Source organism: Coenobita brevimanus, chromosome 97 (assembly GCF_032717465.1).
Source record: "Coenobita brevimanus isolate Jiangsu-jjx chromosome 97, ASM3271746v2, whole genome shotgun sequence".
Classification (NCBI taxonomy): Eukaryota; Metazoa; Arthropoda; class Malacostraca; order Decapoda; family Coenobitidae; genus Coenobita; species Coenobita brevimanus.
Genome location: NC_137050.1, coordinates 4,943,671 through 5,050,091, shown reverse-complemented (window position 1 = coordinate 5,050,091; position 106,421 = coordinate 4,943,671). Strand labels below are relative to the sequence as shown.

The window sequence follows — 106,421 nt, the reverse complement described above, 5'->3', positions numbered from 1 at the left end:
CTTTATATCCTCATTTGTCAGCCTGTCTCTACATGTGACTCCACAGGCTCCTCTTAAATAACTCATTTCCACTGCTCTCACTCTTGACTTGTGTCCTTCCAACAACGTCCAAACTTCACTTCCATACGTTAGAGCTGGTATCACAATGCTGTCATGTAGTAACTTTTTCACTTCCATGCTCACTTCCATGCTTCTTATCACTGCTTTCAAGGAACCAGAAACCTTTCTTCCCTCCTGTACCCTTACAAGCACTTCACCCTCCAAACCTCCATCCTTACTCATCACACTACCCAAGTACTTAAACGTACTCACATTTTCCAATTCCTCACCATCCAATCTCACTGTACATTCACTGACTTCACCTCTCTCAAAGGCCATCACTTTACTCTTCCCTACATTCACCTTTAGATTCCGTTTCTTACACACTCTCCCAAACTCATCCACCAAGCCTTGCAGCTCTCCTTCGTCTTCACTCAACAACATAGTATCATCTGCAAACAACAGTACAGGGAGTTTCCAAACACTACCCTCTCTCACCAGGGCCACTCCAACATCCACTACCCTACCTTGTACCTCTTTTATTACCCCATCCATATACAGACTGAACAACCATGGAGACATGACACATCCCTGTTTCAACCCAATCTTCAAAGAGAAAAATTCACTCAGTTCACCATCCACACGCACTGCAGCTTTAGCACCATCATACATACTCTTCACAGCATTCAACAACTTCCCATCTACTCCATATATTCTTAATACTTTCCACAATCCTTGTCTATCCACCGTGTCATATGCTTTCTCCAAATCCATGAAAGCCGCATACAACTTCTTTCCCTTCTCTAGAAACTTTTCCACTAAAGATTTAAGAATGAATATCTGATCTACACAACCTCTTCCCTTCCTAAAGCCTCCCTGTTCTTCTCCAACTAATTCCTCTGTTCTTTCTCTAACTCTGTCAATAAGTATCCTACCATACACTTTTCCTATTATACTAAGAAGACAGATGCCCCTATGATTACCACACACTTCTTTTTCCCCTTTTCCTTTGTACAAGGGAATAATTATACCTGACTTCCAATCCTCTGGGACTCTACCTTCCTCCCAGGCCAATCTGCACATTTTCCACATCCATTCCACTACTATCTCTCCCATACTTCAGCACTTCACCACACACTCCATCAATTCCTGGGGCTCTCCCCAATTTAACTTTCTTCATTGCTTCCACAACTTCTATCCTATTGATTTCTTCCTGTCCTCACCTCCCTCCTTCTCCTAGCCATTCCCCAGCCACTTATACTCGCATTACATCCATCTTCTATGTTCAACAATTCCTTAAAGTGTTCTCTCCATCTCCTCACTTCTCCCTTCTCCACGAGTAATCTACCATTTTTATCTTTCACTCCCCTCCTAACTTCACTTCTACCCTGTCTTACTCTTTTCACTTCTTTCCAGAACATTTTCTTACAGTCCCTCCACTTTACACTCAGGTTCCTTCCAAATTCCTCATCCACTCTCTTCTTACTCTCTCTTACTAATCTTTTCACCTCTCTCTTTCTTTCTACATATAACTCTCTTCCGCCTCTCAACTTCTTCCACGCCCCTATTTCTCATCCATTCATTGTATGTTTTCTTCTTTTGTGCCATAGCCTGTCTCACCTCTTCATTCCACCACGCTGTTCCTTGCACACTCCTCCATCTTCTCTTCATCCCACACACCACATCATATGCTGAGCATATTTCTTCTGTAAATATCCTGCACACACCTTCCACGTCCCCCATCTGCTCCAATTCATATTTGCCCAATCGTTCTCCCACTTCTCTCTTATACTCTGCCTCTTTCTCATCCTCTTGTAACCTTTCCACTCTCCTTACAAATACTCCCTCTTCCCATCCTTCCCTTCCTCTATTTCTCCATTCTAATTGGACCTTGATTCTGGCCACCACCAAGTAGTGGTTAGAAAGTCCACTCCCCCAACCTCTATAAGCTCTTGCATCCATTACACATTTTTGCATCCTTTCATCCACACACACATAATCAATCATTGCCTTCCTTTCATTCAGTTCACCACCCACCCTTCTTATCACTCGCCATGTATACCTGTGGATCATTTTGTGCCTGAAGACGGTATTGGCTATCACCAACCCCCTCCCAGCACAAATGTCCACTAATGCACTGCCATTCTCTTCTATCTCAGCAGGCACACCCCTCTCATCAACTATTCCATCCACCTTCACATTCCCTACTTTCCCATTCATATCACCGATCAAAAACACTCTGTCATTCCTTCCAAACTTTTCCATGCACACTTCCACATTTGTCCAGAACTCTTCTCTCACTCTGCTTGCACGATCTTGCGTTGGCGCATACACACACACACACAATCGCCCACATTTGTATGTATATATATATATATATATATATATATATATATATATATATATATATATATATAAATATATATATGTATATATATATATATATATATATATATATATATATATATATATATATATATATATATATATATATATATATATATATATATATATATATATATATATATATATATATATATATATATATATATATATATATATATAAATATATATATATATATATATATATATATATATATATACAGGAGGTGCTAACGAAAAGTTCCAGTAACTTGAATACTGTAGGAAAATAAGTTACCTTACCTCTTAGTTCTCACTGTCGCCTTCGAAGTAGTCCCCTTGGGCATGTATACAGTGGTCCCAGCATGTTTTCCACGAGTCCATGCATCCCTGGAAGGCTTCAGGCGTGATGGTCTTGAGCACCTCCAGCGATTCTGTCTGGTCTCCTCAATCGAGTCAAATCGACACCCTTTCAGTCGTAATTTCAGCTTGGGAAACAGGAAAAAGTTGCAGGAGGCAAGGTCAGGCAAACAGGGTGGGTGGGGAATGACTACCATGTTAGTGGAAGCCAGCAACTGCCAGACAACAACTGATGTGTGGGCAGGAGCAATGTCATGATGCAGGAAGTAGTCCTCATTCTTCCATTGTTCTGGGCGTTTGCGGCGGATGTTCTCCCTCAAATGCTGCAAAACTTCACAGTAAAACTTTCCACTGACAGATTGACAGGGTGGGACAAATTCCTTGTGAACAATCTCTTGGATATAGAAGAAAATGATCAACAATGACTTGACACTGCTGCGCCACTGGTCCGCAATTGCAAAACCCCCAAACTAGCTTCATCCCAAGATATAATAGTAAGCGTATCTCAACAACACATCCACTCACAGGCATGGCGAGGTCCATACTAACGCACAAGGGGTGCTGCTGACTTCTCCTAGTGGCAAAAGGCAAAACTGCAAACAGTTGGCTCCCTCTGTTCAGATTACTGGAACTTTTGGGTAGCACCTCATATATATATGGAGCCTTTAAAAACGAAAACAAAACTAAAACAAAAACAATATATTATATATATATATATATATATATATATATATATATATATATATATATAAGAAATGTATGTGGAGTACAGAGGGTGGATAGGATACGAAATAATGTGATTCATGAAAGATGCGGAGTGAGGAAGTCGGTGGACACCAGAATTGAATAGAGTGTACTGAGATGGTACGGTCACGTGGAGAGAATGGATAACAATAGAGTGGTGAAGAAGGTATATCTGAGTGAAGTCGAAGGAGCGAGGAGGTGAGGTAGGCCAAGGAGAAGGTGGAGAGATATGGTGGATGAATGTGTGAGGAAGAGAGGTTTGGACGTCGGTGAGGCTAGGGAACTGACAGGAGATCGAGCTGGCTGGATGAATTTTGTGAGGAGATATGCATGATCAGGGATTTTTGGCACCCCTTTTTAACGTGGCAGCGTCTGGATTGACTCTGTCGGATACAATATGTGAAGCTACAGAACGTGGTGAATGTTTTTGGTGTATCCGATACAGCCAGGATTCCGGGGGCTTGAATGATGAGTGAATGGAGGCGTGGCCCATTGGATTGGGCAATTTTGGGCTGTTTGGACATTGCTACTCCTCACCCTGTCCTTGGGTGGGAAAGGAGGTCCGGATGATGATGATGAGAGATATATATACATATATATATATACTGTACAATAATCCCTTCAGCATCCGTTGTAATAGAGCCAAAGGCATGTCCGGAAAGTGGTCCTGTCTGGATAGTGGGCCCCAGCCTCCTGGACTTGTACTTATGGACCCTAACTCAGAAAAACACCTGTACAACTCCCTCTGGACATGCATAGCATCTATTTAAGACCCAAATCACACCAATAAGGGACATAAAAGACTGAAATAAATGTAATAGAACCAGAGAATGTGGTTTTAGAGGTGAGTTTATACAATATTAAACATTCTGGGTGCTTACAACAAGTCCCTGGCTCCTGGACTGGTACTTATGGACCCTAACCCAGCCTAATTTTGAAAGCCACCTAAATAACTCCCTACTGGACATGCATACCACATATTTAAACCTACTTAAGACCCTATTCACACCAATAATGGACATAAAGCTTGAAATAAATGAAAAGGAACCAAAGAATGAGGAATTAGAAGTGACTGTACCTCAGCCAGGGTAATTACAGCACGTTTGTGGCCGCCTTCTGTAAGGTTTTGGCAGTGGTGAAAATGCTCTTGAAGCACGTACAGTGATCCAGTGTTGTGCTGCACTTACAGTAATTCTTTGCACTGAGTTATAACTGTTTAACACTGCACATTGTTAATTGCACCAGGCCAGTTTCAGCCCCCATTTGCACTCCACAGTTAATCCTTTGCACTCTAAATTCTAATTTCTTAACACTGCACAACATTGTAAATTCCCGTGTGGTCTAGTGGCGAGAAATTGCAGTTTATTCACAAAAAACTGAGCACTTGTGGCTCCCATTATGATATGCTACCACTCACGATCGAAGTTAGGCATTAACTGATTGGTGTGAGGGGGAAACAGAGTTGCCAAATCGCAATGGCCACATTACCAAACTTCTCAATTTTCATTACCAAATTTAACTTTTCATTACCAAATTCGTAAAGCTAGCATTTATTCTTCACTAATTATATGTGCAAGTGGAAATATATGTAATCACTCTTCATATAATTAACACGTTGTTGATTATTTTCACGCTATGTACGTTAGCAGATTAAGACAGAGAGCAAACAATCCACCATCTCCATCCTGAGTATCTTCATACATGTGAAAAATCCGTTTGGTAATGCATTATTCTGATTCATTACCAAACGAATTTTTCATGACCAAATTGGCCCACATTTGGTAATGAAAAATACCAAATGGCAACCCTGACAGGGGAGGGGGGAGGGTCCGTGGTGTAACAGCTATTCGGCACCGCGCAGCTCAAATTACGGGTGGGAAAAAATTCGGATCCTTTTGGGATTTTTTTCTTTTTTGGGCCATTTTTGGGTTCCGAAGGTCCAGGGCCACAATGTCCGGTACGTGGGGATGTCCGGAAAGTGGGCGTCCAGATAGTATGGGGATTACTGTGTGTGTATATATATATATATATATATATATATATATATATATATATATATACAGTATATATATATATACTGTATATATATATATATATATATATATATATATATATATATATATATATACTGTATATATATATATATATATATATATATATATATATATATATTATAAGCAATATTAAAAGTAACTGGAAGATTAGAGGGAAATCACACAAGTAGCATATTGCACAGGCAAAGGATATACTTTTAGAAACATCAACAACATAATTACAATACTGTACTGTACCACACTTTCAAGGATTATTATTGTTATATTAATTCATATTATCTTCAATTAAAAAATGTAATACATTATAAAAATACTGTGTGATATTTCTAAAACTTAACTACAATAAGGGACCAAAGAAAGTTACACTGTACAGTAGAGTTATAGCTACCAGACACTAGCAATCAAAGTAATCAAGAGATGCACAGGCGACACATCATAGGCAAGCCATCATCTTACAGTGGGTACAACCTCTGCAATGACAAAAAGAAATAAAATTATAAGCTTGGGAAAAGAGAGAGACAGAGATACATTAAAATATAAAAATTGCCAACTCAGTGTTGAAACACACAGTCTGATCTTTACTACACAAACATGCAATTCACAATATAGTGCACTACATTTAAGTGAGAAGACAGCAAAATTTTCTAAACTTTAACTGCAGTTTCATAAAATTAGAGTTGCTTTTTCATCTCTTATTTTGTGGTGACAAAGTATGGGTTGCATTTTCATATCAAAATAAATTTTTTTTTTTCACATTTTATAAAATACACAGCATTAAAGACAAAAACAAGATGAACTGTCTGGAAAATTCTCAAAATTTGCCCCCCCCCCCCCTTTTTTTTTTTAATAAATCTTGGAAGGCCTTATTACAAAAATTTAATACACTATTACACAGATTATGAAGTGACTTTGAATGAAACTAAAATTACTTCACAACCAGCAACACTGATGTTACTGATGAAAAGAATGAGCTCTATTAATAAATCCTTATTATAAGTCCCACAGAAACAGACTATGCAGGGGGACCTACTCTGTTCAGTATTTTTATGAGGGATATATGGTATTTATTTCACATACATGATCATGTGACTCCTCAGTGTCCTGTGCCCCAGTGCTCTGACTATAGTGAGGGCATATCTGAGTGTATCTACCCTCCACCAAAGCCAACACTAGGTGAGTACAGTATGACTGTAAATATAATATGAACCATAACACTGTACTATATGTACTGTATCAATACTGCATTGTATTTTATGTCTGATTTTAACCTGTTACTCATGGGTAATATTGTAGGAAAGTTTTCAAGATAAAGGGTCACGACAGATAGTGACACATTATCTCACTCAATACCAAATGAACAGCTGATTGGGGGTACCTATGCAATACCCTGAGTGGGGGTTGAATGAATTATGCCAAATAATTGAGAGTTTACTGTAGAGGAAAAAGGGCAGAAATGAGGAGGGTAAAAAGCCAGTAGAGGAAGGACTGAAAAAATACAAAGAAAATGCGGAGTAGCAAATTAAGATGCTGAGAGAAGAAAATGAAATATTAAAGAGACACATAAGAGAAAAACATAACCAAAACAGAGGCAGTACAAACACAAAATGAAGGATATGCAGAATGCATGGCATGTAAAAGAAGAAAATAGAGCAACCACAAAAGCAGAGATAATGGAGGAACAGACAAGATCTATCTATCTATCTATAGCCCGACACCCTAATCCCGCAAAGGGTGGCCGCAGACAAAACGCCTCCAAGTCGCTCTGTCACCCACCATTTGACTACCCTCCCCCCAACTCACCCCCCCCCTCCCTCATATACCTCTCAACTCCATCCCTCCACCTCACCTACATACACCCTCTTAGTCAGTCTTTCATTCTCCATTCTCTCCACATGTCCAAACCACCTCAATGTATTTCTCCTAATCTTCTCAACCACATCCACATCCACCCCACAACGTTCCTTCACTTCTTCATTCATCAACAGAAAGAACTAAGGAGAAATTATAAAGAGAAAAAGAAATAAATTTTGAAGCAGGTGTGTTGAACATTAAAAGAAAGAAAAAACAGTACAGTGAGAGAAACAGCTGATGGGAAAAAATATGTGGGTGTGTTTGGAGATATAGAAGATGAAATTACAGTAGATTCTCAAATTTAGCAACTTGTGGTAGGTGGTGGTGACCATTACCCATTCATCTGATGTAGTGCTGCCTATTTCTTCCTCCACCATTATCATTCATTTTCTGTCTTCCCTCCAATTTCTCCCATCTTTCCTGTCACTTTTTATTACTATTCTTTCTTTTTCAGGAGGCTTTACATTGAGTGATAAGGTTAACAGTTTCCTGTAAGCCAAGAAATCATTTACAACGCTGGGTGGTAACCATGCAACCAATGCATATGAGTTCCCTACACGTCAGCAAGTCGGTTGGTGGAGGGTTAGTGCCCCTCCTCGTACAACAACTAACTCAAAGTCAAATGGCCACCCCCTGTGGGATTATGGCATCTGGCTATAGAAAGATAGATAGATAGATAGATCATTCAGAAAGGGAATATAAAATGTAACCTTTAATACTTCCATTTTGAGAGTAGGGAGACATAACAATTCACTTGCAAGCTATTGACTATGTTCATTACACTACAAAGAGGGATAGAGTTGCTAGGTTCATAATATTATTATTTAAAAAAAAAATAAAAAAAATCACAAAGATTTTTTTTGCCAACCCCACTTCATTTTGTGGTGTGGTTTATTGCTATGCAAACACTCAAAATATGCCAACTTTATTTCCATATTTTCTTAATCTCATTTGCTAGAAACTTTTGAAATATGCTGCCTCAGAGAACAGGATTCAGGGGAGACTTTGAAGATGACAAACACCATATATAATTTGTTTTAAACATGATGATGATGATGTTGACTATGATGTTGGAATACTGTACCCTGATCCTTTAAATAGTGCTTTGGTATCCATTACCCACAGCATATGAAAGTACAGTGGCCTGATATTAAAAATATTTAAGATCGGAGCCTTACAAGACCCAGCTGTAAAAGACTTGCTCCATCTCCCCAACCCCCTGCATGCATGTGCTTTATTAACAGGGCATTATGACTGAAGGTGATGACCCCTCCACCAAGTACACTGACTTATTTTGAACACTGCTTATTACATAACCATGGCCTAATGAATATGCTAATACATAATGTGAGGGTAACTTGTGCAAGGAATGGAAATATGTCAGCCAATATAGAGTACAGTACTGTATATCCAAAAATATCAATGCTGGAACATCATTCATATAACAGACAAGAACAATTTAATATTAAGGAATTTATCTCTATACTATAGTTTCACAACTGCTGTTGAATTACATTAGCACTTATAACAGAATGAAAATGTAAATATATTCTAAAAAAAAAAAAAATACATATATAAATGTAGTATTAGACTGAGTGCAAAATATTAACCTAATACAAAATTTTCATTACTTTCAATAAGAGACTGAGCCAAACTGAACTTGTGATGGGCATACTGACTGCGTTTGTGCCTTTTGTCTTTATGATAAAATGTTGCATGAAAGGCAGTTGTGCATGGAAATTATTTAATTCGCAAAATACATAGCATAAGTGTCTACCATAAACGACAATTTACTACTGGTGACATATTACAGTACCTGGCAATATAATATTCCCCCTTGAATCCCTCCATGGGTTTTGGTAATTGGAAAAAAAAAAATCTAACTCTAATGGCTAACAAATCCAAAGTATTTTCCCTGTATTACATAAAACATCACACACTTAATCTCTCATATATGTCTTTAGAAGCCTGTGAATTTCAGTTTACTATGTTTTTCCATATGATCCATAATTTCAGCAACCATGGAAAATATCATAAGTATGTAACCACCCTCCAGCAATAATATCAAAGGCAAGAATGCTCAACCAAGAAAATTATTTCATATAATGTACTGTTATCTGTAACAAATGTAAGTGTCTGTTTTGGCAAATATTCTTCCTGAAGCATTAAACCTTAGAAAACAAGTAACAGAAGGCATTCATCTACTCCTGCAAGTGTTCATACAGTAAGAGGAAATGAGGATTAGGCTGAGATAAGATGCAGTGGGGAAGAATGATACACAAACATGTACACTATGGGTAAAGAGACAGAAGCCAAACTCACAGAAGGATGGAATGCTTTATTTATTTACTTTCTTTAAAATAAGCTACTCAACATTACAGTAAACTGTGGTGTATCTAGTATTAATGCCTTTCATTTACCAATACCAGCAGCTACTGTATATCAAACAATGATGGCACAGTGCTTAAAAGAGTTAAGAGGGTGGTTATGGTTTAAAGAGGGAAGACGTTATGGAGTGATTATGACACCTCAGTGTACCTTACTTTTCTCAAAAGGTCTTAACTGTTTCTATGAAATCATTATCCACGACAATAACTGCTAGTGGGACCCTTGTCAGTATAGGGCTTTTGAAAGTACTCACTTTTATCATACTAATTAAATTCCCAATAGTAAAATGGGATGCAGGAGAAACAAGACTCTGCAATCTTACTGGAGACAGATCAGAGACAGGAAGACCCACACACAATATCCTCCCTCATTTCCTATGCCATAGGCATTAAGCTGCTCATAATATAAATACTGGACAGTAAGGATGCCACAATCATATGGCAGTGCTAAGAGCAGAGGGTTTCAGCCCCCACCCTACTTTTACAACAATCAAAGAATTGCCTGTGTAGTATAGTTCTCCCATAACTAGGAACAACTAATACTTATTTATAAAGCATAAAATACTTTTTCTCCAATTCCTCATTCATGAAGACTCCCAGTTAAGAAAAACGAAGCAGCATTATGACTACCACACAGGTATTTGCCGGATTGGTAGGAACCATCATAGACACAGAATACTGAGGCAGAGGATATGCATAACTCCAAGATACCTGTACTGTACTATAAAAACTTGCAGTGGCATCAACTACACTACAACTGAAATGTTTACATTCAAATTTATCAACCAAACTGGGATCTCCCAGTCTGCTTTACATCAAAGAGCAAGATGTGCCATTCCCATAATGGTGAGGTACCGATTACATATACACATCAATGACTCCACACTTGTCACCCTGGTTCTACACAATAACACAGCTCTACAGGATCCTACAGGTAGACAATATCAAACCTCCATCCAACAATCCCCAACAACCAACATCCACTTTTTAGGTCACTACACTCACTGGTCTTCATGTAAGAAACATGAACAAAGTGTGATATTCCCAGTAACCATGAGTTTGCATTAAGAATGAGAAGTGTCCTGTTATTTATACAGAGCAGTCAACCAATGCTGTGTTTCTCTAATAAAACTTGACTTCCAGCCCTAAGTTCCTCTCATGATATTAAAGATACACATACAAGGGAAACTGGGGTACTGATGCATATTTACAGTGTCATCTTTCCCTCAGACTCTTGGCCTGGGCAGTCACATTATTAACTTACTGAGCATAACATCTGTAACTTCCTGTACAAAATGTTGGTAGGTCTCTGGGCCCAGCAGCAGTACAGTTTACTGCATACATGAAGTGAGAATATTATGACTTTCCAGTTACATGGTTTTACAGCTAGCTGCCATACGCTGTCAGTGCAGGAGTCATAACTAACAATGTGTACAGATATAAAATCATTCTCTTATGGGGTCCGGAAGGGGCACTACACTGGAGTTTCAAATGATGAGGATTTTATAATTAAGGTACTCTTGTTTCTTCCCTCTTATCCACATATTTCTGAGAATACAGTACTGTATCATATTTATGATCAACCTCCACATATATGTTAGAACTGCACCAATCACTTCAGCTGTGGTGGCTGAGTGGTTAGCATCCCTGACTACAAAGATGCCAGCCTGTTACAGCAGGGTATGAATCCCGGTGCAGGCAGGTGGCGTCACTCGACTCAGGTGTTGTGCCCATCCACCCTTGGTGGGTTGGTAGGTGATTGGCAGGTAAAATGAGTACCTAGGGTAACACCTAAGGGAGGTACCTGTGCTAAACTGGATGATGCTGTGGGTGAATAACCCACCACAGGCTCAAAGACATATGTTATGGAGATGAGCATCGTGGCTAAGCACCTCATGGTGTCTACCCCCATCTTTACCTTTTTACCCTTAATCACTCACTGCTACACTGGTTTGATTACACCCATTGCCCAGAACTGTCTTGCATTCTCCTCAATGCTGTCTCTCTATCTCTTTCAAGGAATGCAGGGTTACATGACCTAAAAACATTCAGGAACAGGGCTGGACCACAAACCAGATAAGTCATGCTGGGCTCACCCCACCTCTAAAATGAGCATCCTTTTTAAGTGGAGTTTCCCCAGCAGTGGGGGGGAGGTCTTTGTGATGCCGAACATTAATTTTCCTTCTATACTGAATGAACGTGACATCCCGACTGACTCTTCCACCCTCCCAAAAAATCCTACTTCTGCCATACGTCAGAATAACGCATCTCACTCTGTGATGCAAACACTAGTCAAGAGGTGTTGACATGAGCAGAAAGTCTGAAAGTTAATCATCCATCTGATGCCAACAGAGTGGCTTCACTGTACAGCTTTACAGCATTTTCGAGTCAACACCCACTACTCCAGCATTGTGTCTGAGATGGTTTCCTCCAATTCAACATGTCCCTGTTAGGTGGTCATAAGAATAATCTTTTTTCCTCACTGGATTTCTCTAGTCATTCAGTACAGGAGAAAAATATGTTTTCTGGATTTTGGAAAACACATTATTTAACACATATCAATAAATCAGTCAACCCAGGACCAGATAGAAGCATTTCAACTGCCTGGTGAATCCTTAACATAGCATGCCACCCAAATCACAACCTACACTTAATATCATTATATACAGTAAATCATATATAAGTACAATTTTCTTTTTCTAGTTATTTCTAATGCAGCTGTAATTTATACTGAACACTAATGGAGAGGTTTTTGCAGTCAGAGAAAAATATCTATTACTTCTAATTTACTGTTCTTCAGAAAGTTGGAATGCTGGTACAAGTTCCTCACATGAGCAGACATGAAGTGGCCTGTGGCCTGGACAAACCAGCCTAAGCAGGGGAGGAGACAAGTCCAGGTGGTGAGGCTGAGAACAAGGATGGGAGAAGGAGCCTAGTAATATCCGCTACGATGCTGGTGAAGAGCCTGGGATAGAAACGTCGCAGCTTAGAAACTCCCCACCCTTCCTTACACTATACATTTTCTATACTAAGGTACTGTACTGCCTGCTGAAGAGTTTGAAGCAGACAAAGATGGAAATACATTCCTTTAAAAGTATGTACCACCAAAATCAATCAAGGTAACTTACTTATTTTCATCAACTGTCCTCATATGCAGTAATAGAAAGATACCTAAAAACTAAAGCATTCCCTCAATTCTGTTACTGTATTCAGAACAAAGCCCTGTCTCTCCATCACTACTTGACTGGCCAAAAAATGTCATGAACACTTTTTACCAAGGCTGTACCGCTGTGTGAAAAATGAATACCAGAATATGGTAAAGAGCAAAACAATATATTGTACTGTATAACTAATATCTGTGGAATCCAAAGAACTTCATATATAGTGCAACTTTTTTATCTCTGCATCATAACATCAGACTTCGTACAACTTACGTAAGGTTTCTAAAGATCAGATAATCTGATATTATATTGTCCCTGAACAATTTTCTTTTCACTGAAGACCATTGGAAGTGACTGAGACAAAGGGTGTAAGCACTTAGCCACACTCCCCCCTCATTGTAGTACTATACTGATGCCAATCAGCATAACTAAGAGTTATATTTTTTCCCCTCCATTTTCCTCGTTTACCTATTATATGATCTCCTTCTGGTAATGAGAAATCCAGGGTATTTTACTTTGACTAATGCCAGACGACTTCATTCAGCATAGGTGTGCCCTCTTGCATCCAGTAACCCTCTGATGATATGAGAAATCTTAACCACAGTATTTTATCAGTCTACTACCAAACGATTTTATCACCACAATAGTGGCCTTTTGTGTCTAGGGGTTAAGATATGAAGTGAGTGTTGCAACTTATACTGTATGTACTGTGAGAAAACTGGCTAGGTAATAACACTGTATGCATTTTCTTCCTTGTTATCAATATTCTTGAACATGAATTAATGATAATCTTTGCAAACACATGCAACAGCAGTAAATAACTATAGGTTAGGTATGAGGTGAGTAGTACTCAGCTGATATCAGAAGGGCCTGGCATGAATTTTGGCATGAATTTTATTTCATTATGACACTGCATTGTTCATCACTTAAGTATACTGTAGTTACATAAGTGACAGTATATAAACAAATCTTGGTTTCGTTTTTTTTTCCTCTGCAATCTTTCCGCAAATCCAATCCAGTTGATCCACAAATGAACCAAGCCTGAAAAGTTGTCATTCTGCTGTGAATATCACTGACTCAAATGAACAATGTGAAAACTCGGACTTGACGGTTCGTACAACAGGAACCAGTATATGACAAAGATTTAAAGTAAATACTGTATTGTCAGTAGTTTCAGCACATTTGTTAGTACCTGTCCGTTTATTAAAATGGTTCAAAATTTGTTTCATAAACAAGTGACACTAGAAGTTTGCCAAGACTTGCATGCATATGTAAATCAAAGTATGACACTAATGGTGCAGCCCAGATTAAGTTTCCTCCTCATTGTGCAAGTCAAGTATGTATGTGATCAAAATGTTTAATGGAAAAAGAGTAAAGAATGGTAATACAGTATATGGAATATCTATCTATCTATTGCCAGATGCCTCAAGGGGTGGCAACAAACAAATCACCTTCATGTCACCCTGTCCCCTGCCATTTCACTGCCCTGCTCCCAACTCACACCCCCCTCTCTCATATACCTCTCCACTCCATCCCTCCATCTCATCCTCGGGCTCACCCTCCTTCTACCCCCCTCCACCTTACTCACATACACTCTCCTCATCAGTCTCTCACCCTCCATCCTCTCCACATGGCCAAACCACCTCAGTGTGTTCCTCCTAACGCTTCCTATCACATCCACATTCACACCACAACACTCCTTTATATCCTCATTTTTCAGTCTGTCTCTCCATGTGACTCCACAGGCTCCTCTTAAATAACTCATTTCCACTGCTTTCACTCTTGACTTGTGTCCTTCCAACAACGTCCAAGCTTCACTTCCATATGTTAGAGTTGGTATCAAAATACTGTCATGTAGTAACTTTCTCACTTCCAAGCTCACTTCCCTGTTTCTTGTCACTGCTTTCAATGAACCAGCAACCTTTCTTCCTTGTTGTACCCTTTCAAGCACTTCACCCTCCAAACTTCCATCCTTACTCATCACACTCCCTAAGTACTTAAATGTACTCACATTTTCCATTTCTTCACCATCCAACCTCACTGTACATTCACTGACTTCACCTCTCTCAAAGACCATCACTTTACCCTTCCCTACATTCACTTTTAGATTCTGTTTCTTACACACACTCCCAAACTCATCCACCAAGCCTTCCAGCTCCCATTCGTCTTCACTTAACAACACGGTATCATCTGCAAACAACAGTACATGGAGTTTCCAAACACTATCCTCTCTCACCAGGGCCACTCCAACATCCACTACCCTACCTTGCATCTCTTTTATTACCCCATCCATGTACAGACTGAACAACCGTGGAGACATGACACATCCCCGTTTCAACCCAATCTTCAAAGAGAAAAATTCACTCAGTTCACCATCCACACGCACTGCAGCCTTAGCACCACTATACATACTCTTCACAGCATTCAACAACTTCCCATCTAGTCCATATATTCTTAATACTTTTCACAATCCTTGTCTATCCACCCTTTCATATGCTTTCTCCAAATCCATGAAGGCTGCATACAACTTCTTTCCCTTCTCTAGAAACTTTTCCACAAAAGATCTAAGAATGAATATCTGATCTACACAACCTCTTCCCTTCCTAAAGCCTCCCTGTTCTTCTCCAACTAATTCCTCTGTTATTTCCCTAACTCTGTCAAAAAGTATCCTACCATACACTTTCCCTATTTCACTAAGAAGACAAATGCCCCTATCATTACCACACACTTCTTTTTCCCCTTTTCCTTTGTACAAGGAAATAATTATACCTGACTTTCAATCCTCTGGGACTCTACATTCCTCCCAGGCTAATCTGCACATCTTCCACATCCATTCTACTACTATCTCTCCCCCGTGCTTCAGCATTTCACCACACACTCCATCAATTCCTGGGGCTTTCCCCAATTTCACTTTCTTCAATGCTTCCACAACTTCTATCCTACTGATTTCTTCCTGTCTTCTCACCTCCCTCTTTCTCCCAGCCATTCCCCAGCCACATATACTTGCATTACTTCCATTCTCAGTGTTCAACAATTCCTTAAAGTGTTCTCTCCATCTGTTCACTTTTTCTCCCTTCTCCACTAGTAATCTACCATTTTTATCTCTCACTCCCCTACTAACTTCACTGCCACCCAGTCTTACTCTCTTCACTTCTTTCCAGAACATTTTCTTACATTCCCTCCACTTTACACTCAAATTCCTTCCAAATTCCTCATCCACTCTCTTCTTCCTCTCTCTTACTAATTTTTTCCCCTCTCTCTTCCTTTCTACATATAACTCTCTCTTCCGTCTCTCAACTTCTTCCATGCCCCTATTTCTCATCCATTCATTGTATGTTTTCTTCTTTTGTGCCACAGCCTGTCTCACCACTTCATTCCACCACGCTGTTCCTTGCACCCCCTTCCGTCGTCTCTTCACCCCACACACCACATCACATGCTGCACATATTTCTTCCGTGAATATCTTGCACACACCTTCCACGTCCCCCATCTGCTCCAATTCATATTTACCCAATTGTTCCACCACTTCTCTCTTATATTCTGCCTTTTTCTCATCCTCTTGTAACCTTTCCACTCTCCTTGCAACTACTCCTTCCTCCCATCCTTCCCTTCTTCTATTTCTCCATCTTACTTGGATCTTGATTCTGGCCACCACCAAGTAGTGGTCAGAATATCACAGTAATATATAGGCAGATGATACTGTATTGCTTCAATAGCAGTAAAGTAACAGGCATATCTTCGCAGATTTCATCTCAGTTTTGTGGATATTATACTTATGACTGGTGACACTGTGCTGCACTTGCAGCTGAATGCAGACACAAATAAAAATGGCAGAATATAATGAAGTCAGTCAAATGAGAAGATACATAATGATGTAGTGGTGAAACATTTAAAGAACAGAATGCATTTTTAAGTCAAATTTAGTGCAAAAATTTGAACAGTTCACCTCTAGCTAAGGGGTTTTGAAGATTTCTGCTTGCCAACGCTGCATGCCATCGGCCATCATGACTCGTGAGCAGGACCTTTCGAAAGTTTGGAAACTTTGTCGTGCTATTTTACGGTGTACATACGTAAATACACCTGGGTTAAGGTAAGTTCCTGTGTACTGTATCATTAAATACATTCCAAGTTGCTTCTTAAATATTTAGTGCTTAAGGTTGACCAATAATACTTGGTAGAAACTGTGATTGCATTTGGGTGACCTACCATAATTGCTAGAAACTTTTTGGCAGGATTTCCCAGTCATCCAGCAGTTTCTGCTCTTTCGACACCTGCTGTATATACAAGTATACCCCAGTTTAACAATGCAATTGGTTAGGTAAAAACCCACTGTTAGGCGGGGTATCATATATCAGGGTAGATTTAACATGTTAAGTAATGGGATGCATTTTTCAGCCTTGGGTTTCCTCCCCAACCAAGTCCAAAACCCACCCAAATGAGACCAAAAACACGTTTAAAGCCAATCTAAATGGCTTAACAGCTGTAAAAGAAGCTACCCTAAGCCTACCACCTGTAAATAACTCACCAAAACCAACAAATAAAATATGAAAATCGTCAAATATTAGTCTGGAAAAAATCAAGCTTGGTAACCTGTACAACCCCACCTATGGCTAAAACACATTAATCATCTAAAAACAGTTTTTAAATCAACCAAAACACATAAATTTAGTCTAAAACATCATAAAAATCGATTTAACCCATCACGTCCCGAGGTTTTCCGCACCTCCGACATCCTCCAATCCCGAGGTATTTTCGAAAAAAAATGTTTTGGCTAAAACCTTCACTTTTGGTGAGAAACATCGAAAATTCATAGAGAAATCGCGGTAGGAGTTCCTCCGTACCTGACTGGGTTTTCTAACATGCTGGCACCAAAGAAAACGAGTTCTATGGGAGGGTAACTATTTTATCCACTCATAAACGGTATTTATTTATTTACTTGGTACGAATGTATATGTAGTATGAGAGTATATTGGTTTTCAAGCAGTAATAAAGGCATTATAAGCATTGTTTCACTCACTAACTAATCACCATTCCTGACCTTTTTTTGCCACATTACCTGATCATTATTTCTGGCTGTTTCTTCTTCTAATGCTATGTAAACATTGTCCTCCACATTGTCATCGATTGGGGAATCACTCTGGCCCTGAACATCTTTACTAGCCAGGTCACTGGTAACAGGTGAATTGTCGAGACAATGGTGTGAGGGGGGGAGGGGGGAGGTTATGCAGAGTAAGGCTTTGTCCCTGCTTGGCATCTTGTAGAGGAATAGAGGAAGGTGTCCCATGTATACATACGAAAAATCACGCGCGAAAATTGAAAATTGGGCAAATTAGGGACCTTGCAATTGCACAACGTATCGGTACGTCGCCGGGACTGGCAAATGCAAATCGTTGCAACGTACCCATACGTCGACGGGACGGGGCGGGTTAAAAAATCAAAACCCTTCATTAAACCGGGGTTTGGCCATCGTTAGGCAGGGTATGGTGGTAATTCTACCCCCATCGTTAAACTGGGGTATCACATCTAGGGGTATCATATATGTATCGAGGTACACTATACAGTATATCCATCCATTTACCATCCAATCCTATGTTGCCCCATGAAGCAAACACACAGTGAAAGTCCTTTCATTCGGCATCTGGTCTTAAGGCATTTCTGGTCTTTCAGTGGTTTTCATAAATAGTTCCAGTACGAAAGTTCTCTGCTATTCTGGCATATACCCCAAGCCGATCGGAACCCACAATGGGGTCACTGGCTTGCCGCTGATACCCGTGCACCCATAGTTGCCAATTTGGTGCTGTTGGCCCTAGATTAGCACTTTTCATAATAACTGACTGCTTTTTATAATAATTTAGCCCCAATAAATACTGTTTTATATTTTCTTCTATATCTAGCATGTTTTGACGTCCAATTTTGCATGAAAATTTGAACACTTCACCTATAGCTTAGCGCTTTCTGAAGTTGAGCTTAGAGCTTTTGTATGATTTCTGCTTGCCAACACTGCATGCGCTGTCGACCATCATGACTCATGAGTGTCTGGCTTTGTAGTATGGAAACTTTGTCATGGTATTTTACGGTGTATATATGTAAAAACACCCAGGTTAAAAAAAATTCCTGTGTATTGTACCATTAAATACATTAGCCATCCACTCACTCGATGAAGTGCTCTCTGGTGTCTGCCCTTTCCTTTCCTCCATCTTTCCTTTCATCCTCTTCTGTCTTTCTTTCCCTCATTTTTTCCTCTTCCTTCTGCCTACAAGTGACTTTATGCTCCCTCTTCTGTCTTTCTTTCCTTCATTCTTTCCTCTTCCTTCTGCCTGTGGGTGACTCAACACTGAATGACAAGCATGGTAGTTTCCTGTACACCAGGAAACCATTTACTATGCTGGGTGGTAACCATACAAACAAATTTTGGCACCTGGTGGTTAAGTGAGTACAGTAATCCCTCTACTATCTGATGTAATAGAGCCAAAGGCATGTCCGGAAAGTGGTCCCGTCCGGAAAGTGGACCCCTGGCTTCTTGATTGGTACTTAAGGACCCTAACCCAGCCTAACTTTGAAAGCCACCTAAATAACTCCCTACCGGACATGCATAGCACCTATTTAAACTTAAAAGACCCTATTCACACCAATAATGGATATAAAGTATGAAATAAATGAAAAGGAACCAAAGAATGAGGAATTAGAAGTGACTGTACCTCAGCCAGGGTACTTACAGAACGTTTGTGGCCATCTTTTCTAAGGTTTTGGCAGTGGTGAAAATGCTCTTGAAGCACGTACAGTAATCCAGTATTGTGCTGCACTTAATTCTTTGCACTGTGAGTTATAAATGTTTAACACTGCACATTGTTGCTGCAACATATCAGTTTCAACCGCCAATTTGCACTCCACAGTTAATCCTTTGCACTCTAAATTCTAATTTCTTAACACTGCACAACACTGTAAATTCCCATGTGGTCTAGTGACGAGGTATTGCAGTTTATTCACAAAATGAGCCCGTGTGGCTTCCACTGCGATAAGCATCTACTCCCGATCGAAGTTAGGCAGTAACTGTTGGAGTGTTGGTGATGGGGAAACAGAGTTGCCAGATCTCAACGGCCACATTGCCAAACTCATCAATTTTCATACCAAATTTAACTTTTCATTACCAAATTCGTAAAGCTAGCATTTATGCTTCACTAATTATATATACACGTGGAAATACATGTAATCACTCTTCTTATAATTAACAGCATGTTGATTATTATCAGGCTAGGTAGGCTAGCAGATTAATCAGAGAGAGCAAACAATCCACCATCTCCATCCTGTGTATCCTCATACATGTGAAAAATTTGTTTGGTAATGCATTATTCTGATTCATTACCAAACAAATTTTTCATTACCAAATTGGCCCACATTTGGTAATGAAAAATACCAAATGGCAACCCTGACAGGGGAGGGGGGAGGGAGGAGGGGGGAGGAAGGAAGGGGTGAAGGGTCAATGGTATAACAGTTGTTCGGTGCCGCACTGCAATTTCAAATTACGGGTGGTAAAAAATTTGGATTTTTGGGGGATTTTTTTTTTTTTTTTTTTTTTTGGTGGTGGGCGGGTGGGTGGGTGGGTGGGAGGGGGGGGGGGCATTTTTGGGTTCCGAAGGTCCAGGCCCACAATGTCCGGTAAGCGGGGTGTCCGGAAAGTACAGGGATTACTGTAATTACAGCACTCCAGTCAGATTGAGCCAGTGAAAGTTTATATCCCAGAGATGGTTGGGGTTTATTGCTCACATAATGCCACTCAGGGATGAGTGAGACTGGTCACTCTCATCTTAAATGTTAGGACCAACTTGCCTAGCCCTGGACTCCTACGCTCCTCAAGGGGCAACATAGGATTGGATGATGGATGGATGGAAATAAGTTGTTTCTTAAATATTTAGTGCTTAGGGCTGACCAATAATACTTGCTGGACACTGTGATTGCATTGATGTGACCGACCATGATTACTTGAAACTTTTTGGTAAGTATTCTTGGTCATCCGGCAGTTTCTGCTCTTTCAGCACCTGCTTGGTCCCGAGGATCCCTAATGAGAGGACTTTTACTGTGCACAGTATATACAGAGAGAAAGAGAGAGAGAGAGAAAACAGGATGCAGATCAGTGGATGAGATACAGTGTGTATGGAGATGCACATAGAATACATCTGTACAATGAAGCCAAAATTTTTGCAGCCTGAAATGATAAGAACAGATTCTCCAGTTGTTGAACTTTCTGTTTTTGATTTCTGGATCTTACCTACCCTCAATAAAAGAGCAAAAAAGTAGGTCGTGATGATGATGATGATGATCAGAAAGCACTCAGTAGAGAAAGTGTTGCATCTTTTGCCACAAGGACCTTTCCCCCCTGCCTCCAACTTCATCAAACTTCCACGCAGGCACTAAACAGTTAACAGAACAGAGCTTTTGCAAGTGACTGCTGTGTTTATTAACATAGAGGTTTTTTGCACAGCAAGTACTGTACCTGCTACAGAAATTTCTAACCACAAAAAACATCAAAAAATGAAAGGGAAGTGTAATTTTACAATTTCAAATATATTGACTACCATACTGCATTATCAATGTTGTACTGAGCAGGCAGCAGTAAAAAATTTTAAGAGAAGTATTACAGCATACAATGAGTGATATAGCAGTATGCTCTTCAATATTCAACAACTATTTAATATCAGACACTCTGCCCTCACTGAGATTCAAGATGAAATATAAGTCTATTCTATGTTCTCTACTTTTTTGTGCAAAATTCAAAAACATACTTCAGAAGTATGGGCAATACACTCATTTTCCTTTGATTATGGAATTTTCTACAATACTGTAATATATGCACACTGCAGCACTATTTTCTTATTTTAACAGCATCTTCAAAGTACAAAATTTTATTATTACAGTACTTAACCTGTTCACTACAATGACTATTTTCTTTTCTAATTCTCCTACGTCTGTTTTTTTTTTTTCATCTTAGGGGGACACCTCTCAGTGAAGCTACTTAAGAATAACCAATACCTGATGCCTCCAGTTTGAAATGTGTCTCCTAAACTGATTCAAACTGTCTTGATGAAGCAAGAATAAAATTCAATTAATATCTATTTATCTACAGTATCTATAGCCAGACACCTTAATCCCGTACGGGGTGGCCACAAACAAATCGCCTCCATGTCACCCTGCCCCCACCATTTCACTGCCCTCCTCCCAGCTCACACTCCCCCTCTCTCATATACCTCCCCACTCCATCCCTCCATCCCATCCTTGGCCTCCCCCTCCCTCTCACCCCCTCCACCTCACTCACATACACTCTCCTCGTCAGTCTTTCACTCTCCATCCTCTCAATATGGCCAAACCACCTCAGTGTGTTTCCCCTAATGCTTCCTATCAAATCCACATCCACACCACAACGCTCCTTCACTTCCTCATTTGTCAGTCTGTCTCTCCATGTGACTCCACATGCTCCTCTCAAATAACTCATTTCCACTGCTCTCAATCTTGATTTCTGTCCCTCCGACAAGGTCCAGGCTTCACTTCCATAACTAGCATTGGTATCACAATAATGACATATAGTAACTGTTTCATTTCCATGCTCACTTCCCTGCTTCTTATCACTGCTTTCAAGGAACCAGCAACCATTCTTCCTTGCTATACCCTTTCAAGCACTTCACCCTCTAAATTTCCATCCTTACTCATCACACTACCCAAGTACTTAGACACACTCACATTTTCCATTACCTCCTCAATCCACCCTCATTGTACATTCTCTGTCTTCACTTCTCTCAAAGACCATAACTTTACTCTTCCCTACGTTCACCTTTAGATTCCATTTCTTACACTCTCCCAACCTCATCCACAAAGCCTCGAAGTTCCCTTCGTCTTCACTTAATAACAGTATCATCTGCTAACAACAGTACATGGAGTTTCCAAACACTGCCTTCTCTCATTAGGGCTGCTCCAACATCCACTGCCCTACCTTGTATCTCTTTTATAACCCCACCCATATACAGACTGAACAACCATGTAGACATGACACATCTCTGTCCCAATCCAACCTTCAAATAGAAAAAGTCACTCAGTTCACTATCCACATGCACTGCAGCCTTAGCACACCCTCATACATACTCTTCACAGCATTCAACAACTTCCCATCTACTCCATATTCTTAATACTTTCCACAATGCTTGTCTATGCACCCTGTTATATGCTTTCTCCAAATCCATGAATGCCACATACAACTTCTTTCCCATCTCTAGAAACTTTTCCACTAAAGATCTAAGAATATACTGTATATCTGATCTACACAACTTCTTCCCTTCCTAAAACCTCCCTTTTCTTAACCAACTAATTCCTCTGTTATTTTCCTAACTCTGTCAAGTATCCTACCATATACTTTTTCTATTACACTAAGAAGACAAATGCCCCTATGATTACCACAGAATATCTTTTTCCCCTTTTCCTGCAGTAAATGAGTTATGTTTAGGGACAGTGGATATGGAGGTGATACCCCTGGCTTATCTTAGGATATCTCATACACTGCAAGTGTTTTTACAAATACAGGTATGGCTGAGCACTAAAGATTATACAGTCAAATGTCTAGCTTGTCACATCATCTGTTGGACACACTACTATAAATGTTACAAAAATGATGCAGAAATATAAAAGTAATGTAATATCACAGTTCTTAAACACACACACAGATGATGATGATACTACTACTACTAATAATAATAATAATAAAAACAATACTTGGTGGTAGGTAGGGTGCTCACCATCCGCTCACTCGATGTAGTGTTACTTTGGGTGTCTGCTATTTCCTCTCTTCCTTTCTTCCTCGTCTGTCTTTCATTCCTTCATTCTTTCCTCTTCCTTCTGCCTACAGATGACTTTACACTCCCTCTTCTGTCTTTCTTTCCTTCATTCTTTCCTCTTCCTTCTGCCTATGAGTGACTCAACCCTGAACGACATGCCAAAAGGTTTCCTGTACACCAGGGAACCATTTACTATGCTGGGCAGTAACCATATAACCAAATTATAGCACTTGGTGGTTTAGTGGGTAATTAAGGCGCTCCAATCAGATTGAGACTGGGTAGGTTGAGGTTCATATCCAAGGGATGGTTGGGGTTTATTGCTCACGTAATGCCACTCAGGGACGAGTGAGGCTGGTCACTCTCAACTTAAATGTCAGGACCAACTTGCCAAGCTCCGGACTCCTATGCTCCTCGTGGGGCAACATAGGATTGGATGATGGATGGACGGATGGAAAATAATACAGTAATCCCTGAATTATCCGGACATTCCATATCTGGTCATGCTCCACATATGGACATTAGGCCTTCACTATTAGGTCCGCATCCAGATTTCTTTTGTCTGTAACCAAACATAAAAGTTCCAGCATCGGTGGCTGGCCGGTCTCTCTGTTCACACGCAGGTAATAGACCACAACCCACAGGCTGAGCTAAAATGGCTGTCCGGGCCCCTATCTAATGGACGAAGTCGTCTAGTTGCCAGGATCACTCATAACATACAGCCAGCAGGAGAATAATACTGACTGCAACCCACAAACAGACTGCAAACACCCGTCCGTCTCCCCACCAAATGGCCAAAGTCATCTGGCAGCCAGGATCACTGGTAACGTACTGCCAGCACGTGAGTAATGGGGGACTTGTGAAGCTGCCTATCACTGGAGGCCACCACTGTTCTCCCCAAGTATTGTATGTGTTAAATTACCATGATTTTTCTCTGTTGATGTGAGAACCTGTGTGGCAAAATACCATCTTACACTATTGAAGTCTTGAAAAAACTTCCTAACTAAAATATAACAAGGGAGATTACATTGCTCTCACTGTATTATTTCCCCAAAAATGAAACCCAAAGTCTGAAAACCTGACACTTACATATTTCTTTTTGTCTTTTTTAATGAAGCTGCTACAGAGCTGAGTTAAATCTTGCCTCTTGAAATGTTCAATATATACTGTAGTTTTAACCAAGCACTTGTTTTGTGTGTGTCAGTCTCTCTTTTGGCAGAAATTTAATGATGATGTATGAAATTACCTGTATTCTACACCAACCATCCAAGCACAGAGACAGTCCCCATTCCAAGATCTGATATGACTTATCTGAAAGTAGTGGCAGCGCATTTTCCTAGGAGTATAAGTCATGATCAGATCTTGGAATGGGGACTGTCTCTGAGCTCACATGGCTGATGTATAATAATACATCATCATTAAATTTCTGCCAAAAGAGAGACTGACACAAACAAAACAAGTGCTTGGTTAAAACTACAGTATGACTGGAATATTTCAGGAGGTAAGATTTAACTCACAGCTTTGTAGCACCTTCATTAAAAACGACAGAAAGAAATGTGTAAGTGACAGGTTTTCAAAATTCGGGCTTCATTCTCAGGGAAATAAAAAAAAAATGAGAGCAATGTATTCTCCCCTGTTATATTTTTGTTAGGAAGCTTCTTCAATACCCCAGTAGTGTAAGATAATATTTTGCCACACGAGTTCTCACATCAACAGAGAAAAATCATGGTAATTGAACATGAGCTAGGGAGAGAGGAGCTGTTAACAGTGAGAGACATCTGGTGGCAGACGATTTCCAGACGTCCCCCAAGCCAACCTCAACCCACAAGCTGACTGAAAATATCCGTCCGCCTCCTCACCGAATGGTCAAAGTCCTCCGGCCAGTCTCGTTTCTGCCCCGCCCACAATCCCTCCTTCATCCCCTTCCATGCTCCCAGCTGCCAGGGCCCAGGTTTATCTCCCTCCCCTCCCTGTTCCTCAGTCCTACCCCACCATCATGCCGACTACCATCTACCAGTGAATTTTTAAAGATTTTGGCCATTTATTTGAATACTACTGGTTGTATCAAAATTCAGAAAACACAAGAAGAAAGCTCATGAAATTCTACATCTAGACATATGCTTACCTCTTGCACAGTGCTGGCAAAATTTTGCACTAGGATTTTGGGGAGTTATTTGAATTTTTTTTTTACTCTTGAACACCTTTATTCTCACCACATTTCTGTACTTTTACTCATCAATGTTGTGTGTTTTTATTAGCTTATTTTATAGTATAAACCCCAGCAAAAGATGACGGCATACAATTTATACCAATATAACCAACTTCAGGGGGCATATTTGACTGTGGATTTTATTATTTTTTTTTTTCTGCAGATGCAGCCATCACTTGTTGTCCCAGAAACTTAACTGTTTTTGCATCCGTCTTCCGTGAATTTTTTGTGGATTTTTGTTGTTTATGCATTGCTTTCCTAGTGCCTCGCATTACACTGGATATTCCCATATGTGTTTTGATGTCTACATAGCTGAAAGACTGAAGAAGAATGCCATAGTTATGAGGGGTACTGTACACTATACTGTACATAGGGTATTTGTGGATTTTTTTTTTTTTTTTTATGCAGTTTTCTTAGCATCTACCATTACACTGGATATTCCCATGTGTGTTCTGATGTCTAAATACTGCTGAAAACCTAAGAACACTGCCGAAATTAGGAGGGGTACTATACATATAGGTAGGGTTTTTGTGGATTTTTATTATTTTTATGCACTGTTTTTTTAGTGTTTAGCATTATTATGGATATTCCTATGTGTGTTCTGATGTCTAAATATAGCAGAAAGATTTTAGGACACAGTCAAAATTAGGAGGGGTACTGTGCATATAAGTAGTTTTTTTTGTTTTGTTTTTTTTGTTGATATTATGCACTGTTTTCTTAGTGTTTAGGATTATACTGCATATTGCAATGTGTGTTCTGATGTCTAAAAACAGCTGAAAGCCTGCAGAATACTGCCAAAATTAGGAGGGGTATTGTACATATAGGTTGGTTATTGGAACAGTAGAGGACATTGCTCCATATCTGGACACTGCCCGTATCCGGATATACCTTTGGCTCTGTTACGTCAGATAATTGAGGGATTACTGTAATATACTGTATAGCTTTAACAATTATTTCTCCATCAGGAGGTCAAACAGTAACCTCAACTATTTCACGATATTTATTCTAGACAATACCTGATTAATTATGAGAAATCTCAAGCAGTCAGAGAATTTAAATTCACTTCACTAGTAGATTTACTAATATTTTCACTCAAATACACTGTATTTCATTTTGGCTTATACCAACTGATTATATTTATCATACCTATGTGAAGGCTCTACCAATCAAAGTATTAAAGGACATAGAAGCATCTGCACTGTCACTGCATACAAGCCTGGTGACGTAAAAGATTTGTTGCAACACAGCTAACCACTGAGGAGAGAGATGTTGTAACTCCAATGTTCTTGCAAATTATGCTGTAACTGAAACTCTTCCTAAAAGTTTTAAATTCTGAGTTGAAAGCATGCACTGGCCAAGGTGATGCCAGTTTTGTCTGCAGCACTGTTTGGCTTGGTCTGGGCTCTATTTTTTACTCAAAGTTACCTCTCTGCTCATGCCCTTTCATGGGATAAACTGTGAGGCTGAGCAAGATTGAAATTCCTATGGTGAGACAACATCTATTATGGTGCCTTTGCAACCTCCTGGTGAAAAATATATATGTTTTTGGTGATGTAAAAATATATAAATAAATAAAGACCTTCTCATCTAAACACTCACTCAATGGAGATGCCCATATGGAAGAAAATAAATATTACCCTTCTTTGCAACAAACATCAGCACTTTGTGGGGTTGGGTAGACATGTCAAATGTAAGAAGTATGAGCACTAAGCATTTACAGTTTTGTTAAATGTCTAGAAAGCAGAAAAACCTCACTCAAGGCCTCTAATCAATGTCTGAATTTTGAAATACCTGGTGTACAAGAGGTTTCTGACAACCAATGACATCCTTTGGTATGGACTGCACAAATGTCATATGTACTTAAGTGGTGCTGATGTTAACACACAGTGCCACTCCTTGCTCCATTATTGTTCTTTTCAGTTTTTCCTATTATAATCAGACTTCCTCCAGTTATCTAACCTATGACCAATGTAAGTTTCCTTGCACATTTCAAGGTACAGTAAAAGCTCAATTATCCGGCATCCAATGCAACAGCACATCCGTATAACCAGAATGCAAATTCAATTCTGCATGGGGTCAAAAATATTCCGGATACCGGTCGTCACCGATTCAAATTGCCCACAAGGACAGAAAATTAATCCCTCCGCTTCAGCTTCTTCATCTCCTGATCCTGTTCCTTCCACTTCTTCAGCTCCTGGTTCAGTTCCTTCCACTTCTTCAGCTCCTGATCTTGTTCCTTCCACTTCTCCTTCTCCACTGTCTGAATCCTCATATCATGATCCTGATGATCCCCCTATAATTCCTGATTAGTTCTGTACAGTACAGGATAAAGTTGTGTATGCAGCTAAGTTTGGAAAATTATTTTGGTTTGTAACATATACTAAATTTTTCTTTAAATAATTTTTGGTAATATTTACCAGTTTGTGTTCAGTCCTGTACAATTTCTCTTCCTGTCTTTTTTTGCGTATTGTAGTGTACCTGTACTGTATCTTACCTGTACTGCATCTAATACTGAAGAACGTACTTTATGAAATAAAGTTCCAAGTTTGGTCCTATTTCATTTGTTTGACCTCCCAGGAAATTTTGAGTAACATCTGGTTATCTGGAAAATTCCATATCCGGAATGGATGAATCCCCATGCATTCCGGTTAATTGAGCCTTTTCTGTACTAAAATTTCTAACGCTCATTTTATAGTGATGCCCTTAATTTTAATATGCTATGTTCTCACACACATGTCTTCTAGCCTCCCTTCTAATGTGGATTTTCTTGGCTGATGGGGCTTGTTTACAGCGTGCCTTGAGTCCACAGTGCCATAGATTGTTCAGATGGAAGAAACATGCCCACATAATAAAACTGTGTTTTTTGTAAGGATACAACAGTTATGGCCGACAGTGCAGTATGACCATGATAAACACAATTTTAACTAAGCATATGGGTATAATTCTTCTTCACTGCAGTGTTCTATTAACACTAACTGTTCTTTATTATTATAATATTATTGTGGAAGACAGAATGAACTTATTGCATCACAAGCTGGCATTTCATGTTTGCCTAGTTTGTTTCTCATGTCAGGTCTCATATGATGTGTTTCCTGTATGAAAGGAGAAAATGCCTCATAATATGAAACTGCTCATTGGTAAAGCACAATGGAAAATATTAGTGTTAGCAACTGTGTCAGTACTAAATGAAATTAATAGTGATTATGGTTCAAGCAATACAGTACTTTTTAAGATGTTAATAGGTGGGTCACTCACCATCCACTCACTCAATGCAGTGCTGCTCTTGGGTGACTGCCCTTTCCTTTCTCCCTTCCTTTCACTTCTGTCTTTAATTTCCTTCATTCTTTCCTCTCCCTTTACCCTATGGGTTACTTTACACTTCCTCTTCTGTCTTTCTTTCCTTCATTCTTTTCTCCTCTTCCTCCTTCTGCCTATGGATGACTCTACACTGAGTGACAAGCCAAATGATTTCCTGTACACCAGGAAACCATTTACTAAGCTGGTGCCTAGTGGTTTAGAGGGCAATTACAGTGCTCCAATTGGATTGAGCCTGTGCAGGTTTCTATTCAAGGGGTGGCTGGGGTTTACTGCTCACATAATGCCACTCAGGGATGAGTGAGGCTGGTCGCTCATCTTAAATGTCTGGACCAACTTCCCTTGCCCTGGGTTCCTATGCTCCTCACGGGGCAACACGGGATTAGATGATGGATGGATGGATGGATGGAGTAGGTAGCACAGTAACTACAGTTCATTATTATATAAAACCCATTCCCTGTGCATGGGGGCTTACAATGAGTAAAGATGGTGCTTATTATGCAAGTATACAGCTATATCATTTACACATATAAACACAGCAGGGATGACTGGACAAGCACAAGCACCAAGACATGAACAGACTGACCTGTCATAATAACATGGAGGCAGCAGCATAAAGCAGGAACAGAAGGGACATGCAGACTGGAAGCCATGTCTGGCAATGGTTCATTCTGACCTTCTTAGCCACTATATTAAACAAATCTTTTTCCAGTTTCAAATTCATTTTACATGCACAGTTACCTCACAGAACCTCTTTTTGGCTGTACCTGTTATGACAAATTCCCTGCCACCGCTGCACCTACTGTACATGTGGAACAGGATGTTGTAATATCTACCAGGTGTGAAAAATTATATACTATCTATCTCTATCTATTGCCTGACACCTTAACCTTGTAAGAAGTGGCCACAAACAAATCACCTCCATGTCGACCTGTCCCCGACCATTTCACTGCCCTCCCCCCGGCTCACACCCCACTCGCTCACATACCTCTCCACTCCATCCATCTCATCCTTAGCCTCCTCCTCCCTCTCCCCCCTTCACCTCACTGACACACATTCCACTAGTTAGTCTCTCACTCTCCGTCTTCTCCACATGGCCAAACCACCTCAATGTATTTCTCCTAATGCTTTCTATCACATCCACATCCATACCACAATGCTCCTTCACTTCCTCACTTGTCAGTCTGTCTCTCTATGTAACACCACATGCTCCTCTCAATAACTCATTTCCACTGCTCCCACTCACACTTATTGGAAAAAAACAAAATGAAGGCACTAAGCACTGTTACCCTGATTACTACACAGAGAAATATGTGCAATACTGTAAAGTACAATATATTATTTATAATGGAGGTATGAAAAATAATGCAATTTTACTGATTACAAAACCATTAGTAATGAAATGCTTTTCCTTCATCTAAAATTTAGTAGCACCCCCCCCCTCCAAGATGGATGTGAAAAATAAAACTGGCAAAAACAAATAATCAAACCAAAACATGCTACACAAATCATTAAGTACTGTATCAAAGCTCTTCTGATTTCCCACCACAAGTAGATACATGTGAGTTATCAGCCATTCTGCAACAAACTGTATCCATGGAACAATGTTTCAACTTCAAAATGACAGGCTGATAACTGCCTTTCTGGTAGACAATGGCGAAGGTTACACAGACCCACAGTGTGGCATCCCCCCCTTGTTTTTATTCCTGTTTGCCTTGGTTTTCCAATTTTTCATCTTCCCTCTTGCTATAATAATGAGGCCTAATATACTAAAGGTATAGGAAAACAGTGCTGTGGTAGCCCTGGTTCATGAAGGGCTGAATAATTGTGAAACCAAGAAAAACTGGATGATCAGAGGCAGTCATCAAATAAAAGAAGAAACCCACAACTGTGTAATTTGCAAAACTGTAAGGAAGCATGCCAAATTACATATCAGTTGTATTAAAAACTAAAGGTGGGATGACAATTTGCAATGTTTTGCTTTCATTCTCCTTTTATATATATATTGCATGCATTAATCAGTGCAATGAACAGGTCACTAATGTTTACCATACTGCCTCTCTCTCTCTCTCTCTCTCTTTTTTTTTTGACTATATATAATTAAAGTTTATGGATTTTATATACTGTACATAATGTAATATATGGACTGTTACAGTTAGTTACGGTGCACATTGGATATTTTTTGCTTTCTATGTTCCCTCTTCGGAAGGCACCCTAAGGAAGTGGCCTTCAGCCATCGCATGAAACCACTGACCATTTTATTTTGATGATGGGAGGAATAATTCATAGTTTAGAGAGCTGAGAATGGGGTGCACTGCTATTTGTCTCAAATCATGATGTCTTGCAAGGCCTTTAGACCTTCATCCTGGGCACCTGATATCTTATGCAATCATTCAAAATGACCATTTCATGATGACCTTCCCTTGTGGTACACACTAGAAACCCCACTCTTGCACTGATGTGCCTGCTGGCACTCCCTTTTCTCATCTCTGATTTACCTTTTTTTCTGCTATGCTTCCTCAGAGTCCCTCTCTATGACTACCCAGGTTTTTAAACACAAGAAAGTGTTTGGTGTCTTTTGTGGCTCTCATACTTCTATTTGTATTTTTAACTCCACCAAGGACATTATGTTTTACTTATGTTGGTTTGTTTGTCTGTTTGTCTGTCTGTTGTCAGGATTCATCAAAAATTATAAATGGCTTCTGAAGAAATTTTGTGGAAGGGTGGGCCACGGGCCAAGGAAGAAATGATATTTTGGGGCAGATCCGGATCCGGATTCAGAGTATCTCACACAATACAGTACAGTCATACCCCAATATCTGAAGCATCGATAACCGACTGCCAGCTACACTGAACAGAAGAAATTCGGGAACATTCCTACAATCTGAATGGCTGTCGATTCGCTAGTCCAAACACTCTTCCCCTCCCTAGGTTTGAAACGGGCGTGTCAGAACGCCAATGTGGTGGTGCACAAGGCTCTCCCAGTCCTCCCTCCATCTCCTCTCTGCTTCCCCCCCCCCCCGTCTCTCCTCCATCCCCGGCCACACTGAGCACTGCCAGGCGTCTCCCTCCTTGTCTCCCTGCCTTTCACCACCCTTGGTTATCTCCTTCCCCATCCCCCCACCCTCACTTGTCTCACATTGTGTGTGTGTGTGTGTGTGTGTGTGTGTGTGTGTGTGTGTGTGTGTGTGTGTGTGTGTGTGTGTGTGTGTGTGTGTGTGTGAGAGAGAGAGAGAGAGAGAGAGAGAGAAAGAGTCAGGGGGGGGTTAGTAGGGCAGTTTGGCTTTCTTGTCTCCTTCCCCATCCCCCCCACCCTCCCCTACCCCTATTCATCTCCCTTTCCGTCCCCCTGCCCTCCTCCACCCTTGCTTGTCTCCCTCATCCTCCCATCCTCCCCCACCTCCACTTGTCTCCCTCCCCATCCCCCTGCCCTCCTCCATCCCTGTTTGCCTCCCTCTTCGTCCCCCCACCCTCCCCCACCCCGACTTGTCTCCCTCCTCCACCCCAGCTTGTATCCCTCCAGTCCCCCCCCCTCCCCCATCCCTGTTTGTCTCCCTCCTCATCCCTCACCCTCCGCCATCCCCACCTGGTGCGCTGCCAGATGCCTGCCTGGCTGTAGTTGCCCTAAAGCATCTCAAAACCACAAGCTCCATCCACTTTACCTTCCTGCATGTGATGTTTGATGTCTCATCTCTTAGCGACAGTACTGTTTACAAGGATAGCAACATTACCTATGGTGTTTCTGTGTCAGTCTCTATTGACTGAGTAAGGTACATTAGAGTTTGAGACTGGGCCTGGAACACATCTCTGGCTTTTCTTCAGCATCCCGTGGGGAAAACTGCTTCGATATCCGATATGCCTGCTGACCGAACACTCTCATTGGTACGCAACACTGCTGGATATCAGGGTAGCCCTGTATCTCCAAAAGTTCCCTGTGAATTTAAATGAAATTTTGTGGAAATGTGGGCCACGGACCGAGAAAGAATTGTTTAAATTTAGGGGCGGAACCAGATCCAGATCCTATATCCATGGATCCGGATCCTTTTCAATGGCAATGGCATTGGCAGAAGTGTGTGCTCTCTGAGTGCTTTTCTACTTACTTTTTTTTGAACCTGTGAAGGGTCTGACTGACCTTCAAGTTTTACATTTACCTCTGCATTGCAACTTACTTATTTTATATTCACCCTGATACAATATTCATACAGTACTGTATTTATTTTTTGTCTGGCGAGGTAAATGTGATATTTTACTTTGGGCACCCATCCAAAGCCTCTTTACACATGCACAACTGGGCCCGCACAGTTTCAGAAAGGACACCACAGTGCATTTTCCATTAGTAGCTCTCACTTTTCCAGGTGACTGTAAACTGAGTGACAAGCCTAATCATTTCCTGTCATCCAGAAAGCCATTTACTAGGCTGGGTGGTAATGACAAAACTGAATGATGCCTAGTATTCTTGTGGGTTAAGGCACTCCAACTGGCTGAAGCCTATATGGGTTTCATCTAAGGGATGGTTGGGGTTTTGTGCTTGCATAATGCCACTCAGGGACAAGTGAGGCTGGTCACCATTACCGAAAATGTTGAGACAGAGTAGCCTAGCCCTGCACCTCTATGCTTCAGTTTATATGGGACAAAATGGTCTATCTATCTATCTATCTATTGCCAGACGCCTCAATCCCATTTGGGGTGGCCACAAACAAATCGCCTCCAAGTCGCCCTGTCCCCCGCCATTTCACTCCCCTGCTCCCAACTCACACCCCCCTCTCTCATATACCTTTCCACCCCATCCCTCCATCTCACCCTCGGCCTCCCCCTCCCTCTTTCCCCCTCCACCTCACTCACATACATTCTCTTCGTCAGTCTTTCACCCTCCATCCTCTCCACATGGCCAAACCACCTCAGTGTGTTCCTCATAACGCTTCCTATCACATCCACATCAACAACACAACGCTCCTTCACATCCTCATTCGTCAGCCTGTCTCTCCATGTGACTCGACAGGCTCCTCTTAAATAACTCATTTCCACTGCTCTCACTCTTGACTTGTGTCCTTCCAACAACGTCCAAACTTCACTTCCGTACGTTAGAGTTGGTATCACAATACTGTCATGTAGTAACTTTTTCACTTCCAGGCTCACTTCCCTGTTTCTTATCACTGCTTTCAAAGAACCAGCAACCTTTCTTCCCTGCTGTACCCTTTCAAGCACTTCACCCTCAAAACCTCCATCCTTACTCATCACACTACCCAAGTACTTAAACGTACTCACATTTTCCAATTCCTCACCATCCAACCTCGCTGTACATTCACTGACTTCACCTCTCTCAAAGACCATCACTTTACTCTTCCCTACATTCACCTTTAGATTCCGTTTCTTACACACTCTCTCAAACTCATCCACGAAGCCTTGCAGCTCCCCTTCGTCTTCACTCAACAACACAGTATCATCTGCAAACAACAGTACAGGGAGTTTCCAAACACTATCCTCTCTCACCAGGGCCACTCCAACATCCACTACCCTACCTTGTACCTCTTTTATTACCCCATCCATGTACAGATTGAACAACCATGGAGACATGACACATCCCTGTTTCAACCCAACTTTCAACGAGAAAAATTCACTTAGTTCACCATCCACACGCACTGCAGCCTTCGCACCATCGTACATACTCTTCACAGCATTCAACAACTTCCCATCTACTCCATATATTCTTAACACTTTCCACAATCCTTGTCTATCCACCCTGTCATATGCTTTCTCCAAATCCATGAAAGCCGCATACAACTTCTTTCCCTTCTCTAGAAACTTTTCCACTAAAGATCTAAGAATGAATATCTGATATACACAACCTCTTCCCTTCCTAAAGCCTCCCTGTTTTTCTCCAACTAATTTCTCTGTTCTTTCTCTAACTCTGTCAATAGGTATCCTACCATACACTTTTCCTATTATACTAAGAAGACAAATGCCCCTATGATTACCACACACTTCTTTTTCCCCTATTCCTTTGTACAAGGGAATAATTATACCTGACTTCCAATCCTCCGGGACTCTGCCTTCCTCCCAGGCCAATCTGCACATCTTCCACATCCATTCTACTACTATCTTTCCCCCATGCTTCAGCATTTCACCACACACTCCATCAATTCCTGGGGCTTTCCCTGATTTAACTTTCTTCATTGCTTCCACAACTTCTATCCTACTGATTTCTTCCTGTCTTCTCACCTCCCTCCTCCTCCCAGCCATTCCCCAGCCACTTATACTCGCATTACTTCCATCCTCTACGTTCAACAATTCCTTAAAGTGTTCTCTCCATCTGCTCACTTTTTCTCCCTTCTCCACTAGTAATCTACCATTTTTATCTTTCACTCCCCTGCTAACTTCACTTCCACCCTGTCTTACTCTTTTCACCTCTTTCCAGAACATTTTCTTACATTCCCTCCACTTTACACTCAAATTCCCTCCAAATTCCTCATGTTATTGTTGGCTCTTGCTTTCTCTTATTATTATTACTTTCCTAATGTCCTCCTCCATAACTTTGTATCTAATCAATGTCATGAAGTTGAGACTATCATGAATCACAGCCCAAGGTTAACTACAAGTAAAGTCCTCTCATTCAGCACCTGGTCTTATGGTATTTCCAGTCTTACGGTGGTTTTCATAAATAGTCCCCTACCCCCTGGGGGTAGGGGGGTTTCAAGAATACTCCCCCAGTATCCCTGCTTGTCGTACGAGGCGACTATAAGGGTTGGTGGTGGGTTAGTGCCCCACCCCGTAAAAAGAACTAAGTAAACAAGCAAATAAAGCACCTCAGACCAGGATGGACCATACGTTGACAACTAAGGAAAGGACAAAGGACATTCTGAGGGTGGGGAAGTGGAATGTGAGAGGAGTGAATGACGAAGTGAAAAAGAGATTGTTCAGGTGCTTGAGGATGCAAAAGTGGATATATGTGGATTGACTGAAACTAAAGGGAAAGGTGAAAGGGTGAGAGAGTGGAAATTTGGTTTAGGTATATGTGCGGGAGTTAATGAGAATGGGAGGCCAAGAGAGGGAGTATGTATGATGATATGCAAGAAGTGGATGGAGAATATAAGAGAGTATGGAACAGTGGGTGCAAGGATTGTATGGGTGTGGATGAAAGTTGGTATATAAGCGTGAACGATCGTACAGTATGTGTGTATGCGCCGACAAAGGACCGAGTGGCAAGAGTGAAAGATGAGCTTTGGGCGAGTGTAGAAGCATGTATGGACAAATCTGAGAGGAGCGAGAGTGCTTTTGATTGGAGACATGAATGGCAAAGTTGGGAATGTACAAGTGGATGGAGTGGTTGGTCAGTGGGGTGTGCCAGCTGAAGTAGATGAGAATGGTAATGCTTTGATGGACATCTGTGCTGGTAAGGGGTTGGCAATAGCTAACACCTACTTTCGGCATAAGATTATCCACAGGTATACATGGAGAGTAATGAGGAGGATGGATGGTGAACTTGTTGAACGAAAGGCAATGATAGACTACATGTGTGTGGATGAGCGAATGAGAAGACAAGTGTTGGATACAAGAGTGTGGAGGGTGGGGGAAAGGAGTCTCAGACCATCACTTAGTGATGGCCAAGGTAAAGCTCCAAAGATGCTGGCTGAAGATACAAAGGGGAAGACAGGAGGAAACAGCTCCTGTGAGAAGAGTGGAGAAGCTGTAAGATAGTGAGAAAATGGCAGAGTGTAAGAGCATAGTGGAAGAAAGATTGGGAAGGCATGAGTTAGAGAAGTGGAAGGGGTGGAAGACGTATGTAAGATATTCACGGAAGAGATAGGTGCAGCGTGTGAGGTGGTTTGTAGAGTGAGGAGGAGATGCAAGGGTGTGCAAGGGACAGCATGGTGGAATGATGAGGTGAAACGAGATGTGCAACAAAAGAAGAAGGCATATAGTGAATGGCTAGCGAGTAGAGGTTGGGGAGAAGCTAAGAGAGAGAAGAGAGAGGTATATGTGAGCAGGAGAAGGGAGGTGAGACTGGTGAAGGAGAGTAAGAAGAAAGTGTATGGAGAAATTGGGAGGAATCTGAGTGTGAAATGGAGGGAGAATAAGAAATTATTTTGGAAGGAGGTAAAGAAAATAAGGCAGTGTGAAAGGGGAAATAGTAGGGGAATAAAAGATAGGAATAACAGATTGTTGGTGGAGAAGAGAGAGAAATTGAGGAGATGGAAGGAGCATTTGGAGGATTTGTTGAATGTAGAGAGTGAGAGCAGTGAGAGTATAAGTGGTTGCGGAATGGCTGGGAGAAGAAGAGATGAGTGGAAGGAGGAAGAGATCAGCAGGGTGGAAGTAGTGAAAGCAATGAAGAAGATCAAGATGGGAAAGGCCCCAGGAATTGATGGAGTGTGTGGTGAAATGCTGAGGTATGGGGGTGAGATTGTTGTGGAGTGGATATGAAATTTGTGTAGATTGGCTTGGGAAGAGGGAAGGGTTCCAGAGGACTGGAAACAGGTATAATTGTTCCTTTATACAAAGCAAGAGGGGAGAGAGAAGTATGTGGTAACCATAGGGGTATTTGCCTTCTTAGTGTGACTGGAAAAATATATGGTAGAATACTCATTGATAGGGTTAGGCATATGACAGAGGAGCTAGTTGGAGAAGAACAAGGGGGATTTAGGAAGGGAAAAGGGTGTGTAGATCAGAGATTTGTTCTAAGATGTTTAGTGGAGAAGTATCTAGAGAAGGGAAAGAAAGTGTATGCTGCCTTCATGGACTTGGAGAAAACTTATGACAATAGATAGGCAAGGTATGTGAAAGGTATTATGAATATATGGAGTGGAGGGGAAATTGCTGAGTGCTGTGAAGAGTATGTACGAAGGAGCTAGGGCTATGGTGAGAGTGGATGGTGAGTTGAGTGAGTTCTTTGATCTCAATGTGGGACTGAAACGGTTGTGTGATGTCTCCATGGCTGTTTAATATATACATGGATGGGGTTGTAAAGGTGCAAGGTAGGGCAGTGGATGTGGGGGTGGCTCTAATGAATGAGGGTGAGATTTGGAAGATTCCAATGTTGCTGTTTGCTGATGATACAGTATTGTTGAGTGAAGATGAATGGGAGTTGCAAGGTTTGGTGAATGAATTTAGGACAGTGTGTAGGAAGATGAATCTGAAAGTTAATGTAAACAAGAGTAAAGTTATGATGTATGAGAGGAATGAAGTCACAGAATGTACAGTGAGGTTGGATGGTGAGGATATGGAGAATGTGTGTGCATTCAAGTACTTGAGAAGTGTACTGCAAAAAACTGCATAAGAAGAAAGGTGATAAAGACGTAAGGAAATTCAGTTTCCCAAACAGAGCAATTGATCATTGGAATGCACTATCGAATGAAATAGTGTGTGCCAAAACAATTCACAAATTTAAGGATATGTACGATAAATATGGTTTAAGACATGGGACAGTACGAGCTTGACTCATTCCTGTAAAGATACAATTAGGTAAGAACACACACACACACACTCAGAGAGAGAGAGAGAGAGAGAGAGAGAATTTCCCAAGGGCAAAACTTTTTTTTTTTTTTTTTTAATATATAACCTGTAAAGAATGATCTGAATGCACTTGCTCCACCAGGCTCTGCCTGAGGTTAATCTGTTTTGTCTTCCTTTCAGCATTACACAAAACAAGGTTGCATAGGCAAAAGGTAGTGGCAATGGCTAATAAACCAAGCAAGTTTGGGGATAACAGTGAATCCAGCAAGGGCACCACATACAAGAGGCACATAAAAAGGCATTCACTTTGAACGAGCAGACAAGGTACTGATGATCATTGGAGATCACGATGCTTTGTGAGAGACCAGTATTATAACTAGACACAAGTAGTAGCAAATGCACTCTATTCTCAACTCTCCAAGTCTGGGATGATTCCTCCGATCACCATTCATAATGCAAGGATGGTGTTGTAAAATGGCTGAAAGCCTCTTCCTCTGGGTGCTTTCAAATATACCCACTACAAGTTAAAAATGGGTTATTGGCCTTCCAAATAACCACTTTTTTAATGTAAGGCTATAATGGCACAGTAAAATGAAATAAATAACAAAGCCCAAATGTTTCAGAGTAATAAATTAAATACTATTCTCCTGAATTAAAATAAGCATATTCATTTGAACATACGCATTTTTAAAAATTCATAATATTAGAAAAGCTTCAATAGGCATCAACAAAACACCAACATTCAGCAGACAATGAAAAAGACATATGATTAAGAAGATCTGTACAGTGATGGAAGAGGTCAATGAAGGAAAGCTATAAGTTTCATATCAAGTATTAATGAAAGCTACAAATGCTAGCATATGTCAATATTTAAGTTAATATGACATCAGTAAAAGGTAAATATCCAGCACAGAATATTCAACAGCAAAGTACTGTATAAAATGCACAGCAATCACAACAATCAACTAGCATACTTAGAGTGAACGAGGATGAAACTTCACAAAGACAGAGTTCTATATACACTGACAGTAAAGGTTAATGTAATCTATTCAATATAGTCAAGAAAGTACCTGTACTATTAACATATGAAATTTACTCACCAAAATGAGTGATAATAATCAAGCTTTCACATGAATACGAACAGGACTGGTATAGTAATAAATTTGAAGTACCTCTTTAGAGGTTATTTACACACATGCTATACAGATATAACAACCACCCCATAAGCTTCACACCATACATTATCAGTGATATCAAATTTGTACCACAAGAATGAACTCTTTTCAATATTACCTTCTTTTTCTCCACTTATTTGTCAAACTTCCCCTCCCTTCCCTACTACTAATTGTATGACTTAGATTAAAATGTACCTATAGTCCATTCCAAAGTAGAATTACACCTGGTCATGACTCACACCCTGCCACACCTATCCATACTTCTTCAGTAACTAATTTACCTATTCCTATCTGTAGAGAATTATAGGTGGCAGAGCTAGACTGAGGGAGTATAAGCAGGTGTGGAAAGGTGTGAGTCATGGCCAAGTTAAATTCTAATATGGAATGGATTATTTTTTGTACGAAAAGCTATTTACAAATATGTCAACATCTTACACTCAATGAATGCAGCTAATGCATGAAGTCAGGTGCTGGACACTGACAAAAACTGACAGGAAGAGGAAATTTTGCAACATAACAAGTTTATGAACTGACTGAACAAAGAATATATGAAAAATCAAACCAGGACGGACTAAAAAAATTCGACATAAGTTTAAAGACCCATGACACAACATGTACAATTCAATATCTGTTTCCAGGTTTCAAATTATTCTGGCTAATTGATGAAACTGAAAATTTTGTTATTCAAAACACTGGAAATGAAAGTGATGATATATGTTTGCTATACTAATCTGGATGACTACATCGAATACCTTGTACAGGCAATAAGCTGAATTATTAAGGATATACATCTCTGACCTTAACCACTTCAATTCAAAGACGAATATTATACTTCTTCTTGTTACCACCGTTCGTTTTTATTCAGTTTTAGGAGACATTTTGTAGTGAAGGAGTCAATGAAACCTAAAAAGTTTCTCCTAAACTGAATAACACTGTTTAGCAGTATTAAGAAGAAAGTAAGAAAAACATGTCACTGGAGTGAAGGGGTTAAGATCGAGGCACCCAAAATAAGCAGCTACATTTTTTTTCTTTACATACCATACTTATTCATCGTGGCAAATGTATATCAAATACTTGTAATTTTCCAAATGACACACACTCAGCAATCCTGCCTTAATATAAATCATAAATAAGAGAAACTGTCTCAAATTCTTATGTAACTAATTTATCTGATACCAAATTCCATAGCTACTGCTTATCATCAAAACAATTATAGCTAGACTATAGATTCTTTTATATGAAACATTACTGAGATTAGTAAATAAATTCTGTGAGTGAAACCTTCCAAATTTGATTCAATTATGAGTTACAGTATATCAAATCAGAATACTTGGATGGAAAACTGTTTGAGGATTTCCCCATCTCAGTGGAAAACAGCTGTATATTATTCTTTTTTTTTTCTTTTTAATACAAGATTATTGCTATCACTGTTCATAAAAACTAAGCTACAACAGCTTTTATCAGACTTATGAAAACAAGTATACTATACTGAAAAGGACAGATAAGTATTTCAAATCTCACTCAAAAAAGCATTAGATAAACTGTACTGATTGAAGACGAGAGATAAGTTTGTTCAAATCTCACTCCCAAAAGCATTAGATAAAGCCTTCATCAAAATCTTAAGGTTAATATAAACAGCTTTCTAAATTCCACTCACAAAGCATTAGATAAAGCCTTATCAAAATTTTAATATTAATATAAATGTTTTTTTCTTTTAATCTTGCAATGCATTAGTTAAAGCCTTCATCAAAATCTCAACTATAAGTTAAATAATCCAGTAAATGAATATATCCTTAAAACCTCTTAATTGCACTGCAGCTCAAGCAAACCCTATCCAAAATTCAAATAAACACTTCGTGAACCTTGTTTAGTCGCTTAGATTCCTCCTGCCGCTCTCGAGCCTCATCAATACTGGCAGGTGTCGGGACGCCCATTGGCACTGCAACCAAGTCTCGTTCAAACACCAGAATGTTCTCTGCCTCCACTGCAGTGAGAAAAAGTTAGTATTACACTCATGGCTGAACAATAAAGTAAAAATCTGTTAACTTAAACTAATGTTGCACAAATGCTGTCAAAGGAAGCCAATTATCCAAGTTATCATCATATGAAAGTTTTTATTATTATTCATAAAGTCAAAAGTTACAATTAAAAACTGAATACAGTCAAGCCTTGGTATATGTCAGTTTGGTATGAGATAAATCAACAGAATGATGAACTAAAAGTTATATTCAGCTCAATAGCGATGGTGAAATTTGCTCATACAATATTTGTGGTAGTTGAATACGACAATTTTTTCCATACACAGTACTTCCTGCACAAACCAAGTCACACATCTGAGCCAAGATGGCCACCCAGTGTTTACATACACTGCGAGTGTCTCTCTCTCTCTCTCATTCCGCTTCATGCTAGCATGGCCACTGAAACACCACTGCTATGGCTAAATAACAGCACAAGTGTGCAATGAATAGTGGAGTGTGCAACATCATGTGGAGTGATAACTTTTTCATATATGAAATACTGAAACTTGTGACTTGAAAATCATGTCTGGTAAGGATACTACTACCCCTAGTGGAAAGTATGATGCTATTAACGGTGCCAAGGGCAAGCCCCCCCTCTCTCTCTCTCTCCCTCTCTCTTTTGTAAAGGTTGTGGCTCTTGACCCCTAACATAACCCCACTGAACCCATGTTATATCAACCTCAGTCTACAATAAATTGTTAAGTGATGAGTTTCACTTGATGTAACCCCACCATATACCACAGCATGACCGTATTGTGCAGTAAACTTTCAATTATCTGCTGTCACAATATCTGGCCCAACGCAATACCCGACACTTTTGCTCAGCTGTTAAAACAGTATTCGGTGCCGAAACAGGAAGCAGTCAGAGGTACAATGCATTTTGGGGGGGTAATGTGTACTGCATCATCTGGCTGAGACACATGACCCAATCAGCCAACAGGGAGACCATGCAGCACAGCAACACAAGCCAGTCAATCACAATGCATTGTGGAGCAGCCCGCCCAATGTGCCAAGCCAACCATCGCCCTCCCCCCCATGCCTCGCTCGCTGCTCTAGTGCTGTGAAATGTACCCCAGTTCTGCGTGCTGGCTGAGCTTGTGGCTTTTGTGGCGGTCCCAACACTAGCTGAGCATGATAATGTTTATATTATGTACTGTATTACTGCACTATATGTACACTCACAAGCATTAATTTCTGCTCAGGGGTGCCCCTTTCCTACCCCTGTCTACCTAGGGAAGAGGGGAGGGGGGAATGAAATGAGCTCCATCCTCCTCTACCCCAGATCCCAAAACCCCATAACCCTGCCCAAACCCCTTCACCCATCATTCTTAACTGACAGTTACATCTCAAGGTGACCTCATACTTACCATAAAACTCTTGGTCAAAATACTGTTAAACATAAAACACAAGGAATTGTAAAAGGCATATAAGTATCAACATGCTGAGCAATAAATTAATCTATTATAATACTGAGACTGAAACAATATCATAATAAACAGCCACCCCAGGCCCCATGCAACGGGCTCGCATGCACACACATGCACACACACACACACACACACACACACACACACACACACACACACTGAAGAAAAAAGAGAAAATAGTGAGAGAAACTGTAGAAAGGAACAGATGTGTGGTAGTATTTGGAAACAGGGAAGAGGAAGAAAAGGTTAGGTTCGCAAGACTCGAGAGAGACACGAACATGGTGAGAGGAATATTAGGCAAGATTGACCCCGAAGGAGACAAGTGGGTAAAAGAAATTGAGGAAGTAAGGAGGATAGGGCCTTATAAGAAAGGGGAAACAAGACCAATGAGAGTCAAGTTTACATCAGAAAGTGTAATAAATGAGATACTTAAAGTGACCTGGAAATTAAGCAAAGAGGCGGGGATGGAAAATATTATAATAAGAAAAGATCTGAATGAAGAAGAAAGAGAAGTTTTAAAATCATTAAAGGAAGAAGTAAAGGAAAAAAATGATAAGAGGACAGAGGAAGAACGTAATACTTTTTTTGGAGAGTACTGGATATGAAAGTAAGGAAATGGTATCTAAGGAAATAGAAGTGAAGGAAACTAGGGGGGATGGTTGTGAAAGATCAGAAGTTGAGCAAGTGGTACGGACAGAGAGTAGGAGAGAAGAGGGTATTAATAATGTCAAAAATAATTTGAAGGTGATATATTCTAATGTTGATGGTTTCATATCGACAAGGATCGAAATTAATGATTTCTTGAGAGAACATGAACCTGATGTCATGTGCTTTGTAGAGACCAAATTAAGAGAAGATATTGATGTTCATTTGGGAGATGGTAAATACAAACTGTGGAGAAAAGACAGAAAAGAAAAAAAGGGAGGAGGAGTGATGATAGCAGTGAACAACAACATAAATGTAGATACTGTGGAAATGGGAGAAGGCAGGGCTGAAGTGATATATATGAAATTAGAAACTGGAGAGAATGTTAAGAGAGATATGGCGGTAGTGTATGTTCCCCCAAAGACGAGAGCATGGAAGGATGACGAATACCATGAGATGTTGTCAGATATGGCTAGCTACTTGCAAAAAATAATTGAGAAAAGCAATAATATAATTTTGGTGGGTGACTTTAATTGTAAAGAGGTGAACTGGGAGGAATGGTACTCGGGAGGCGGCGAGGATTCGTGGGGCACTATGTTATTAAATATAATAATGAATAATGTGATGACGCAGTGGGTCAAAGAAGAGACACGGTTTCGAGGTGAGGACACACCAGCAAGGTTAGATTTACTGTTCACCAAAGAACCCGATGTAATAGAATCATTGGAATATCTCTGTCCTTTGGGAAAAAGTGATCACGTGGTCATTGAGTTCCAGATGTTAATAGGAAACGTCGAGCCAAGAGACGAGCTTCATAGACAGGGAAGATACAAATTTGGCAAAGCAAATTTTACAGGATTGAGAAAATTTTTTGAAAATGCGGATTGGAGAAAATTCAGAGAAACAAGAGAGATACAGAGGAAGTGGGATATCTTTCTAGACCTCTATAATTTGGGAGTGGAAAAATTTGTACCAAGAGTAAGAGGGAAAGAAAACAGGAAAAAGGAGTGGTTTAATAGAAGGTGTATGATAGCCAAAAAAGAGAGAGATAAGGCGTGGAACAATTGGAGAAAGAGAGGTAACGACAGAACAAAGGAAGAATATAAAAGAACAAGAAACGAATACACAAGAATACGTAGGGAAGAAGAAAGGAATTTTGAAAAAGGTATAATTGACAAATGCAAGGATGAACCCAAACTGTTTTATAGATTTGTTAATGGCAAACTGAAACAAAAGGAAGGAATCACCAAGCTGAAAGTAGATGGAGAGGTCTTTAAGGATGCGGCAATGCAAGCAGAAATAATGAACAAACGTTTCCAGTCAGTTTTCACTAAAGAAAAGGAGCTTGTGGAAGGGGAGGGAGTGATTAGAAATGTTCCGGTGATGAAAGATATAAAAGTGGAGGTGCTGGAAGTGTATAAATTACTGGAAACTCAAGATGTAAGGAAAGCCCCAGGACCTGATGGAATTTCTAATTGGGTACTGAAGGAATGCAGAGAACAACTGGCGGATAAAATTCACAGCTTAATTGTATGCTCACTGGAAGAGGGGAAAGTGCCAAAAGAATGGAAGAGGGCAAATGTGGTACCAATTTACAAGGGAGGAAACAGGGAAGAACCCCTGAATTATAGACCAGTGTCTCTAACCAGCATGGTCGCAAAATTGTGTGAGAGAATCCTGAAAGACAGATGGATAAAATATCTGGAAGAGATGAATGTTTTGGCTGAATGTCAGTTTGGATTCAGAAGTGGAAGGTCATGTGTTTCAAACTTGTTGAGCTTTTACTCAAGAGCGATTGATGTGGTACAGGAGAGAGATGGTTGGGTGGATTGTGTGTACTTAGACTTAGAGAAGGCCTTTGACAAGGTACCTCATAAGAGACTAATGTGGAAACTAGAACATATAGGAGGACTAAAGGGGAAACTTCTGGAATGGATGAGAGACTTTTTGAGAGACACACAAATGAGGACAGTAATAAAGGAAAAGATGTCTGGATGGAGGGAAGTAACAAGTGGAGTCCCTCAAGGCTCAGTGTTGGCGCCAGTAATGTTCCTGATTTACGTAAATGATATGGTAGATGGAGTGAACAGTTATGCGAGTCTGTTTGCTGATGATGTAAAGATCTTGAGGAAGATAGAGGTTGAGGAGGATTGTAAAATACTGCAGGAGGATTTGGATAGGATACACAATTGGAGCCGGACGTGGGAAATGAAATTTAATGTAAAGAAATGTAAAATATTGGAAATGGGTAAAAGTACCAGGAGACCATCACTGAATTATTTTTTGGGTAATGAATTAATCACAAAAAGGAGAGAAGAGAAAGATTTGGGAGTGCTGGTCCAAGATAGTTTGTCACCAGAAAAGCACATTAACAAGATAGTTGGAGAGACTTATAAGCTCTTGACTAACATAAGAGTAGCATTTCATTATATGGATGAGGAAATGATGAAAAAATTGATAGTGGCCATGATCCGCCCCAGGTTAGAATATGCAGCGGTAGTGTGGTGCCCACACAAAAAGAAAGATATAAACAAGATTGAGAGAATACAAAGAACAGCAACCAAGATGGTCCCCAGTCTGCCAGACCTGTCATACAGAGAGAGGCTGGAAAAACTGGATTTGCCTTCGTTAGAGGCAAGGAGAAAGAGGGGAGACATGATTGCGGTGTTCAGGACCATGGTGGGAGTAGATAAAATTGACAAAGAAGATCTGTTTGTATGGGATAAGAGAGCAACAAGAGAACATGGATTAAAATTGAAAAAGTCAAGCTGCTTGAAGGATATCAAGAAATATAGCCTTCCTTACAGAAGTATAGACTTATGGAATAGCCTGGACAAAGAGATCGTCCAGTCTAAAAACTTAAACGAGTTTAAAGTTAAATTCGACTTATTGAGAAACAGCGACGGAAACCCACGAGCATAGTACATTCCGTGTATATCACAATTAGGTATATTCTTAAATATTTGGAACGACTTAGACAAAGAGGTGGTGCATGAGAAAAACATTCATGTGTGTAAAGGTAGACTTGATAAATGTGGATATGGAGACAGGACAACACGAGCATTGCTCAATTCCTGTATACTACAAATAGGTAAAACAAATAGGTATATACACATGCATGGAGAAGCACAAATACACATTGACTCATGCACATGAACTGTGTGTAGTTACATAACTGTAATATAATGGATTTGAGGTAAGCTTGTGTTGTCCCACCTCCTTTCTACAAATATTTATTATCCAATCTATATTTAAACACATGGATGCTTTCTGCTCGCACCACCTCTCCCTCTAAATCATTCCAACTGTGTATAGTTCTGTTTGGAAAACTAAATTTCTTTACATCACTGAGGCATCGATTCTTCTTCAGCATGAATTCATGTCCTCTTGTTCTTCTATCATCTTTCACAAAGAGGGCCTCTCTGACCACATGTTCTATTCCTCTTACTTCTCTATCCATTACATTCAACTCTCCTAAAAATGAAAAAGAATCACCATCTCTCAATTTCACTATGCTGTTCTTTGTTTCATTTTACTGTTAACAAATCTGTTAAACACCCTGGGTTTTTTCTTGCTTTTATTAGCAATATCCTTCTTGTATTTTTGTTTCTCCTCCCTTCTTACCATCCACTCACTCGATGTAGTGCTGTTCTCGGGTGACTGCCCATTCCTCTCTTCCTTTCTTTTTCCCTTCCTTCCTCCTTGTCTTTCTTTCCTTCATTCTTTCCTCTTCCTTCTGTCTACAAGTGACTCTACACTGAGTGATATGCCAAATGGTTTCCTGTACACCAGGAAACCATTTACTACATTGGGTGGTAATCATATAACCAGATTATGGTGCCTGATGTTTAGTGGGTAATTAACGCACTCCAGCTGGATTGATCCTGTGCAGGTTTATATCCAAGGGGTGGTTGGGGTTTACTGCCCATGTAACGCCACTCGGAGATCAGTGAGGCTGGTCACTCTCATCTTAAATGTCAGGACCAACTTCCCTAGCCCCAGGCTCCTACGTTCCTCATGGGGCAACACTGGGTTAGATGATGGTGAAGATGATAGCGATGATGATGACTTTAATTCTTTGTACTCTTTCCAAGCTCTTTCAGTATATCTTTTGCTTACTTTATCCCATGCTCTATTCCTAATTTCAAGTGCCTCCCTACAGTACATCTTTTATTAAACCAATTTTTCTTTCTGTCTTCTTTTCTTTGCAGCAACTTTACGAACATGGTTTCTGATTTCCTCCTCATATGTTTTCATAAAGATATTATATTTCTCCTGGATATTTTTCCCCCTCTCCACTTCACTCCAGTCCATATTTCCAAAACATTGTCTTCTATCTATCTATCTATCTATTGCCAGACGCCTCAATCCCGTTTGGGGTGGCCACAAACAAATTGCCTCCAAGTCGCCCTGTCCCCCGCCATTTCACTGTCCTGCCCCCCTGGGGGTAGGGGGGTTTTCAAGAATACTCCCCCAGTATCCCTGCTTGTCGTAAAAGGCGACTAAAAGAGTTGGCGGAGGGTTAGTGCCCCTCCCCGGAAAACAACTAACTAAAAAAACAAACAAGAAAACATTGTCTTATGGAGTCAAATCGCTCTCCCATAGTTATATCTATTTTGCCAATGTCTCTTCTCTTTCCCCTGTATCCCTCCCCAACTGCTCCATCTCCATAACCAGGTGATCATTCTTTCCTAGGGGACAATGATACTGTAATTTCTGTATATCAGTACAGTCTCTTGTAGAAATCAGATCCAATCTTGATGGTGTACCATATCCTCTCCCTTTATTCTTGTATTTTCTTTAACCAACTGTATTAACATATTTTCTGTTGTCCTTTATACTTCACTTTTATTTCCTCACATACCACCTCCTTACTTTCATATCCATCACTCTCCCAAAAAATGTATAACATTCTTCCTCTGTCCTCGTATCATTTTTTTCTTTTACTTGTTCCTTCAATGATTTTAAAACTTCTCTTTTTTCTTCATTCAAATCTTTTCTTATTATAATATTTTCCATCCCTGCCTCTTTGCTTAGTTTCCAGGTCACTTTAAGTATATCATTTACTACACATTCTGATGTCATTGTGTGTGTGTGTGTGTGTGTGTGTGTGTGTGTGTGTGTGTGAACAAAATAAACAGAAAGCCCAATAAACAAGGCCTGGGATGGCTGTTGTTTGTGATATTGTTTTAGTCACAACATTATAATGCAGGAACTTCTTACTGCAGCCTGCTGATGGTTATACAATGATAGATGAGGGTGCTCACCATCCACTCACTCAATGCAGTGCAGCTCTTGGGTGGCTGCCCCTTCTCCTCTTCCTTCCTTCTTTCCTGCCTTCCTCTTATGTTTTTCTTTCTTTCTTTCATCTTCCTTCTGACTATGGGTGACTCTATACTGAGTGACAAACCAAATAGTTTCCTGTGCACCAGGAAACCATTTACTACACCGGGTGGTAACCATATAACCAAACTATGGTGCCTGGTGGTTTAGTAGGCAATTAAGGCGCTCAACCAGACTGAGCTTGTGTCGGTTTACATCCAAAGACGGTTGGAGTTTACTGCTCACATAATGCCACTCAGGGATGAGTGAGGCTGGTCACTCTCAGCTTAAATGTCAGGAACTTGCCTAGCCCCAGGCTCCTATGCAGTGACGATTTTAGGGGATGGCCTGGTGTGGCCACAGTCATCCCTGAAATCTCATTGGCCACCCCAGATGTGATAGGTAGTTGGTGATGTTCATCAACACGGTAAGGTGAGCCAAATGCTGGTCATTTAACACCACTTTCTGCTTCCTGTTCATTAGCCAATTCCTAATCCATACAGTTACCTGTTCACAAATACAGTGGTCGCCGCTTAATACGAGGCACCATAGACTTCCAAATATGACTGTTCTTGCGCTGGGCACTTCTGCAAATAATCTGATGATTTTATTGTTATGGAGCGCCAGTTCTGTAGCGGGAGATCCCACATGTCACACGATAGTCCAACGATTCTATCACGTGCAATTTCTAATTTAAAAGTTTACATAACATTATTGTACAAAATTTGTTTGGAGTTAAGGTTTGTCTGGTTTGTTATATATAACCGTTTCTTTACAGTTTTCATAATTTTAAGCTGTTGTGGTCAGCATGGCACATTTAATGTTGTATTTTTAAATGTAAAAACAACAAGAACAGATGGGGGCGCTCACCATCCACTCACTCGATGTAGTGCTGCTCTCGGGTGTCTGCCCTTTCCTCTCCTCCCTCCATTCCTTCCTCCCTCTTCTGTCTTTCTTTACTTCATTCCTTCCTCGTCCTTCTGCCTACGGGTGATTTACACTCCCTCTTTTGCCTTTCTTTCCTTTATTCTTTCCTCTTCCTTCTGCCTATGGGAGGCTCTACACTTAGTGACAAGCCGAATGGTTTCCTGTACACCAGGAAACCATTTACTATGCTGGGTGATAACCGTATAACCAAGTTATGGCGCCTGGTGATTTAGTGGGTAATCACGGCGCTCCAATCAGATTGAGCTGGCGAAGGTTTAAATCCAAGGATTGGTTGGGGTTATTGCTCACGTAATGCCAATCAGGGATGAGTGAGGCTGGTCACTCTCATCTTAAATATCTGGACCAACTTACCTAGCCCAGAGCTCCTACGGTCCTCATGAGGTAACACAGGATTGGATGATGGATGTATAGATGGATGGATGAAAAACAACAACCTGGCCTTGAATACAAATACAGTATTACAATGGATTCTAACATGAGTTTTGAAAATCTTTTGTGATTCCTCTATGCACAAGCTGAAGCAACTGCAATGCACTGAACAAATTCTGATCACCTGCCATTCACTAACCCCTCACAGGCGGGCAATGCTACATAACATCTGTGCGTGACGAGACAGGTGTCATTACTTATTGTCCGTCCATTTTCTGTCCTTATTTATTGGTGAAATTGGGAGATATAGCATCCTTGTCACCTACTGTCCTGCCCTCTACCCACCCAAACCTTGAAACAATTAAACAGAATACTGTATACGTACATAAGCTGTAGTGTTATAAGTGTTCGAGTAAAATAGAAGATACATACACAAGTTTTTGAAGACAATGAACAGTGTAAAGAATGCATAAATGATAAATTTAGTGTCCAGTGGTGAAGAAAATGATGATGAATGAAGAGTCCAAAGGCCTCGTCCCAGGCACGCCTGGTAATAAGCTGCCTGACTGCACTCCTCCCTTCCTCCTCCTATAGCCAGCATAGATGTATTACCACATAACACCTCTTACCTTTGTTTTTCATCCATTTTCACTGACTTATGCATGTTCAGGCTTATTTCTTGATACTTTACTTTTCCGAAAATGTCACCCCACACAGACGTATAATTGATAAGTCACCCGCCCATAAGGGGTTAAGGTCCACTATGCCATATCCACCCCACACTAGCTTTGTGTTCAATCTTGGCCACCCCAGTCAAAATGTCCTGGATACGCCACTGCTCCTCATGGGACAACAAAGGATTTGATGATGTACAGTATGTATGCATGTACAGTCCAGTACATGTCCTAGTGCTTTATGTTTGTGTAATAGTAGTGTGACCATGAGTTTTAAACATGTCAGCTTGAGAAGTACCTGCCAATTAAGAATGACAGGTGGGGGTGGGCAGCGGTATGCAGGAGGGTTGGAAGCTGAAGCAGAGGTGGGTGGAACTCGTTTCATCCACCCCCCCCTCCCCTCTTCCCTCGGTATACAGGGGTAGGAAGGTGGCACCCCCGGGTAGAAATTATTGCTCATAAGTGTACTGAATCAACACTGTGTTGTATTTTAAGCTTGATTTTAATTGCTCATGGGTAATATTGTAGGAAAGTTTATAGCATTAAGAGTCGAGAAGGATAGAAGAACAATATCCGGCTTGACAATGAATGTTTAGTCAACAGGAAGCACTATGAAATATCTTGAGTTTTGCTTTACTCAAGGTAGAGGTTGGTTGAATAACGCCGGATAACTGAGAGTTTACTGTATTTCATATTTTCCTTAACAAAGCAACATTGCACATTCATGGTAACTTGGTAAAACACAAACAACATATGGTACGTCTACTACCAATTATACTGTATTGTACAACTTGTTGAATCTTCAGATTTATTACAACACAAAATGCAATAGTGTAGGCTATGTCTTAAGCTACCAAGAGTGCTATATTTTCCTAGGTATTTAAGCTTTGCACAGTATTCAGTGATAGGTGCATGTTGATACTACACTCTTTTTACTTTAACTTAGCCTGAAATTGCTGTTACATCATCTTAAATGTTGAGTTCTAACAACAGTTAAAAAAAAAAAAAAAAAAATGCAGGTCACAAAGAAGTGCTATGGAAAGAATACACAGCTGTAGCATTATCTTTTTCTGCCTCTGAGTTGCATCCCACCAGCTATAAAATGAAAATCTGGGCCAATTTATGGTGAAGAACTATACTTTCCTTTAGTAATGACCTACACCCTGGTCTATATTTTCTAATAATCATTATAGCTAGCATTTTTGAAAAAACATTAAGGCCTTCAGTACAACGACACATACTAATTGCCATGGGTTGGTCTATGACATATCCAATAACACCTACTTGCTGTCAACTCTGTTATACTTGACACTACTCCACAATGTCAGATTTGTTGCTAGAGCTTACCAAATAGCGATCAGGTGTCTTAACCCGTGGATTGTGAGCCACAGCTCAGGCTGGGTTGCGTTGCATTGCGAGCCACAGCTCAGGCTGTGCTGGCCATGCATCACCGTTAACTAGTTGACCCCTAAGCAAACTTGCACATGGCGCTACACAAAGACGGAGAGAGAGAGATTTTTTTTTCTTTTCACTAGATGATGCCCTGGATGTTTATCTTCAAGTTTATAATACACAAAAACTTTTTTTTTTTTCCACTACTCCCCTGCACATCTTACGTATGGCCCTATGCAAAGACGGAGGGAGAGAGATTATTTTTTTTCACCAGAAGATGCCCTGGATGCTTATCTTCAAGTTAAAAAAAAAAAAAAAAAAAAAAAAAAAATATCTTAATTTTCTGTGCATCATGGGGTGGGATAAAAAAAAAAAATGTAACTGTGCAATCCACGGGTTAAAAAGCTCACCTAAACTCCTCCCATATTAATCTCATTAGCTAGTCCTCTTAGAGGGGTGCAATCTCTATGTAATATACACCAATTATTTATTCATCTATTTATTGTATTTTCCTCCTTTTCCTCTTACCCTATCATTGCTTTAGTTCGATGAAGAAACTGGACCCACACTACAGCCTCCTCTCCTTTGTCCCTTTCCCCTCTTTTCTCCCTTCCTCCATCCTGCCCAATACCCTGCTCCCCTCCTCCCTTCCCTATCTTATGATGTGGCATGTGTTAGGAGTGTAATGCTGTAAGGTAGTCAGGGCTGGGCACTTTCACAACCGCTTCTGCGAATGTCACAACTGCGGAAGTGTGAGTTTGTTTGCGGATTTGTGTTTGTGACAAATTTTACGCAAATTTGTGGTTCCGTATTTGTGGAAGTTCCTCTGCAAACACAAACCTGCTCACAAACCAGCCTGACCTCTGAGAACTTTGAGAGGTTTGTTTTTATGAAGGGCAATATGGACCTTCTCAAGATGAAGTTGACTCAGTTATTGGAGGATTCTGACTGTGACTGGGGAGGGAGGACTATGGAGGTTAGAGCCAAGGAACAGAGGTGGACTGGTGTGTCAACTCGTCAAGTGTGAGCTGTGAAGTGTAATAATTTAATTCATTTATCTACAACAGTGAATGACTTACCCTTGTTCAGCAGTAAAAACAATCTAGTATATAACAAAATTTAAAATACAGTATATATTTTAGTTTCACCACATATATAATTTTTTATATTCCATTCCGTCCTACAGACAATATCCAAACCTCATAAAGTCACCTAGTTTCCAAACCTCATAAAGTCACCTAGTGTTAGTCAGGATAGAGTAAGTAAAGATAAAATTGTTGTGGATGAGTAACCTGAGATGATTTTCAACCCCTTGATTACCAAAAATATCATCCTAAACTCAGCAAATTCCTCTAATGCTATCCAGAATAAAATGAGACTGGTGCTGTAGTACTGAAAGGGATACAAATGTTTTGCATTTGCATCTGCAGAACTGCAAATTTCAAGAAGTTTGCGGATTTGAAGTTGCGGAAGGTAATGGTTTGAGTCTGTGGATTTGCGGTTGCAGATGTGGTGAGATCTATGCAGTAAGGGAAGAGAATATTCACAGGCTCAAACATACATAAATGGCAATGATTAGGTGGATGTGCAGTGCATCCCTGATTGTAAGGCCTGGGGGGGCTGGGTTTATGATGGCAGAGTTGAGAGGTAGGATGGGACTGGACTGCATTGATACTGTGATGAGGAGAAGTAGATTGAAGTGGTTTGGGCATGTGGACAGGATGGTGGATGATGGGTGCAGAAATTGAGAAGTGTTAATAATGGGGGTGGGGCTGTGAGGGGTAGACCCAGAAAGACCTGGGACAAGGTCATTAAGTGTGACCTCAGGATCAGAGAGGCTGCCACAGATCGAGCAGCATGGACAGCTGCCATTAGGTAACCAAGGCCGATGCATGCAAGCACATTGGAGCCTTCAAAAACAAAATGAAACAAAGCAAAAGTAAATTTTCCTTTGCAGTGCCCAGTTCTGATGGTAGTGAGACCTGGGCAGTAAAAGAAAAGGATATTCACAGGTTCAAATGTACAGAAACGACAATGATTAGGTGCATGTGCAGTGCATCCTTGAATGTAAGGCTTGGGGGGCTAGGTTTACAATGGAAGAGTTAAGGGAAAATATGGGACTGGAGTGGACTGGTGTTGTGATGAGGAGAGGTAGACTAAGACGGTCTGCGCACATGGACAGGACGGAGAATGACAACTGGGTGCAGAAAGTGAACTTTGCTAGGGGGTAGAGTTGTGAAAGGCAAACTGGAAAAGACCTGGGATGAGGTCACAGAGTGTTGTCTCAGGGATATGGGACTGAACAGGGTGGCTGCCAGAGATCAAGCAGCATGGACAGCCACCATTAGTTGACCAAGGTTAATGTATGCAAGCATGTTGGAGCCTTTACAAATGAAACAAAACGAAATTATATGCTTCCTTTCCTTGCAATCCAGTATGTAAAAGGCTTGGCATGCACAAGAATCTCAGATACAGACACAGTGGGCAATGAACCAAACTGTAACAAAGAGGTTAAAACTTCTGCAACAAACTTGAGGAGAGTTTGTAAGTAGCTTCCTTGTACAAAACACCTATATAGTAGTTTTGATGAATGCATGCAATTTATCTTAATGTATGATAACCTTTATGAATTACATAATGTGAAAGAGGACTATATTCTTAAACTGATGAAGCTTTAAGTTCAATTAAATAGTCTTTATCCAACAAGCATCTCCAAATGTTGGGACTGAAATTCAGAAACAAACTTACGAGCAATTACCTCCCATTGAAAAAAAAAGGAAAAATAAAATATCACAGAGGGGACAAGGAGAGGACAGAGGAGGATCTCCACATGTCTCCTGGTCTTCCTATTAAAACACATCTTAGTTATGAGAAGGAAGATATTACACTGTATATTGGACTTTGCATCTCTGTCCAAGTTTTTGGCTGGTGTGAAAGGATGGAATCTAACATCTGTGTGCATCAACCACAAACTGGTGGACAAATCCAGTATGTGATAATTTCATTTAGCAATAATATACTCAGTTAATTAAGTAAGCTTATCACAATCTGTGTGATGTATACCATTTGTGTACCTTTTCCTTTCACCTAAATATAATGATGGCCCTCACTGTATGTTTGGAATGTGCTCCATTTTTTTTTTTCTTTTTTACACAGTAGATACCATAAATTGGGGGAACTGTGTGTGTACGTGATCATTCATGCATTTATATGCACACATCTATGCATGTGTTTGCATGCACTTATATATATATGTATGTGTTTTTTAAAACTGATTACATACTCTTGATTCTGTTGAGCTTGGAGCCATACGCAAGGTCTGCCTGGTATGCTACGATGAAGGAGAGAGGTAGCAATGGAACCAGGGTACCAGGCTTCTTTGTGCGACGAAATCTGTCAAAAACAACAGTTCTATGAGAGCTGCGTGGAGTTAAACCGACTTACAAACCACACTGATCTTGCAGTCTAAATGAGGCTGTTAGGCAAGAACACTACCAAAATAATATCTATACAAGTGTTAAAAAGAGGACTCTACATCAGGTACTCTCCCTCATCTTACAGATCCTCCCACACCACTGTATGCCTCAAAATAAAACAGAGAAAAGGGCTGAGAAATCTAATGGAAATTTCATAGTATGAGTGAAAAACAGCACCAGAATAGAAAAGCTAAAAGATGACACATGGATATACTAAACTTTACACAATATACACTTCATTTATATACATAGTCTCATTTTCTGGAATACATCCATCCATCATCCAATCCTACGTCGTCCCACGAGGAGTGTGGGAACCTGGGGCTAGGCAAGTTGGTTCTAACATTTAAGATCAGAGTGACCAGCCTCACTCATCCCTGAGTGGCATCACATGTGCAATAAACCCCAACCACTCCTTGGATATAAACCCACACGGGCTCAATCTGATTGGAGCACCTTAATTACCCACTAAACCACCAGGTGCCCTAATTTGGTTATATAGTTACCACCCAGCATAGTAAATAGTTTCCTGGTGTACAGGAAACCATTTGGATTGTCACTCAGTGCAAAGTCACCCACAGGCAGAAGGAAGAGGAAAAAATGAAGGAAAGAGAGACAGAAGAGGGAGTGTAAAGTCACCCACACATAAAAGAAAGAGGAAAGAATGAAGGAAAGAAAGACAGAAGAGGAAGGATGGAAGAGAGGAAAGGACAGACACCTCAAAGAGCACTACATCGAGTGAGTGGATGGTGGGCGCCCCCACCTACCACTATTTTCTGGAATACAACATGGAATTTGTTGAACTAAGGTAATACACTCTGGTTATCAAGGTCAAGACCATCTTATGAAGACAAGGATGACATACAATATGTTGTGCTCAATGCCAGACACTGATACTGTACTGAGAATCTGTTATGGACAATATATTTATTCATTATTCACGTAAAATCTTCTGTAACCAAAAGGTGTCTGATTAACTGAAAAAGATCTAACGACCATCAAGAATTATTTTATCTTATACTTTTTTCCTGCATACAGTGCTTCATACCATTCTCATGAAATTCTTACAATCTGACTGAATGAAATTGTTAGTTACATTACACAAAGTCCTTGAAATCCATTTTATTTATTATTAGATTATTTCACATGTGCAGCGTGGAGAGCCGCCATTAGGTGACCAAGGCCGACACATGCAAGCATGTTGGAGCCTTTAAAAATGAAAACGAAACACTGTATAGCAACTTATTCACTTCAACATACCCTGTAATCATTCCAAGAGCAGCCACAATGTAGAATGAACCAACCCAGTACAGCAGCTCTCTTGATCGAGCTATCTGCATCGACATCATCTTCTCACGCATCTCATTCTGCATGTGAATTTGTCGTTCTAGCTGTTTGGGGGAACCATGAGAAACCATATTTTAAAAACATGCTTATTTGTAAAAAAAACTATGTTTGGAAAAAAGAAAAAGTAGACAGAACAGATCTGACAATGGTAACATAAGACATGACTGAGATGAGAGATACCTTCAAATGTCTATCTATCTATCTATCTATTGCCAGACGCCTCAATCCCGTTTGGGGTGGCCACAAACAAATCGCCTCCAAGTCGCCCTGTCCCCAGCCATTTCACTGCCCTTCAAATGTATGGGAGCTTTAATATACAGTAATGTAAAATGAAAAAGACAGATGATTTCAGAAATTAAGCAGTAAGTAGCTGGAACACCCTGCAGCAGTTCAGTAAGTAGGAGGGCTACCTGATAGCTGTGTGTAAAGTGCATTGTTAAATGAAAGTACTGTACAAAAATACACGTATGTGAAGAGAGTTAGGCCTGTGTGATGGAGACAGGATTTGGGGGGCCTGAATGGTAAGTGAACGGTTGTCTGGCCCATTCCCCTCGGCATACTAGAGATGAAATTTATACAGTAATCCCTCTAAGATCCAACATAATAGAGCCTGAGCAACGTCCAAGGCTTGGTCTTGTCCGGGACTTGGATAAATGCCCCTGGACGGGTACTTATAGACCCCAACCCAACCTAACTTTGAAAGCCACCTAAATAACTCCCTACTGGACATGCACAGCACCTATTTAAGACCCGATTCACACAAATAATGGACAGAAACCATGAAATAAATGAAATGAAACCAGAGAATGAGAAATTACAAGTGAGTATGGAAAATATTTAGCAGTGTACAGGGTACTTACGACACGTCCAAGGCTGTCGTGAAGATTAACCCACCTCCTCTATGGCTCTGACAGTGGTGAAGGTGCACTTGAAGCATGTACAGTAATCCAGTGCTGCGCTGCACTTAATCCTTTGCACTGTGAAATATAACTGTTTAACACTGCACGTTCTGTTCTTACTTGCGCCATGCCAGTTGCAACATGCCAACGTTGCACTCTGAATTCTAATTTCTTAACAATGCACAACATCGTAAATTCCCATGTGGTCTAGTGGCGAGGTATTGTAATTTATTCAGTCTATTCACCAACGCGAGCATGCGGGCAGCCACGGCGACAAGCGTGCAGTCATGATTGTAGGTAGGCAGGAAATGGGGAGGATGCAGGGGTGCTCTAGGGGAAGTCGCTGGAACTATGCGCCAAAACACAGCTGTTCGTCACTGCGCGGCAAATTTAGAGTAGGGATGAACACATACCAGTTTTTTTTTTTTTTTGACCCAAGCCCAAAATGCCCGGGACTTGGGGTGTCCGGGTCTTGGGCATCCAGGTCTTAAAGGAATTACTATACTTTCTGTTCATATTTCTGGATCCAACCTTACCCCACTATTAGGTTGGAAAAAAGGTCAATAATATGAAAAGCTGAAAAGGATTTGTTGTGTGCTACTTCTGAGTCTTTCATAGGGGCTAAAACTGAAACTGTCTATCTATCTATCTATAGCCCGACGCCCTAATCCCGCAAAGGGTGGCCGCAGACAAAACGCCTCCAAGTCACTCTGTCACCCACCATTTGACTCCCCTCCCCCCAACTCACCCCCCCTTCCCTCATATACCTCTCAACTCCATCCCTCCACCTCATCCTCGGTCTACCCCTCCCTCTCCCTCCCTCCACCTCACCTACATACACCCTCTTAGTCAGTCTTTCACTGACTTGGGGAAAAATGGTAAGGCTATGGTTGTAAAACTTTCCATATATTCAACCTTCTGTAATGACCTTGGCCAAAAATATACAGGAGAATGTTCAGACTGAGGTTCAAGCATGTATATTTTTTCATACACACTTCTAATAGCTTCAGGGAGAAAGATTACTACCCACATCACTGAGGCGAGTAAACGCATGGGAGAAGTGGACCAGAGATCTCCTTTGTTTCATTTTGTTTCATTTTTTGAAGGCTCCAACATGCTTGCATGCATCAGCCTTGGCCACCTACTGACGGCTATCCATGCTCCTCGATCTCTGGCAGCTTCCATTTTTAGTCCCTTATCCCTGAGGTCACACTCAAATGCCCTTGTCCCAGGTCTTTTTCAGCCTGCCGCTCGTTACCCTACCTCCAACATTAACACTTCTCACTTTCTGCACCCCAATTATCATCCCCCATCCTCTCCACATACCCAAACCATCTCACTCTACCTCTACTCATCACAAAATCAATACACTCTAGTACCATCCTACCTCTCAAATTTTCCATCATAAACCTAGCCCCCCCAGGCCTCAGACTCAGGGATGCACTGCACATCCACCTAATCACTGTCATATCAGTATGTTTGAGCCTGCGAACATCCTCTTCCTTTACTGCCCAAGTCTCACTACCATATAGCATAACACTCCTAACACATGCCGCATTCAAAGATCCCTTAGCACGGAGGGGGAGCCCTCTCAGAGTCAGGAGTGGCAACAGCTTCCTGAAGTTCTTCCAACTACTTCTCACTCCAGCCACAGAGCTAGCTCCAGACCCACCTCCTGCACACAACATGTCTCCTAAACAATTAAACTCCTCCACACATTCAAGACACTCACCAGCAAGTTCAATCCTTTTATGCCTGGCAACCTCCACATGCTCTCCCCAACACACCGCACACATGAAATTAGCATTATCTCGCAGTCTACCTCAGATACCACTGCATCTCTTGTCCACCCACTTATTTCAAACACTGCACAAGATGTAATTACGGTACTTCCCATGCCCTTGTGTCTGATCGCACATGGCCACATCCCCTCTTCTTTGACACTACTGCCACCGGCCCTAGATATCATCACTTTTGTTTTATCTGCTTTTTTTTTTTTTTTTTTTTTTTTTTTTTAAGCAAGGAAGAATGAATCAAAGGCTGCAAACCCACAATTATTGTTCCTTCCAAGAGAAAAACAAAATACAAGAGAGAGCCACATTCAAGATCCGATCATTTCGAGATGCCTGGACACACAGCGTCTGAAAGACTGGAGATCATAGGAAGCAGGATATACTGACAGAGGGAGACAGTTCCACAGCTGACCTGTTGCATAAATGAGGGACTGGGAGTAACAGTTTTAACTCTTGCATTAGAGAGTTGGACAGAAAAGGGATGAGAGTTTGCTGCTAGACGGGTGCTACATGCCCGTCATAGAGGTGGAGGATTGCATGCAGACAGTTCAGAGGAGCAGTGACCACTGAAGTAGCGAGAGAAAACAGATAAAGATGCAACAGTGCAACGAAGAGACGGAGGTTGAAGGGAGTCAGTAAGAGGGGGAGAATTAATGAGACGAAAGCCTTTGACTCCACCCTATTGAGAAGTGCTGTATGTGCGGAGCCTTCCCACACATGAGAGTTGTACTCCACACAGGGGCGGATAAAACCCCTGTATAGAGTCAACAATTGTGCAGGGGTAAAGAAGGAACGGAGTTGGCTTAGCACACCTAATCTCTTGGAAGCAGATTTTACAAGATGTGTAATATGATCTTTCCAAGATAAGTCCCAAGTAAATGAAACCCTAAGCATGTTCAAGGATGATGCAGGATTAAGCTGACTATTATTAAACATTACTGGGTATACCTGTGGAAGATTTTGTTCGGTTGACAGGTGTAAAAACTTAGTCTTTGATGCATTACAAACAACAAGATTATTTTTACCCCAGTCAGAGAAATAAGCCAAGTCAGACATTACGTGTGCCATAGCCTCATCCCTTGTTTGTTGAAGTCAATGCTGAGATGGACGTTGCGGGAACCAAATGGAAAGGTGAAGGGTGGAGTCATCAGTGTAAGAGTGGATAGGGTTAGATCTACAGCTTAGAAGGTCATTAATGAATAAAAGGTAGAGAGTTGGTGATAGGACAGAGCCCTGAGGAACACCACTGTTGATAGATCTAGGAGAAGAACGATGGCCGTCTACAACAGCGGCTATAGAACGACCAGAAAGAAAGCTAGAGATGAAGGCACTGATAGAAGTATAGAAACCGTAAGAAGGCAGTTTGGAAATTAAAGATTTATGCCAGACTCGATCGAAAGCCTTTGAGATGTCAAGTGCAATGGCAAAGTTTTTGCCAAAGTCCTGAAAGGAGGATGACCAGGAGTCTGAAAGGTAGGTAAGAAGATCGCCGGTGGAGTGTCCCTGACGGAACCCATACTGACGATCAGAAAAAAGGTTGTGATAGGAAAGATGCTTTAAAATTTTTCTATCAAGAACTGACTCAAAAACTTTTGAGATACAGGATGTTAAAGCAATTGGACGATAGTTAGAGGGTTCAGCAGGTCACCCTTCTTTCGGACTGGCTGAATGAGAGCAAACTTCCAGCAAGAGGGAAAGATACAAGTTGATAGACAAAGGCAAAAGAGTTTACCTAGGCAGGGTGTAAGCACTCAAGCACAGTTCTTGAGAACAACAGGAGGGACTCCATCAGGCCCATATGCCTTATTAGTATTGAGGCCTGTGATGGAAGAAACTAAATCAGCTGAAGAAATTTTAATGTCAGCCATGAGGAAGTCAGAGGGGGGATGTGATGGAGGAACAGTACCAGAATCGTCTAAGATGGAATTGGAGGAGAAAGTCTGAGTGAAGAGATCTGCTTTATCAGTAGAAGAAATAGCCACAGAGCCATCAGAGTAGCAAAGAGGAGGGAAGGATGATGAGGTAAAGTTGTTAGAAAGGTTTTTGGCAAGGTGCCAGAAGGAGCGGGAAGAATTCGAGTTGGAGAGTTGAGAGCATTTAGTACGGATGAAATTATTTTTAGCAGAGCGAAGAACAGACTTAGCACGATTCCGGGCAGAAAAGTATAAAAGATGTGATTCAGGGGTGGGTTGGCTCTGGTACCTTTTATAGGCCCTCTCCTTGTTGCGGACAGCATTAGAACAAGCGTGATTAAACCAAGGCTTTCTTGCATTAGTCAGAGGATATGAGAGAGGAATGTATGCTTCCATGCCCGAGAGAATAACCGTCGTAATGTGCAAGGCACACTCAGATGGCTCCCAGCCATGGAAGCAATAATCATTCCAGGGAAAATCAAAGAAGTACTGCCTGTGGGCCTCCCAATTCGCAGCTCCAAAGTGCCACAGACAATGTTTCTTTGGAGGGTCCACAGTCCGTACCAGAGCGATGGGACAGGTTAAGGTGATAAGGTTGTGATCAGAGGAGCCCAACGGAGAGAAAAGATTAACAGTGTAAGCAGAAGGATTAATTGTAAGGAAGAGGTCAAGTATGTTGGAGCTCTCTCCAAGGCGGTCAGGGATGCGGGTAGGGTGCTGTACAAGCTGCTCTAGGTCATTAAGGATAGAAAAGGTGGATCAGTGAAAGGAGAGGAGAGCCAAAGGCAGTGGTGAACACTGAAATCTCCTAGAATGGAGATTTAAGAGAAAGGAGAAATGGATAGAATGTGTTCCATTGTAGAAGTAGGATAGTGAAAGAATTTCTGACAGTCAGTAGAATTAGGAGATAAGTAAACACCGCAGATATATTTTGTTAGAGAATGACAGGAAAGCCGGAGCCAATGTGTAGAGAATTCAGAAGAATCAAGCTCAGAAACGCGAGAGCAAGTCATTGCGTATATACACACAACAGCCCCTTTTGGCTTTGAAATAAGTACAGAGAAAGTAGGAGGATACAGAAAAGGGTCCGCTGTCAGTTGCCTCAGACAGCTGAGTCTCAGTTAGAAAAAGAAGGTGAGGTTTAGAGAAGGAGACATGGTGCTCAACAGAGCAAAAGTTAGAGGAAAGGCCACGAATGTTGCAGAAATGAAGAAGAAGGGAGTCAGACAGTGGTTCCAGGCAGCTTGGGTCATCATCGAGAGAGGAACGGAAGATGGGGGCATTTATGGTTCCCCCCCTGGGGACTCCGAGGCCATGTGTAGTGCTGCCATGATTTTTTTAAATTTTGGAAAAGGAAGTGCCCTTGTGCCCCATACCATATCTCTACTTCCTAAATCTTTCCTCTGCCTCCCTTTCATTCTCTGCAATCAACACCAAATCATCAGCATACAACATCTCCCACAGGAGTCCATTTCTGATGTCATATGAGAGGCCTTCAAGTACCATAATAAACAATACGGGGCTCAAGGCTGACCCTTGATGAACACCAACATTCACAAAAAACTCCTCACTCAAGTCTCCATTCACCCTTACCGGGGTGCGAGCACCCACATACATAGCCATAACCAGCCTAACCAGCCACTCCATGATCCCAAGCTTTCTTATTGCCCACTCCACTACCACTCCAGGGACCCTGTGAAAGGCCTCCAAATCAACAAAAACAAAGTAAAATTCCCTTTTCTTTCCTATATATTTTTCCTGAAGCTGTCAAGCAATGAATATGGTATCAGTGGTCCCTCTGCTTGGAATAAACCCAAACTGCATCTCATCAGTATTCACCCTTTCTCTAATCATACCTTCTAGAACTCTCTCCATTATCTGATCCAAAAGCTTCATGCCTCTATAATTTCCTCTCTCCACGGCAACACCCTTCCCCTTGAACTCACTCAGAATTACATTCTTCAGCCAATCATCATGGACAACACACTCATATATAATCATACTTATCAAATCAGTGACTAACTCCACTCCTATATCTCCTGATGCTTTCAACATTTCAGCAGTCAACCCAGACACACCTGCTGCTTTCCTCACCTGCATCCTGCCTATTGTTCTGCTCACAATAGCAGCATCGATCAAAGACCAAGGGCCAGAAGCTGGATCTGCTGGCTCCAAACTTTCCCTGTACCAGTCAAACTCCTCATTCAGCAACTGGTTCTAGTGCTCTCTCCAGGCATCTTTAATATCCCTCCCATTCACCACTACCTTTCTCTCATCATCCTTCACACACTGCTCACCTATGACATCCCTTTTCTCCCTCTTCATCTGATTTGCCACCTTAAATGTCATATTCTTCCCTTCCACACTTTTTAGGTTATCAAGTAGAAGTCTTTGTGACTCAGATTTTGTCCTGTAAACCTCTCTTCTAGCCCTGTGCTTGGTAGCCAAGTAGTCCTCTTTGTTACCACCCTTTTTCCATTCCTGGAAATGCCTTCTTTTCTCCTTAACTGCAACTTCTACACCCTCATCCCACCATCAAGTTACTTTATGTTTTGGGGGACCCCTTGTCCATCCACATACTGAATCAGTAACTCTCAAAAGGTTGTTTTGAGGGCTCTGTACTGTTCATTAACACTTCTATCAAAGTCTCCCTGTTCAGCCACCACTCTACTCATCTCGTTATAGAAGGCATCTCTTACTGCTTGGTTTTTCAACGCCCATATTTTCCTTCTAGGTGCACAGGTCCTCTGTTTCATCACCCACTCCTTAAGCACCATGTCACATATCAATAACTTGTGTTGCAGCACGCACTCCTTGCTCCCTATAACTTTAACACCCCTCACTAACCTCTGATCAGCCCTCCTGACCAGGAAATAGATTATCTGGCTGCTATTTCCCCCTGACTCTTATGTAATCAACCTACTCTCTCAGTACCTTAAATGTGTGTTGCACACAATCGTGTTCACTCCCTCCCCAAACTCAAGTATCCTTTCTCCTTCCTCATTTCTTGTACCATATGCACAATTGCACATCCCCCATGTACTCCTTCATATCCTTGAGTTGCTTCACCTACATGACCATTTAAGTTCCTTCCCAAAACCATAATCTCATCATCCCCCATACAACTTATTACAAGTATTAAGTCAACCCAGAATTTATCCTCCACCTCATCCAAACCTGCCTGCCTGTAGAGCATATGCTGATATAAATGCAACCATAATCCCATCAACAAAATTTTCACTGCTATCATTATATCACCATCTCTCATTACATTCATGACCATATTCCACCAATTTCTCCTCAACTAACACACCTGCACCATCATATCCATCTGCTCTACCCTGCCAAAACATCTGTAACATCCATTCCTCCTGGCAATTCTTCTGGATGATCCTCCCCCTGTACGTGACCTTCCTACACACATCCCACATCCATCCACCTCCTACCAAATGCCTCAACTACTTACCCTGCTCTCCCCCTCAAACTTCCCATATTCTATTATGCCACTCTGATCCCCTTGCATGATTTTGTTTCCTCAGGCTTGCTTAGAATTTCCGGTTTCTTCCTTGTCATAATTTGGTGAGAATAAATAATGGGGAAAGACATACCACAGGCCCCACCTACCCACACAGTCCCAGGCCTAGGCATGGGATCTGGGACCCATAGCCCACCAGCCATGATCAGTGGCTATGGCAGTGGCCTTGGGGCACCCTGCCAGGAAAGCTACAGGGACACCCTCCAAGCATGCATTACCCCTTACCTCTAATATCCTGATCCTTATTCCCAACTAAAGATGGAGTGAGGCAGGCTCAATAAACAAGGAAAGAAAATGTATAAATGCTGGAGAACTATTAATATAAAGCCCAATGAAACAGGTCACACAGTCATTCATGTACCATCCAAGCCTTTGGAATCCTGGCTCCAACTCACCAGAACAACCACCTGCACATTTAATTTTGCATTTTCCTTTATGGATACATTTCACAAACACCTATAAATCATTCCATGCTTGAAGACAGGATGTACTGTACTTTTAATTGTTTGCACCTTCTCAATTCAAACCACTGTCATATACATACCCTACCACACACAAACATAGCCAATACAACACTTCTCCTCTGACATGTGCTGCTCTCACAAATGACACCCCTTCCATGATTATTCATGCCTGCCCAGCATGAGGAAGATAATCCAGGATATTACCCCCTACTAAGGAAAGTGCTAGTTATATTAAAAACAAAATTAAAAGGAAACATAACGTTAAGGTTAAATAGCATCTGGAGGATCAAATTGGCCTTTAAATGACCCTGTTCTTTGAATATGGAATAAATGTATATTTTTCCAGGATACAACATGTTTTAACCAACACACTTATAAATTTTAAGTATACTGATAACAACTTGGACATCTGAATCATGAAACTACACTCTAATAAATTCTATCTAAATTTTAGCATGACTTTTATGTTTTAACCCTTTGGCCGCAACCTAGCATTTCTCGGTCATTCCCCTAGACGCAGCCTCAGTCCCTTAAAATGAAAGTGCTAATTATAACTTTGTTGCTACTTCTCTAATAGAAAATGACTGTGAAGTTTCCATTTTTTACTGTGATGATGGTCAAAAATGCACCTTTTTACAAGAAAATTGTTTCATTTTCTGATTAAAAACTGAGAAAATAATTAATTTTTGCTACTGTTTAATTTTGCAATGATGATGAGATTATCTACTTCAAGCAAGGTTTTTGTTTGTATATATATACTAGACACATGTACTGTACACTGTTTGTTATCACATAAAAGAAATCAAAACTTATCGTATTTGTTTGAGAAAATTGTCTTTTTCCGAAAAAACTGCAAATTTAGTCAATTTTTGCTATTGTCTAATTTGCACTTTATTCGCTTGTTTAGTTAGTTCTTTTTACTTTTTAGACTGACTAAAAGGGTGTATGTAGGTGAGGTGGAAGGAGGGAGAGGGAAGGGAAAACCGAGGATAAGGTGGAGGGATGGAGTTGAAAGGTATGTGAGGGGGGGGGAGTGAGTTGGGGGGAGGGTAGTCAAATGGTGGGTGACAGAGCGACTTGGAGGCATTTTGTCTGCGGCCACCCTTTGTGGGATTAGGGCACTGGCCTATAGATAGATAGATTGATAGTCTAATTTGCAATAATCTATCTACCTATCTATCTATCTACTGCCAGATGCCTTAATCCCGTAAGGGGTGGCCACAAACAAATCGCCTCCATGTCGCCCTGTCCCCTGCCATTTCACTGCCCTGTTCCCAATGCACACCCCTCTCTCTCATATACCTCTCCGCTCCATCCCTCCATCTCATCCTTGGCCTCCCCCTCCCTCTCCCACCTCCACCTCACTCACATACACTGTCCTTGTCAGTCTTTCACTCTCCATCCTCTCCACATGGCCAAACCACCTCAATGTGTTTCTCCTAACGGTTCCTATCACATCCACATCCACACCACAAATCTCCTTCACGTCCTCATTTGTCAGTCTGTCTCTCCATGTGACTCCATATGCTCCTCTCAAATAATTCATTTCCACTGCTCTCACTCTTGACTTCTGTCCCTCCAACAAGGTCCAAGCTTGACTTCCATACATTAGAGTTGGTATCACAATACTGCCATGTAGTAACTTTTGTACTTCCTTGCTCACTTTCCTACTTCTTATCACTCTTGAACTGTATCCATGCAACAAAATCTAAGCTTCAAGACGAGATTATTTACTTCAAGCATGGTTTTTCACTTGTATAGATACATTAGACATATGTACACTATTTGTTGTCACATAAAAGAAATCAAAACATATCACATTTGTACAAAAACAACAGATGTATGGACAGAAAATTTCTTGCTAGCTGTGGACTGTATTGTAGTTACCTGATGCGTCATGAAGAATAATTAGTAGGGTGCCCTCTGCTGCTTAATGCAGCCAGAGGGTTAAAATGACCTTGAATATTGTTTGTAAAAATGGTACTGTACCCAATTTATACTTTCAACTACTGTATATATCTATGTAAAGTACAGGCAGATGCATTAATTCCAGAGAGGGTGTCAACAAACAAATTGCCTCTATATCACAATATCCTCTGCCATCAGGCTACCCTCCTTCCAACTCACATGATCGTACTCTCATTCATACAGTATGCCATTCCACTCCATCTCTTCACTTCATCTTTGGTCTCCCCCACCTCTTCCCCTACACCTCACTCATGCACTTTCCAAGTCAATCTCCAGTCTCCATACTCTTTATATCACCAAACCACCTTAGGGTACTTCTACCACATTCTTGTACATCTGCATCACCAACACAACACTCCTGAACTTTATTTGTCTGTCCGTATATCATATAACTCCACATGGTCCTCTTAAATAACTCATCTCCACTCCTCCCACTCTTGAACTGTATCCTTGCAACAAAATCCAAGCTTCAGTTCAGGAATACAGAGGAGTACGGACACAATAATGTCATACAATGGCTGACTTCCTTACTTCCATGTTCACTCGCCTTTTCCTTATTTCTACTCTTAACCTATAACTCTGTTGGATCTTGAATTTGGCTCTCTCGTATATTGTTTTTCTCTTGGAAGGAGCAATTCTGCGGGCTCACGGCCCTTGGTTACTTCCTCCTCACAAAAAAAAAAAAAAAAAAAAAAAAAAAAAAAAAACTCCAACCTTTGCTCATCTCACAATGGTACTGTACCTAAATATCTGATGGCACTAACTTTCTCTCTCTCTCTCTCTTTTTTTTTTTTTTTTTTTTTTAAATAATGCAGCCTCACTATGCACTCAGTGACTTGTGCTAACTCAAAGACCAAAACTTCGGTCTTTGCTACATTAATTTCAAATTTAATTTTTTACATACACAACCAAACTCCTTCATCAAGTCTTGCAAACTTCACTCTTTGCTACATTATTATAAAATTTAATTTCTCACGTACACTACCAAACTCATTCACCAAGCCTTGCAACTCCCACTCATCTTCACTTAACAGAGCAATACTGTATCCTCAGCAAAACAACAACAGACAATTTTTATACTTTACCCTCCCCCACTAAGGACACTACAGCATCTAATGCCCTACACTCACTTATACCACCATCCACAGTACAGTCAAACCTCACTATAATGGACTAATTGGGGCCCAAGCCATTCCCAGAAAGGCGAAATTCTGATAAAAGCGACATCCGGACTTCCCCCTGCTAACCCGGACTTTTTCCAATTTATCAGACATGAGTCCAGATCACACCAACGGTTTTTAAACTGTTTTACCTACCAGTGCAGTACTGTACTGTATTATACATTCACTACAATAATCAAATGGCATATTATATATAATAATATTGTACTGTCCTCTCATTAACATGTCTTCTGTTTACCTTATTGTGGTGACCATAGCTGAACTGATCAGGCAGTCCGGACTGCTTCTGGCTTTGTCAGACTTTTTCCGATATATGAAAATTTACTCTGGTAGCTCCTCAATTCTGATAAAAGCAAATTCTGGTCTATTGAAGTCTGTTACATCATGGTTTTACTGTTTATACTAAACAACCATGGAGATGGGACAGCCCAACATTCACATCAATGATATAATTTCATTTTCCACATGCACTGCTCATATATGGTACTCTTACCTGTAATCAACAATTTCATCTCTAATCCACATATTTTCAGCACCTTCCACGTTCCCTGTCTATAAGCTCTATCATGTACTGTACTTCTTCCAGATCCAAGTTGGCAGCAAACAACTTCTTTCCTTTGTCTACATACTCTTTTACTATACGGTACACCTTGGAGCAAGCTCTAGACCCAGGTGTATTTGCCCCTTCAATACCTAATATCCCCTTGCTGCTCTTCAATCAATACCTCAGTTTTCACCCTAGCCCAGCTGACAAGTACGTTACCACTATCCATCTACCACATTAAAAAGACATATACAGTACCTCTATCACTTGAACTCACTTCTCTTTCCCTTTTCCCCATATAGAATGGTATTACAATACTCGTATTATACCTGACTTATGGTCCTCTGAAAATCCACCCTCCTCCGAGACCAATCTGCATATACAGTATATTTCTAGATCCATCCAATCACTACTACACCCCCATACTTCAATACTTCACAACACACTCCATCAATTAAAAATGCTTTCCTAATTTTGAATTTCTTCAGTGTCTCACATTTCTGTCCTAATGATTCCTTCCACCTACCTCATCTCTTCATCTCCAAGCTGTTCCTCAACTAAATACTGTATACCTGTTTTGCTTGCATCCCCTATAACCAACAGCTCCTTCAAATGCTCTTTCCGTCTGATCAAATTTCTCTCACTTCACTAGCATTTGTATCATTTATAGAGGCTCCAACATGCTTGCATGCATTGGACTGGGTCTCTCACTCTCCTGTTATCTAGTTTAACACCCCATCTTCCTTTCTTAACCTTCTTCCAAACTAAATGCTTATATTCCCTCCACTTTACACTGAGGTTTCTTCCTAAATCTTCAACCACATTTTTCTTTACTCTCTATAACTAGTCTCATCACCTGTCTCCTCTTCTTAACATAAAGGTTTATACAGATCAAATCTTCATTCCCTCTACTGTATTTCTCATCCAGTTACTATATGCCTCGTCCTCCTCCCCCTCTTTTGCAGCCTACTTCACTTCCTCATTCCACCAAGCTGTTCTTGCTACCTTTTTACCTCTTCTATTAGCCTCACACACCATCTCCCATGTTCTACATATTTCTTTAAGGAACACTTTACTCACATCTTAAACCTCTTCCATCTGTTCCAAATCATATTGACCCAGCCACTTCACTTCTCTTTCACACCCCACATTTTTTCCCTCCTCCTGCTTCCTTTTCACCTTTTTCTAAAAACTACATCCTCCTCTCTCCCTCTAGTTCTGTTCATCCAACACTTTTACATCTTTATCCTTGACAGTACTATATAATGATCAGACACTTCGTTATCCTCTATACAGTATAATACCTGGCAACCCGACAAGACATTTTGCTATCCTCTATACGGTATAACAATCAGACAAGACACTTCCCAATTCTCTACACATTCTAGCATCCAGCACCAATAATCTATTTCAATCATCAGCACACATAATCTATCATTGCATTATGTTCATCTCATCCAAAATCGTTATCACTCACCATGTACATCTCCAGATCAGCTTGTGTATGAAAATGAAATTAGTTATTACCAAGTCTTTCTCAGCATAGTGTCTACCAGAGCACTAATACTTCCATTTACATCAACAAGTAGTTATATCCCACTGGCAAATGACCTCATCTGTTCTAGTAATCCCCATTTTGCTGTTCAGATCCATCCATCCATCCATCATCCAATCCTACACTGCCCCATGAGAAGCATAGGAGCCCGGGGCTAGGCAGTTGGTCCCGACATTTAAGATAAGAGTGACCAGTCCCACTCATCTCTGAGTGGCATTATGTGAGCAATAAACCCCAACCACCCCTTGGATATAAACCTTCACCGGCCCAATCCGACTGGAGTGCAATAATTACCCAATAAATCAACAGGTGCCAAAATTTGGTTATATGGTTACCACCCAGCATGGTAATTGGTTTCCTGGTGTACAGGAAACCATTTGGCTTGTCACTCAGTGTAGAGTCACCCACAGGCAGAAGGAGGAGGAAAGAATGAAGGAAAGAAAGATAGAAGAGGAAGTGTAGTCAGCCACTGGCAGATGGACAAGGAAAGAATGAAGGAAAGAAAGACAGAAGAGGGAGTGTAGTCAGCCACTGGCAGATGGATGGAAGGAAAGAAGGATGGAGGAGAGCAAAGGGCAGACACCCGAGAGCAGCACTGCATCAAGTGAGTGGATGGTGAGCGCCCCCAGTCAAAAACACTCTCTCACTACTACTGCACTTCTCTGGGGATGCATCTACATTCTCCCAGAAGTCTGGTTTTACTCTAGCTATAGGCCCAAAAGATTATACTATATGTGTGTGTGTGTTTATATATAGATATATATAATTTCCTGTGGCACCCCACGGGAAGCATAGGGCCTCGATGATCTCTCTCCACCAATATTTGTCTCTTGCCATCTCCTTCAGGTCACACCAACACCCCTCTCCTGCTTCTCTTTTCATTGTCCTCAACCAGGTTTGCCTCGGCCTACCTCTACCTCTTCTTCCTCTAGCAGTCCACTCTGGCAGATCCTGTATTAAACTGCCTTCTTTTCTACATATGTCCCCCAACCACTTCCAGCGAGACAGTCTCACATATTCATCAACTGATTCCACTCTCATAATATCCCTTAATCTTTCATTTGTAACTCTGTCTTGCCACTTTACCCCAAGAATCCTTCTCAGGATTTGATTCTCAAATCCTAATACTTTCTGATCTGTTGCAGTTGTACTGTACCATGACTCATGCCCATAAATTAAAACTGGTCTAACCATGGACTTGTAAATCTTAACTTTAGTATGTACCAAAAGCATATCATTATTCCAAACAGATTTCAACATTCCAACAGCTCGCCGAGTCAGTTTAATCCTCTCCTCAATTTCATTGTTTAATAAGCAATGTTGGGTCTGGTTAGTACTTGGATGGGTGACTGCCTGGGAACACCAGATGCTGTTGGCATAACGTTCTCCCTACGTGTCAAGTGGGGTTGGTGGAGGATTAGTGCCCCTCCCTGTAAAACAATTAACTCTAAGCCCTTGGCCACCCTGTTTGGGATACATGGCGTCTGGCAATGAATGAATGAATGATTCGTTACATGATTTAATCGTTCACAGATATTTAAAATTTTCTACATTCTTCACCACATTACTTCCAGTTACACATTCGATTTGGTTCTCCAAATTCATATTAATAATTTTAGTCTTTCCACAGTTGATTACCAATCCCACTTTTTCTCCTTCCTCCACCAGACAACCAAGCACCTTCTGCATCTCATAAATACTTTCACAAATCAGTATAATATCATCAGTATAGTCCAAATCCATCAGCTTATTTTCTTTCCAGTTAATTCCTGCACCTGCTCTTACAACCTTTCTCATAACATAATCCATAACCAAAACAAACAGGAATGGTGAAAGAACTCCTCCTTGAATCACTCCTGACCTAACTTCAAATGGATCATATACCGTACATATACTGTGTATATATATATATATATATATATATATATATATATATATAATCATCATCACCATGTTGGAGTGGCCCTGGTGAGAGAGGATAGTGTTTGGAAACTCCCTGTACCGTACTGTTGTTTGCAGATGATACTGTGTTGTTGAGTGAAGACGAAGGGGAGCTGCAAGGCTTGGTGGATGAGTCTGGGAGAGTGTGTAAGAAACGGAATCTAAAGGTGAATGTAGGGAAGAGTAAAGTGATGGTCTTTGATAGAGGTGAAGTCAGTGAATGTACAGTGAGGTTGGATGGTGAGGAATTGGAAAATGTGAGTACCGGTACGTTCAAGTACTTGGGTAGTGTGATGAGTAAGGATGGAGGTTTGGAGGGTGAAGTGCTTGACAGGGTACAGCAGGGAAGAAAGGTTGCTGGTTCTTTGAAAGCAGTGATAAGAAACAGGGAAGTGAGCATGGAAGTGAAAAAGTTACTACACGACAGTATTGTGATACCAACTCTAACGTATGGAAGTGAAGCTTGGACGTTGTTGGAAGGACACAAATCAAGAGTGAGAGCAGTGGAAATGAGTTATTTAAGAGGAGCCTGTGGAGTCACATGGAAAGACAGGCTGACGAATGAGCATATAAAGGAGCGTTGTGGTGTGGATGTGGATGTGATAGGAAGCGTTATGAGGAACACACTGAGGTGGTCTGGCCATATGGAGAGGATGGAGGGTGAAAGACTAACGAAGAGAGTGTATGTGAGTGAGGTGGAGGGGGGAAGAGGGAGGGGGAGGCTGAGGATGAGATGGAGGGATGGGGTGGAGAGGTATATGAGAGAGGGGGGTGTTAGTTGGGAGCAGGGCAGTGAAATGGCGGGGGACGGGGCGACTTGGAGGCGATTTGTTTGTGGGCACCCCAAACGGGATTGAGGTGTCTGGCAATAGATAGATAGATGGATAGATCATCACCATCATCAACTGTTTGAGTATCCACTGCAGGACTGGCCAATCCCAACCAAAGTCGGGACGATACAGCCAATGTATCTCTACCAAGTGGCTTAGGCTGTCTGGTAGAGATTGTATGTAGAGTGAGAAGTGCTTGTACGTGCAAGTGTAGTGTTGGAGAGGCTGTGGATGTGTGTGTAGTCTGTGAACCAAGTGTAATCGGCCTGTGCAAGTCGACTGGGTACAAGCATACTTTATAGTAGGCGACACTGGTTCAACCACAGCACCCCTTGTGTCCGCCAATGCAGTACGTGGCCGGGTGAACACTCTCAAAGTTTATTACCCTGGCGGGGCGCGAACCCTGGTTCACCCGTGTACGAAACACACACTCTACCACTGTACCACAGGGGCTCCATATAGATAGATAGATAGATAGATAAACAGGTAGATAGGTAGATTGATAGATACAGACAGATATTGATATAGATATATCCATCATCTAATCCTATGTTGCCCCATAAGGAGTGCAGGAACCCAGGTCTAGGCAAGTTGGTCCTGATATTTAAGATGAGAGTGACCAGCCTCACTCATCCCTGAGTGGCATTGTGAGCAATAAACCCCAACCACCCCTTGGATACAAACCTACATAGGCTCAATCCGACTGGAGCACCTTAATTACCCACTAAACCACCAGGTGCCCTAATTTGGTTATATGGTTACCACCCAGCATAGTAAATGGTTTCCTGGTGAACAGGAAACCATTTGGCTTGTCACTTTACTCAGTGTAGAGTCACCCATAGGCAGAAGAAAGAGGAAAGAATGAAGGAAAGATAAAAGAGGGAGTGTAAAGTTACCTGTAGGCAGAACAAAGAGGAGAGAATGAAAGAAATACAGAAGAGGAAGGATGGAAAAGTGAAAAGGGCAGACACCCAAAGCAGCACTACATCAAGAGAGTGGATGGTGAGTGTCCTCACCTACCACACACACACACACACACACACACACACACACACACACACACACACACACACACACACTGGTGCAGTGATAACGCTCTCGCTTGCCAACTGGTGGACGGGAGTTCGCGCCTTGCTCAGGTTGCAAAAAGTTTCACTGACGAAGTGGCTGGTTACTGTCCCCCTTCAGCAAGGGGACGGGTGTGTGCGTGTGTGAAGGTCACAGCCTTGCCCTTAGATCGGACTATATGAGCTCTCAGCTCCCTTCCGGGAGGGTAAAAAGCCGACGATCACGACCATCAAGTGATCCTGACTGACCCGGTGAATTACACTTACACACACACACACACACACATATATATATATATATATATATATATATATATATATATATATATATATATATATATAATAAAAAACACCGGTAACCATAAATTACTAAGAGGTGCCAGGTTCTGCAAGATTATACACAAATGCCCTCGGATTATAGTGCCAGTAAACTTCATCACATATATACAGTACTCTCCAGACTAACCTGAACTCTTTGGGTCTCCAACATGAATTCTTGATTTTTGCGAGTTGCCTCTTGCATTGATTTATTTATGTTCCCCATCTTGTGTCAGAGTGTGCTCTTCCTCCTGTAAGATAACATTAATTTCTTTTTATTTCATATTTTTAATATTTTTTTGCAGTACCGGTACTAAACCCAGTTAGGTGAATAAGTCAGAAACAAAAAAATGCTGATAAGAATTAAGCTCTAGATCTGATAAGGGGTTATATCTGTGTGCTCTCATGCCACCTTGTATGTAACAACTTTAGCAGTACTTGGCATGTGGTTTAATCTGGTAAATTAAATTTTAATATTTTTAGAATATTACTACCAGTATCTGTGAATATTCATAGGCTGGAACTTCGTAGGCAGGGGACTGCCTATATTTTCCCTATCCTCCCAATGCACTGTGTCTCTGCAGCAGCAGTATGAATCAACAAGTTTCTCTCTCTCTCTCTCTCTCTCTCTCTCACACACACACACACACACACACAGTGCAATACCTAAGTGTACCTAAAAATGAGTCAAGCTTGGTACTAAGCTAAATTATAGATGATTGTAGATCAAGTAAAAGTAAAAAAGTGCAATCCAAAGAAAGTATATCAAATAATCAGAGCCCTAAGGAATTTGCGGTTAGCAGACAAACAGACTGGCGCGGCATTGGGTAAACAGACAAGTGCTGGGTAAATTCCAACACTGACATAATGGAGATGCTAAACTATAAGTAGAAAGTATATTTCTATAAGATGGTGTACTTTCAAAAAGCGCATCTAGGTATGAGGATGGGGAACAGTAAAAACAAAATGATGACAACAACACAGACCTGGCGGAACTGGTTACATTTAATAAACTAGCAGAGAAAGTGAATAAACTGGAGGAAATTTTCAAACTGGAATTGGATGAAATAAGGAAGGAACTGTACCAACAAAAGGAAAAAAATGAGGAACTGGTAAAGGAATTAAACAGAAATGATGCAACAGCAGGTGAGCTACAAGCTGGGGTAGACATTCTGAAGAAGAAAATGAACGAAATGGGAAATACAGTAGTCACCCATGAAAGAGTTTTGAAGAGTACAATAATGATATAGACATAATTAGATAAGCAGGTAATCTGACAAAGCAAAGCAGGGACATTGATGAGATGATAACTCAGGCAAATGAAATCACGAGAAACTACACAGAGGAAGTACAAAATATATGGGTAGAAGTTGCCAAAACAAGTCAAGATCTAAAAAACATGGCTGAAGCAAAAGACATGACAAGAGAGGTGAAAGATATCATAAGGAAGAACCCAGGGCCAGTGGAAATAAGTTGATAGGAGCATGTGGAGTCACACGGAGAGACAGACTGACAAATGAGGATGTGAAGGAGCATTGTGGTGTGGATGTGATAGGAAACGTTAGGAGAAACACAGTGAGGTGGTTTGGCCATGTCGAGAGGATGGTGGAAAGAGTATGTGAGTGAGGTGGAGGGGGGGAAAGGTAGGGAGAGGCCAAAGATGAGATGGAGGGATAGAGTGGAGAGGTATATGAGAGAAAGGTGTGTGAACTGGGAGCATGGCAGTGAAATGGTGGGGGACAGGACGACATGGAGGCAATTTGTTTGTGGCCACCCCTTACGGGCTTAAGGCGTCTTGCAATAGATAGACCAATATATATCAAGGTTTCATAATGCCAAGGGGCTAAAGTGTGTGTTGGGGGGTCAGGGGGGAGAAGCATGAGTTTCAGCAGAGACATCCAGTACCATACTTTGTTCAGATATGGCAACCCATGATAATTGTAAGAGCCCTAGATTAGGTTAGTTAATTTTTTATTTGGTTAGGGTTAGGTAAGGATTTTGTCTTCCAAAGAGGTGTTGTTCAAAAAGGCATTTTTACCAAATAAATAAAAACCTAAGAGATGTGTGTGTGTGTCCAAAAGTGTATATTTACCCTCACCAGCCTATGTAGTCTAGCTGCTGAACTAAGTACCCTATACAAATTCTAACTTACCGTATGTATCCATTCTCACTCGCATTGGTAAAAAGCGAACTTCTGTTGATCGAAATTCATTATATCTGACTCCCTACGAAGCAGACAATGTACACTGGTTGTATTAATGCACAAGCGTACTGCTATGCTCCAATTTGCCTGACATTTAAAATGTGCATGGATTATAATTTCGTATCATTTAATTTTAAATATTAATTTACAATACAGCATCACGTATGCAACCCCTCCACTTAATTTAGAACTGCGTACGATATTCTCTTTACACCCACTATATCGAAGAATAATATACTCAACCACTTACCAATTTATATGATAGTTGCCGATATACAACACTATTTTTTCTTGCAGTTACGAGGCAATAAGGCAGAAATTAGAAACGAAATCCTGTTCCCCCTCCCCTCGTCCGATGCCATAACAACACTGCGATCGGACTGGAGTAGTCTAAACTCTAAAGTAGTCAATATACGCAACCTTTTGTGCACTATATCCAGAATTTCTTAAAATAGGCCATGTTTCTAATTTGGGAGATGTACTATGAGAAACGACTACATAAATACTTACATAAGTACGCAATTACTGATTTAAAATGGCAGGAACTTTCGTCGCTAACAGCGGGAATCTTAAACTCCCACAAAACCTTCAGCCTTGGGACGACCTTCACAATATATTCGTGCTATTACAGACAGTTTTATTCATTCCAGGTGAGAATTTCGAACTATGGGAGTTTTTTCCTAAGCAGTATAAAGTAGTGAGATGGTTGTCAGCCTGTCATCGTACAGAAAGGGTTAGCTGAATTGGTAGCTCCGTACAGTTTATAAAAGTGGGGTTGGATACCGTCTTTATATATAACACACACACCGCAACTCAGCCAGGAGACAGGGCGTGTGTGCTGGGCATTCCCCAGGCCCTGTCTTCCCCCTTACCTTACTCAAGACAACCACCACCAACCGGGCTACAGCAAGGCCCGGTCTCCTCGAATGAGGAGAGAATCAACAACAACCGTCTTTATGCGCAGTTGTTGACAACTACTGTACAGTGATACACTTGGTACCTCCACCAGCTTTCACTGCCTGCTAACTAGTGACTAGGTGAGGCACCAATATCCTCCACAAAAGGAATGCAATGTGTTATCCTAAGACAGAACTACTGTGCCAGCAGTGTACTATGAATGTTTGTCAGTGACTTTTAACAAAAGCAAGAACTGAAGGATACGTATTGACTCTAATGACAGTCCTGTGTTGTGTGATTACTGTTTCCCAAAGCCTGCATTAGTACTTTAAATCCTCTGGGCCAAGTGAGTCCTCAAAAGTTTTCAGCGAATAGTGCAAATGTGAAAATTATTTATTTTTATACAAGTGTAGCCTAAGGACTTGGAGTACCATAATACTAAATAAATTCTACTTCGCTGTAACTGTAGTTTTTTTTTTTTTTTCTTTAATGCTTGATCCCCCTCTTCGTGTGCAAGTATAATCGATATAATTACCAGTGTTAAGATGACTGTGATAGCTTCCAGATGCTGTGGCCTATACTCCCAGCAGTCATACACCCTCCACATTCTCCTTTAGGAATCACTTGTAAGCCACTCACCGTCAGTCATTTCTTCTCTCAGACCTCCATTCAAGTTACCTTTGGAGGTTGTGGGTTCAGCATCGTTCAGCATGTTATTCATTATTGTACTGTGCCTGTCTCCATACTTACTTGCAGTAAGGCTCTTACCCATGGTCCATCATGTCAGTGATATTGCAACCACTCATATAATGTATCATCTATTTCTATATGCCATTAATTTAAGTGCTTCCCAAGAGTATTATACTCTGTGTGATGTTGAGGATCAGTCTGCTGCTTGTGAGGGGGTTATGTTGTTTTTGTACACCAGTCACAACAATACCTCAAAGTAGGTATCGAAATTCTGTACACTATGAACCTCAGGTCGATCCCAATACCAGAAGAGCTGTTTTTGTTTGATCGCTTGCTTTAAATGAACAGACATCTAGACTAAGGCAAGGCCCACATACCTTGTTTGGCATATTCACTAGATACGAGAAACAAGCCATTTCCTCAGGTCTTCTAATGTGGGTTATTTCTCCTGTCACAGATAAAATTCCCTGGATGGTGTTGTAAGATGGCTACAACCCCTCCTCAAGAGTGTGCCTCCAACTTTACTCAGTACAAAGAGAAACTGAGTTTTTGTTTTCCCAAAAATATAATGTGTTTTTGGCCATGTGGAGAGGATGGAGGGTGAAAGACTAACGAAGAGAGTGTATGTGAGTGAGGTGGAAGGGGGAAGAGGGAGGGGGAGGCCGAGGATGAGATGGAGGGAAGGGGTGGAGAGGTATATGAAAGAGGGGGGTGTGAGTTGGGAGCAGGGCAGTGAAATGGCAGGGGACAGGGTGACGTGGTGATTTGTTTGTGACCACCCCAAACGGGATTGAGGCGTCTGGCAATAGATAGATAGATAGGTATTGTGTGTTGGAGTTTGTGTTTGAGCGGAAACTTTTCCTGCCAAGCAGAGTTCCCGTGTGTGCCCCCAGCCCGCACCTGGGGCTTGATGAGCAGTCTGACTCAGGCTGTGCTAGCGATAGGGCGCACCCATGCCTGGACCTCTTAGAATAATCCCAAGTTGGCCACACTGTTTCCATCTCCCTCCTGGTCCTCACCCCAACATGGCACAGTGGAGCTGTGCAGGTGACCCTGGGTGGCGCTACCTGTGCCTTAGCAGGCAAACCCAGAGTCAAAGGACCGGATTTGCTGCATTGTGCCGGGAGTTCAAGTGCACAGCAACATGTACAACGTGCCACCACCCCAGCTATCACCTCCAGAGATGGGGACAGCCTACCAGGTGGTGTACCCAGCCCTGTATCTGGAGGCATTGGTCCAGTGACGAGTCCTGGCACCACTGCAACTCCTGGTGATGCTACTATGGGAATGTCGCTATCCCAGTTTGAGGTGTGGGCCCGCAGCGACGGGTGCTAGAGCAGTGGTTGTTGGTGGGTCCCACCCTTGGCCACAGGTTATGTGAGATTGCTATGTGATCCTGAAGTGCAGCAATGCATGGATGCATGAATGGCCAAGCATAGATTCAAGTCCATGTGCAAGGAGGAGGCCATCGGCCTGGTGAGGAGCGTGGTGGTGGGCACCAGGTGCACTGTGGGATCATGGCTGGACTTCCTCACATACATGCAGGACCCCAATGATAATGTGTGTTCATATGTGGTAAAATGTAGAGTCAAGGCAGCAGAGTGTGATTTTAAGTGCCCCCAGTGTTTTATAAATCTCGACAATTTCATGCTATCAAAAAAGCTTGTGATGGGGCTGTGCAACCTCAGTATGAAAACAGAAGTGCTGTGGGAACTTCCAGTGTTGCGATCTGTGGAAGAGCCCCCAATCCCCGCCCAACCTGCAACTCCCCCATATGCCTTGACAGAAGAAAATGTGAACCTGCTAGAAAAGTGGTTCCTGGAGCATTTCAGAAGAATGACGTTCGCAGTGACCTGCGCCCCTCTGCTGGAGATGGAAGGGCCAGCCCACCACATCCACCTGTGCCCCTGTTCCAAACCCTACGCGGTGCACAAGGCCAGCGTCGGTCCCCCTCCACTTCTGCAACGAAGTTCACAAGCAATTGGAAAAGAACATAAGGAAGAGTATCATCGAGCCTGTACCGGCTGGAGAACCCATGGAGTGGTGTTCCTGTATGGTGGTGGTCCCGAAGAAGGATGGGCAGCCATGCAAAACAGTGGGCTATCAATGACTAAACCAAGCAAGCCAGCAGGAGACTCACCACACCTGCCCCCCATTCGACGTAATCACTAACGTGCCAAAGCACACCTTCAAAACAGTAGTGGATGCTTATTCGGGGTAACACCAGATCCCCCTGGATGTGGAAAGTAAGAAGCTGACAACCTTCATCACCCCGTGGGGCTGTTTCTGCTACCGGCGCACACCCATGGGCCACTGTGCAGGGCAGGATACCATTACCATGTGTTTTGACAACGCAACAGCCAAGATCCCAAGGAAACTGAAATGTGTCGATGACATGCTCCTGCACGACTATAATGTTGCCGATGCCTTTTTGGCACACATACCAGTTCCTGCGAACGTGTGTGGAAAATGGGATCATGCTCTGCCTAGACAAATTCCGCTTCTGCAGGAGAATGTGACCTTCGCAGGTTATCTGCTTGGGTGGGAGGAGTATCAGCCTACCCAGGACTTGCTAAGCAATATAACCAATTTCCAGATGCCACTATGCCCCTCCCTCACGGATATCCGATTGTGGTTCAGGCTGGTGAACCAGGTGGTGCCATTCCTCGCTGTTGCATCACTCATGGAGCCTTTCAGGGAATTGTTGAAAAAACCATCAGGGAAAGTGGTGTACTGGGATGGCCAACTCCAGTCCAGCTTCGAGTCAACAAAGGAGGTTATAGGCAAGCTTGTTGCAGAGGGCCTCCAGAATTATGACGTCACATGGCCCACAGCAGTGTTCACCAACTTCGGCAGACTTGGCATTGGTTTCATTTTCATGCAGCAGTACTGCTAGTGTGTGTCTCAAGAGGCCCCCTTGTGCTGCAAGGGTAGCTGGAAACTGGCCCTTTGCAGCAGCCGCCATCTAACATCGGCTGAGAAGAACTACTCAGCGTTGAAGGGGGAGGCCATTGCCATTGCATGGTGCCTGGAAAAGGCATGCCTGTTCCTGCTGGGATGTCCAAACCTCACCTTCATCACAGACCACTGTGCACTTACCAAGATCTTCAAAGACAAAGAGCTGAAAGACATCAGCAACCCCAACATACTCAATCTCAAGGAGAAGACATTGATGTACTCATTTCACATAAAGTACCTGAAGGAGGAGGCGAACTGCCCAGCAGACGTGCTCTCAAGATACCCTCTGCTATGAGGTGGACCGGATGAGACAGACTGGCAGAAGACAAGGTTACATGTGCCGCGGTTGCAGCAGGGATGGCCTGTGCCCTAGAAGATGAAGAAGGCGCCATCGTGGACCTCTATCAAGTGGAGGAGGAAGCACACCAGGACAATGACTACAGGCTCCTCCATGAGCGTGTGAGCGCCGGGGACTAGGCCGACCAGAGGGACAAGGAGCTAATAGCACTCCGCCACACTACAGGATGAGGAGGCACCTGCCCTGCCAGAGGGACACTGTCATGTACGACAACAACGAGGGACACCTGCAACTCGTAATTCCCACAACTCTTCAACGCACAGCCCTAGCCAATCTCCAAGCAGGTCACCAGGAAAGAGATTCCATGCTCAGGCATGCCAGGCAATGCATTTACTAGCCTGGCATAGATGCTGAGGTGGAGCGGAAGAGGAGACACTGTCAGGTATGCAAAATCAACGCCCCACCACAACCTGCGGAAAACTTGCTGTTCACACCTCCACTGGAGTACCCCTTCCAGCAGGCAGTGGCTGACCTGTTCCAACTGGAGGGGTAGGAGTACATCACTTATGCAGACAAGTTAATTGGCTGGCTGAAGGTGGATCATCTGCTTAGGGGCACTGCCGGCTTATGGCTCATAGCAGTCTTTTGTAAGTGGTTCAGAAGGTTTGGTATCCTGGAGGTCCTTTCTTGTGATGGGTACGAACCTCGTGAGTGGGGAGATAAGGGCGTTCCTATCCACGTGGCTTGTGCAGCTGAGAGTGTCATCGGCTCATTACCTAGAGTCCAGCGGCCGAGCGGAGACCGCAATCAAGAATGTCAAGAAGCTACTGAGGAACAACGTTAGCCCGAGAGGCTCCCTGGACTTGGATGCAGCCACCAGGGCCACATTGCAGTACCTCAATACCCCCCTACACGACACCAATGCGTCCCCAGCTCAGCTGCTGATGGGGCATCAGCTGAGAGACTCCATCCCCCTGCCAGAGAACACTACTGGATCAGCAGATGGTGGGCCAGAATGCTGAGAAGTAGGGAACAGGCCATGGCCCACACTGGAGATGCAGCTGCTGCGAGATTCAACCAGACGACGCAGGACTTCGTCCCTCTCAGCTCAGGCCAGCAGGTGCGCCTACAGAACAGAGAAAAGACATAGAGACCATGTAGAGGATATTGTGGACACACCAGCCCCAAGGCAATACTGTACCTGGTGCAGCTGGATGGCAGTGGGCAAGCCTCCCTCAGGAATCGCCTCCACCTCCACCCCTACGTGGAGACAGGGGAACAGACACCCACCACATACGTTGAGGGTGGTCCCCAGCGGGAGGACGATTGCAGGGGGGAGGCCCCTCAGATTCTCCCTCACTGGAGAGGCTGCTGTGCACAAGGTGCATCCCAAAACACCTAGAAAACTATGTACCTTGACACTGCAGTGTTTTGTACCCCTGGGCATGTTAAGGTGTTTTGTAGTGTGTATAATCTAATTGCGCTTATACCATGATGACAGAGTAATGGTTGTTCCAACGCATGTAATTGAATTCCTTATTGTTGTAGCAATTATGCCATTCTTGAGTCAGCATACATGTAACATGTAAATTTTGCCTGCTTTGTGTCATGTTATGCCTAGTCTTAAGTTATGATGAGTGTCAGTATCTGTCCATTGTTTTGTTATTGCAGTGACCTCCCTCCTCCTCAACTAATGTGCTTCATATTAATACTGCAGGAAGTGGGGAATTCAGTGCAGTGGCGAGAGGGTGTTGGAGTTTGTGTTTGTGCATGAACTTTTCCCACAAAGAGGAGTTCCCGCCCACACCCCCAGCCTGTGCCTGGGGCTTGGCGGTCAGTCTGACTCAGGCCGCGCTAGCGATAGGATGTGCCCATGCCTGGACCTCTTAGAATAAATCTTAAGCTGGCCTTGCTGTTTCTATCTCCCTTGTGGTCCTCACTCCAATATTATGATTATGGCTAACTATTGAAAGATGTACTTTAGTAGTACAGTAGCCAAAAGATGCTAGGTACAGACAAATGTGCTGAGCACAAATACTGGGAACTTAAAGGTACTGTAGGTTTTAAAACAACTGACATTAAAAAACACTGTATTGATCTTCATTCTCACATTTAATAATACTTGAAAGATGTATAAACAATATGTACAATAAATACAACCATAATACAGGAATGGAAAAGCATAGCTGGTTTCATAATTTACATGTCTAGTGGGAAAATACAAAACAGGAATTATATGACATTCATTGGCTGTAGAAAATACCCACAGTAACATTCTTTGATATATTACTAAAGCATACTTATGACCTTTGCTATCTGCTGTAACTGGGAAAATGTCTACTGGTGATTTACATTTTCAAGTAAACAAAATATATTCCTAGACCCTAGGACTAAAATGTCTTATGAGTAAGGATCAATATATGCGTAATGTACATATTAGTCTAATTATACTGACAATAAGAATACCCATGAACCAGTAACTGCATGTCTTTGTGACGTCCAGTGCTCAAGCAGCATTACCAGTACAACTTACAGTCCAGTTATTTTTGATGATATTCTCACTTTATACATACTGTATATAAATTACAGGAAGCTTATCAAGTATACTTCTCCCCTGCATTCAACCCTATTATGTGAGGTGCTATAATAGGTCACAGTGAACTTATCTAATGAGGCTTCAAGCAGAAATAGTATTAAGGGTTGGGATATAGCAGTGTCTCAGCTGCTCCATCTTGCACTATATACAAGGTATTCTGAGCAATGTTAACAATAAAAAAAACAGGATTGGCAGTGATAATATTCTCCTGAATAATATAATGTCGGACATGCATCACTCATTCACCAAAAGATGCACTGAGAGTGATGCTGCTGTAAGCAAACTCACTGAATCATAGGTCGTCAAGGCTGCCTGAAAAACCAATCATCCATCTTGATACAGTACAATATTACAACTTTTGCAGTCGCAAAAACCTATTACACTCAATCCTCGTAAATCATATGTTCATAAATCATGGATTCGTAAATCATGGCTAGGTGGCTGTCAGACTGCCGGCAACTTTAAATCACTGTTAAGTCACGAAAATCGCAGACCTGGGCACCCAAGTGGGACTTTTCCGAGGAGAACCGTAAACCACGGCATTCAAAATTGCGACCCAACAACCAATCACCACATGTCCCTGGTGGCAAGTGTGCATACTCTTGCCACCAAGTTGTTGTTGTTCTTGTACCGCCAGTCCACACACTACAGACCGTTGCTGTGGAGTACGAGAGCTAACTGCCTTTTTTGTGCAACTTCCCCCCCGCCTCCTACCTGCCATGGCCCCTCCTGACCCCCCGATGAAGCGCTCTAAGCAGTATGGCATCAAGAAGCTGCCGCCACTGTCGTACAGTCAATGTTTGGAGTTCATTCGTCGTGTTGGGAAGGGAGAGGTTTTCAAAGCTGGCGAAAGGGTTTGGGAAGAACGAGTGCTGAGAGGTTCTAAGTTCTTCTCAACACCACCCCACTCCATTCATTTACGCAGTTTCGTCATAGGATTAAGGTGAGATCCCTTAACATTGCTCATTTCTTATTTAATACATGCACTGAATATTCCTAAATTTGTATGTTTGTTTGATGGTGCCTAGATCGGCGTAGGTAGGGTGCTCTGGGGGCAGGTTGGCCGAAGTCCAGACCCAAATTAATTTTTCACATGAGTTATTATTCATAAATCACGGAATTTGTAAATCATGGCAGTGGTCCAGACCCAAATTGCCGCGATTTACGAGGACTGAGTGTAGTTTATCCTACCACACAGTTACTTTTCCAGCAATACAAACTGTTTTGTATACCTGTTACTATGAAAGAACACTATAATTTCCACTTTATCCCAGATATATGTAAATCATAAGGAAAGTAATGTACAGAGGAGAGTTAGACCAGCAAACTAGACTCCAGGTCTCTTCCAATAAGTAGATGAAGTGATTAATCTGGCATACAGTGTGTAATACAGTATCTGTAATTGCATAAGAATTGCATTCATTACTTCAATGAATTACACACTTTCTGTTTGTTAATAAATATCTACACTGGAAGCAATTTAAATAGGTTTTATCAGACATACCATTAAGCACAACTACCGTGTCATCATGGCAACTTAACTGTAACATTCATATATACAATACACTATACAGTACTTGTTACCATACACTCTGCAGCTACCAGCACAGTACATAAATTCCAACCATTTTATAGTTATCATTGTCAAGTATGCAGTTACAGCAATTCGTATATCTGTACCACTGACCTGTAACCTACTCATTTTACTGGTGCTGAAATGACAAACCTTAGCAGAATGAAAACATAACTGAATCAATGAACTGATACATTTTCAGTGTCTAATCTTAGCATAGTCAAGATAATATCAATTCATTACAGTATGACACATTTGTGTTTCATAATAGATGAGTTCTGATTGGACATTTAGCTACCACACATACATGGCACACCCTACACTTAACTTCCTCCTACAGTGCTATGAGTATTTTACAAGAATAATGTTTTCAAGCATTCAGATCAATATTCAGTTCATTACATAACTGTGGATAATATTTTCAGCGCGGTAAAACTAAAACAGGCATTGTGTCATCGGTATGAAGCAAATAATGTATAAATGCACCAGGAGAGGCTCAGCAGCTGTTCATAATAACTACTGCCACAGCAACCTGCTTCAGGATATAATAAAATTTTGGAATCAAACATAACAACAAAATTCCATAAATATAACTACAGGTACTGTACTACAAAATTAGTACATTAAATACTGTGCATAATAAATGGGAAAAACAAGCTATACATAAAACACTCACATAATAATCACTCCAAAATCTGCAACCACAAACTTAAAGTGATATCATACAAACTCAATGCAAAAAAGAATGAACCAAATGGGAAAAACTTCTCAAGCAACAGACTTATGAACAGGAATAAACCTAAAACACTGAGTAGCTCTACCACCATTGCCAAAATTTAAAGTAAATACAGACCTTGCATTACTTATCAAGTTCATACATGTGGTCTTTCATTCAACTTAATTTGTACTATATGATACTAAGAATACAAATTTTAAAACCTGATTACTAAACACTAAAAAAATTCAGAACTATACCACTCTGGCTCTGGTTTAGACAATTATAACAAATCATTAATTAAAGAAGAGCAGCTCTATGAATGCTGCACTTCTCTGACTATTATAACTGGAAGATACTTGGTGTTAAGTATTGTGTAGGGGAGGTTGTGGTCAAGAGCAATATATTGAGTGACCTGGTTATATGAGAAACATGAAGACTGATAAACAGAGTGTACAGAAGTAAAGCTGATGAAAGAATGAGACAACTATGAATAAGGTGGAAAGACACAATAGGAGTGCTGTACTTGGAGTAGTGTTAGGGAGGAAGGCTTGGATGATGGTGGTGGTTGGGGGGAAGAATTATTAGAGTGGTGAAAGAGAGGCTTGGAGGCGTGCCACATATACAACCACGCTAGATGAGCTCTGGGAGTGGGCATCAGACTACAGATATATTCAATTAGTTTATGAACAAATCCTCAAATGGACAACCTACAACATCTTTCAACCAGGGATCAGCAATATACAATGTCTTGATGGCAACCTAAGCTGACTACTTTCCCCTCCCACCAGTATACATGGACCCCCCTCCCCCTTTTTTTTTTTCTAAGATTAAGCCAAATTATAATGGTGACAGGGTAAACATGCACAAGATACTTTAGTTTTAAAATAAATCATTGTTAAGAGGAAGATTGATGAAAGGTAGAGGAGCTGGGGGTGAACACAGGAGTGAGAGAGAGAAGTTGAGAGCCAGCAAAACATGAGGAAGAGCAGTAGTAGTACAGTAATCATGGTCTATCTGGCCAAGCAGACACATCAACCACAGGCAGGCAATGGCCCCTGCAGGAACATCTCAGACAGTAAACTAATGTTCCCTTGCGGTGGACAGAGCTTCTACACAAATGCACACAGAAGGGTGTGAAGGTTTGATCCTGGATGGACATTTCATATTTGTCTCTCCACCCAGTTAAGAGCAGCACCATACTAGGCCACATCTGCCCAATATATGGTTATGTGGTAAGCACCTGGCACTGTTAAATGGTTTCCTGAGTTACAGGAAACCATTAAGCCTGTCACTCAGTGTAGAACCACCTAATGAAGAAGCAAGCAGCACTACATCAAGTGAGCGGATGATCACCACCACCACCTACTATTATGAGGAAGAGTGAGAATGAAATTAAGTGATGGAGGACTTGGGGAACAGTGGGAGAGTTGCTGTTATTGTTGCTTAACTCCAGTCAAGATAAGCAGACCCCTCAGCCACAGGTAAGCAACTGATTCTGTGGGTCCATCCTACAAATACAGTACATTACAAACACTGTACAGGTATCCTGTACCCCTTTGTGGTAGGCAGTCTCACCAGGATCACACGAAGGACCTTCTCACAGTGAAGTGCAGGGAAATACAGTATGAGGACTGGCTCCTGGGTGGATGCCACAGTTGCTCCCTCCAGGGTGCACAGCACCATCACTTAGTGGAAAAGGAAGCAAATTGGTGGTAGGCATGTAGAAAGGAAACATGATGGAGGGTCTTGGGAAGTGGAAGGTGAAAGGATGTGAGGCAAGGAAGAGAGAGATAAGCTGTCGAAGGCATGGGGAAATGGGAAGTGATGGGAGAATAATATGACAGAGGTACTACAAAGTAAAATATTTGAAATGTGTTGGACACCCAGGGCTTCTGCTTTTCTGTCACCCATTAGCTATGACCATGCCAAGGAAAATGCACTGTTGAATAGTTAAACAGACATTTTCCTGGTAATCCCCGACGTAAGTAATCCCTCTATTATCCGGACGTTCATTACCCTGACAATCCATTATCTGGATGCTGTGATTTGGCTGCTCAAAACCATTATTCATACATTTTTCCACTATATCCGAACAAAATGCACGGACGTGGGTGGAAATTATAGCCACATGAACATTTTTGCCTGGCCAGGTGGGAATAACCCGGTGGCACCACCCTGTCTGGCTGGGTAGTTCACCCAATGTCCGCTAGAGACCCTCTCGGTCATTCTCAAGTTCCCAAGCGGCGATGGTGTAGTGAACAGCTCCTCTCGGACAGTTGTTATGGCGACACCTGTGGTGGCTTTTGTGGGTGTTCCCTACCTGCTTCAGGCCTTGCTATTCCTTGCATGCCTCTTCCCAGGGAATATGATGATGACCCCTCCACCAGGGAAAAGAAAGAGGGTAGTGCTGACTCCAAAGATGCAGAAGATCCTGGGTAAGACTGACACGGGATGGTCGAATCATGAAAGATGATGATGATTTCATTTTAGCTTATTGTAATGTACCATGATTTTATTCTATTTTACCATGATTTCATTCCATTTTACTCATACGTTTTGTGTGCTCACTGCATTTTTCTTGTGTGTGTGTTTTTTTTTTTCCAGTCACTACAGGGTATGGGCCTGCAGAGGTGAGTGCTTGTCTGTGGTTGAAGGGTCTGCTTGACCATGGTAACTGCTGGACCTGATAGAACAATGTTAAACAACATGAACAAGTAATGCATGATGTATTGTAGTGGCCTTTTCCACTGGCTTTCAAAGTTAGGTTATGTATGAAGGGGGGCCAGGGGAGAAGTCCATTATCTGGATGGAGCCTTTACCTGGACATGCCCTTGACTCTAATACGTCAGATAATCAAGGGATTACTGGAGCGGGGTGGTTAGGCATGTGAGGCAGTGCCATGATTCCAAGGCTTGAATGGGGTATGAATAAGTGTCTGGCCATTTTAATGGGCATGCTGAAAATACAGTACAATAGTTCTCACTCTACCATGCTTTTTCTTTCCTTGTTATCAGAACACTACCACACTTCATCCCAATGTGGGAGGAAGAGGTCAGAATAATAGGAGACACATGACGATTCCTGCCTTTAACAAAATACATAGTCTGTATAGTACCAGATGTCTAACTATTACCTGATGCCCATTTTTTGGTGTGTGTGTGTGTGTGTGTGTGTGTGTGTGTGTGTGTGTGTGTGTGTGTGTGTGTGTGTGTGTGTGTGTGTGTGTGTGTGTGTGTGTGTGTGTGTGTGTGTGTGTGTGTGTGTGTGTGTGTGTGTGTGTGTGTGTGTGTGTGTGTGTGTGTGTGTGTGTGTGTGTGTGTGTGTGTGTGTGTGTGTGTGTGTGTGTGTGTGTGTGTGTGTGTGTGTGTGTGTGTGTGTGTGTGTGTGTGTGTGTGTGTGTGTGTGTGTGTGTGTGTGTGTGTGTGTGTGTGTGTGTGTGTGTGTGTGTGTGTGTGTGTGTGTGTGTGTGTGTGTGTGTGTGTGTGTGTGTGTGTGTGTGTGTGTGTGTGTGTGTGTGTGTGTGTGTGTGTGTGTGTGTGTGTGTGTGTGTGTGTGTGTGTGTGTGTGTGTGTGTGTGTGTGTGTGTGTGTGTGTGTGTGTGTGTGTGTGTGTGTGTGTGTGTGTGTGTGTGTGTGTGTCTGTGTGTGTGTGTGTGTGTCTGTGTGTGTGTGTGTGTGTGTGTGACTACAGTTATTCCTTTCTCCACTAAGCCTACCTCCCTTAAGTACTATTACACTCATTCCATATTGTCCTATGTCAGGGTCTGGGGTATTTAACTCATACAGAGTTTCAGACCGAACATAAGGCGCAATGAAGGTACGCATGGGTCAAGCTCCAAGCCTCATGTGAGGTACATTTTACACTGGTATAAAACAGTAACTCTGGGGAGGTAAACTACCTTACAATCAGCTTTTCAGGGGTTAAAGCAAGGGTGACCAGCTGCTTGCCCCCAGAGTGGCATTATAGGGTTGCTGCGTTAACTGATCACATAGTGACACTTAGCAGGGAGCAACTAATCAGTTATATGGTAGGAATGAGTGACCTGATTCCTAGTCAATTCAACTCTTCTGTGTTACTACACATGGCCATTAACTGAGCTGTAAGGAGTTAAGGATCACTGTCAGGTTAGATAAATCCACTATAGTGCAAATTTCAATTAATCTCATCCAGGCCTTAACACTCATGATTAAAAAACACTATAAAGACTGGCTCACAGATTTGTTAGCAATCATCACTTCTATGCATTCTCTTGTCAGCTTTTTACTTGTTTTCTTCTTGATATGATGACACTTCTATGACTTTCTTGGTTAGGCTTAGTAACTACATATATTTTATTTATTTAAAAAAAAAAAAAAAAAAAAAAAAAAAAAAGGGGGGGGGGGGGGTAGACCCAGACTTGATACCTTCCAAAAGAAAATGGACCAAAAATTCAAGACCCATTTAATTTACTGTAAAATGGTCAATGGTGATAGAAAAAAGGTTAACATCTACATTTCAGTGTTGCCTCACTTCCAAGGTTATCAATTTGTTAACTTACATGCCAACAGTTAAATTACATAAAATACTGTGCTGTACAGCATTCTGACACACACACACATGCATGCATGCACGTACGCACGTGCACACACACACACACACACACACACACAATACAGGATAGAGAAGGATGGGTGGACAGTATCTATTTAGATTTCAAGAAAGCATTTGACACAGTACCACACCAAAGACTTTTATGGAAACTGTACCATCAAGGAGGAATTCGAGGCAAACTCTTTTGTTGGATGGAAGATTTTCTCATAAAAAGAGAAATGAGAACATTACTAAGAGAAAACTACTCATCATGGAAGAGAAAACTACTCATCATGGAAAGAAGTGACTAGTGGAGTACCACAGGGCTCAGTGCTGGCACCAATCATGTTTTTAGTGTATATAAATAATATGGACAGTAACACTGGAAATGAAAGCTATCTAAATATGTTTGCAGATGATGCAAAAATACAAAGGAGAATTACTAACACAGACTCTTGTAAAGAGCTACAAGAAGAATTAAATAAGCTTCATGATTGGAGTAATATATGGCAAATGGAATTCAATGTAGACAAGTGTCATGTAATCAAGTTTGGTAAATGTGGAAAAAGACCTGATTGTGATTATACGTTAGGAAATAAAACCCTACACACATCAGAAAGAGAGAAGGACCTAGGTGTGCTTATCAATAACAGACTATCTCCGGCTGACCACATCTGTGAGAAGGTACGGAACATGTATACACTGCTTGCAAGTATGAGAATAGAATTCACATACATAAATGAAGACATGCTAAGAAGGATAATAACATCATTCATCAGACCAACCCTGGAGTATGCATCAGTAGTCTGGAGTCCTCAACTCAAGAAACACATAGACAAGACTGAAACAGTTCAAAGGGCCACTACAAGATGGATACCAAGCTTAAGGGATCTAAGCTACGAAGAAAGACTAAATAAACTGAATCTACCAACACTACAGGAGAGAAGGAAAAGAGGTGACATGATAATGCTATATAAATGCAAATCAGGGAAGGAGAAAATAGACATAAATGACTGCTTAACATATGGGGAAGCATCAGGAAGAGGACACTGAAAAAAACTGCATAAGAAGAGAGGTGATAAAGATGTGAGGAAATTCAGTTTCCCAAACAGAGCAATTGATCAGTGGAATGCACTACCGAATGAAATAGTGTGTGCCAAAACAATTCACAAATTTAAGGAAATGTACAATAAATATGGTTTAAGACGTGGGACAGTATGAGCTTGACTCATTCCTGTAAAGATGCAATTAGGTAAGAATTAGGTAAGAACACACACACACACACACACACAAAATGTCTTCTCACAATTTCCATACAAGTAAGCATTACACCCATTCTGCAGTCAGCTTTTTGCTCTTGTGTTCATAAGCACCATGCAGCATACAGCATATACCCTATCATAGTCGGTCTGCTTGAAAGTGGTAATCCTAACCATAATTACTCATATGAGCTACATGAAATAAAACAAACGTATAATAAAGGCCTGAAGAATAGCTTGGGTAAATTCTGTGCATTAGGTAATGCTTTCAGCTTTAAACCCTATTCCTCCTAAATGGCTTAGGTGGCCTTAGTTCATTGCATTTGTGAATTGCAGAGGGCAATAACAAATGTAATGAACATGTAACATATCTTGCAAACAACACTTCTTTATTTTGATGTTGGTTTTTAAATTAATGGTAGGAGAATACAGTACAGTAATTACAAATACTTAACAAGAAAGTATAAAAATAAGAAAATTTATAAATTGTACCCTATAAGCTTGTACACACAGCAAAAGTCTCACCCAAGAGGCTTTTTACGTTGACATAAGACAGTTTATGAAGTGTTGTGCTTAAGATTATTATAATTTACTTTTAAAACAGCTGCAAATCACTGGTGAAACTGTGGTGAGAAACTTGCATGACTTCATATAACTGTCAACACAAAAGTAATTACATATCAAGTAATTTAACACATGAACACTGGGAAACTTGCGGTCCTTTTTTATTTTATGGTGTAGTCTGGAAGACCATTACCACATGGCTTTTCTCTCAGTATCAACTGCATAACTTGTTCAATCCCATAAACACTCAAAGCAGGAGACCACAGTTCACCAAGAGAAAAAAAATTATATACTGTACCATAAATGACTTCTATTAGTTTGACTAGAGACACTCTACTTCTACTGAATTGACTGTAACAAACATTATGGTTTTTTGTGTTTTATGCATAATCTGAAAATCTTATTGCAAATTTTTAAATTATAATTCACATCAGTTGCCTGTTTGCAAACACAACCTTTTTCCCAAGGAAAAATTAGTGCTCTACATTGGTTTATTAAAAAAAAAAAAAAAAAAAAAAAAAAAAAAAAAAATCATATACCTAACCCAAACTTTTATTTCCCTGTTAATACTTGAGGTTACAGGCTGGCACTTGTACCTTATCCATCACCATCAGAGCAATGCTTATATCAGGTACAGTACGAGTTTAAAATGACGTGGTGCAATATCCATCGAAATATTCAACCCACAGAAATCAGACTCAACCATTACTCTGATACAAAAGATTATTTACTGTTCACTACTAACAACATACCTACCTTATTTTAAACTTTCAGCATATGAGATCCCAAAACTACTTAACAAAACCATAAGTTATGAATATTTCTCCCTCACGTTATTCCTCCAGTGCCAGCATTCTATACATGGTGAGCTGAAGGATAATGCACTGCACTCAAGTCTCTGAGCTGTAGGCTTAAACCTTAAATTGCAAAGCAGAATAAAAACTCCTCATTTTTTATGGTGTTGCAGGAAAAGTCTGTGCTTATAATTTATGATCAACTTGCATCCCACTTACAGGGTAAGCAACAGCACAGGAATGCCAAACATGTTCCATCTTTGTCATGTGTATCATAAATTACTGTTAGTACCGGGAGCCAGCACTTCACTATGTGGTTTAAGGCTTAAGTATACAACCCTCCATCCACCACTGAAATGTCACACTAAACCCATCAACTTCACAACACCTGAGTGGCTATTATATGTCTCCTTTAGTCTATACCAACCAGAGGCATTTTGTGGCAGTGTATTAGATTTCTTTCCCTGCAGCACTCCAGTCCCCAATAAAACTGGTAATTATTATGGTAAGAGCTGATGAGGAAAGTCAGTCTGGTCCACTAAAACCTTCTGACATCCTAATCTCTACACGACTCTCTAAGCAAAAAGTTACCCATATGCGAGGCATTCTGGAGACTGGTTGCTCATGTGCTTTCTTCAAAACTGCCCATGACGCTGGCCTGAAAACCAAGATCAGAAAAACTGTTACTCATCATAAATCTATCGAGAAGGTGACTTCACAACATCAACATAAACATAAACTATTTTACCTAGTAAAACTACTCAACACTACTGTATACTTCATTTATCAAAGCCAAACTCATTTCTTCTGACACATTAAGTATACTGACATCTTTTATGTCCAACTGTGGTTGGTGTCTCAAGATATTATTTGAGTCTGATGATCTTATTTACCTTAAGAATGATACCTCATGGTGAAGGGGTCAGAGACTACCTGTACTTAAATTTGCTCCTCCAGTATGACGTCTACTTTCATTTTTGGTCAACTATCAAATTTCATTTGCCTTATGAGACATCCCTCAATGAAGGGTTATTAAAATAGATCACAAACTGTGTTGAATCCAATGGGAAAACGAGGACCGAAAACTTAAGAATGCAATCACTCTAAAGATACCAATATATCTACATGTATTTTGATGGCTTATGGATTAAACAAGATGAATCTACAGGTCAACTGCTCTGTGCAGAAAACTCAAAATACAGTACAATAATCTCTCGATTTGACCATTACCAGAACCATCCATTATCCCTATGCTGTGATCTGTCTGTATTAACCCGTGGATTGCGCAATTACCTTTTTTTAATCCCACCAGGTGGTATGCGAATTTTTTTTTTTTTTTTTAGTTTTTTGTTTATTATAAACTTGAAGATAAACATCCAGCACTTCATCTAAAAAAAAAAAAAAAAATCTCTGTCTGCACAGGGCTATGCGTAAGTTTACGTAGGGGAGTAGTGCAAAAATGAAAAAACAAAAACATTTTTTTTGTTTTGTTTTGTTTATTATAAACTTGAAGATAAACATCCAGGTCATCATCTGGTGAAAAGAAAAAAAATCTCTCTCTCTCTGTCTTTGCATAGTGCCATGTGTAAGTTTGTGTAGTGGTGGGGTACTTAGCGGTGATGCACGGCCAGCACAGCCTGAGCTGTGGCTCGCAACGCGACAGTACCCATTAATCAAACATTTTTTCCCACTATCCGGATAAAACTCTAGCGTCTGATTGGAAACTATGGTCATGCAGAAAAAAATCCGGGAATAGCCCTGTGGTACTGCCACGTCTAGCTAGTTAGTTCATCCAACGTCAGCCAGAGACCCTCCTCGCTCACCCTCAGTTCCTGTGCATCATCTTAGTGAGCAGCTCTTCCTGGACAGCTGTTACGGCAGCACATGTAGTAGCTTTCATGTGGTTCCCCACCTGCTTCAAACCTTGCAATTCCTTGCAAGCTCCTTCCTAAGATGTTTGATGATGGCCCCTCCACCAGGGAAAAGGAAGAGGGTAGTGCTGACTCTGAAGAACAAGTGGGAGATCCTGAGTAAGACTGATGTGGGATGATCCACTTCCTGCATCCTTAAGGAGCACGACCTGGTCTGCTCAGCCCTACACGACATCAGGGAAGCCAATGACAAACTCACCCAGTACGTAGCAGACTTTGGCCAGAAGAACAGACACAATACCAAACGGAAGGCCGTGAGTTTGCCCAGCATGCTGAAGTCGACCATTCGACACTGATCTGGTACCGGCAACAACAGGCTGCAGGCGTGCTAGTGAGAGGAACCGAGTTGAAGGCTGCTGCTGAGAAGTTTGCCCACCTTCACAACATCCCAGGCTTCAAGGCATCTGAAGGTTGGATGTTCAGGTTCAAGCTCTGACATGGCCTTACCAATCATAAGGCTCATGGCGAAGCTTTGGATGCTAGTGAGGAGGGAGTGGAGAAAATTTTGTCAGGCTTTGTTAGAACTGATTGAGAAGGAGGGCCTCGTTTTCAGTCAAGTCTATAATGCTGATGAAACTGGCCTCTTCTACCACTCAGTGGCCACCAACATCCTGGTGGATAAGAAGGAGAAGTGTGTGCCTGGCCACAAGCTGTCTAAGCAAAGTGTACCTGTTTTGTGCTGTGCCATTGCTAACAGGTCACACCAGCTGAAACCCACTGTCGTTGGCATGCAAAACAGCCCAGTTGCCTTCGTGGGCTAATGCATGTTCTTCCTGTTGTGTGGTACCATCCTGTGAAGGCATAGTTTACTTGCAAGATCTTCACAGATTGGTTCCACAGGCATTTCATCGAGGAAGTTATCTGTTATTAAACAGAGGAACTTGGAATCCCTCGTGACCAGGTAAAGGTTCTTCTTCTCTAGGACAATGCCCCTGTGCATCCCTCCAAGAATGACTTTGTTGCGGATGACGGTTGCATTAGGTGCATGTTTTTGCCACCTAATTCCATTGCTCTACTTCAACCAATGGACCAGGGTGTTATCGTGGCCACAAAGAGGCTGTACTGACAGAGGTTCCTGGATGAGATGATGGCTGTTCACAAGGATGAGCAGAGTCAGGGGCTGGACACGCAAGGACAGAGGACACTGGAAAACCTGCGGCACTACAACCTTAAGTCTGTTGTGTACAACTAGGTGAGTGCATGGAAGGAGGTCTCTGTGAAAACCCTCAAGAGTGGTTGGTCTTGCCTCCTTCAGGGGCACGAGAGCAGACATAACTTTCTGGGCTTTGATGTGGATGAATTCCACACTCGTCTTCGTACTGCAGGTGAAGCTGTGGATGTTGATGATGTGTGGGAGTGGTTAGATGACGGGGGCGATCCCGACTATCAGGTTATGTCGGACCTTGAGATCGCCACTTCTGTTGCTGCTGTCCGGCCAGAAGGGAGTGATAAGGATGGCGAGGACGACCCAGAGAAGTACAGTACTCCAGCCATCCCCCGCCTGAACACATTCTGGGCACACCTCGAGCAGATGCTTGAGTATGCAGAGCACCCAGGATGTGACAGAGAGATGGTGGTCTCTTTGCCTTGTGGAGGATCTCTGCGTTCTGTGCGGGAGAGTGTCATCCGATGCCTGAACTGTTGCTCCTATTGCCAGTCCACGATTGGCTCCTTTTTCAGGCCTCTGACCCCTGCTTAGTCCACGTCTGCTCTGCCACCACCACAGCACCAAACCACACCTTCAACGACAGAGCCTCACCCTAGCACATTGTCAGCTTTTGTGTCTCCCCTGAACATGAGTTTCAGAGTCACCTGAAGTAGGAAGTTCATCGCCATGTCCCACAGCCAGTCCCCTGGGCAGACTATGGGAGATCTTCCTTAACTCTGATTTGGACTAGGCTCTTCAGGCTATGCCACTAGACCACATGTGATTTACTGTGCAGAGCAACAGCTTCGCCAGCCACCGTACAGCAATTAGTCAAGGAGGTAGTAGGTTATTCAGCACTATGCCCAACGAGGATTTGTAAATGTTTATGTTGATTTTATTCTTGCTTACTGTACTGTACTATGATTTTGTTGTATTTCATCATGATTTTATTCCATTTTACCATTACGTTTTGTGGCCACTGCCTTTTTCTTGTGTAGCCCCCCCCCCCTTTTGTTGTTGTTTTTTTTTTAAGCTGACTGTACCGTTCCTTGATAATATTCCAGCTTACTGTACTGTACCATGATTTTATTCCATTTAACCATGATTTTTTTTCTATTCTACCATTATGTTTTCTGTGCCAACTGCCTTTTTCTAGTGTAGCCGGTTTTATTCTAGCTGACTGTACTGTTCCTTGATAGTATTCCAGCTTACTGTACTGTACCATGATTTTATTCCATTCTACCATAATGTTTTTTGTACCCACTGCATTTTTCTTGCGTAGCATTTTTTTTTTTCCACGTTTTCACATCACTGCAAGGTATGGCCCTGCAGTGTCTGTGGTAGTACAGGTAATAGTTGTTCCCTAGGCAGTCTGACTGAACAGCCCTGAGTCCCTAAGGAAGGCCACAGCCGAGACTGGACTTTCCCCCAGGGTTCTCAAGGAGTGTATGTTGTGCTGTTCGCGCAGGCGATTGTGTGCAACATAGTTTTCCATAATGTGCTTAATAGTATGGGATGCTGCGGTGCATCAGCGATGGAGTCATCCAGCCTCTTCTGCTAAGTTACGAGGGCTGGATGATGCCCACATCTCAGCCTGGCCAGGTGGACCTTGTCCTCTTGAGGGAGGTAGGATTCAGAAGCGTGGATATCAAGAGGCTGTGCATGCAGTTGTGTGTAACGGGGGAGGGATGACAGTATTTGTGTATGAAATCTTGTGCTGGGTGTTGTTTTGGTATTCCTTCATGTGCGTGGATGTGCTGCCATGTAGTGTAGTGGATGGTGTGGGTTTGTGGAGGCTGCGGCAAGAATTTGTGTACCTCTCATGTTTCGATGATCCTTGACTTTGAGGACTTTGGTTTCTTGGTGTAAGTGGTCTTTAGGTGTAGTAGCTGTGCAGCCCGTGATCATATTCAGGGCCTTGTTCTATATGGTCTGTAGAGTGTTGTAGTGTGTTTTAGTGAGGTTAGAAGCCCAAGCAGGCTTGCATAATTCATCATTGAATGTATTTATTGTTTATTTGTTTGTATACTGTTATGGTGGTTTCTTTGTTGTGTCCAAATGTTGTATGGGCAAGTGACCTTAGGGTGTTGAGTCTTGGTGTTAATTTGTTTCTAATGTTTGTGATGTGTTATTTAAATGACACTGATGTATGTTACACCAAAGATTTTTTTTTGTGTGTGTGTGTGGTAGGGGAGTGTTGTTTATGGTGAGGTGTGGAATGTGACTATGTTCTGCTGCCCAGTTTGTGAAGGGTTATTGCAGATATGACTGGAGCTATTGTGAGTCTGTTTGTGGTGAACCATTCATGTAGTGTGTTGAGGTAAGGTTGGAGGATGTGTGTGGCTGTGTTTGCATTTTGGTGTGTGTACACATAAGTGTTATGTCATTTGCATAGGAAGCTATATGTATTTGTGGCCTGTGGGCTGTTGGTATGTCATGCATGTATAGGTTAAAGAGTGTAGAGGACAAAGCAGATCCTTGGGAGACGCCGTTTGTTAAGTTTCTGATGTTCGATGACTGACTGGCAAATATTACACGTGCACATCGGCCTGCCAAATAGTTTGCAAGCCATCTTTTTGTGTTATTGTCCATGTCTATGCTGAATAATTTGTTTGTGAGGTTGTGGTGGGGAATGGCATCAAAAGCTTTGCTAATGTCTAGTGTGACTAGAAGTGTTCAGTGTGATAGCCTAATTGAACTGATCCCATCAAAAACTCTTTGTGTAAGGTCTGTATGAAGAGTGTTTGAGGAGTGTAGCAGTCTAAAACCATGTTGTGATGGGGCTAGAGGGATGTGAGGTGTAACTAATTGTAATACCAGTTGTTCAGTGACTTAGGAGGGGGTGCAGAGAAGTGTGATGGAGCAGTGTAAGGAAGGTAACATGGGGTTTTTGTTGGGTGTGATGATAGTACCATGCTTCCAGATGTTGAGTATTAAGTTGTTTGAGTTGCTGTAGTTTGATATGTTGGTGAGTGCTTGTATACCTTGTGGTCCAAGATGTTTAAGGTATATGTTGCTTATGTTGTCTGGGCCACAGGCAGATAAGTGCTGAAGGTTGCTAATGATGTGCTTCCTCTGGTTGTAAGCGAAGGGTGCAAAGTGTGGGTCTGTAGGGAACTGTCTCTTGCATTGGATGACATGTCAGTTGTCGTGATAGGGGTTTAGATGGCTGACGTGTGAAAAGTGACTGATGAAAGTGTTTGCTTGTTGTTTATTTGAGGGTATGGTGTCTGTTGTTGTGACTGTGCAGTGTTGCTGTTGGAGAGTGTGATGCTGTTTAGTGTTCTGTAGTTTGCTGGTGTTTGTTTTGTGATCAAGTGTTTGGCGATAATTATTCCAATTTAGTGTTTGCTGTTCTGATATTTTATTGTTAACTTGAGTGTTGAGTTCTTGTATTTGCTGTATGGTGTCTTGTGTTTGGGATAGTGGGGAGTGTCGTAGTGTGTCCCGTTGACTGATGAGGCCTTGAATTTCTGGTGTGAAGTTGGAGTTGTGTCTTTCTGTTGTCTCTAGGGGTGTGTCTTTTGTCTGCATTTTGAATAACTGTATTGAAAGTGTGCACAGCGGTGTTGATGTTTGTGATGGGTGTACTGTTTAATGTTTCAAAGTGTTGTTCTGGCACTCAACATCCACTCACTCAATGTAGTGCTGCTTTGGGTGTCTGCGCTTTCCTCTTGTCCTTCCTTCCTCTTGTTTTTCTTTCCTTCATTCTTTCCCCTTCCTTCTGCCTATGGGTGACTCAACACTGAGTGATAAGCCAAATGGTTTCCTGCACATCAGGAAACCATTTACTACACTGGGTGGTAACCATATAATCAAATTATGGCACCTAGTGGCTTAGTAGGTAATTACTCTGCTCCAATTGGATTGTGCCTGTGTAGGTTTATATCCAAGGGGTGGTTAGGGTTTATTGCTTACATGCCACGCAGGGATGAGTAAGGCTGGTCATTCTTATCTTAAATGTCAGGACCAACTTGCCTAGCCCCGAGTTCCTATGCTCCTCTGTGGGACAACATAGGATTGGATCATGGATGGAGGGATGGATGTTCTGTTTCAGTTGTGAAGGCCTCCCAGTTAGCTCTCTTATAATTAGTGTATGTGTGTCTGTAGCCAGTTGGGGTGATTCTGGTTTTGGTAGTGATGATGACTGGGAGGTGGTCAGAGCCAAGGGTTTTGACCACTCTCCAGGATGTCATGGGGGTGAAGTTTGGGGAGAAAAAGGTGTCTGGGGATGATGGGAGGAAGAGGGCTTGGTGTGGGATATGGGTATGTTAATGGAGATTGTTGAGGATGTAAAGATTATCTGTTTGGGATTGTAGTACCAGACCTCTGTCTATGTCAGGGTTGTTGACCTGCCAGGCCGACGCCTTGGCAATGAAATCATCACCCAGTATGATGTTGGGTGTGTTAGTGATGTGGTGTCTTTGAGGAGTGTAACTGTGCGGTCTGTGATTGATAGGTTTGCTTGACCATGGTAACTGCTTGGCTGTGGTTTATAGGTCTGATTGACCAGATACATAGTGTTAAACAACAGGAATTAGTGTTGTACAATGTACTGTAGTGGCCTTTTACACTGGCTTTCAAAGTTAGGTTATGTATGAATGGGGGCCATGGGAGAAGTCCATTATCCGGACGGAGCCATTACCCAGACATGCCTTTGGCTCTATTACATTGGGTAATTGAGGGATTACTGTATTTATTATCCCTTGCAATACAAAAATAAAAACAATAGAAATGAGGTGGTATGAATAAACAGATGTTATGCCCACTTTTAAGAAGAAAAGATGCAGCTGGAAATTTTAGAACAATGTTCAATTTATTTGCCATAACTAGCAACACGCTCTCTCATGCCCTCTTACCAGCAGACTTCCTTACTTCACATCTTTCATGAATTACAGTCAGTCCTGAACTTCCATGGAAAAGGCATTGACGTCCCTGGTATATTAGCAAATTGATCCTTAAAAAAAAAAAAAAAAGCACATACAGAAAACAAGGGAGAAGGTAGGAAGTCTGTGAAGATATACAAGTTGTCACTGAGCCCTGACCTTTTTGGCACTATCATAAATACATCATAAAAAAACAGTAAACTAAGCATTCTGTGGGTCAGATATGCGCACGTGGTGAATGGAGTGACTGCACCATGCCAGGAACATCAGTAGACTGCAGATCAAGTTAGCTGATTGCCTGCTAGCAAGTGCAAGGTGGTGGTAAAAGATTTGTATATTTGTGTATTTCAGGCCTGTAGCCCGGAGGGGGGTGGGGTTTGAGAGGGTCGGATGACGCCTCACCACCTGCCTAGAGGTTCACTATCTCATGGTCTGTTTTCTAACATCAGTGCAAGAGTCACTCTCTGTCATGCATAAGTTTTGAGCTGCTTCTCAACATCATTATGCATACATCCAGACCTCCATACCAAGCATACAGCAGACTTTTGACCAGTCAGCTGTGATGCAAATCCAGAATCAGCAGAAAACAACCCCCTCCCCTTTCCAAAAAATCTGGCTATGGGTTTGCACTTCTACTTTAAATAAATGATTTAGTGCAAAATTATTTTTCCTTAAAATTTATTGCTGGATGATGAATATGAATAATCAGTAAACTGAGTAAATCTTTTTTGCCAGGCTGTTTCCTTTCTGTTTTGTAACTTGCATGGCTAGGTGCCTGCTTTCATTTCTTCATCTCACTCTCGCTTTAAATAATTAACAATACCTTAAACAAGCCTTAGGTGGTTGGTTTCTTAATAACTGGCTGGGGTATGGTTAGGTTAAAATGACTGATGAAATGAGGGAATGGCTGATGAGTAGCTACTAAGGAGTGAGTAATGTTGGACCGTCAGACCCACCTTTGGGAATAATATTACTTTTTTTCTGGCATCACACATTCGTGAACATCTGCCATTTGCTAGTGGTCTTATAACGTATTGCTTGCGAATGTTCAGGGCCAACTATATATTATTTCTTATCTTATCCACTCTGTGCATTCCAAATACATTCCTTAGTAATCCCAATGCAATTACTTTACTCAACTTGTCACTTGTGCCAAATCAAAGTTTCATATCTGTACAATAATGTTAGCACTAACACACCTTCATGCAATCCTCTCACAAACTTGAAGCATAGAGATCTGTTTAGTACTGAGGCCTTCAAAGCATCAACCACCTTCCATTATTTTTTTTTTTTTTTTTTTTACCAAGGAACTTAAACTCCCTCATCTTTCTAGTTTCTACTCACTAGCACATCACACTGAGCATTACCTCCTCTCTCAACAACTATCACTTCACCTTACATGCATTTACTAAAGAGAGAAGAGAAACTTAATGAGGAAAAATGCTTCAGTCTTTCAATCAGCTGTTTGTAACAAGAAAGCCCCATCACATGACAGCTACACTCCATTCAGAGGAAAATATGGCTCCAATAACAACAATAACTGTCAGGCAATGAACAACCCATGGCACTGCCTTTCCACACCCAACTTCTAAACCGATAATTTGGACTGAAAAGCAATCTATAGTAACTTTTGCAATAAAGATCCTTGTATTAAAGGAGATTCTGATGACTGTGAGAAGAATGAATGACTGAGCTGTGTGTTGCTGGTTATGTGGATGACTGGGAGGCACTAGTCATCATCATCATCATGAACATTAACCAAACAAGAAAACAGACCAAGGCTCTGTGAGAAGAGGAGGATGGTGATGATGATCATTAACTTTTCCACTAGAATACAAGGCCTGTTCAGAAAGTATCCGACCTCAGACTCTAAAAAAATAAACAGCTACTGGTTACCTATTGAGCTAGGACACTCATCCTCTTCTGACTTTACACGTATAGCCCAGCATTCTTCCCACTGCCTGAAACATTTTTCAAAGTTGGTTTTTGGTATCCCTTGCAGGTGCCTCATTGCATTCATCATGACCTCTTCTCTCGTCTCCAATCGGGAAACTTTCAGTGGAGTTTTGAGCTTGGGGAATAACCAAAACTTGCACAGAACGATGTTTGGTAGGCAAGAAGCCTGCCAGACCTGCGGGATCTTGAGCTTGGCTAAAAATTCCTCAATCAGTTGAGAGGAATGGCCTGGGGTGTTGTCATGGTTCAGCTTCTAACTTGTTGCTTTCCAAAGGTCTGGTCTCTTCCGCTCAACTGTATCATGAAGACGATAGATAACTTTGAGGTAGTCATGTTTGTTGACAGTTTCACCTTCTGGTGCAAATTTGTGATGCACAACACCAGGGTAGTAAAAACAAAACAAAACAAAAAAAAGTCAACATATGAGAGCATTTCACCTTGGTATGGACCTGTCATGCTTTTTTGGGTGAAGTGACTGCATGCTTCCACTGGGATGACTGTGCTTTGGTTTCTTGGTTGTTCCTGTACACACAAGTCTCATCTCCAGTAATAACAGTCTTCAAAAAGTCTGGATCGCGATTTGCACAACACTCCAACACATCTTGAGCAACATTCATCTGAGAGTAGAGATCATGATAAACGCGATGAAGCACCTGCAAGAGATACCGAAAACCAGCTCTGAAAAATGTTTCAGGCTGTGGAAAGAAAGCTGGGCTATGTGTGTCAAGCCAGAAGGAGCCTACTTTGAGCTGGACAATTGTCCTGGGTCAATAGCTTAGCTATTTGTTTTTTCAGAGCCTAAGGTCAGATAATTTTCTGAACAGACCTTGCATTCAAGAGAAATGTAAAGTGAGTGGTCCCCAAAATGTTTGAACTGTACTTTTATATATACATCTCATGCATATAATATCCATCATCAACGCAGCTCACCTGGTTGTGCAGAAGATGAGTATGAGTCCACTGATTTTCCCATCTGAGTAATGAGTTTTAGCATGTCTGTACTTGACATCCCACTCATTCCAGGTAGAAACCCAGCAGATCTCATCTGCAGGGAAAAATATTCCATGAAAACTTATAGAAGAAAAAATAAGTGGCAATTCTCTAGTTCAAAGACCCCTTCTTATTTCTTTAAGAATATGTATACTGCTACTTAGACCTGGAAGGGGGGATGGGGCTAGGTTTACGATGGAAGAGTTGAGAGAATGGAAAGAACTAGACTGTATTGGTGTTGTGATGAGGAGGGTAGACTGAGATGGTTTGGGTATGTGGAGAGGATGGGGGATGACAACTGGGTGCAGAAACTGAGTAGTGTAAAAGTTGGGGGTAGGGTTACAAGAGGCAGGCCAAAAAGGACCTGCGACGAGGTCACAGAGTGTGACCTCAGAGATAAAGGACTGAAGAGAGACGTTGCCAGAGACTGAGTACCATGGAAAGCTGCCATAAGATGTCTAAGGCTGTTGCATACAAGCAAGCTGGAACCTTTACAGTGGAAATAAAACAAATAAAATTATTAATCCCTCCAGGCCAAGAATGTTTTTATAATACTGCAATACTGTCTAGTACTGGCTAATATAAGAGAGACCTTTTTCAGCTGAGAAGATATACATCTATATGTCTCACTCCAACTTTTAATAAATAATAAAATATTCTTAATGTTTGTGGCTCATTAAATGTTTATGTAAATATGCTTGCAGGCAGCACCAATCTGTCTCCTTTGTGTTACATGACTTATGTTGCTAGTTGCCTTCTTTCAACTCCCTCATTTCCATCTACAGTAATTACTCTTACTTTTTAAAGAATAACAATATTCTTCATGGCTGCAGCTGAACAAGCATT

General features: G+C 41.5%; 2 protein-coding genes across 6 annotated transcripts in view; both read right to left on the bottom strand.

Annotated features, from left to right (window-relative positions):
• Positions 1 to 5,740: 5,740 nt before the first annotated feature.
• LOC145413738 (plasminogen receptor (KT)) lies at positions 5,741 to 78,154 on the bottom strand. Of its 5 annotated transcripts, none has more exons than XR_013899765.1 (7): positions 78,000 to 78,154; positions 75,695 to 75,797; positions 57,452 to 57,582; positions 55,999 to 56,108; positions 41,783 to 41,904; positions 12,627 to 12,761; positions 5,741 to 6,028 (listed from the first exon to the last, which is right to left on the bottom strand). XR_013899765.1 is itself a non-coding variant. In XM_080283397.1 (6 exons), exons 2-6 carry the CDS (start codon positions 75,770 to 75,772, stop codon positions 6,011 to 6,013), a joined length of 459 nt encoding a protein of 152 aa, XP_080139523.1. In that variant the 5' UTR covers positions 75,773 to 75,797; positions 78,000 to 78,154; the 3' UTR covers positions 5,741 to 6,010. The 5 variants fall into 5 exon arrangements, 1 of the variants encoding a protein (XP_080139523.1); XR_013899764.1 differs by having other exon boundaries at positions 12,664 to 12,761; XR_013899766.1 differs by having other exon boundaries at positions 12,668 to 12,761.
• Positions 78,155 to 105,037: 26,883 nt separating this feature from the next.
• The window catches only part of LOC145413785 (uncharacterized), an 89,384-nt gene continuing 88,000 nt past the window's right edge, over positions 105,038 to 106,421 (bottom strand). Inside the window, exons 18-19 of the mRNA XM_080283439.1 lie at positions 105,516 to 105,630; positions 105,038 to 105,186 (exon numbers count right to left, since the gene is read on the bottom strand). Coding sequence (XP_080139565.1) covers positions 105,038 to 105,186; positions 105,516 to 105,630 — 264 coding nt within the window. The remainder of the gene's footprint in view (positions 105,187 to 105,515; positions 105,631 to 106,421) is intronic.

Coding starts and splice junctions, on each gene's coding strand:
- LOC145413738 (XM_080283397.1), bottom strand. CDS start 75,772: ATGGGGAACATAAATAAATCAATGCAAGAGGCAACTCGCAAAAATCAA. Junction 57,583..75,694: donor TGGAGACCCAAAGAGTTCAG/GTTAGTCTGGAG, acceptor TCCCCCAAACAG/CTAGAACGACAAATTCACAT. Junction 41,905..55,998: donor CAAGCTCAACAGAATCAAGA/GTATGTAATCAG, acceptor TTCTCACTGCAG/TGGAGGCAGAGAACATTCTG.